This window comes from Vanellus vanellus (assembly GCF_965231255.1).
Source record: "Vanellus vanellus genome assembly, chromosome: 16".
In the NCBI taxonomy this organism is placed as follows: Eukaryota; Metazoa; Chordata; class Aves; order Charadriiformes; family Charadriidae; genus Vanellus; species Vanellus vanellus.
This window is the reverse complement of record NC_138921.1, coordinates 4,354,999-4,483,409: the sequence shown is the minus strand read 5'-3', so window position 1 is coordinate 4,483,409 and position 128,411 is coordinate 4,354,999. Positions and strand designations below refer to the sequence as shown.

General features: G+C 42.8%; 3 protein-coding genes across 3 annotated transcripts; all 3 read right to left on the bottom strand.

The window, feature by feature from the left end:
- Positions 1 to 4,616: 4,616 nt before the first annotated feature.
- TMEM233 (transmembrane protein 233) lies at positions 4,617 to 23,162 on the bottom strand (the record flags this gene model as incomplete). The annotated part of the gene is made up of 3 exons (XM_082491718.1): positions 4,617 to 6,451; positions 14,807 to 14,941; positions 22,974 to 23,162. The coding sequence occupies 3 exons, from the start codon at positions 23,160 to 23,162 to the stop codon at positions 6,440 to 6,442; spliced, it is 336 nt and encodes a 111-aa protein (XP_082347844.1). The 3' UTR covers positions 4,617 to 6,439.
- A 14,773-nt stretch (positions 23,163 to 37,935) lies between these two features.
- On the bottom strand, positions 37,936 to 99,603 carry CCDC60 (coiled-coil domain containing 60; the record flags this gene model as incomplete). The annotated part of the gene is made up of 14 exons (XM_082491910.1): positions 37,936 to 38,049; positions 39,471 to 39,660; positions 41,604 to 41,735; positions 43,101 to 43,223; positions 43,654 to 43,746; positions 44,295 to 44,385; positions 48,765 to 48,993; positions 50,768 to 50,858; positions 52,529 to 52,633; positions 53,048 to 53,170; positions 57,224 to 57,403; positions 71,396 to 71,487; positions 74,166 to 74,249; positions 99,154 to 99,603. The coding sequence occupies 14 exons, from the start codon at positions 99,601 to 99,603 to the stop codon at positions 37,936 to 37,938; spliced, it is 2,097 nt and encodes a 698-aa protein (XP_082348036.1).
- A 21,650-nt stretch (positions 99,604 to 121,253) lies between these two features.
- On the bottom strand, positions 121,254 to 125,403 carry HSPB8 (heat shock protein family B (small) member 8). The gene is made up of 3 exons (XM_082491800.1): positions 124,533 to 125,403; positions 123,298 to 123,361; positions 121,254 to 122,048 (listed from the first exon to the last, which is right to left on the bottom strand). The coding sequence occupies exons 1-3, from the start codon at positions 124,909 to 124,911 to the stop codon at positions 121,889 to 121,891; spliced, it is 603 nt and encodes a 200-aa protein (XP_082347926.1). The 5' UTR covers positions 124,912 to 125,403; the 3' UTR covers positions 121,254 to 121,888.
- Between the last annotated feature and the right edge of the window lie 3,008 nt (positions 125,404 to 128,411).

Sequence of the window (128,411 nt, the reverse complement as noted above, 5' to 3'; positions counted from 1 at the left end):
ATTAGCTTGCCATCAGCCAAAGGAATATATGCTAGGTCGAGTGAATACTGCAAAATCTTTTCATTAAATACAAACTCAGAACTGCAAATTATTTTGTTCTGGTGTATTTGGGGCTTCACTTGTGTTCACTACCCACATTTCCATGGAACAAATACCTTTAGTAAACATTAAATTTAGACATCACAAAAACATATGAAATTTTGGTATAAGCAATCACACCAACGATGTGAATGCCCTAGGATTTATGGTTGTCTGCTCAGGAAAAAGAAGTGGTATCATGGAAATTGTACGTTGAATCACAACAACAGTTTGAATTGCAAATGGCAGGCTGGAGGGTAAGAGGATCAGGGGAAAATGTAACTGAATAATTTTGAATAAGAAATTCCCTTGGAAAAAAAAAAAAAGCACAGTCCACTTTCAGACTCCACGTCCCATAAACCAAGATAAAAGTAATTGCTTTATCAGGTGTCAGGACTGTGCTACACCACCTCACATGTGAGGTTCTAAAAGGAGATGCTTGTAAAACACCTGCAGGATATGAAGAGGTACACGGTCTCTCTGTTATTTACCATGTCACTACTTACGAGCAAAGCTCAGCTCCTTTTTCCCCTTACTCACATCTACCTTCTTTAACAAACACGAACTAGACCTGGCTTGAGTATTAAAACTCATACAGAGCATCTTATTCAGAAACTAATTTTAAAGGCATTTTGGTTCTCACCATATAAGATCATGAGACTCAGCAGACTTTGACAAAGCTCTGACAATCATGACAGAGCACTTTCAGTGCTGTACAGGCTGAGGGGTCAAGTGAAGTGGTATCTTTACTACTGAGTCATTCTACCCCCTTGGAGATATCACTTACCATCTTTCTTCATCAGCTGACTCATTTTTAAAGAAAGTAAGAACCAAACAGGATAGATCTGAGGTCAGGAGAGAATTGTGTTAAGCAAATATACATCTTTGATTAAATGGGATGAAGAATGGCCTTACAAATCTTTCAGGCACAAAAAGTCAAACCTAAGCTCTCATGCTAGCCCCAAAGAAGGGATGGCACTCACCAACCACTTGTGCTCTAAGCCAGAATCTCTCATGTTCACTGTTTGGATTATCTCCTGAAGTTGATTAAAATGAAAAGGCAATTAAGCCCTCATTGAACACCAGTTAAGATATGTGTACATGAGGCTGCCATGGTGTACAGCCTGCTCTGGTGTGCATACCTCAAGTTCAGTGGAGTTTCTCCTTCTCTTACCCCAGAGTATGTATTGAAAAAGAAATGCAGTGGCTTAAAGTCTCAGACTGCACAGTTTAAAGTCCTGATGAATCCACTGATATCTGGCAAAGTTCTTTTTCCTTGACATGATGGGAGCTTATCTAGCCAAAGAGAAATCATTGCAAGTGAAGTGAAAGCTGACTCAGCTGTAGAGCTAGATATGACAAAAACAGAAGAGCCATCCTCCGTCATGAGCTGGTACATCCAATTCAGATGTGCCATAAATCACATTATAAAGGACACACGAGGAAGTGCTTCTTGTAGCTTCTGTGCTATGGGAACCGAGTTAGGTGGTAGCAGCAGAGGAACTCATTCTAGAGTTCAAGACAGGATAAATTTTAACTGCAGAAACCTTCCAGTTAAGTGTCTTACTATAACCTTCCTTTCTACCTTGTGATCCCAACTTTGTTCCTCCATCTTTACGTTGGCCAAGTGATCTGTTTCCAAACCCCCTCCTCCTTTTAGGTCACTTCTGAATTTAGCCCATTTTGCTAGGCTGCCAGGGAGTGATGCAGAGGAAGTTGGGCAGCCTCCTTAAAGGCTCACTCGCATTTCAGGGACACATGCCATCGCTGCGCATGCAGAACATGCCGTTGTGCTTGGGAAACAGAAAACTGTGAGCGCACATAAAAATCACTCAGACCATTGCATCCCTTCTCAACTCCTCTACTCCAACATAACACTGCACACCTTCAGAGACCTACTAATTAAAAATGAGATTGGAGATGGGAGGATAGTAAGAGGAAGCCAACATTCAAGTAGTGTTTCAGCCTGAAGGTACTGCCTGTGAAAGACTGAGGGCTCAGTCTCAGAAGAGCTGCGGGTTAGGCAGCAGCCATGCAGACTACCCTGCACATGCCTTCTGATGCCTCTGACTTTGCCTGGAGGTATCTCCTTCGAAGTCCGGGTAGGTTCCACATCCGTTCAACTTCCTTTTAGTTTACCCCATTATCAGGGGTAAAGATTTGGTGATACAGACTCTTCCCTCCACGAAACAACACATTCTATAAAGGCTCCTGAACAGCTGTCAGGTAACCAGGATGTGGCTTACCAGCTTGCCCCCGAATCAATCCAGGGACTTTCTTTGTATTTAAATCTTGTCTTGGGGAATCCTGTCCTTCAAACACATCCTCTTGTGCGTGTGTACGCATGCACAACACACACAGGGTAAGAACTAACTGGGAAAATGACCCAGTCTCTCCTCCACTGATGCAAATCAGTAACAAAATCCATCTTAAATAACTGGTTGACAAAAAAAACACACCAAAACTGGACTGACTCTGAGAGTGACGGACACTGTGGTAGCAGTCCGATATGACCTATCTCTATGCTGAGAGGCAGAACACAGTTCATGCTGTGAGCACATATACAAAGATACAGGTACAAAAGCAACAGCTTCTGGAGCCTCAAGCCACATTGTTCATGGATTGTAGTTGCAACCACGTAAATTGAAGAGCCAGTGCTCATCTTCAAGTCGCAAGCTGTAAACTGCTGGATATGCCTGCAGGGAGGCACCCTAAGAATTTAATGTCACATTGTCCCCTTGATTTTTTTCTTTTTTTTTGCTGTGCAATCTGATGAAACATACACCGCATGTTGTTTAAGCGTCTGGCTGACCCCCTTCATACGGCAGCAAAGAAACTCCTCTTATATTTAGAAGCCCTCTTCTAGGGTTACATATCAAGATACATGCACACTGCTGTTTTGCAGAATGCAGCTGCCCCGTAATAAGCGAAAGATGCTAACATGATCCAGGAGCTGAGGCCAGCAATTTCAAGTTTCCATCTGTCTCTGCCTGTAATACTTGCAGGAAGGAAAAGAGAGCTTGACTTCAGGCATTAGTTGGTGCCTTCAGCGTGCAGGAAGACTGGAGCAGCACTGTGCTAGGAAGACTCTGTTCACCTGCCCAGGACACAGATGTTGAATTGAAATATGTTTTACTGCTTTTCCCCCCACCTATTTAATGAAATAACATCATTCAGCACATACGTATTACAACTTCTTTTTTTTCCTTCCCACTAAAAAATGGTAAGTGCAATGCAGAATAACAACGGGCCAAATCCAAATCTAGACGCATGACGATGAAGAACAGGTAATTTCCAGACCTTGTCATAGATAACGGAATTTGTTTATATGCCCCTCAAATATAAGGCAGGCACTAATTCCTCAGACAACTGCATTCTGCCTTCCACGCCCACTGCTGTTACCAGGGGTCTTGCTGATTTGGGCAATAAAATGTCATTTAGCTTCCCTGTATTTGATACCTCACTTTGTATGAGACTGTCACACCTACAACAGAATGATTTGGTTGTACAAGGACCATATTCATTTCCAGCACAAGCTGCATTTCTCAAACATGGTTGAAAATTTATGTAAACATAAATAAATGAAGAGAACAGATACCAGTACATTAGTAAAGCAAAAATAAGATTACCTATGACATAGAAGCACTAAAGGACATTAGAGGAATTGCTGCATTTTCCCCTCTGTCACATTAAGTGGTTTAATATAAAGCCTTTATTTTTATACCAATCAATAGCACTGTAAGGTAGCAACATTTATCTTCAGAAACACTGAAGATATAATTGAGAATTGAGCCATTGTATTAAGAGCAAGACTTCAAAGATATTTATGAGCATCAAGATGCAAGTTAGATTTCCAGTATGGTTTTCAAGAGCATCTGAAAAAGTCAAGTGTCTAGCTCCTATTGATCTATATCCTTGTTAGGCACTTTCAAGTTGCCTATCCCTATCCTCTACTGCCCAAATAACTTTGGAAATCTTTCTGCCATCTCACACCACTATCTGTGGTTTAGTTTACAGTACTGGAATTTAAATATTTCACAGAAGGATGAAACTTTTGGTACACACTTTGATTCTTAGTACACTGATGTAGAAAACTATTACTACGGCAATGCAATGGTGTTTACTTTGATGCCAGCAATTCAAGGTGGTGGAAATCTGACCTCTTACATGCTGAGAGACCTCCTTTGGTGACCTCATTTGACCACTTTCCCCTTATGGTAGGAAAGCCCTGAAGAGACCACCGAGGGACCATTTTGGAAAGGCCTCAACACTCTTTCTCGATGTTATTTTGAAAATAAAGCAAAGAGCTTACCTTGCTAATATTTTGAGCATGAATTGATCTCTAGCAACTTCTGAATGCACTAGCTATAGTAGAGACTGGTTGTATAGTATCACATAGGCCAGAAATACTGCTTTTCCTTTGATGCACATTATTCTGAAACTGTCCAAGGGGTTAGAAAAAGGGATATTACTTTAAAATAGAAGAGGCAACAAAACTTAGGAAAGACGCTCCCCACATACCAGAATGAACATGAATTAAAAGTAATTTTATTCCATTTCTCAATGACAGTTCTATCATATTTGATAATAAGGCAAGCTGCTAGAAGTCCCACAAGACAATATCAGACCATTGAAATAGTATTCAAAAACCAAAGAGGAGTTCACAGAACAGCCAATTCTTGGAATCATCAAAACCAGTGGCAAGATTCCCACATGGACAAATTCGATCAGTGTAAATGCCGAAGAAATCAACTGATTTCACCAGTGTTCATGAAGTTTTATACTAGAGTAATTAAGGACAGGCGATGCATCACTGACTTCAATGAAAAATAGAATTTGGCAGAAAGAAAAGCCAAAAAGCACATTAAAAGTATAATATCAAGGCACAGAAAATACATGCTACTTCCAGGCATAAACTTTAACAGGTAAAGGTTTCTGGGAAATAATTTTTTTTTTTTAATAGGTAGTTCTACTCCTGCCAGGCATGATTCTTCTCTCACTTGCACCTGCAAAACTCCCATGCATTTCTGGGTAGTCGGTCCAGATTTACTTTAGTGGAAGGAGAGGAAGTGTAAGTTGGCATAGCTTGCTTGAAGATGTAGTAACAATTAAGCAAATGGGGCAACAACCGCTGAAGATGTAGCCATCTGTCTTAATGCTCACCAGAGCTTACTGCTTTTAACAGGGTATATTTGTGCAACAAAACAAATATACACTTTCAAATAGTTTTCAGCTAATAAAAGCAGCTGTTCCATGCTAAATTTTTATAAAGTATTAAGAAACTGCAGTAATTTAGAGGCCATCAATTCTGTAACCTAAAGCTGTTCACTGAGTAATATCTTAGGATCAACAAGAGTGTATGTAACTATGTAAGGATACAAAAGTCTGTCCATCTCTAACTGCGTTGATATATAGACTATTCATAGCAAGATGAGAGGATGAACTAAGCAAAGAGAGACATGAACAAAGCAGAACACAATGAAACTAATATGACTTCCTCGAGGAACAATAACAAAGGATGAAGAAGAACATCTATTTAAAACGATCTTTTGTCAGATAAAAAATAGGAACTTTTTACATATGTGAAGTTTAAAGAGGAAAATATGATAAGTGCAACTTTAATGCAGGACTGGAGCTAAGTCAAGGGAGTTTGACAATGAAAGACAACAACAAAAAAAAATATTAAAAAAATATGGATGCTATGGAAGAGGAGTGTCTCTTAAAAATCAAATGATTGAAATCGGTCCCAGGTGGTTAAAAATCCAAGGTAAAGATCTAAAAGCTGAGGATGACAGAAGACAGCAGCCACTGAGTCAGAGTACCCCCAGGGCATTATAAAATCACATAGCAGGATAAAATCACAAACCCATGGTTACGATTGTGTTATGTCAAGACTATTTTAAAGTAATAAAAAATCCTTAATGGCCTTATCCAAAAGCCACTGGAGGCAACAGGAGTTCTTCTACTAGCTTCAGCAGGCTATGCATCAGATCTTACATTGTGCACTATAAACAGTCTAGATACCTTGGCTTTGCCTGGCTAGGGTCAGCCAGGGAACATCATGGATCCAGCATACATTCCATGTAAATGAGAAAGAAAAGGGAGTTGTTAGGGCAAGATCTCGTTATACATCAGGTTAAAAGAGAAAATGCTGCTTTATACTGAGATTCCTTATAAATAAATAATTTTTAAAACCTGGTCACGCCATGCTGATTAACTAACTGGACTATCAGTTCATCCACCAGCAACATGCCTCTGCTGACTTGTAGTGTCAAATCTAACAGTCTGGAATGAAGGTTTCCTTCTCTTCTTCCCCTCCTGAGATTTACATGATGATATCTTCCAAGTACAGTCCTGGTCTTCAGATAGCATGCTGCAAAGACACAGAAATACGTATTTTTAAAGGAGGAAATGACAGAGTTTGCCTTGTGAGTTTAAATTATTAATTCTACAGATCTAATGGATACATTATGCCACATTAGTGGCACTTGTTCTCTTAACAAACATCCCTCTAGATTAGTGGTTCAATACAGTTTTGAATCAAAGAGCTGAGCTTCTAATGGCACTGGTCATCTGTCAATCTGAACTGCATTTTTAGACTGGCTTACCTGAATCAATGCAAGTTAGGATCTTTCATTTCCAGGAAATGGGCTCTTATTTGACAAAGTTTCATGAGGTCAACAGCATGTCTGCTTCCTTGAAGTGGTACGTAAAACAGTCAGGCAAGAAAAGTACTTGCAGCAGTAGACAACTTGGTAAATACAACAGCAATACACAACAGATCTTTTAAAAGGACTGAGTAACCTCTCTTGTGCATCTGCATTAGGAGAGGAAAGATCTGAGAAGTTCCCTCAAATTCTTGTGTTGGGGGTAGGTCTCAGACATTACCTGTGGATGTACTGACTTGTCCCTAGATGCTGGGCTCTCTACTGGAGTCCAAAATATCCTCTCCATCAAGCAGCTACCTTTTAGTAGCTCCTTAAAGAGAAATCTAGGACACGAGACACTAAACAGTAAATATATCCTGCAGACAGCATTAGCTCCTTTGTTGATTGTCTCTTGGATGCTACTCAGGTCTCCAATGGGCAGCAAATGGGAAGCAAATCCCACAGCAGATTCTCTGGATCTATCCATTACCTTCATGCACAGATGAAACAACTGAACCAGAACTTTTAATGTTGTTTGCTAAGGAAAATAGGCTGATGTAATCACATTACCTCTGTGCACCTTCATGTGTCTGCCCACTACTGAGCCTCTGAGCTGACTGAACACGTTTGATAGACAGGTAGAGGACTTTAAGCTCTTGCATTTTACAAATCAAGTAAAAAGAGGCAAGGTATCAAGGAGAGAATCAGTTAGCGCTCTCACTGATAGAAAAGCAGTGGTATGAGCTCACTGGCTAGGTGGGCGTCAAGAATTAATGTGTTTAAAAGACAATAGGAATGCCTTGACTTTAGACTTTCTGCTCTATCAGTTATTGGCAGGTCAATCCCTGCTGTGAAAGGCGGGTAGTCTTCCTTGACTCCCCCCCCCCCCCCTCCCCCCCCATGGTGAGGTACAGAGAACAGGATTTCAATGTAAACATCTAGAGGCTTGCTGTGTAATTTCTGTCATCTTACTGGCCCCCAGTTTATTTTGTCTCCGAAAAAGAGACAGTCACTCAGTAAAATAGTTGCAAAGGCTTTTGAGAGCCTCAGGAAGGGGACAGAAGAGATATTAAAAATAATCTTGCATGCCTTTTCCCCCTGAAGAACTATTTCTAAGTTAGTAAGAAAAATGTATGTATACATCTGTCCCTGGTGCACAGTCTAAATCCTACTCCTTTTCTTTCTATCAGTAATTATCAATGTTGCATTACTGCACATATGCTTGATTTAGGAAACTACTGATTATGAAACAGTACAAGCTAGTACTTTCTGCACAGCCTGGCTGTGTCTCTGTCTTCCTTCAAAGCCATGCTGACAGGTGGTATTTCTGTGGCTTCCTTGGGCTGAAGTTCTAGATCAAGTGAGATTAAAGAAGGGGCCAGAAGTTCATGCTCCTCTATGAAAGCATTAAAATATCATAATGTTTTGCATGAAATTCCAGAGTCACGCACACATAATTTATTACAAGAAGATAATTCTACCCTGCCTGCGGCCCTGGGGTTCAAGATAAACAAAGACAATAAACTTCTGATGTGAAATAAAACAGTCTTGGACACTGGTCCATTGGCAGGAGTTGCTTGCATTCCTTTCCTTCAGTACTTTGGCTACCCTTCCTCATATCAAAACTGTCACTATCTCAGTCAGAGCTCTACAGAAAAGTTTGTGTCTTTACTTCACTCTAACACCTCTTACTAGTTCTCCACATTTCTACTTGACTCATTGGAGACCTTATTATGGTGTACAAGTATCTAAAGGGTGGGTTGAAGGAGGATGGAGCCAGGCTCTTTTCAATGGTTCCCAGTGACAGGACGAGGGGTAATGGGCACAAGTTAGAACACAGGAAGTTCCGTTCAAATACACGGAAACGCTTCTTTACGTGGTGAGGGTGACAGAGCACTGGAACAGGCTGCCCAGGGAGGTTGTGGAGTCCTCTTCTCTGGAGATTTTCAAGACCCGCCTGGATGCAGTCCTGAGTAATGTGCTCTAGGCAATCCTGCTTTAGCAGGGAAGTTGGACTAGATGATATCTAGAGGTCCCTTCCAACTCTGAAGATTCCGTGATTGCTACTTGCCTAGACTGCAGAAAACCACTAAAGAGGTGCATAAAAGACACATGCTTTATATGATATACTTTGTGGCTCAATTGGGAAGCAAATTTCACATTCTGCCCTGAGCAGCATTGTCAAGTGTCACTCAGATACTAGAGATAGTCTAAAAGTATGTGTTGTAAGAAGCTGCGTATTGTTTCAGACTACAAACAGGCTATGCAGAAAACCCAGCAATGGAGTAAGAATGCGTGATTCCCATAGTAGCATGGAGTAGAATATGACATGTTGAGATCCAGTAAAGAAAAGGGTTTGGGATACCTAGGGTATCCTTCACTTAATTAAAGAGGCTCCAGCCGAGGATTATGTTTCCCTAAATCCTGCCGGTGGGACTCAAATGAAATCCAAAGACAGCAAACATCTTGTGGTATCAAAAAGCAAAACAAAACAGAATTTGGAATCTGCTCCAAAAATTTGGAGACCGCTCTGAAAACACAGATCATAAACTACTGGAGAGCACTCACTCACTGACAAAATTATTAGCTTTTGCTGATCAGAATAATTAGGAAGAGACAGGAAGGCTGACTCCAAATCCATTCAAGTCAGTGGAAAGGCGACTAACAGGCTTCATAAAGCAGCATAAGAATAGTGGTACAGGGTTGGAGCAAACAGCCATCTTTGCAGCATCCCATCTGACAGTGACACGCTACAAGTGCCTAAAGGGAATGTATAAGAAAAGGCTACATCCAGGGTGGTATTTCTCCCTTTATTGCCTTCCAGCTCTGGCAAGCTGCAGCTTGGAAACTTTGTGAGCCCAAGATTATATCTACATCTTTGCATTTAAGCTTTTTTTTTTTTTTTTTTTGTAACTTCACTCTTTGCTGTTTCAAATTGTTTGTATTTTTTGCATCCACAGCAACCAGAAGTCCCAGAGCTGCACTGAATGTCACATAGAAAAGTACCTCCTTCTTGTTTAAAGCTGCCTTCCTCTGATACCCCTTCATCTCATCCATAAGAGACAACAAATAATCACTTTTTATTTCACTGCCTTTAATTACTGTTTCATAAGTCTTTCCTTCCCAAGCCAAAGAGATTGTGTCTATTTTGTCTTTCCACATATAAAGGTTTTTTCGTACCTTGCAGCCCTTCTCTTTGTTGCGTGTGTGTATACCGCATCTTTCTTAAGACAAGGACATCAGAACTAGAGGCAGGATTCAGGATGTGGTTCACAACTGAGTGTCACCTGTCATGAGGTATCTTGCCATTTACTCTCCAACCAGGCATATTACAGCAGATTAAGGCCTCGTGCAGGTTATGGCACGCAGCTCCGCACTGTTTCAGTTCATAGTGATGTCTCCTTATGGAAGACAAATACGTCCCTTTTCTCACTGCAGTTCTTGATGGACAACATGCCTACAGGCCCATATGCAAGGCTAGACTGGGTGGTGACACAGATACTGGTTTAAGTTACATCTGAGCAAGCAATGGAAGTGTAATTCAGCATTCAGGACTGGCAAGGTAGGAGTGCAGGAGAAGCTGACAGGGGAGGAGTTACAGAATGTAGTACGTTACTACACATTGTTAATAAGTTACAGAATGGAGTACGAATAAATTTGGCCGAGTGTGAAATGGGGGTTAGCCCTTATTCAGCACACACCAAAGCTTAACACTCAGTGACTCCTCAGCATAACAAGGAACACACCAGTTTACATTGATCAAGACAGACAAGTTTTATTACTGGGCTGTTAACTACAGCAATGTAAGTGACAGCTTCCCTTTGTCTACATTCAGGGTCATGACTGCAGAATGTAGATGGTTCCTGAGTGCTGGGTGGGCCCTGTTCCAGGCTATATATATCCATATGTATCACTATATATCTTAATGTATGTTTGCTAAAGATAACATGCCAGTGTTAAAGACAAATGAGGCCCTCCAAGGCAGCAGAAGCTCTGAGCTGGCTTAGCACTGAGTAAGTCTTCAAAATGAAAATTCAAGGCTGTTTCTTCCATGCAGGCATAGGTGTCACCTGCTGCTATTCCTGTGCTACTGTTGCTCTGCAACTGAATAAACTAAAGAAGGCATGCAAGGAAGCTCAAGGCTCAGAGCCCCCTTTTTCAGAAAAAAGTGAAAGGGTCATCTTCTTCCCAGATCTACCGGTATTATTGAGGATATAATGTCACTGTTAGTTCAAAGCAGGAATTTCTTGCACTTCCTCTGTCTGCAGCTTCTACCATTTCTACCCTCAGTACCCCTGACTACATGCTTTCCTCCTGGCTGGGGCATGTGGAATACCATGGGAGCCCTGCTCAGCTCTGTTTAAAGCACAGGAGTTAATTCCTTTCCTGAGCAAGATGGAACATAGTACGTTTGGGTACTGAAAAGCCAGAAGAGGAGATGGGGGAACAATTCAATAACTTTGGTTGGAATTTTGAATAGAGCATGTGGGTTTTGATACTCAGAGGCTAATGAAATTCAGCAAGTTAGTCACTGACCTCATTGAACTGGTCTTCTAGAAATACCATTCATAGAGATGAACTACTTTCCAGTGAATGCTGAAGGAATCTAGGTCCAGAGATTGAGAAGCATTTGAGTGTTCAATTCACAGTGGTTTCAATAAGAGAGACTCAAGAACAGCAAAGAAGCTTTTTAGTAATTAAGTTGTGAGTTTGCACAGAAGGAGATCCAGAAACTCTGTTGAAGACAGCAAGGGACTGCTTGGCACTGTGCAACAGTGGTGATGATAAGCCACAGGGCACCACTCCCAAAACTGCTGAAGCAACTGCCTGTCATATTGGATACTTTGACCCAGATGGAGCTTCGGAAGGAGGATGCAGCTGTCCAGGTTGCAGCTGCAGGAGTGCCTGCTGCCTGTCTTGGAGATGGGACATTAGTGGCCTTTCTGGCGGGAGCGGTACTCTGACTGAAGCACTTAGTCTCCAGGGAAAAGAGCTTCAGAAGGTCAGCAGACTGCAGACCATCAGGGTGTACAAACAGGAGACCAAGAAGATCTTCACAGAAACTATGAAGAGGGGAGTGCCTGAGCTCCACAAAGCAAAGGATGAAAAACTAAAGACTACACTTGAACAAGAACTGAACGGAGACTTCCATGATGAGGAATTCCTGAAGTTTGTGACTTCCGGCAGAAGGAAGGTTCCTTCTTGGCCTGCAGATCTGCCTTTCCAGGACATGTGTAGCCAGCCCCCTGGGAGAAGGTGAGGAGTTGTTTTGAGGGAGACTTCAGAGCCATCTGAGCCCGAACCAAGTTTCTGTACCAAGAGGACAAGTTGTGTAACAATTGACAGAGATTCCCTCCTGCCAACCTGACTTGGATGTCTCAGGTTTGTTGCCTTCCAGAAGCGCAGACCTGGAACATTGTGGAAGAACTCCTGAGGCTCATCCAGTCCTCAAACTCATTACAGCTGGCATCTTTGATACTGTCAGCAGAACCATGGATAAATCAGAATGAGCTAGTGAAATTTATCAAAGGATTTATGAATACTCAAGTAACACCCTCTGTGAGAAGCTCTAGCATTCATGGGAGAACAGATAAAGTAGTAACACAGATTAGAAATGGGATCATAGGATGGTAAACAACAAGCTCTAGGGATAGATATATCAAGAATATGGAAGGAGAATACAAGGGGGTATTCCCAATGGTAATTTGCAATGAGTCTTGTTATGCTTTGAAGACCAAAAGAAGTCATGAGGAATGTCAGCAGGAACAACCGGGTAATATGGTAGTTGATGAATTTCATGTGGATAATACACACAGTAATGAATCCTGGAAGGGTCAACCTTTTCAGACATAATGATGAAGTAAAAATGCATGTGTAGGTCACAGAAACAAAATCTGTTCCTAATAGTAATCACATAAATCAGTTACAGAGCTGACCATCATATTGTTAAGTCCATTTTGTACTGTCTTACTAATATTGAACCATATATATTAAAGTTAGCATAGAAGTAATTTACACTCATTTCACATTAGCAGAGTGCAAAGTGGTTGTTAGTCAATACTCATCACCAAGGTAAAAATGGATGCGAGATAACTGCATGGAGCATGCAAGGCCATCTGCAGCAGTGGTACGTGAAACTCAAGGACAATTTAGTATAAAATATAAGTGTCCAAGAGTAAGGCAACAAAGGACACTCAGGCAAGCATGGAGGGTGGAAAGGCCAGTTGGGTGCTCCTGTTCACTCATTTTCACATCAGAATAAAGATGATTGTTGCTCCCATCAAATACTTTCTTAGAAGCAAGGGCTCTTTGGAGGGTGACACGTAAGAGAGGGAGGTGGGGGGTAGTAAAGAGACTGGAAAGCCAGAGAGTAATCCAGTAAACCTTGAGTCCTCACAAAACTCAAGGTACCATTTGGCCAAGAGCCCTCTATGGAAGCTATTCACGGAATATAGAAATTAACAGTATGATCAGGGTTCCCAGGCACTTGGCAATGCTTCCATCTAACAGATTTTTCTCTTAAAAAAACCCCAAACAATCCAAACCAATTTAAAAAATCTCAAAAGACAAAACTTAAGACTTTGTGGTTTTTTCTTATTATCCTGATTTACTGCTGCTTACTTCCTTGAGGGTAAGAGAGAGGTTCTTGCAAATACTAGCTAGATGTAAAGTGCTAACTACCACTAGTATCTGACAGGGGGCACAAAGAAGCATTCACACATTCAGCACACAGGGTCCTTACTGTAGCGAAAGTGAAACGTTGACTACGACCAAATGTAAGTAGCGTGCCCTGGTTAATGTGAATGCTTCAGGTCAGTGTTGTCTGTTACTCCTCATGCTGCCCTTCTCTCCTCCTACTTAAAAAAAAAAAAAAAAAAATGAGCTGCTATCCTTGACTGAGAAATGATGACTAAGGTAGTAGAAGCAACAGAGGAACTTACTGCTGCTGTCAATTACAAAACTTGGCACACCCAGCCTGAAGTGACTTGGTTTCAAATCTGTGAAGGCTGAACAAACTGAACACAAGCTGAACCAAAGAGATTCATGCTTGCAAAATGCATGGGGAATTAATGAATATACAGTCAGCTTCTAATTCTGTGGTACCATCCACTAATATCCACTAATATCCAGAAATGGACCCCACCTCCACTAACTTCCCTGCAGTTCAATACAGTGTACTTCAAGTTTGTGTCCGAAAATGTTGTACATGTTTAACTCCATTCCACTCCCCAGAGACGTCTGCATTTCAGTGGTATGGTGATCTCTGTTTACAGTTCATACATAAGTTTATACAGCGCAATGAAAGGCTCTCCAATGAAAAGAGCCAATAATAAATTGCTTTAAATTGGTTATTTTAATGGTAAGTGCACATTGCTATGGAGAAAACAACATATTGTTGCACAACCTTAAGAAAGGATATCCATAACCTAATTACTTTTGTCCTCTTTTCCAAATAAGGTTCTAATCCATCTGGATAACCACTGTGTATACAGAGATTCATTTATCGAGCTTCTTCACTATCGTTCCAGGCATACGAAGGCAGATCAATTACACTGCACTGAGAGTGAACAACCTTCTCCCACAGCAAGCCAAATCAAAATTACATTTGTGGTCACTTTTGATACAGTTATGGTCACCTTTATGTCAAACAGTCAAACAGTAATTGACTGTCATTTTCTCCTTGCAAAGTTAAAACATATGTTGGACAGATTATGAGACTGAAATTTAGCACCCGGGGACTCTATTACCTGAAATCTAAGGACCTCTATGCACTTGGTCTTGCAGATGGTGAAACTAACGGGCAGAAAAAACCAAAAAGCAACTGGTCAAAATTGGAAAAATCTATGGTACCTTCAAGAGTTTCTAGAAAATCCACTGCTGCTAAGGCATAGTTGGTCGCCTTTAACCACAGACAATAGAATTTTCTAAATTGCAAAATAAGTAAAAATTGCTCTTTTGGAAAACATGCACACATCCCTGCATTTTAACATTAGTAGATACTTCTGACAATCTTTAGTTTCATATGCTAAATGTGCATAGAGAAGAACTGCTTGCATTGGAACTAGTAGCATTTTGCTTACCGTTGTGAAATGAACTACGCAATAGATTCCAATGATGACAAGGCCAATGATAATCGATGCAACAGCAACCCAGAGTGCATTGCGACCCAGTCTTTTTGACCCTTCTATATCTCCTTGATTATAGCTGTTTAACGCCTGTAGAAGAGAAACAGAGTGTTTGTGACTTTTTTTAAAACCGAAATCTGTACACAAACCAATGCAACTGCTTTGAACTAAAGAGTAAGTTCTATGCACCTTGGTGCTGTAGAAAAGACTTTAGAAAACGGTGTTTGCCTTGTAAAAATAAACATCCACTGCCAACAGTCCAAGGTAAGTAGTGAGTGCAGTTTTCTGTTCCACTCGTTTTCAGTATATTTCATTGCAACTCCAGCTCTTTTATTTTCAGTGGTGAGGCTATACTCATATGATGAGTTTTCTTGTACACACCAGCATAAAAGCTGTCAAATCCACTCCAATCCACCCACTTGCATAGATCAGTGGCTTTTATCTCTGGAAATATTTTTGTAGTATATGTGAAGTGTTAGTTAGCCACTTCACTAGCAGCGAAATAAACTCTTATGCTTTATATGACCATAAGCATAAAAAAGAGCATAACTGGGCTGCATTTTTACACAAAGCCTCAGGAAAACTTCTTAAAAAAAAAAAGCTTACTAATGTCCTATATTTCCAATGTTTTACTTTTCAAAAAAAAGTTTGAAGAATTGATAGGTAGTTTGCTGGTGGTTGAAAAAAAAAAACCAACCCAAAACAAAGACATACAAGTCATCTGAACAAAACATCTGAGTGCCATCTTCACAGGCTAGAAATTCTGTCCCTTTGCATTTTTGGAACACACTGATAATTATTATCATACACATCCTGAGGTATGCATCAGACATGGATATTATCCCAACAGACTTGAGTTTATCTCTATCCACCCATGATTTAGTAGATGCTTTATATTAATTACATACAGAGGTGTGATAGGACCATTGATCTTCTAGTCTTTTGTGAGACAGACTGTAGGGTTTTCTGACTTAATTTTTGTTTTAACCATACTATATATTTTAAAAGAAAGGATTCAATGAAGGACACTGAAGTATTCTAGTACATGAGCCTAACACAGTTTGTAGTAGCGTTTTTGCAAGAATAAGATGCTATTAAAGAATTTTAAAAGAGTATTATTGCTAAAAATTATTTTGTAATATCAGGAGAGTTTGAGTTCATACACCACGACATTGAGTCCAGATTTCTTTATCAGATTGCACTACTGAACTATCTCAGCATACTTCCTCAGAAAATCAGGTCAGTCATAACCTGTTCGTTAGTATCTCGTAAGTATTCAGCAAGTTTGCTGATGACACCAAGCTGTGTGGTGTGGTCGACACACTGGAGAGTAGGGATGCCAGAGGGACCTAGACAGGCACAAGAGGTGGGCCTGTGCAAACCTCATGAAATTCAACAAGGCCACGTGCAAGGTCCTGCACATGGGTCAGGGCAATCCCAAGCACAAATACAGGCTGGGTGGAGAATGGATTGAGAGTAGCCCTGAGGAGAAGGACTTAGGGGTGTTGGTTGATGAGAAGCTCAACATAAGCCAGAAATGTGCACTCACAGCCCTGAAAGCCAACTGCATCCTGGGCTGCATCAAAAGAAGCGTGGCCAGCAGGTTGAGGGAGGGGATTCTGCCCCTCTTCTCTGTTCTAGTGGGACCCCACCTGGAGTACTGCATCCAGCTCTGGGGCCCCCAACATAAGAAGGACATGGACCTGTTGTAGCAAATCCAGAAGAGGGACACAAAGATGATCAGAGGGCTGGAGCAGCTCTGCTATGAAGACAGGCTGAGAGAGTTGGGGTTGTTCGGCCTGGAGAAGAGCAGGCTCTGGGGAGACCTTATAGCAGCCTTTCAGTACTTGAAGGCCTACAGCAAGGATGGGGAGGGACTCTTATCAGGGAATGTAGTTATAGGACAAGGGATACCCGTTTTAAACAAAGAAGGTAGATATAGATTAGATATTAGGAAGAAATTCTTTACTCAGAGTGATGAGACACTGCCACAGGTTGCCCAGAGAAGCTGTGGATGCCCCATCCCTGGAGGTGTTCAAGGCCAGGTTGGACGGGGCTTTGAGCAACCTGGTCTAGTGGGAGGTGTCCCTGCCCACAGCAGTGAGGTTGGAACTAGACAATCTTTAAGGTCCCTTCCAGCCCAAACCATTCTATGATTCTATTCCAGGAAATATCCCAGAAATGGGAGGTGTGGGGAGAGAAATATGGGGACCTGATCAAATGAACTGTTCTGTGGACTAAATAATTCGGGTTGTCTTTAGAAAACAACTGCATGAGGTAACACCAAGTGTTGTTATGAAAAGTGATTTAATTATGAATCACTTTTTGTAGCAAAGACAGAACAACAGCTAATTCAACACAGTAAAGATCTGAGACTGTGGTAAGCAGGAAAGGAATGAACTTCAGAGGATACCAAGCATTGTTGTAGAGCCTTTTTTCCCAAGCAGAAAAATAATTAGGGACATTATCTGTGTATGTTCTGTCGATTAGCGAGCACACAGAAGGTAATGGGCTAGATGCATCCTTGGTGTTAGCGCTGCAGTAAGATCACTTGTGCCAAGACAGTCCCAAAGCAGCGAAGTTTATATTCCTAGAATTGCATCTCAAGGATAAGTGCAGGTACTTATTCTCTGGTGTCTAAGAAAGGCTGAGCTGCTGATGCACTCTTGCCCTTAAAGAGAGCACCGATACATTTCTTCTCTTCCTGGAAGCCTACATGCCTAAACATTTCTCTATTTTATTTCTCTAAAGAATATCACTAATACCTCTGCTCTGCTGTCAAATTTTGTTGAGGTTGGCTAGCGGACTTGGAGGATATAGTGGGAAAAGATGGAAGAGATGGAAATGAGACAGACACAAACACATAGTAAAATAGGACGATGTCACCTCTGTCACCAGTGTGGCCTCCTGTTACAAAGGGTGGCTAGCACAGCTTCTCTCACCTAAGTTACTCCATTGTTTTCAGGAGTCCTGTCTCCAGAAGACGACGACCTTTCTTAGGTTTTCTCAAAATACATTTAGGAAGGTCAATAAAAGGAGTATCAGAAAAAACATGGCTTAGCTTGGTCTTAAGCAGGCTGACTTCTCCTCCTGCCTCTGTGAACTATGAATGTGACTCTGGCTACAGGGAGAAACACAGAGAAACATGGAGAAGCATCACTGACACCCCAGCCCTGACTTTGTTCTCCCCACCATCAGACTTGCTTTGCATGACATCTAAAGAGTGGCCCTGCAAACACTCTAAACTCAGTTCCCCATAAATGTGGTCTCAAGACTGAGACAGAGTTGTAAGCAAGACATGGCAGCACCAGCTTGCAGTTCTGTGCAATTTTACTAATGTATTTAGGAAGTCTGGAGAATGTCCATGTGATTTCTGCAGGTACCGCATAAATAATTCACCCTGTGCACTTTAATAAATAATGTCATTTTAATACAAATCCATGATGAAAAGGAGCAAAACAGCATTAATGATAAAGAGGAGGATTTAGGAGAGACAGGAAGGAGACAAAAGTTTCTTTATTAAGATGTTTAAATTAAATGGCATAACTTAGACAAGAAAAAATAAGAGGTTTGGGGAAGCGGTTGGGGTCTGATGCAAAGCTCTGAAATTCATTTAGTTCTGTCTGCTTCAAAGGGCCCTTGGATCAAGCTTCCAGTTTTTAATGTTAGACATAGACAACATTAACTTAAGCCTTAAATGTTACACCTGTTTATTTCCAAGGACTAGGCAATATATACAGAATACAGCATCTGTGTGTGACATTCGGTCTGTCCAACTTTTAAAACAAATTTCAGCCATTTTCAACCTAATACCATATGATTTCTCAAGTTTCTGCTACCTCACTCACTATGAAGTCATAAACTAAATTAAAGCCATGGTTCCGCAGCTGCTTATTTACTTGAGCAATCTCAGTGACTTCACCAGGTTCACACACATCTATTTATAAAAGATATTCTCAGTTCAACAATGAAGCAACTTAACCTCATATGAACAGAAATCTGCTGAATTAGCTACAAACTATTAATCCCTTTTAATATGCATCTTGTCTTTCACATTCCCAGAGCAAAAGCAGAAAGAATACTGAATTACTTCAGAAATCTTAGAATGATTCCATAGAAATCCTCCTCTACATCTCTTAAAAATCTGGGCAGACAAGACTAAAGTTCTCTGATCGACATTTTCTACACTTTGCACGAGCCAGGTTATAACAAACCTTATTTGGCTGTGCCTGGAAAGGAGACATACTCTAGTTCAGACCAAAGGTAGAATGAGACATGCTGGCTCAGTTTGACTCCTCACTGTGAACAACTTACAGGAAAGGAGGAAGAAGAGGGGGGACTTGGGGAGCAGTTCAGAACCAGGCTTGATCTCCGTTTTTTGGCAAATGAAGCAGGACACAATGAAAAGGGAGTTTGCTCAGCAGGCTGCACAGAAGCATGCAAACAAATACTGGACTTTTGTGTCTCTACGGACAGGTTGAAAGTGTTGTTGCAGAGGGAAAGCTTACCATTTTGCGAAGATAAGGGCCATGCAAAAATGCTTAAGAACAGCTGCTGAGCCTTGTTTAATATTCCTGAAGTAGGTACAGGCTGTCCCATGTGGTATTGGATGTCCAAGTACCTATAAGCTACTTAAAAAAAGAGCTGTATAAATAATAAACTTTCCAAATAAACTTTCCAGCTAGAGAAAAGTACAGCTGTACAGGAACAGTGGTCACTATGCCAGTCACTGTCCTGACCAAAGCCAACATGCTGCACATGGTTCATTAGGATCCCAATTAGAAGAGGTAACCCCTCAGAAAGTAAGTTCCACCTTTTGCTGTCCTATGACTTCTGCCACCATCTTGCTCGTTGTCTCTACTTAGGGAAACTAATATACAGACAAGGCATCTGAATCCAACGGTAACAAATGCAGTCAAGGAACTTGTTACTCTCAGAGGCAGATGAGCCAAGATTGTCACAGCTTGACCACACATGTTGTTTGAAACATGCAAATGATTAATCAGAAATGTGTCAACATAAAGAGGGAGTTAGGAGCAAACAATCAGGGAGAAATAGCTTTTGAGAGACTGTTTTGAAATTGTTACAAATGTAAGGCCCTATGGAATTAGATGAGTAGTCTGACATACAGATCATAGAACACCTGAAGGTGCTGTACTGAGAAAGGCTAAAGTTTGTTCAACTACCAGATCTCAGTGCTAGTATTAGAAATATCTGATTCATTTTCCAGAGTTGTCCCACAGCCTCCCTCTAGCTCTGATTCCATCAGTCAGATACAGCCAGTCCACCTGAGCCAGTTCTCAGATACAACTGCCAGTTCACTGCCAGCTAAGCGCTCTCTGGGTTCACAATAGGGGGAAAAGACACAACTGCAGATATGGAGCCAAAGATCTCAGTGACACACTGCCTAGTCACAGCCTCGCACCAGAGAAATCTTTTGTCACATAAGCCTCCTGACTTGGTACCCGCACCCCACACTCCTGCCCTGATGCCTGTAGTCTCACCTACGTGAGAAAGAATAAGGAAAGTGAGTGAAGCCAGCTAATCATACAGCAACACAATATAGCTGCTGGAAGCAACAGGAAGCAGGAGAACTGACAGGACCTGGCTGGAACTGCAGAAGAGTACTGAGGAGAACAGTAATCCTACAGCCAGGAGTCCTGGCCAGGACCCTGTGGAAAACAGATCTCCATCTGCTAAATCTGCCAAGCAACCCTCACACCTGCAAGTGACCAGCAACTAGTTTGAGGGGGCTGCTCTTGTAATGCCAGTATATCAACATTAAGTGTCCACTCTACTAGGTTTCTCTTAACACTATCATGAGAAACAGATTTCTTTCATAAAGGAGGTAAGGAACATGAAAAGGTTATTATCACAATAGGTAGAACTTGGGAGAGGTTGATTCTAAAAATATAGTGAAGGAGGTAAAATCTGAAATGGTAAGGTTTGTGCCCCCAAAGGTGAGAAAGAAGTGAGGAAACCAGTGCTGAAGTTGTAAATGGGGCAGCAGAAGAGGCTGAAGACAGATCTGTCATTTAATTCGGGGGTGTGTTAGAGCCCAGACTGTACTTTTAGAGTGAAAACATCGTCTGAATTGAGAGCACCTAAGGAGGGCATGACACAGGCAAACAGGGTGCTGAACCATGCCCCTCTAGAAGCCAACAGGACTTTTCCTTCCAGGCCCATTCTAAGAAGTAGAAATTTATAAAGAACTCCAGTTTTACGAGTCTTTATCTCTTCTGACACAAGGTCTCAGGCAAGCTCTGTGCACTATGAAGGTACTTTCTGTAAGAAAAGAAAATAACCCACTCTTGCATCTCAGTATTAACCCTTGGCAACTCTAGGAAAACAAGCTGAGAAAGAGAGAATGTAGACCCCAGCAGAAGTGGAAATAAAACCAGTATAGGTTAAAACACAGAACTTGGAGTTGAGGATAACAGAGCAGTTACAGGTTGCAGCTCTAAAAGGCACAGGAATCCAGCTGTTGCAAAGAAGATGAACGTCATCTTCATCAAAAAGAAGAGGTTTTCAGTAAGAATGATGTTGAAACAGAAGGCATTCACACACACTACAGATTATTGGTTTGGCTTTTGTTTCCTCCCTTTAAGGGAGTGGGCAGCTGAGACCTGCACAGACTGTTTAGCATTCAGGAAGTGCTCTTCCCACCCTGGTTTCTACATATTCCCTGGTGACAGTTACTTAAGCCTGACTCCAAAAGCCTTCATGAACTTCAACTAGGACGTGGGTGGAGATTTCTCCATATGGGGTGCAAAAATCTTTAGAGGCCAAATTCTGTCCTTGACAGTTAACTGTGCAGCCCTAGTGCTTTGATGAAGGTACTGTCACAGTGAACAGATGCTCACAGCCCCAGACCATCAGCTCTCATTACTTTATACAGCAACCTAAGTGTCCACAGACAGAAAGGATGCTAGGTACCAAATCTTCTCAAATCATGGAAAAGAGCACATTTTATAGTTAAGTTAACAACAACAAAAAAACCACATGGCGGGCGGGGGGGGGGGGGATAAACAGCTAATACTTATTTGGACAAAAAAGGTTGTGAAGACGGCTTTGGAATAGTTCCCTTTAAGTAATTATCATGCTTAAGCACATATCCCAATATGATCGGAAGTCACACCTAAAATCTTACAGTTTTAAAAGAGTGTGCTTTAGTACATTTCAGATATAGGTAATTATTCTTATACTTAATTGCAAAAAGAAACAACTTTATTTTTACCTTTTCAGCCTGGCTATCAGAGAAAAGGTTGAAAATACACAACATGTTTTAAACCCTTTTCAGGTCCTAAACAACAGAAATACATTGCAGTATTACTGATTACACTGATTGTGTATCCTATTAGAAAACTCTGGATCTGACTTTGCAACTTTAAACTCAAAGAAGATTCTGTTCTAACAAGCCCTTTGAAATTAATGAGATTGCTGGATTATTAAGGACTGTGCAAACCAATTATGGCTTGTAGGAAGAAGGCTGTTGTCTCAGTGTACTCAATACTCAATTTTATAAGGGTTTTTACCAACAACCTACAATCTTTATTGTTGCATGTATTACTGTAGCAAGTAGTTAGTATCAGGCTAAAGTACCTGTTTACTGGAAAAAAAGGCACTTCTATCATATTTGATTAACTGAAATAGAAACCACATCTGTTCCTTTGCAAATCTAATTTCTGCTCCCCAGTTGCCACTTTCACACACAGATACTATGTCCAATTCAGTGTGCAAGTTACTTGATGTAACAAATCCCATTAATTGCGATAAACCTCCCTTATATAGCCTGATATTGCAAACTTGATTTGAACTGCCTTTCACTCCACATTTTATATCTGCTGCTAGGATAGCTAAGTGGACACCCTGACTGAGCTGCTGATGCTCTCAGGCTTGTTGCCTCACCTAAATTTGTCCACACGCGCCAGGGACAAGCAATTACAAAGGTGGCGGGATGCCCGTTATTCTGACGGGTCCTCCAGCCCCGTTTTGGTCCTGCAGGTCCCAGGTGGGAGCACCGCGGCTGGGGCTGAGCTGGTGCGGAGAGCCAGAGGTTGCCCCGCCAAACAGCCAGCCCCAAGCCGAAAGTCGCTTGGGGACCCGGCGAGGTGCTACTCACCATGACTGCAAAGACGAAGGCGACAATGTTGACAGGATAGGCGGGACAGAAGCAGGCGAGGATGCTGAGAAGCAGGTAGTTCTTGGGCCGCGGTTGCGGCGGCCCGTCGGGCAGCTCATCCTCGATGTTGGTCTCGGGGCTGTTCTCCAGAGCCCTCTTGATGTCGGTACCGGCGGGGAGCGCGGACATGGGGCTGCGGCGCGGCGGGCTGGCGGCTCAGAAAGCCCAGCGCCGCGCACCGGGCAGGCGTGACCCCGCCGCGGCGCCGAGCCAAGGGAGCCGCCCGCCGCGGCACGGCACGACACGGCACGGCGTGGAGCGGCGCCTACCCAGGACCGGCACAGGCAGCGCTGCGGGGCGGGGGCTGCCCGACGGCTGCTCCTCTTGCGCGAAATCTTTTAACCCCAGAGTAAAGGCGGGGGGGGGGGGGGGGAAGGGAGGAGAAAACCAAACAAAAGCCGTCGAGGGTTTCCAGACCCGCGTCCCGGCTGCGGCTGGCCGGAGACGGGCGGGGGGTCCCCGGGCTACCTCGCCCCGCCCCCGGGAGCCGCCCCCGCCACTGGCACAGCAGGGTCCAGAGCCCCGAGGCACTCGGCCGTTCCGCTCCTTTCTGAAACGTAACTGTTTGCAGTTAAACGACTTTAACAAAGTTTGCATTACTCCCGGGGAGAACTTCTCTGCGTTCTTAGATTCTCCTTTCTAGTGTCAGTGAGCTCCATCAGCAAGTGGCATAAAGTCTGCAAAGGCATTTCCTTTGATCTGGGCTGAATTTGTCAACTTCCTAACACCAGTGACTTGCTAAACTTAGCAAAAACATGAAAGATTGGCAGAAAATAACTAACTTAAAGCATTTTGGTGGCTCAAGATCAGGTATTTTGATCAATTTTTAGCAAACGATTCAGTCCTTACTGAACATAACATCTGTAAGGCAAAATCCACTTTGGGGGGTGGAGGAGGGGGAGCAAGGAAATTAATCTCTATTATTTCGAAAACCTACCATATGGGGCAGGGGAAATCATCAAACAAACCACCAAACAAGTAAATAAAGATTTGCTTCCATCATAGTTTTGAAGTTGGTGAGGAAACATATGATAGCCTGCCTGCACCCAGAAAGGAAAGGGCTCTGTTTCTGCCATGTGATGTAAGAAAAAAGAACTTTTTACCTGCATGCAGCTTCAGCAAAATGGAGAGACTTCTGATCAGATGAAGGTTGGAGTTGAGATTTTGCTCTGTCTGGCTCCTCCTGAGAGCATTTCATTAATTAAAGTTACAGAAAACAGTAAGGTGTGTTCAGAGCTTTATGAATGAGCTACTTTTGTCACTGGGAGTTTTGCAATGGACTTGAATGGAGCCGGTTTCCTGTTTCTGGATGCCACCCTACAAGATGAAATGCAGTCAACACAATAAAGACATAAGAAATATAGGTACAGTATTTTTACTTTCATGGACATTAATCATCTCTCAGTTGCACATCTAGAATATAGTGTGGAATGAGAATTGGCTGATCTATCAAAATGTCAAAAGAGGATTCTTTAGGAAAGAGTAAGAAACACCAAAGTTACACCTGCTTGCCAACATACCCATTAGTGTTCAGGCATAAGCTCTTTGTAGCTGTAAAATCTGATATGTTTGTTCTTGGAGGACTTTAAGCACAGTCACCAAACAAGCTCAGTAAACACAGTTCGCATCACACCACACGATTACTTTTAGGATTGGCTGCAGTAGGGATGGAGACCATGGATGTACCCTCTGCAAGGGATCAGCATCTTCCAGGGCCACTCCAGCATTCAATCCATGAGAACACTTTCAGGGAAACATTGCAATGGCTTAATGAGTTTGAGTTTGTCTGCTTGTAGCTGAAACACCAACAGGTAAATAAGAACCTATTATCAGGCATGTGAATGAGAACATCCAGCTCACATTAACGGCTCAATGTTGAACATAAAGACAACAAAAAGCTGCTGACACATCAGCTCTATAGAGAAGGCAAAGCTGCGTGCAGAGATTAGCTAGGGAGACTTGAAACTGGGGTATGAGGAAAGGATGTAGATTCTCACTGTCTAATATCAGATTTCTAGTTTAAGTGCCTCTATGTGGGACCTCCAAGAGGCTGATTCAGAGACTGGTGGAGTTACCAGTCACATCAGGCCAACAACCTGCACTAAATCTTTCTCTGAGGACTGTGAACTGTAGGAGGAATCTGGGCTCGGCTAAGTTGGACCATGTGAATCCTTTCCCAGGTCTCTCAAAGACACAGACCTAATAGTAGAATCCAGGGTTCCTTGTGTATTTCTAGAAACAGTGAAGTTAATTGTTCAAATGAGGCTGCTAACGGATGCTAATGGATTGTAAAGAAAGCAAGAGACAGGAAGTGGTGAGATGTGTGGAGCTACAAAAGATATTATAGATATTCAGAGGCATTTGTGATAATGAGAGCTCATTAAGAGGTTCTTGAGACAAAGGTTCTGTCATGAGGCAGTTATTGTAGCTGAATTTAGTGGTTTGTTTTATGTAGAAGATGGGTTAAAATCCAAGAAGTATATCCTTTTAGGACAAGACTGATTAAATTTTAACTGGTACTGACTTGTAGCCACTTACTGAAGTAAAGAAAAAGGAGGTATTCAGCCAACAGTTTGGTTTCACAGACTGCAGCGATGGAGGGTAGTTATATTCGTGAGAACCTGGGCAACTTTCTTACCTCAGAGGGAAGAACCACTGTGCTGAGATGGCTCAGCAGAAAGCTATGAAAATTATTTAAGGACATTAACTGAGAGTTTTAAAATTTAGTTCCATGGAGAACAATCATAAAAATAGCCCTCCAAGAGAATGAGTCAGAGTACCCAATATTCTTGCTTACAGCCTTGCACTTCAAGCTGAGTCTTGAAAAAGAAACTGATCACTGCACAGAGCAGAGATTTTCCCAGTGATACGAGTAAGGCAAGATGCTGGACCTTATCGTGACAGGCAAAGCAGATGGGCTAGAGACAGGACAGTTTCAAGATTATTTTTTTTAAAGGTCTTCTTACCCTGATTTCAGAGGGTGCTATAGCTTGACAGCAGGATTTGTTTTAAGGCAGAATATGGTCGCTCCACCACACTTTGCTGTGTTGCTGGCTGGTAGGACTCTCCTCAAAGGCATGTTCATGGCTTGCAGTGGTTCTGGAAAGAAGCTCCAGTATCTGCACACACAAGTCAAAGTCTGCATAAAGATCAAAAATGGTAGTTTAACGCTCAGAGGTTGTTTGGGACTAACATGTACATCCAGACAACATGATACAAGGAGCTTTCTCATTGGTTCTCCACAGCATTAAGAGAACAGAGTGTCTGCAAATCCTGAGCACTATGAACTCTTCTCAAGTGTAGAGTTATGCCAGAATGAGCTGGTAGGACCTCGTACCGGCCAGAGAGACTGGTCGGATGGGCTAGGCTTCCCTAGCTCAGTGTAAGGTGAGGGAGACTTTTCCAGATCACAGTTTTTGCTGGAACAGTGTGGCAACGTGTCACCAAACTGGTCTTACATGGGACTGGTTGATTGGCACAGTCAACCCCTATGCAGCAGAGCAGGTGACATTCAACAAACCTAATTTCAGATTACACTCTCTGCTCTCCTGTGGCAAAAATGAGCACATCGCTCTTTCCCAACTACTCTTAGGAAAAAGAGAGTAACTGAAAATTTTTAAGTGTGCAGTGTGCCCAACAGAGGCATAGTAATTTTACAGTAATGCAAACAGTGTTTTCTAAAACAAACTGTTGTTCTCTGGCTAGATCATGGACTCAAGCCTTTCCGAATACAGCAGACAAGATGTTTGCAGGAACCTTTCTCCACCCAGACTTCAACACCACTTTCAGGGAAGGAGGTCACAGTAACAGTCAATGGCCACATAAGACTCCAAGCCGAGTTCTACTTATCTGAAGAAAAAATTCTCCCAAACATCTTCCAACATTTAGCCATAATTTATCCTTCCTGAGAGAATGGTAAACCTGGCTACCCAGGGGAAGAGAAAACGATAAACTCAAAATTAAGTAATTCAGTTTCTAAAGTTCTCATACTGTATCCATTGCACAGTAATTTAAAATTCTTCACATATTTCATCACAATATCTCATGATTGTAAAAGCCATCGCTGTTTTACAAATGGAGCAAGTAAGCCCCCAGGGATTAAAGCTATGTGTACACAGCAGGGCTGGTACTTCTGTCACATAGCTCAATGTTCTGACTCTCCCCCTTCCCCAAAAGGGGGATTGCCCGGAGATGGGACACACAAGATTGGATAGAGGCCTCCCATATTCCAAAAAGTAGTATTTCAGCTTGCTTTAATAGCTGCTTGTACATAAGTATTCTTCTACAGGGAAGCAGAGGAAAACTAATCCACCCTTTTATTTTTAAGGACAATTCTGGTCGTAACAAGCATGTGGGAACATCCCTTCTCTGCTTGCTGTTCATTCTCACGATTATTAGGCCATTTAACCACACTTCACAAACTCAGACATGGTAGCTATGAAGGAACAAAGACAGAACTGTGTTATTGGTTCTTGTTGCTAGTACATTATGAAGAAATCTGTGTCACCCAAGCAGCTATTGGAGGGAAATGACTCCCTGTCTGTTCCCAGTCAGCAACGCCAAACGAACCAGTGTCTCCAGCTTTTCCTCTTTGCAGGCTTACTGCTAAATCAGTCCTTTCTTCTGTACATCTTGTACATTTCAGTGTCCAAATTTGCTTTGCACTGATAGGTCTTTGCTTAGAAGCCTCTATTTATAGTGAACTGAGGTGAACTGTCTTTTTTACTTCTGCTTGAACTTCAGCTGCAGAAAACATTCTTTACTTTTTTTTTTGGAGGCCTTAAACCCAAATACCTCCAGATTTGGGGGTTTTCAAGTTTTGGACCAGAACGCTTTGCCTGGTGCTTATTGTTAAGAGAGAAGTCATATTTTTGATTCTATATTGCAGTTAGAGTTGAACAGAAGTTACACAGAATTCTGAATGGGGTGAGATATAAGAGAAGAGCGGCTCCTAGGAAACTTATTACAAACACAGAACGTTTACATGACTGTGACATTTCATCCTGGACTCAGAACAAGGAATAAAGAATTAATCTCAGTATGATGGCAGTGAATATACTACTATTAACAACAGAAAATTTGGTTAAAAAAAATGAGATTATGTTAATGACTGAAACAGGTACAGCAGATGACTAAGCAGTACTAGGGAATGCAGGACTATTACAGTTTCAAGAAGCGCAAAGAGAAAGAAATCTATTGTAACTCATTGTGTTGGCCCCAACACAGTTGTAACATGAAGGTTTACTGGCAGGCTTTGGGAAGTAGCCATTATTCTTTTGGGTTTAGGTGTTTTGGTATCTCCTAGCTGCTGCTTGGGTGATTATGTTTTTGTATAGTGGAGCTCGTAGGTAGAAGCAATTTGTACAAACATGTTGAAAGAACTAAACTTACTTAAGCATGAAAAGAAATGAGAAAGGAGAGATTTGGGAGGCTGCTTAAGGCTGCCTACTACTACCTATCATTTAGTGATTCAAAATGAGTATTTGGATCAAACTCTTTGTCAACATTATGCAAAGGAAATTGTTGTAACAAGCTATCATAAAGACAGTTGTTCCTAGCTCTGATGTAAGTTTCTCTATTGACAGTATCACAGGATGTTCATGAATTCCATTCAGGCAGTGCTTGATAATGACTAAGAACTACTTATCCAGAAGACAGAAACTAAGCTTACATGAGGGCCCTTAAATTACAGTTGATTTAGTGGAAACCTAGCAAAAGTGTTAATTTATGAGGTTAAATCAGATAGGTACAGTTTACTGGTTTTCATATATGTTAAATATTCACACAGTCATACTTCTCCTAAAACAGGGAGCTCCTGTATTATTTAAGTGAATACTGTAGTCAAGGACTTACAAGACTAATTTTGATGGTGATTTCTCATGGAAGGCACAGTAGTGGATGGACTCATGAAGACAGAGAGAACTTGTCTGAAAAGTCTTTTCCATAAGAAACAGGTAAGAGTCAATATCTGCGCATGGCAAAAATGTTGAATCAAGAAGTCTATCTGCCCTTTAACTCTCTGCTATAAATAAATGAGAAAATTCAGGAATCAAAGGCTAAATTCCTGTCGGCTTTTCTTTTTTTTTTTGCCAACTTGCATATATTTGCATTACATTGCACTTCAAGAATTAATTTAGACCTTTCCCTAAGTCTGTTCATATCACTGTCATTATTTCTTCTAGTATATAACCTGTTAGGGCACAACAGGGGCATGTCTCATTTTTCCTGCTTTTGAAGTGGACAGAGTTTCATATGTGGCATATTAAATAGTATAAAGTTTAATGGCTGGAAGGATGCATGTTCCCTTCCTTAAAAATGGTGGATCAGGATTCTTTCTGCTATCATATTTCTGTGGGTATTACTGAGTCAGCAGTGTCTGTGGGGCTGATGCATTATTCTACCATTGGGATTAGCATATGCTCATGCTGTAATAGGTATTGAGAGAGAAATGCCTTTCTCGGTTTAAAAATGACTTTGAACTTTTACCATTGCAGCTATATACTCTTGTTTTTCATTTTGGACTGTAACTGTGGGCTGTGGCTTTGCAAACATCAAAGGTCCGTGATGAGCTGTTAACTTTGGTAAATTATTCATGATAAATAAATATGTGAACAGGGAAATGTTCAGATAAAAACCTGAAAGTTTCCTTCACAGTCTGAAATTGTTTTATTCATTTGCTGATAACCTTCTGAAGTACTATCATAATATGCAGCCAATAAATAAGTTGACTGTGCAAACCTGCTAATGCTTGAACACATGTGAAGATGTCTTTAAATGTTTTTCATGATCTATCCTTTTCCATTCTATCTCCTGGCTTCTGACCCATCTGATTTAGTCACATATCAACATTAAAGGATCTGTTAGGCCAGCTCAGACAGCAACGGGCATCTGCTCAGTGCTGTGGGTGACCTGTGTTGTTCTGTAAGGAGCCCTTGTTTTATCTCAGCGTTCCATTTCCCTGCAAGTGACTTCATGTTCTTGGAAGTTTTTCTCCTTGTGACTGACAAGACAGTCTGTTGTAGCAGCCCTTTTGTAGCACTGAAATGGCAGGATTTATCTTACCTCACTTAAACCATCTGAAAACTCAGCTCAGCTAAATCAAGTTTCCTTTACAATCCATGTGGAGAAGAACGCACCCAAAGTGAGCTTGCATGCCTTAGGATTAAGTTAGCGGAGATGAATCTCAGGCAGAAATTTTGCTTATAAGTCACTTCTAAAGCACCTTTTGAGTCCATGACCATGCTAAAAGATGTTCTTAGCTGCTGCCTTCTGTAGCGTGCCTGAAAAGCTAGAAAATTTAGACTGTGCTGAATAGAAGCAGTTGCAGAGGCTAAAAGCCCTTGCAAAAACAACATTCAAGCCTCTCCTCTAACAACGGAGTCCTATGTGCCCTCACTACCTTTCTTCTTGGGCCAGGTGGCTATTCCTCAGGTAGGCTTGTCCCTGGTTACTATGGGTCTGTCTGGGATACAGGATGAGTGGGTGCGGCCAGTACACCTGCTGTTTGACAGCTGGGCAAAGACCAAAAAGCATCATTGTGCTCTTAAGTTTGACTGATCAGGGACTGAGACACGCTTTTTGACCAAAGAGAGATAATACTCAGGGATATACCCAGTGGTACACACACTCTGCTAGCATTAAGTTAATTCCTGGTGTTGACTTAGGTACTTTGAGTCTGGCTATCACCCTGCCCTCTTCTTACACATTGGCAAAGAGTGAGACTTTTTCTGGAGGAAAAAAAAAAAAAAAAAAAAAAAAAAAATCGCACAGACCTTAGCATGTACTTACTAGCACGTTTAGATTTGCTGCTCAGAGTTAGCAGTTATTAAAACTTCTTGATATACTTATGTGAGTTTGATTGTGCTTTGCTCAACACCCTGAGGTTTCAGTGCTACTTTCTGGTGAACAGTATCATTTCTGTAATCTAATTTAAAACAATGTTGATACAGCATTTAATTAAAATACACCATAAGTAAAACCTATTTCTTTCTCTGTCACTGTGTGTGGATAGCCTATACTATGTTAAATCTATGTTAAATCAGGTAAACATTTTACCTGTTTTCTTCTAGGAAACCACTAGGTACTACTAGGGGTTTAATAGCAGACACCTTCTCAATTATATCTATCTTTCTTTTCAATTGGGCACCTAATTTTTCAGACTTCCTGCTATGAGAATTCATTTCAGACGTGGCTGTGCAATGCGGTGCTGTAAATTCACCCTTTAGAGATATTAATGAACATTTATTTTCTAGGAGTTCCTGCAAACATTTATAACAGACCTGTTAGATTAAGAATTTGAACAATTTTGCCAACTTGAGTGGTATTTGTATCATCAAAGAAATTGCAAACTAATCTGTACTAGCAAATATCTGAACATGGCTTTTTTAGAATAATTTTCATAAATTCAAATGTTTATGAAAGTGTTTCAGGATTATTTAATATTATTTCATATTCTATTAAGGCATTTGATTCAGACAATGAATTTAACTAGTTCTCACACCCCACAGTCAGTCTGGAATCTCTTCATAGATTCACTTCTCTGGATCAGCTCCAGCTTCACACAATACAAACAAGAGCAAAACACAGGCATGGCTGTGCGTATCATTCTGTGGCTGGACTAGGTCAGTTATGTTACTTAGAAGTAGGGTAGGGCTTGAACCAAAAGGCTAAATGCACCCATTAGGGAAAGTTTGGATCTGGACTCAGATCTGAACTTGTGGGATAAGCTGAATACTAATTGTTCTATAAATAATTAATACACTTAGCACTTTTCCATTGTGTAGCATCCCATAGGAACCATCTCTCTTCCTCTCACACATATTCACACGTACTCTTCTTTCATTAAGGATTCCCAAATACAATAATTAGGACAGTCATCAAATTTGGATCTGACTGATCAATGCCACTCCAGCTTTATTTCAATGTAATTGCAGTGGTCTGGAGTGCACTGGTGAACGTGGCCCAGAACTCATTTAACTACTACATCAGGAGATCATTTAATGGGAAAAAAGCAACTGAGACATTGTTTCTGGGATATGAAACCCACCAGGAAATAACCTGGATGTAGACATAACAGGACATGATTCTTTTTCTTAATTCATACATTGCATTTATCACAATTCCAAAAAACCCTGTTCAAATGTATAAACTCAGTGTTCACTTTTGTCCTGTGATGTCAAGTCAAGTTGCAGCACAGATAAAGCTCCTGATTGGGTAGACACCAGCACACTGGACTGAGAAATATGCAAACATCCTATTCTGGGACAGAATTGCCATGCTATGCTCCATGGCTATCAAAAATCCAGATGCAATACTATCACAGGAAAAATGCTCCTTGGAGAGCTACTTAGAAAACTGAGCTAGTCAGGTGATTTCTTTTAGTCCTCTCTATAGCTAACAGCGAGATAACTGCTTCTCCAGAAAGGACCAGAATCCAGAGTACCTACACTAGCTTGTGTGGGTGTAGGTACTTCTGGCTTTCTGTGTGGCTGAAGGGCTTCTTGTCCCCTTTAGCTACAGAGGGGACTGTAACTGTAGAGAAAGACTAGCGTTCCTTGCCTATGACTGAGAAGTTTGATTGCCCATTGATAATCCCCCCCACAGTTTCCATACTAAATCATTGTTTTGTTTAATAATTTCAGTATTTTCTTTTTACTCTTCATGCATGAGAAAATCTGGTAATTCTCTTGTGGAATTTGGAGAGGGCTTTTTTAAAATTGAACAATATTCAGTACTTGCTTATGTCCTGGATTCTTTTTACAAGTAATCAAGTCTATTTTTTTTTTTTTTCAGGAGCAAAAGTTTGCTTTTTTTGTCATTTTTATCTCAGTCACTTAGATTATATGGGTCACAGTTCTTCCTCTTTTCCTAAAACAAATGGGAACAGTTGGACATTATAATCTTCCCTCCACACTTTTTGTGCAAGGTTTTCATTATAGACCATACGTATTTCCCTTAGCTGCAATCTGCCCTACTTTGTAAACATAGTTTGAAGAACCATAGGTAGGAAACAGCATCTTAAAAGCAAGTGTTCGTAAGAATATTCTGAGAAGTGTTCTAATAAGATATCTGTGCAAGACAATGGTTTGATGACTGTTATAGTAATCTGGCTCTAGAAATAAATTAGATGCCCCAGTTGTCAACCATGATGGGTTCTTTTAAAAATCCACTACAATTTATAGCACAATGACCAAATCCATCACATATAGTAAGGTGCAATTTATACTGTAATGTACTAGAATATAACCACCCTAATAAAAATGCTATATAAATCATTTAGAAAAGAAAAAGACCATTTGCCAGAAAAAAAAAAAAAAAAAAAAAGAAAAAAAGGATGTCAACAAAGAGAAAAGGTGTTCTTTTTCAGCCTTTCCCTACTTTAGGGTCTAATCCTGACCCTGCAAAGTGCACTGCAAAAGTCTAGTTCAACAATGGAAAAATCAGAATCTTGAAAACTGACATTGTTAATCAGGACTGACACCATTGAAAATAATGTAATTGTGGGGCTGATGCAGTAATCAGCCTAAAACCAGCAGGAGATTTGAGTATCTATAACATGCCTGCTCCTTAGGAAGGAATATTCTGATGGGAAAGAGTTAGCTTTGAGGTTGCTCTGCTTTGTGCAAGAGCAATTTCTTTCCCTTCCAGTGGAATACACACATTATTTGCCTTATCAACTGCAGAATAATCTAGGATCTGCATTTTATTTCTTAAGACTGCACTTTAGTATAGAAATGGCCACTTACCGCAAAGAGGAAGAGAGTCACGGTCAGCTGTGGTGGCATCCTCAAAACATGGAACTCAGTGGCTGATTCAATGGGATGAATGCTGCTGTTTCCCTGCCCTTCCGGTATAGCAGCAAAAGAGTATTCCTCGCTGCTCACTGTTGAAAGGGCTGCTGAATGAATATCCTTTCTGCTACCTGTTACCCTGATGAAAAGACAAATACAACTTCAAACATGCTACAGTGACACTGGTACGTTGGACTATTACCCAACAGTCTCAACTTTTCCCTCCCTCTCCAATTTTGTCATAAAACACAAGCCTCAGGTAGACCAAAATGCATCTACATCCCATCTTTGACATTAGCCAATGACAGATGATTAAGTACAAGAAATGGGGCCATTTCAGGGTGTTTCAGGCCCCAGTATGTCCTCACAGCTTCTTGCAATCAGCTGTTTATGATCTTTTCAGGAGGTTAGACATTGATTTTTTTCAGCCAGTAGCCAGTTAAATCAAGGAAGCCAAGGTTTTGCTAAAGAAAAACAAACACCCTAATACAAGGCTGCAAATTTAAAAACAGGAGGAAGTTACATTTCCTACCTAGCAGAAGAGAGGGAGGGAACAAGCCATGCTAGCCCTTGTGTGGATTATAACAGAAATGGAGAGGGAAAGACATCTACTTCCAAAAACCAATCCTCTAGCTCCTCTAGAAGAAGAATGGGCTGGTTAAGGCAACCTTCCCTGATACAGAGCCTGCTATTACTTTCAAAGGTGCAATTCAGTTCCAGACAAAGTAGGAAAGATTAAGATTTACTTGCGCTCATTGCACTCCATGCAGTGGATGAAGAACAGTCCTATCTACATCTGGTATCATTATTTCTACTCTGATGATTCAAACCAGCCCTTAATAGTACTAAATCATTAAATTATTACTCAGACATGCTTCCCAGTAAGATGCCCCTTGAAGGGACCTCTGAACCTTTGAGCATCCAGAAAGAGAAAATCAAGTAGTTGGAAGTCTGTAGACTGAGAAGTAGGATGGGGACTTCAGCAAGAAGAATGGGTCTGTAAAGAAGCCTCTCTGCCACTGAACAACTGAAAGATTTATCCAGATCAATGACCTCATGCCCTTGGTACAAGTCCAGCACTCATCCTTCTTTGGAAGTTGCTTTTGGGCATATGAGAAGAAATCTCACTAGAGATAGGAAATTAAGGTTAGTGTATCTGAGAATCCTTCCCAACTGCATTCCTTCTGTCGCATCTTTTTTTTCTCTTTGATCACTTTCTTTTGGTAGTTGGTCAGCTTTCCCATTGGGAAGTGTATTTTTATTTTGCTTTGTGTAGGCTTGCTGCATAGCAAAAAGTATGGCTACAAACACTCAGTGCCTTGAAAAAAAGACTGAGCTGCTGGTTACAAGATCAGCCTTTGCACTTGTCATAACCACCTATTCTGATTTTACAGTAGTCAGTACTCAACGGGGTCAATAAGAACCTTTCCATTGACCTTAACAGGAGCTGGCCCAAATATCCTGGAGTTTGTTAGTCTGAGCTGTTATCTTCTGCAATGCTACAACAGCAATATTTATTAAAACATAGAAAAAGAATTGCTGTTATTAATGCACAAGGCCAAATATAGTTGCATCTCTCTAACATGCTGACATGGTGCCATTAAGTCAAGACAGCAGAATAGAGCGGTGATACATAAAGCTGAAATTCCAATTAGAAAGACGTACCCTGACTTCTGAATACCCCTGCAATGATTGTGACATTTATTTAGGCTGTTTTATTGTATCTCCAAGAAAGACAGAGATGTTTATTTTATAAACCCCTATTTATAAGATGCTCCTTTTCTCATCCAATATAAAACACAGTGGGAGTATTGCCCTGCTACTAGTGAGACCCAGGAAAAATGTTCTTATTCCAGTTTCACACAGATGTCATCTGAGGAGGGTGGGGTTTGGATGACACTGGGAACACATCAGGCAGCGGGAAACAGGATCAAGATTCTCCGAGTTCAGTGTCTGAATCCCCTAAACATCCCTCCAGTGCATGAAGCAAGTGACCAACCTAAGCTTGCAAGGTTCATTTTGGCTAATAGAATTTGTGAATGACTGGCTCATTAGCTGAAATCGTAAAGGACCAGAACAGAATGAGAAGAATGATGAGCAGACAGAACACTAGTCCAGCAGCTCTACCACACACTCTGTTGACCTTTAGCATATTGCTTGGACTCTTGGTAAACCCATTTCCAGTGTGTTAAATGGGTTACTTTGAACCTACCTTGCAACGGTCTCTGAAGCAGTAAGTCAAAGATTGCGAGATGTTCATGGAAGTATTTAGGAGAATCCAAGATGTCTGCAGGAAAAAAACAAAACTTCTTTTATCTGGGGGTGGACCTCTAATCTCTTTGTATTGTTTCAGTCCTTTATATTGGCAGGCAAAGACTTGAGTAGGGTTGAGGATCTTGCCTGAGGAAACTAACTTTGTCAAGAAGCAGGAAAAGGGAAGCTGCTATTTTGCTCCAGATGAGCTCTTCTCCACCTAGGAGTAAAAGAAGCAGAACAGTTTTCATTAGGCTGGTGCCAGAGGAGGAGAAGGGATAATTTATTTTCTATTTCTTATTTTTAATTCTTTCTAGAGGAGCACTCCCCTTTTGTTACGTGGTGGCAATAGGAGAGAGAAGAGCTATTGTCAAACATAATTATATGTAAGATATTTCATAATCCCACAAAAACACTACAGACCCTAACATTCAATATCGGCATCCTGCTTTGGGAGCTCTAAGACCTGCTCAGACATTAGCTAATCACACTTGGCACAATCATCTCATCTTACATACAGGCAGACACGTTAGGTCACACAGTTGGCTGGTATAAAGTTTTGATTTTTGCAGGATTGCTCATATACTCCAGCTGAGGACAAGCCCCTTTGTTTCCATTTCTTATGTATAAAGAAAACTCACAACTTTTTATCTGCAGTTCCATATAGTGAGGAAGAACCAAGATGAAGCTTTCACCTTGCATAACCACAGTTCAATCAGGAGTTCCCAAGATGCTAAATTAAGATTTCTTTTTGTTTGTATGTAGTATCAGCTGTTACCACAGGGTAACACAAAAGCACTGACAATGAAACTTGACTCAGATCATGGTGAAGCGATCCCAAAAGAACAGCAGAATTGAGGCTTCTCAAAATCCATGGAGGGCTGCAAGGAAGTTAAAAGAAATGGAAGAATACATTGAACAGTGGAGTTGAGGTCTCACAGGTCAAAATAAGACCTCATCCTGCTCACCTGGCAGAAGCAATGTCACCGATTTCACTGCACACTAGATCAGTCCTATAGAGTTCTGGAGAAGTTTACCACTAGATTTTGAGATGAAGGGAAAGAAAAGCATGGACAGGGGAACATATGGTTTCACTACCTGTACAAATGCTAGTTTATCACTGCCACATATAGGATGGGAAAAGTGGGAGCACAACAATTTATCAGTGTCTGTGAGTTCAGGGGTATCATTCTACTGTTTTACCCAGCAGAGTAATGGCAAAAATATGCTAAGGTAATCGGGGGAAAATATATCTTCAGGTTAAAACCTGGGAAATGCATCTAAGGATGCTTGGTTTTTCAATATTGATTTTAATAAGGCAAGAATTAATCCATAATCACAGAATAACAACAATGCAAAAATAAAACATCCGAATTTCAAAAAAGAATGCAAAAAAATAAGGGTTGTCTTAAAGCTCATCCCTGAATCCCTGTGCTTGGGATATTTTTTATAAAGGAAAGTTACAATAAAGAGCAAACAGAGATAATGCTATTTATTTATGGCAATTGGTATACCCACACTGAGTAGATGCATGTTATACTGTACGTAGTGTTAGAGGAATGTCTGAAGAAATGACCTGACTTGTAATTAGAAACTCAGTCTTCATCCTACATGGTCAGATGAGATTGCAATTTGATGGTGAGTCCAAGACATCATACAGGAAGGAGCAACAGTATTTAGCTTTTATTTTCTATGGCAAACTGTGGCCAGCAGAGTGCTGTAGAGGGACAAATTTCAGGTGTGCAAGAGTGGTCAGTGGGATTGCCTGAAGTTAATTCCTCTTCCCTAGTCTTCCTTGAAGGCAGATCTCAACAGGCAGTAGTGTTCTGCTCGAAAACAGTTGTAGCTGGAAAACCATCTCATCTGGCCATTTGATTAAAAGGTGGAGGACCGTCTACTGAGAGGGCTATTCTTGCCTGAAACCACTCGCTGAAATCCTCTTCTGGCATCTGCACAATACTTTCACGTACAAACTGAAACAGAAAAAGATTATTTCTTTACTTTTGATTTATTTGTAAGAGAGAGATAACATGTGGGAAAATATGACCATTGTGACAACAGAACAAATGTAACAGTCTCTGCAAACAGTTTGTATAGTGGTTTATATCACCAAAACACACTTAATGCAACTTTCAGAACAGCTGGATATGCTCTAAAATAAATTAAAAGGAAAACTCTACAATCTTCATTGCAATTTATATCCTGAATGCTTCCAAGTCAAGTTTTTGTGTTTTAAGCTTGCAGCTGTCTTCTACCTACCACTGCAGTACATACATTAAAGCAACTTGAAGTTAAATAAGAACTTCATCTGGAATCTCTATCAGTTTTAGCCAGGTCATATTCAGTGATGCTCTTCTTGCTCTTAAAATACAAGTTTCCTTTATCTATTCCAGCCAGAAGAAGCACCAAGGTTCTCCCTCCTTTGTGGCTATTTTTGAAAAATGTATAAACACATGTTTTTCTCTATTACTATTGCACTAATATGAGGGATCAAAATGCAAAGGGAACAGAATGGAAACAGCAAAGAAACAGATCTAAAAAACAGCAAGCAAAAGAGGCTTATATATTGAACATTAAGGCAATGCTGCCTCTCTGGTTAGTGACTATGCGAACTAGGGCACAAGACAAAATGGCTATTTTTATAAGACATCAAGAAAATACAGGTAGTCTGATCTTGACACGTTGGGTGCTAAATCTTTGTCTTTCTAAGGTATGATAACACGCAATATATGCAAGATGCACAGTAACCTGCTGCCTCTCAGAGATTAGTTGGTCTTGTACTTATGGGAAATAACTGTGATGAGAACAAAAAACACAAGGTGGCATCGTTGCCTTTTTAAGTTCATTACCTGGTTAGACTACCTAGCAGTATACATTCTAAATGTATTCTCTTCCCTTTCTTTTGTCCTTCCTCTTCTGCCAATTGCTTCTAGAACTACAAGAGTTGAGCCCAACAAGCAGATTTTTTTTTTTTTTTTAATGTTGCCGAAGCAAAATGAAGATATCTGCTGAGTTCCTGGATCAGTGAGGTAATACATTACTTGAATAGCTCATGGATGTAACTACTGGGAATGACAGGCCTTTTCAGCACACAAGGAGTTAATGTTTCTCTTCAAGTATCCTAACAACTTATGACAGATGTCACTTTCACTGTGGCGGTAAATAAATCAACAATGACATAATATTAAGATGATACTGATTGATAATCCAATGCTTGTCATAACATCTGTCTTCTGAGTTCAAAGTGCCTTGTAAAAGGTGAATAGTAGCATCTTCATTTAGTGAGATCCTACATGATTTCATCTAGTAACTTTCCACTGCAGGAATTTCACTCATTGGTCCCTGTTCTTTCCTCCCTCATCACACAGAGAATCAAGAACTGGGCTTATCTCACCTCCACAGCTGCAGCAATTTCTGGAGAACACAGCTCCCATATTTGTAAATCAGCCAGGGCCTTAAGAAAGGTGTCTGGATGAATTTTTAAGTCAGGAGTCTTGCCATATTTTTCCAGTTTCTTTAAGATTTTCTGTACATAATGATCACTCTTCACAGACTCTGGGAGTCTGGTAAGCAATACAGGAAACCTTTAGCAGAAAGAAGAACAGCAATAAAAGAGAAGCCATGGGAACAAATGCACATCTGATTAATAACTCTGGGTTTGCCTGGCATTTCTACCACTTCACTGCCTCTATAACATCCACAGATAAAATGGCTCTATGGGGAATGCAATACTCTGTAACTGAGTGAATAATGTGAAAGAGCTTTACTTTATTGGACTTGTGCACCAATTCCCTTTGCAGGGCATTGAAATAGATGCTGCTTCATTTTTCGTTTAAAACTTGGGTATGTAAGGAAATAAAATCCTAAAAAATGTTTCTATTTTACTACGGATTTGTCCTCTTCATGTTTTCTTTATTTATTTTGTTTAGCCTCTACGGATTTTCCAGTGCAATCAGTGCCTGATCTGACACACTTTGATTCTCTTTACTATCCCTTTTCCCTGTGCTATCATCATTCTCCTCTCTCTATGCGCTGACATAAAACTCACTGATGTAAGTGCATTGTAACAGGCAGTCTTTACCATTTCACTCTGAACAGAGATTCAGAAGGAGAATTACACATTACAATATAAAATAAAACTCTTGTGAAAAGACTGTCTTTTTCTTTTAATGTTCTGTATAAATTCTGCAGTGTTGCTTTGACAGTCCTGAAGTCTGATGTTCCAAACCTTTCTAGACTGTGCATGACTAGGGTGTGCTATGGCTTTCATCGCAAAGGGCTAAGGATCTGGCAACACTTCAGCAGGAAGTGCTGCCTCCCTCCAGTTTAGGATAAATGTCACTGGGACAGCAGGAAAGGGGTGAGGAGTTTCCTCCTTAAGCCAGTAAAGAAGGAAACACTAGGTTCTCACTTTCTCTAGGGCCAGTTCTACACTCACTGGTATGGGTACGGCTGTATAGCCAACTCCCGATTATCACTGGCTAGATTACCCAGGTTACCATAATCATGTCACACGCAGGCCTTTTATAACCTATCCATGCATTAAGATATTCTATTTGAGAAAGGAAGCTACGTTTAGCGTACTCTTATACTGCATTGATCTTTTTTTGTAGTATTGTTTTTTCCTCACTTCATGAAAGAGGTAAGACAACTAGACCGAACAGCGTATACTAGTAAAGCGTTCCTACTGTGATTCAGCTTTCCTGGCAAGACAGTGTTTGCAAAAGTATGGGAAAAAACAGCCCTGTTAGAAAATGAAATAGGAGGTACAGTGAAAGCAATTTCTCTGTCATGACTTGTGTCTCCACTTGAGCTGTGAGCTTGCTGGTAGGCTACTTCTACTGTGTATCTGGAAACTGATGACTGGATACAGCTAATATCCTTTCAAACATAAAATACTAGTAATTGCTGGACTGGGAATCATTTAGGTGATTACTCTACTCGCCCTTCTAAGTGTTGCAGTATTATCCATGTACAGTTCAAACATTGGCAGGGAAATACTTTGCTTTTTAACATGGATGGACAGCTAGAGTCAAAGTCTCATTTGCCATCAGTTTTAGTTCTGTGAATGTTCAGTTCAGTAAGAAGTTGTGAATCTAATGCATATACAATTATACAATATCTCTCAACAATTATACAATATCTCTCACCTTCGAGGTACAGTGTGTTTTATATACTTTCTGGTGGAAGAAGTGTCCTTATAAAGCTTCACGCTGGGGAGGGTGTGCAAATGCAAGGACTGAGTGCTTTTTGCCCAATATCACTGGAAGAGAACTCTTCACTATCTCCTTTCTTACTGTTTCCAATTAACCTATTTGCTGAGCAGGCTGAGATCTGCTCCTAGAGATCATATCTGTATTTTTGTTGCTACCAGTTTGAAAAGCCTGCATTTGCAGCAACTGATTTAATGGTTTCTAGTGATACTTCGCTTTGGGGAGGAAAAAAAGAAAAAAGCTTTTTGTACTATAGACAGAACTCTGGCACCCTGACCATCTCATTTGAACTGAGTGTTTCTGTGCCTCTTTACCAGTTTAGTCCATCTTCACCATGTTCTCTTTCAGCTCTCATGCCCAGCTGTCTTATTCTTTCCATGTCTCTTCTGAAATACTTCAGTTGCTTCAAAGCCTGGTACTTTTGACAACATCGCTCTTCCTGCCTCCTACAAAAAAAAAACTCTTAAAAGTTAAAGCTGTGTTTTAAACATTACTATACTTCTGCATAGTTAACTGGGAAGATACTAAGGAAGGCAGAAAACAATGAATGTGAAGAACACATTTATGTTCAGTCTGTGGACACTAATAACAATTTCTGCTTTTGCAGTCTTCTGTACAAATTAATATTTCTACAAATGTATTAAAAAGTGTTTACATTTTATATAAACTCGTGGCTGTAGGTAAGAAAGAAACTTCAGAATCAAAACATTTAAACTGAAATTCTACCTCCACTTTCTATCAGGTATCCATTGCTTGAAAACAAACAGAATACTGTACAGTGATTTAGGGTAAAATATTATTTAAACACAACAGAAGAGAGGTGGAATAGAGTGACCTGAGCTAGAATTTTGACTCAGAGATTGGGCTGGTATGCATTCCTACAAAAAGTACTACTATGTTATAACAAAAATAAACACCTGGTTTTCTTTCCAATAAATTACTTATAGTATATCCTGCCAAAATGAGGTTTCATCTCCAAATGCTGACCAAACAATACGCTTGTGTGGCTGTATGGAGAATGGTAAAATAGCTGCACGTAGTAAAGTTTCCACCTGACTTGTCCTTCCATACTGCAGGATGCTGGAATGATTAGTTTCTTATGCAGTCACAGCAGCTGCTGAGGGACAAAAACAAGGACCCAGCTCCAGATAAAGCAAGCTCTGGGGACAAAAAAAAATATCTAAGTACAAAACAGAACAGAAGAATGGAAAGAAGGAGGAAGTGACAGGGGGAAAGAAAACTGTGCCTATAACACCATTCAGAGCAGCAATATAGAGAAGGATCTCAGGTCTGATGCTTATGAGACAAAAGAATATGCACAAACATCACAGATGAATGTTTCTGTGTGAAAGGAAAAGGATGGCAGGCTTCAGCTGGTCAACAAGGTAGAAAAGTCACTGATCTGGGAAAAGGCCTTGAGAGATGACATTGAGAAGAGTCAAGGTAATGCTGAAGAACAATACAGTGATCCCTGAACTGAAAACACAAGACTGAGATATAGACTGTAAGTGACTGAATTTATTATTCTATCTTTGGGTCAAAAGGACTATGATGTCTGAAGTAAATAAATCCAATGTTTTTACCAAAAAAGTAATTCAGAAATATCCCAAAACAGTGCTGTGAATGCTTAACCTGTAATATACTTTTTGCACATAGACAGTCATAAAACTTTCTAAAATAAGAATATCGGGTTGATGATAATGTCCATCCATATAAATGCATCTTTAAATGTCCTGAAGACAAGTTCTAATTTTGGTCAGAAGCAAAGTGTGTAGTATTTTAAAAGTATACAGAAAACAGTCTCCTCCTACCTCTCAAGGCGCTCTAGAGTATAATGTAAACAAGCAGCTGCTTCTTCATGCACTGCTGAGAACTTTTGCCTCATATCAGCACACAAGTTAGATTTGCTTTTAATGAAAGAGCTGATATAGCAGCTGCAACAAAAACAACACAGAAAACTTAAATTAACATCTTGTAGTAACCATTTTGTGATAAGCTCCTGTGTTGCTCAGAACATACAGCGACATGAGCCCAGGTTAAATTTTGAGATCTCCTTATTCTCAGCAAAAATCCAAATTTAATATCATATACAGGGTTTTTTTAGTTTAGATTTATGAAATAATTTTGTGTATAAAAAATTGTAAAATTATATTAAATTTGGATTTGAACCATCTTTCATTCCAGTCGTATCCTCCCAGGAAAATGCCTTCACATTGCATTGAAATGTATTAAGTGTGCTGCAAGGTTTCACTGGCCTGCTCTGGCCTCATGTAATAAAATGCTCTGCCAAATACTTTCCACATATAGAACTGAGTTTATACAGCACAATGTGCTTCAAAACCAGATTTGTACCCTTACCCCTACCTCCTAGGCCTCTGCTTCCTTGATACTGTACTCTCTTGGTCCTTAATGAACAGCATCTTTACCCTGTAATTCTTCTGAGGCACTGGCAACAAACTGTAAGACACAACAAGGTTTAAAATAGCGTACAGCATGCCTTCCCCAGAATGTGAACAATTCTACGGGTGTGGATAAAACATTCTTAGTACTATGAATACTCAAAGGAAAAAAATGCTTCAGCAAAGTCTAATTGTAAGAATGGTTTGTCATGTTGATCTTATAGCTGTGGAAACCACCACAGAACTGAGTAATGAAGAAAAACATCTAATATAAGGTTAGCTGGAAAAGTTACAGACTACTGAAAAATGCAACGGTAGAAGCAGAAACAATTCTACAGGAAAAAGATAGAACATTGCTTTTTCTACAAAGCTGTTGGAGCATAAGGTCTTTTCTGTTTGCAAAGGCAAGATTCATGGGGCATTTTCCAGAAAATACATACTACTTGCACAGCCATAAAATGGGCTATTTTGCCACCCATCCAAAAAATAAGTGTCACCTGAATTCACCAAATGCTGAATTCAGTTGTTCAGGGGAAAAAAATAAAAGAAAAAAGCATAAGCTCTATCCTGATGAGTTGCTTCTCTTAAGTCATTCAGGTAACATACCGCTGCACTCTAGTCTTCTTAACCATAGCCTCTTGTTTATGGACATCTTTTGACACCTCTTCATGTGTTATCTGGATGACTTTCTGTAGGGCTGGTAAAAAAAAAAAAAAAAAAAAAAAATCTGTAAAAACATGCCAACTCAATAGTGCATTCCTCTGTTCCTTCCAGAGAAGGAGATGCCATATATACTGGCCTGAATGAGCCATCTTAAAGAAACCTGCTATTTAGTATTTTTAAAATTTGAAGTTTCCTTAAAAAAAAGAAAAAGCAGCTTTCTAAAGAGGTTTCAAGATAGGTATCCAAATATGAATGCATCAAATTCATTAATCACTTTTGAAAACATAAGCTTTGTTCTTTCAGCTGTGAAAAAACCCTATCAAGTAGAAGATACTAAATATTTTTGACATTAGATGATTATAAAAATAGCATATTAGAAAAACAGGTAGATTGGAAAAAACTATGCAGAAAGTCTATTTTCAGTTCCTGTGCTGTTCGCATTCTACTGGCACAACTGTCAAGTCTTCTGAATTTCTAAGTCTACCGTATCATTTTGCCATTCTTCTTTTAAATGCCATACAGAATTTAATACATTTAACATCAACAGGTATCTAATTACCTCTCTGTGACTCCTTATCAGCATCCACTAAAACTTAAGACATGTCCTCAAGTAGCCGCTCATTGGCTCTAGTTTCCAGATTATCTACCATTCCATTGAGCAGATCTCTTTCTCACTAACAACACTCTTAACTCTCTTTCTGCCTTCCACCATAATGTGAATGCTTGTATTTTCCTCTCCCTTGAATACCTGGAAAGCCAATTTAACTCACTGTTTTCCTTCAAATTGACATCTTTTTTTTCTTTCCCACTGCTGTTTCATTCCTGCTTTGATGCCAAACCCCTGGAGAGATAGTGAGATGGCCATCTTCTCTGCATTATTCCCTCTAATCACTCATGCAGTTAAAAAAACAACTGTCACACTTCTTATTTAATAATCCTAGCATTAGCTGTCAAATTCTAAGTCATCCTCTGAGATGCTCAATATGTTCTACATAGTAATAATAAGTGGTGTTTTACTGAGCACTCAACACCTTTAAGTTGTAATCCCCAAATTCAAAAGGTCACATTTTTGTGAATCACCCATAGTGTAATAGAAAATGACTGCTGAATGTTGACTGTGTTAAGTAGCAGCACAAACTATTTCTACTTGTTAGAAGTACAGAATATTATACTGTGAATTTATAAATGTAAGACATGGATGGAACAAGTTGCTGGGCACCAGCAAATAGGCTAAAATTTTACAAACCATGGTTATAATGAAGATCCTTTATTAGCTGTGGCCAGGTGAGTTTCAAGAGCACCAAGGTCCCAGTCAGAAACTCCTAAGTTCTAGCACGACTGGTTCTAATGATGGCTCTGCTGTGACCCTTACTAGTCTCAAAGTGTAAGCCTGTAAGGTGCTGGCTACGCCACCAGACCTTCTAGAGCTGAGGAGCAGTTCAAATATAAAGGCTGACCCCACAGAGTCTGGAACCTGACATCGATACAGGCAGGGAGCCTCTGCTCAAACTGAGCTAAAGCTGCATACAAATCTCATCTGTTCTTGGCATACAGTATCAGAACCCTTCTAAGAAGAACCCACTCCTTTCTATTTATTGTTACCATTTGGGCGGAATGAGTAGCTGGATATCTGAAACCCACCTACTCTGCAGATAATGGTGCTTTGGGGGAATAGGGCTATACCAAGCAGTGGCTGCATTTGATGTTTTCTCCAAGATCAGTTGAGCTGTCTAAAGCCAGTCCTGAAAAGAGTCCGTTGGCAGATTTTGAAGGGAGATGACAGGAAGCAAACTAGGGCTAATACCAAAGATAATAGTTCCTCTTTGTGGCTGATCAACAGAAACAGAGGGCATAATACCTCTCTGCCCTCTGTTTTCACAGAATCGTCAGGGTTGGAAGGGACCTCTGGAGATCATCTAGTCCAACCCCCAAGCCAGAGCAGGGTCACCTACAACAGGTTGCACAGGACAGCATCCAGGCGGGTTTTGAATGTCTCCAGAGTGGGAGACTCCACAACCTCTCTGGGCAGCCTGTTCCAGTGCTCCACTACCCTCAAAGTGAAGAAGTTCCTCCTCATGTTAAGATGGAACTTCCTATGTTCAAGCTTGTGCCCATTACCCCTCGTCCTATCAATGGGCACCACTGAAAAAAGACTCCTCCCATCCCTCTGGCATCCTCCCTTTAAGTATTTGAAAGCATTAATAAGATCCCCCCTCATTCTTCTTTTCTCTAGACTAAAGAGACCCAAGTTCCTTAGCCTTTCCTCATATGAAAGATGTTCTAATCCCCTAATCATCTTCATAGCCCTTTGCTGGACCCTCTCCAGCAGATCCCTCCAGCAGATTCTTTCTTGAACTGGGGAGCCCAGAAGTGGACGCAGTACTCCAGATGCGGCCTCACCAGAGCAGAGTAGAGGGGGAGGATGACCTGCTGGCCACACTCTTTTTGATGCACCCCAGGATGCCATTGGCCCTCTTGGCCGCCAGGGCACATTGCTGGCTCATGGTCATCCTGTTGTCCACCAGGACTCCCAGGTCCCTTTCCACAGAGCTGCTCTCCAGGAGGTCAGCCCCCAACCTGTACTGATGCGTGGGGTTATTCCTCCCCAGATGCAGTACCCTACATTTACCCTTATTGAATTTCATTAGGTTCCTCTCTGCCCAACTCTCCAGCCTGTCCAGGTCACGCTGTAAAGCAGCACAGCCTTCTGGCGTATCAGCCACTCCTCCCAGTTTAGTGTCATCAGCAAACTTGCTGATGGTACACACTCTATCCCTTCATCCAGATCATCAATGAATATATTGAACAGGACTGGACCCAGTACTGACCCTTGAGGGACACCACTTGTTGCTGACCTCCAACTAGACTCTGCACCACTAACCACAACCCTCTGAGCTCTATCTGTCAGCCAGTTCTCAATACCACACATACCGCAAGGTATTTCTTTATGTTCAACAGCAAATGGAGGCTTCCAGCTGTTAGAGCTCTCAAGATTATTTTCAAAGTCTCATCTCACACACAAACCAATTGTTCACCTACATCCGTAAACAAATTGCTTGAAATTATAGCTTTGAATTCGCCACTACTCTTATTCATGTCCTAGAAAGGCCATTCATCTATGCTGAGTGCCATGGACAGCAGCAGCTGTGTAGGTAGTACATATTAGCACAAGCTTCCTGATATATCCACACGGCTTCTGGCATTCTGAACATAAATGTCTTTCAGACCCAGAGAATGTGTCCGTTCCTTTACATTTAAGAGCAATTGTTTTTTATTCTATTCATTTAATTGTTTTTGGACTTTAATGTACTTCCAGCCATATACTGTAGCAATTAATTCCTAAAGTTTAAGCATGCATTGCATGAAAACGCTCCCCACCGTTTTAAATTTTCTGCCAGATAATTTAATTTGGTGTCCCATAAATCTGGTGTCAAGGAAGTTGTAAATAACCACACTCTAATCACTTTTTTCCATGTGCTTTATGATATTACAGAGACCTGTCATAACCTTGTATTTAGCTGTTTTTCTCCATAAGGAAGAGCCCTAGTCTATTTAATTGGTTCTCATATGGAAGCTATTCTGTATCTCTAACATATCTCATTGCTTTTTTCTGTCAAACTTTACTACTTCTGATATTAGCCTGCCTGAATTGGAAGGACTGGAACTGAAGAGGCACAAAACATTTGTATTTTTCCATAACAGGTTTTCCTCTTTGTCTTCCACTTCATTCTTAGGGTTCTTTTTGCCTTTTTGATAGCTACTGAACATTCACAGAACTATCCCAAATGATTCCAAGAGCTGCTTCCTAAGAGGTAATTTAGAGCAGTCTAGCAGAGCATGATGTCATCCTAATAATGATAATATAAATACCAATTAAAAGATAATTAGCAGTACTAAATGCTAATGTGCTTTTCTGGTCCAGCTTTACTCAGAAGGAAGGGAACAGACAAGATTACCTAGCTTTGTACTGAAACGCATTGCAGACCTAACAGAGACTATTCTGTCAGGTCTATCAAGTGCAGTTAATCACTGACGGGAGGAATAGAGAGTAAGAAACTCCTAAGTTAAACAGAACCCCCTAAGTTAGAAAGATATGTATTCAGTGGATCAGTTGGTTATGGCAGAGAACAGTTTCACTGTTTTCACCTCCTGTTGGACCTTAGAGATGCAGATGACAGTCTGATTACACAACTGCTATAACCGAATGTTAATTAAAACTCTAAGTTAATACTCACATGGGATTATATTGTCTTTAAACCATTTTGCTAATGGGGAGGGTACAGACTTGTACAAAGTTCCATATGCCTGAAGAGAAATACACTGGTACATCTAGCAGTGTCTTTGACATAGGTTCTCCCTAGTAACACTGAAAGCAAATCCATTTAATGTTGGTAGTCAAGGGAAGTAACTTACAGGGGAAAAGAGGTGGTTGTTCTTTAGCTTGTGCTGACTCACTCATAACATCAGATGAAGCAACATTAATCTGGACGTTGTCTTCAGAGCAAAGGCCAGTGGAAGTTTCACTGCCATGAGGGGTTTGACCACGGGGAGATGACTGACTGCTAAGATGAGAGATGCCTGGAGTAGATGCCTTGTTTATCTTCCTGCTAAGTAGACTGTTTCGTGCTTTCCAGGTGCACTTCTGTACATGGAAGAAAAAATGAATAGAAAGTAGAGGTTTTCTCTACCAATTTGATAATTGGTACGAATCTATTTCTGTAACGAATTCCAACATTAGATCCTTCTGGTCCTCCTGTAATCTCATAGATTTTTCTCCAGTGACTTCAAACAAGCTAGTAATATCTTGAGTAGGGTCTTCTTCATTTTGTCAGCTTTCTTCAATACTCCTCTGCTATAGCATTAATGCCAACAGATTAAGCTAATTTGTGAGTAGCACTGCGGCTGAAGAGAGGGTTGATAGTAGAGCAAACTTCTCATGCACAGGGAAGAATAGGTCAAAGTGATTTGATAAATGCTCAGGTCTCCTCCCAACACCCAATAACGTTGGCAAGTTTCCTGTGTCAGGAATGTAAAACCAAAGTCTGAAAGCAGACTGAATTCTGCAGGCTTGATAATCAGAATAACACGCATTATAAAGCAAGCGGCCCTGAATATTTCCACTAGAAGTTTCATATCAAATATGAAAAGCAGTCTTCAAGTAATGTTAGCATAAGTGACAGAAAGGAAATTGTCATCAATTCAGGGAGGAAAACAATAAAAATCTCAGCAACGCAATTGCTAAAAGACACATCAAGATTGACATGCACTTTGGTTTCTTCTGCTCATGTTCATTTGGACCTGACTTTAGAGAACTGGCAAGACTGTATGGAAAAATCAGTAAGCTGCCTATTTAGAACCAACTCTGTTATTTATGTGACTTGCTGACTTTCTCTCTGTTTGCCAACAGCAGGAAGAATATTTGCATAAAAACACAATCTTTGGCTTTTAAAAGTTTCACAACTTTTGCTGCTTATTCCCCAACAAAATTTGTAATCTTGTATTGAATCATTCTAATTATGTCATGAGTTACAAGCTGCAGGTGTTGAAAAATAACAAAGAGCAAATAGCCTGCATGTAACAACAGGTCATATTTCTAAGAGTGCCTCACCTGGGGTTCTAAAAGCACTTCACGATCTTGTTTAATTTAGCCTTATAGGGGGCAAAGCAAGGAACTAAAAGCTTAGGCAAACTGAAGATCAAAATGTAAGATATGCTACAGGATGAGAAACCCACTGATTGTTTATTGGATTCTCCTAGTTATACTCCTAAGCATCACTCATTCCTCCCTTCATTTTCCTTCAGTCACTTCAGCAGTTTCAAAAAGGAAGTCTTTTTGTGGTTTCAGAAAGATAGTAAAACAGTTACCAAGTTGCCAAGTGTTACAGATAATTTTCTAGTGTTTAATTTCCCTTCAAGCATTAACTTTATATTTCTTTTAAAAAGCTTTCATCATAAGTGCTTGGAATTTGTTTCCGAATTTGGCTTTAAATTCTGTGTAAAAAGGCAACCAAACAAATCACGACTAGAACTTACTAGAATAAGGCCTCCAGGATACCAGTCTGAAATCCCCATTTGACTGAAAAAGACCTATTTGTTTGAACAAGTACTGCTACATGACTCTGGGTAACAAAAAAGGGGGCAAATGCAAACAAGAGGCTAGTTATGTTTTAGCTGAATATTTAATTCATCCCACATCAGTACTTATCACTAAGACCAAGCCACAATTTCAATCAGCTACATACTGCTCTTCCTATTACCTAGTATCAAATTGTTATTCTTCAAAATCTAGAGACAAGTACTCTGCAGTCACAAGATCCAGAGAATAAAATATGGTATCAAGGAGTTAAATTAAGCAACAAACCAAATGCTTGAAAAGTTGGATTAGGTCCCAAGGAGGAAATTAACAATGAAGTTACCTTTGCGTTTGTAATAAAGAGCTCCCACATGCACATTGCTAACTTCTCCTCTTCGATTTCTTTTACTGTTTTTTTGCAACCACCAGGGTCCCTAAGTGAAAACAATTTAATTAGCTTTCCATTTCTAGAGTCTTGCATTTTGAGAGTTCTTCTAAGAAATGTAATAAACAGAGAGTAAATGGTGACCGACTGCTACTACATGTATATCTTTGCTTATAAGACATGGAAAGACAACGCAAGGTATATAAGCCATGAGTAAGTTATAGTCACAAGTGAAGAACCACCGAAGAAAGCACAGTCATTCTACAAACTATCATGCATGTACTGGGCCAGACTATGCTCTCATCTTCCTCTGTGCAAGTACTGAATAATTTTGTCCAGTATAGCAAGATTTCATGGATAGAAATGACAGCAGGTTCATACAAGTTTGATTTTTTTTAGCTATTGGCTAAATAAAGATCTATATTGGTTCAAAAGTTTAAATGTTACATCATGTTGACTAAGGTAAATGTGGAAGCTGCAGTCCTTGCAGCTGTGGTATAACAACATGTCACTGCTAAGGTAGTCTCATTTATCACTCAGTCCACATCCAATCAGTCAAAGGTTTTACAAAGCAGATTAGTGTTCTAAGCTTGCTTCCTTCACCACATTAAAAAAAAAAAAAAAAAAAAAGAAATCTCCCTTTTTGTGCAGAGACCGTATGACCTAAATGTAAGCCTAATTTTTCACGGTTACTGTGCAATGAAGAATGTGTAGATGACATTGTGGGAGAGGGGTGGTGGTTAGAGACAGCAGCAGAGAGCAGAAGGAAGTACACCACAAGATATTGCACCACTTCAGAACTTGGAAATTAACTCAGAGCCTTATGCATTTATACTCTGCTCTCAGCCTGTATCTTTGAAACTTGCTGCCAAATCATTTCTCTTAGCCCAGTATATTGGCTAGTCCTCGTATGTAAAGGGGTGAAAAACCCATCCACAATACATATTTGACTGATTCTCCTCTCCAATTTATCAGGTTAGTTTTCTACAATGCTACTCTGCCACCTCTGTTATACATAGGCACAGTTTGTCTCGACTGAGAATAAACAGGGAAAACAGCTTTGAAGAGCTCTGCCCTGCAAATCAGAGTCTAAATCATTCACGGATTTTCCAAACACTCATGAATAATTTAAATACATGTTAAGTCAACATGATTAATTGACCAAAAAGGTTGAAAACTTAAATTAATATTTACTTTTAACAGTATAAGAGTTCAGAAGCAATGCATCTTTTACAAGTACCCATCACTGTCATACATAATTGATAGACTAAAACCAGCTACTAAATGTCACTTAATAACTGGCTATGTTCTGCAATTATAATGTATCTGGAATTCCTGTTGAGTTCACTGGGATAACCCTCCAAGGGAAGGCTATGGGAATATACATACATATATAACTATATGTATTTAATTTGCATAATTATTAACCAGAAGAAAAAAGGAAAGAAAACAACTAAATTTGGCTGGGATAGCTCAGTGTTTTCTCCCCGTTCTGCAACTTGCAATAACAGAGGACCATGCTGTGCTACTGATTTGACTGTACAACTTCCTGCTGACTGCATGGAGGCAAAGTGAATGCAAAATTTGTTTATGTTACATGGCACTGAATTAATAAGATTTCACTCAAATAGTTATTACTTCAAAGAGAAACAACAACATATAAAGGAAAAAAGATCTCAAACTCTTTTTTCCATTTACTATCATGCATTGTGCACATACATCGGATTCCAACAGGTGAATATAGAATGCATCGAACTGTTGGATTCGAGAGTCAGAGCTTCCAAAAGCCAGTGTATGGCACACAGCTGTCGGAAAAGATGTTCACTGCAAAGAAGAGAAACACATCTGTTATACTGTAGAATCAGGGAAACAGTCAAACTGGCATTACGTTGGCTGAAACAGATCCATCTAAGCATTCCTGTAGCAGAAGACTTTTTCATTGTCCCAGAGAATTCTAGAAACCTCTCAAGGTTTTTGTAATGTTGATACGCAACTCTGAACTTTCATAATAACTCTGAGTTTTCAGTAACTCATTAGGATTCAATCATTTAAAGTTAGAATTTAACAGTTGCTATTAGTAAAGACAGACCATTTCATCATAAACTCCTGAAACTCTCAGGATACATGTTCACCAGTTGAACAGTAGCTTTAGGTATATGTGTTAAGGGTCTGTGTTGCTGTGAATTCCACTTCTGCCCTACCAAGGAGGGCAAGACATAAATCTGCCTTCAAATGTACCTTTTTGCTCCAGGGGGGCTTGGAATCAAGACACTGGTATAAACAGGAGTGAACGACCGTAAGGTCATCTTTTTTGTCTTCTTCCCTGACCTCCTCAGGTCGTTGCCTTCTGTTAGAGAGGAACTGTGGGAAAGGACAAGACTGAAGTTAAAAAAAAAAAAAAAAAAAAAAAAAAAAAAAGGAGTATGTGAAACGAAGACAGAGCCAATAAAACTGTTTATGATGTTCACATCACCACACTCCCTCTTCTCCTCCTTACATTTAAAAAAATACTTAGGTGTATTTCTAAATTGTTAATTACTGCATTTATTATCATTTATTAATATTACAAAGCTGATATTTATGTTTACCAGGATATATAATTATTAGTTATTGCTAATATGTTTATGATACTTATGAATTCTAAATATGTTATTATTTGTATTTACATACTTATACTACTACTTATTGTTAGCAATTAAGTATTTATATGAAAACAAATTTGGGGGCAGGCGTAATAAGGTGACTGATTTGTCTGAGAAAAGATGCTGAGATACACACAGAGTGCCAGAATTTCAAGATATGCCTCTAAAATTCTGTTCAGTTTTTCCTGGGTTAACATATTGTGTGCACAGAACACAATAAAGATTAAGTTGAAAAGATTCATCCCGATGAAAACAAGTCTCATGCTTTAGCCAAATCAATGTAACAGAAAACTGAGCTCTTTCTAGACTGCAGGCACTGTTTCCACACTGTCACAAGCCTGCTTTGGCCATTTACACCTGTGCAAAGTGTTTATAAAATGCTGCCAAGCAAAGGAAATGTTTACAGCTGTTTTTCCCAAATGTAAATAACTACCTGTACCTAGTGTTAGACAATGGAGATTCAAGCTTAATAAGCACAGTGAGATATTGTAGCCTTCATGTATCAATAGTATACAGAAGATAGGAAGTCCACACAGAAAAATAACGTGAACTATTGTATGCTGGATCATAAATTAGTAAAAATCTGAAATTATACTGGCCATAAAAAAAAAACAGCTGAGAGGTTAACTGAGACCTGAGTGGTGGCTGAGTCTTAAAGCTATATGCAGATTTCTTTAGCAGAGACTTTCTAGATGAATGATTGATTCTGGATTAACATTTCCTTTCTAGGCCTGAAGCAGTTTGGGGGTGTCAACTTACTGCTGCCTACTATAGTTGGAACTAGAGTTGAGAAGCGTGTGCCCCAAGCATTCCATTGATACACATTTTCTGAAGCAAAGCAGCAATTGTAAATAGTACATACAATGCTGGCCTGGGCATCTCAGCACTATATTTAAATAGAGATGAACATGTCTATTTTCTTCAGCTAATTAAGAAATGGATAAAATTAGATATTGTTTTGTCTAACAAAGGATATATCTAACAAAGATATAAGCTGGCAGGTGTTCCTGCTGTCCCAAAAGAAATTTCTTACACAAAACCTCAAGAACTTGTCTTCTTCATTCAGATAATCCTAGATAAATTGTAACAGCAAATTTGTACTTAGAGATGATCGGGTACACGAACTCCACAGACTTTGTTGTTCAAAACAACATGTCTGTCTTGTGCTTCCTCAAATCACACTTCCAATTTTCTCCCCTCTGTAATCCTAATGAACAACAGAATGCCACAAGAGACAGTGGGACCATTGTGTTTGACAGAGTCCAACTTCTTATTAATGAGGGGAACTTTACTTCTATCTTGTCCACTGTTATGATGAGAAGCTGTTACCAAGTTTGGAGTGTTGATACATTTAAGCAGTTGATAACACAATGAAATGCTACGACTTACATAACAGCAGTAAAAAAGTCTCAGCAGAGGCTTGGTATTTGCTGTTGTCTTAAAGGCAAAAAGGGGAAGGGGAGTAGGAAAGGCCTACATGCATCATTGGAATATGTGCAAATAAAACCATGCCAACAGTTTCAGCCGCTGTGAAAGACTAACACCAGACATCATCTGTTAAAAAGACACTTTGTGTCCCAGCAGTTTAACACTGCTTCAGAGCTTTTCTTATTCCATGAAGTTCCTAATTTTTGAAGTCAAAACTGTGAAAGCTAGGAGTGAAGTAAGTCTCCACAGCAGATAACGATCCGTATTTTCGTATCTAGGCTTCACCCCCCTCTTTTAAATTGTTTTAAACTACAGACAAGCATATTTATAACAGTACTGAACTGGAACTAACACCTGTTGGCAGGGTTCCTACATATGTGTAAATCCTATGGGACAGTTTGAATGAATGAAGGCACACCTGTCAGACACACATTTCTTGTTTCACACGTTTACACTGTGTACGCCTGTCGCACCCAACACATCCTGGAGTTGAGAAAATTCTCCATAAGACTCCCTAATTTTGACATCTGATCATAAGTCTAATGATTTTCCTCTTAGAAATGTTGGCAGATGTTAACAGATCTTTCCTCTAAAAACAAAGTTAAACTCTCAATTAATATAAGTTCTAAGCAACAGATTGAAAATATTAAAGGATATCAGGTTTACGCTAGGAACTTTTGCTAGTGTAGATTTTTAGGTTAGTTGTAAAATTTTTTAAATAAATTTTTACAACTGGCAAAAACCCTGGTGCAGATGTAGGATTAAAGTGGCTTTGTCAGTAGTCATGCACAAGCCTGTATACTCTGCACTGGTAAAAGCTTTTTTACTGCTAGGAAAAGCCATACCTAAATGAAGATAAGTTTGCCTATGCGGGTGTACTTTCCTAAAGGATAGAGGAATGTTAAATCTTTTTAGGTCAGCCTTGCTGAAGAAACAAGACTTTCTTTACAGAGGAAAAGATATTACTTCAATAATCTGAATGGTCACAATAATAAAGGCAATGGTATTTTTCATTTATGTATTATGTTATTTGTCTGCAATAAATGTGAGTTTAGCTGAGTTATGGGTAGACAGAACAGTTATATATCAAAAAGAATAACAAGCACAGAGTTTACAAAAAGCTTTCAGGGACGTTCTCATGTATTCAAAAAATTTTTTTTAATTAATCTTGTTTACCTAAAGTGTTCATGTGGCCTTCACTAAACTAGGATCAAAGCCCTTCATAGTGCTATTTAAATAATACAGCTGTAGGTGACTTAGGCTGTAATGTCTGCATCATTTCTCCTTACTTAAGATTCCAAAAGACTTTGATTAATACCTTATACCTTTTCTCTTTCCATAACACTATCTCAGTAATACTCGATTCCTTTCCCACCTTTTCTAGCTATTCAGTTAGTGACCACTTACAATGCTGGATATTAAATGTTACTCTAGTAAATATGATACTTTTCTGTTTAGAATCTCTCAGCCTGTCTGTTTTACTCCTTTGCTTTTTGGTCTGGGTTTCATATTAACAGGAAAGATTTTCCTTCTTATTTTTTAATAACGGTTATATATTGTTGTCCCACTTTATGACAAGGGCATGATTGCATCTCAGATGATGCTGGAGACTGAGTTTTCCAAGCTGAGAGTCAGTTCATGGAAGAAAGGTGAATGAGAGGAAGCTGGTATCTGGCAGTGACAAAAGCCACAGCAAACTGATGAGAAAAGACTGTTAGAAGTGGATGAGCTTTTGATACAATAAGGCTCCAAAGGCGTGCAACCTCTAGAAGAGCTACTCTGTCCCGCTGAGCAAGTATTTAATCATCTCATCACCTAGCAAGGGTTGACAGATGGAAGACAACGACAGCATTACAACAGGCATTAGAAGTGCACTGAAGAGACCAGCATGCACCAAAGGAATTAAGACCTTCTAATGATCAAACGGAGAGAAAACCTGAAGAAAGTAGTAATAAGTCCAAACTAGGAAAGAAACTCACTCTGCAGGCTACGCCACTTATTCTGCTGAATGCAATTCTTTTATTAGCACTGTGGGAACAAAAGCATGGCACAAACTCACCAGGCCTCCTCCTTTTCTCCTCAGAGAATGAGTCTTGAGTTGGCTATGAAATCTCTCCCAAGTTCACTAGCTTTCTGCCTTCTAACCTTCCTCCCTATTAAACAGCACCTCAAGCTTTTTTTCCCATGCTGACCAAGTTTACAGCTGCTCACTTACCCAGATTTTAAGAATTTTCTTTCTAGTTCACACAAGTAGTAACACTTTGCTTCAATACGAAGTAAACTTGAAATTGTCGCTTTTTAAAACCATTGCCCTCAGATCACCAAAAGCCCTGAGTGGACTTACGTTTTCACTTCTTCCTCTGACTCTTCTGCATCAGAGGAGCATGTGGGTGGCTGGAACTCAGTTCTCCATCTTGTGCCCTGAGCCTGCTGGGCTGGTTTCAGTGTGTTCTTCCTCTCCAGTGATTCTTGGTGAAGTATATGGAAGTATTCTCCACCTTGCTTCACAGAATTGATATGATGCCTGCCAAAAATCATCACAAGTTGGTCAGTGTACTAAAGACACACTATCAAATTGATTCATTTCTCGTGCCCACCAACTTAATTTTTAACAGAGATTTTACATTCTACTATATTCAAGAGTTCAGCTTTGGTATTTCCCTCTGCAATATGATAACAAAGGACAACAATTGCCCAATGTGAACTTGGAGATCTTTCCCTTACATCATTCACCACCACACAGGTTACCTATTGGATGTCTTGAACTCAGCATCACTTTGTCCACTACTTGATTTAAAAACTCCCTGCCTGATTCTAATTTATAGCAGCCAATTGACCACTGGGCCCTTCACTGTCTTAATTCAGTTGTCACAGCCTGACAGGCACTGCCCTGAAGCTACCTGTTAGCCACTAAATTCTACTTGTTGTCAGAAGGCTGCATTGTTAGTAACTGGGAAGCTGCCAGTGAAGTCTGTGAGTGAGCTGAAGACAACATGCAGGGTGTAACTACAAGAGAAGAAAATAAAGAGGAAACTATAATGCATTCCCTGTATGATGACAAGAGATTAAAAAAAGAAAAAAAGAAAAGGTGAGCTAGGGCAGTGAAAGGGATATGGCACACAATTACCCTACAGCCTTTGATTAAGATGTTAGCAAGAATGTAGCAGCTGACCCAAGTCAGCATACTATCAAGGCATAGGACACATCCCTTTAAGTTGATGTGTTGCTGACTTTTGAATCAAGTGTCATCAGGCTGTATTGATTCTTTCAAACACAATCTAGACTTGAAAGCTAGGCCTCATTTGTTTTATTGAGAAGTAATAACACTCTTTTCTTACCAGACATGTATTAAAGCATCTGAAGGTCATATAGGGTGCAAAATTCAAGCACCAAATTCACTAGTTCTCAAGAGGAGCAGTTTACTCCCTCCTTCCTTCCCACTTGCACAATTTAATGGTTTTGGGATTGGATTTTTTGGTTTTGTTGACTTTTTTTTTTTTTTTTTTTTTTTTTTTTTTTTTTAAGTCCAGCAACCATAGATACAAGCCTGAAAACATTTCCAGTTCAGGCAGATAACCTGTCTGCTAGATATTTCTATGCTAACTTTGGAAAAAAAATAAGATGCCCTGATAAAAAATGCTGCATGCTTTAGAAAAATATAAGGATTTCAGAGTCATGTCAGACTCACTTAGAGTTCTTCATAAGAACTTAGTATTTTGCATAACAGACTTCTCTCGGAATACTAGTAAACATTTAGTGGCCTTCAATTCTTGCTTTATGTCCTTTTCCAGTATTTTTTTCTCTCTCCTTTCTGCCAACTATCAAGATATTTGTACATAAAAAATTTTTCCCCTTCATAGTGCTTTTTCTACATTTCTGCATGCGCTAATGTAAGTATTCCTTCTTAAAGACCAAACCCCCTGCTGTAGCTGAGTATTACAATGCCACAAATAGTGAACAATGAGGTTATGACACGAATCAAAGACAAGTGGTAGAGAAAAATAATTACAACCTAAAAAGTTCTTTTACACTAACAGCCATAAGCAGTATTATTAGAGAAAGATGCATAAATGGCAAGTACAATCAGGACATTTTTTACAGGTTTATGTAATATAGAAGGCTTTAATAGGTATATACCAAAATCAATGATCAGTCTCACATACCAATAGGAAGTGTTATGCACACTTGTTTTAGTCTACGACTTCCTTGAAGTACCAGGTATTACAAAGAGTAGTTCTACAGTCTCCAAGTACGGAAAAAGAAATAAAATAGAATTAACAGAAATGCAGCATATAGAAAAGCTGTTATAACTACCCAATTTAAACAAAAAAATCCTCTCATAATTCCATAGAATTATTTCTGGGATATTTATGAATGATCCTAAAAGGTTCACGGACTCCTGTCAGGAACACAGTAAAATAAATCCAAACTTAAAATACAGAGGGTGACCAATGTACTTTTCTACACTACAGATTTACTGTATATTGCTGGAATAGGACATCAAATATTACTCTACTTAACTTCTGGCATCACAATACCCTGTTTATACAATAACTTAATAAATTTACTTGGGCTGCCTATATGACAAGTAGGTGAGAATCCTTCATTAAAATGCAAATGTAATAGAGATGAAATTTGGAATACATTTATTAAAGTAATTGAGCTTCAGTCAACTGTAGTCACAACACAGATTTTCAACTGCTGTTCAGACAAAAGGATTTGTCTTATTTTTCTAAGTTAATATCTTTATCAGCATGAAATTGAAAAGAGTTTCCCAAGCAGTAATAATGTACAATGGAATACTTGAAGTTTTCTCTACAGGAATATATTATTATAGATGAGGGTCAACGACATGCACAGTAGTGACCCAGTAGTGTACTACACAGAAAAAATTGGTTGCAAGCATATTTTCAGTGCTTGATGTAACTACATACTTAAGTTGCTCTTTAAATCCTTTAGGAACTCAAGGTCATCATTTAATTGTAATACAAGGCCATTAAAGTATCGGGGAATTCAACTTCTAGTGCTAAGATTTAGGATTCTTGGTGCCTCTCTTTGAGTAAGAAATGACTCACAAAACCAAAAGGAAATCATAAATTTGTCTTAATTGTAATTTAGGTGCTAGAAAAAAATGTTAGGAAGCTGTAATTATAATGACAGAAACCCTTCCATCAGGGTAAGGACAAGCTAGACACTTACCAGGGTTTTTTTTTACATCTTGTTTAAATATACCACGGTTAAGTACACTGGGTCATCTTCACTAAACTCAAAGGAATCATTCTAAGGGTGTATTTGTCCCAGAAGATCAAATTTTACAGTTAACAACCTTGCATCTACTGCGTACACAAACTAATACAGTGGCAGATGGTTTACTAAAGGAATGACATGCACTCCTGAACATGTGATGCCAAATCCTTGCTCAGCTAAGCTGGTATAACTCCCGCCTGAACAGAATTGCTGGAAAGATGGGCAGAAGGCTGCACACCCATGTGACTGTCCCTCTCTACTAAGCAACTGTGTTCAGTGCAGTGGGTGGTGTTACTGGGGTGCTTCAGTCTCATTAACTCTTCCTGCTAATCTCCCTCTATCCCATTCCCTGAGGTGCAAAGAAGTTGCAATCTATCTATACAGGTTTGGTTCTCTCTCTCTCCAAGGCCAAACATTATATTATGATAATAATGAACAATTATTGTGAGCTGTAAGTAAAATAACTATATATCAAACAATTTAACTACAAACATATTTCTCTGGTCATGGAAATTGTCAGCCACTGTTTCATAAAATGGCTTATTCAATTTTCTTATCTTAATGGACACAGCCTTTATATCAATAAAGCTAATGACAGAACATGTCCTGCTCCAGACACTATACAGAAAGAATTTAGCCTTTTCCAGAGGCTTATAGCCAACTGTCAACATAAACGAAACCAACGTGGCATTGCTCTGAAAGCCACTCAAAGCACAGGCTTTCTAAATCATTTCCTAGATTTTCATAAAAGCATTTCAATCTGCATCTGCAACAACTCCCTACTAGACCAGTAAAAGCTCCTCTTTGGGCACAAGGCCATATCCTGCTGAGGCTGTTGCAAGATGAATATCAGCTGGGTACTGCCTAACTTGTTGAACTAGTGAAAAACTGAATATTGAGCTAAGGCTTCCCAGGTGAAAAGCAAGTGCAATTTTATGCACACTGCCACTTAAAAGCATTCTGAGTAAATATTTTCTATAGCAGAAAAAGTAATACAACAACAATCCATTTCTGTATAAAACAGAAAGCACAGGAGGCAATAACTTTGAAACTACAGAAGATACAGGCAAACTGTATTTTGAATACTACAGACTAAAACCATGGATTATAAAAAAAACAACAGCGCAATTCTTCTAAATGAACACTTGGCATTATCTGCAGATATGCCATCATGAGCTGTGATCCCATCACAAATCTCAAATGAGGCTGACGAGTACCTGGATCCTGAAGAATCCAAAGAAATAGCCACTGAAGGAAAAGGTGAGAGCAGGAAGCTTGCTTCATTGGGATTAAATTTGAAATCTATGCTCTTTACTAGTTTTAGGAGGCACTGTGGTACTGGAGGGTGTGTCTTTTTGAACATCTAATAAAATGGAAGTTCAGACAACCTGAAGTTATTAAGGATCCTATGGTAATCTCTACAGGAACGCAGATGTTAACACCTGCATTCTCATCAGATTTCAATTGATTAAATGTTACTGTCCTTGCTGCTGTTCCAGTTGGAATAGGGCACTTTTTTTAATCATTCCAGTCCCCTAAAATACTATGTTGTGTGTATGTGCATTAACACACACCAGACTTCATTTGAGCTGTTGCTGCATTCTAATACCTGAAGTAATTCTTATATGCCCTTTAACTTTCTGAGAAGGTGCTGTAACACTCAAATAGCTAATAATTATGAAACAACAGGAAATGCCAAGACAAAAGAAAAACCATACGCACACAGTGCTTTTCTTATTTACAAAAGACATACAGAACAACAGGACAGCAAACTCTGCTTTTCTTGTAAATTGTCAACAGTGATACTAATTTATGCCAGTGGAGAATCTGTTCCATACTCTTATCAGTAAATACTGGAGCTGCTGACAACTTCACTCAGTTCTTCAGTTTACATTCAGTGTTGTAATGTGTATCTATGCCAGTATGTCCCAAATTTATTTACATTAAGACTGCTTCACACCTTTCCTGCATGACGTAAGGCAGTCTCATTGTAAATGAGAATTAGTGTGTTGTTCACTTAAAATGCACTCAGTGAATTATTACAGGGTGCATACACTACCCAGCTTCTGAAATTACCAAAAGCCATGGAGTTAGGTTTACATGGTGGCGAGCCTGAGCTAGCAAGTCCTACCATTAAGCTCTGCATTCGGGTCATATCCTGAAAGCTTAGCATGTGACAGAAAAAGATTGCAGTTATTCACAATTAATATGTAGATACCAATATAAATTAATTATGAATTATGGTTTGGTAGTGTTTACAGCCAAGTTAGAGATGCAAGCATATACACATGAAGCAATGGAGAATCAGAAACACTTATTTAATGGTTGAGTAGTTACACAGTAAGGACCAAATGGTTGAATATTCATACATCTAGTCATCTTAAATTCAGTGAAGACCAGATGATGATGACATTAGAATCTATTAAATATAGTTACTAACCCACAGAAATTCAGACATATGTGACCATTTACCATCCTGAACCATTAACCATTCTGGCAAGGAACTAAAGTAGTACCACATCAACATCTGCCTTGAGTAGTTGAAGACAATCTGGAATACCCACATTATTTCAAATGTAGACTCCTATTTTATTATCCTGCAGACAATTACAGTATTCTGTACTGTCTGTTTAAAAACAAAACCAGGATCAGCATAATGGGAAAAGATGCATACAAAAAGGTGAAAATCTGACCATGAAACACATCATGAAACAAGTAAAGTTAAAATAACACATGAGTAAATTTGTGGTATGTTCACAGAAGGTTGTGCAGCAAGAAATAAGGATCTTCAGTAGTCAAAACACCACCCCACACTATTATAAAAGATGTCACCAGGTGAACATACTCATGTATTACTGCATATTTAAAGATGTCTCAGAGTGGTTTCCAATTAACTAGAAAGACCTTAAAATACAGAAGATGCTGCTTCCATTGTGAAATGAGGCAGAACCTCTCCTTTGAAAATGAGGAGAGTTTCTCTAACATTAAGAAGCACAAACATATTTGGCTACCTGGAAGTACAAAAAACAACGTCCCAAAAGACTGGCTTATTTTTAGTTGGAAATAGGTTTTTCTCAACCTAGAAAGAATGGTGGGCAGCCATTTATCTTTTAAGAAATCTGAGAACACAAGAACATGCACCCACCCCTCCCTCCACTTGTGCCACGCTGTAACTCCCGTTCCTGCTGATCTTCATATAAAAGTTTTCTTTGCAGGTAGGCACATTTAGGTTTCCAGCTCCTGGTGTCTTTCGAGAAGTACATAAACAAAGGTGAGTAGGGAAAGTACTTCCAGAGCAGCACAGAGAAGACAGCTTTGTACTGAAAAAAGTCATAAAAATAAATCTGTGAGATTTCAAGGCTTTGCTTTAAATTATTCTCCAAAAAGCTGTGGAGAAACTAGTAGTAAAATGTCAAAAGAAAAAAAAAAATCATCCAGGCTTTACATTTTCTTGCTGTAAGAATGTACAATAGTAACTTTATATTTATATTACCAATAAAAACTCACTGCATGTTAAATGGAACCTCACTGAGGTCCCTGATCCTCTACCAGGAAATACTGCTGGTTCAAGATTTTCATGTGAAAGTAGAAACCACTCCTCACAATCTAGTGTCTTGCCTTACCACATAAAGGTATTTACAGAGCACGGACACTGTACTACTAAATAATGGAAAACCAACTTTAAGTGTTAGCTTTGTTCAAACATTCAGTGACAATGTGTCATTTTGTATCAGAATACATGGGATTATACTGTTGTGTTTAGAGACATAGTAAAATCTAATAAGCAGTGAACTATTTCCACTTATGAAATTTCAAACATAAACATATTTTTAAACAAAAGCAAAGGAGATTGAGACTCAAACGAACAGCCTGGAAAGGCAGAAATATTGATGGGAATAGCAGTCTTTCCAGTGATTGATGATAGAGATAATGATTCATACATCCATACACTTAAATGGTTGTCTTTGCCCATGACTGCCGTCTAATTAATGTGAGCCATCATTCATGTAAAAAAGTTTTTGCTTCTGGAAAAAAAATGCTGCAAACTGCCAGCAGTGACAGTGCCAGAAACATGCCAATTAGAGTGATTTCTGCCAAGCAGCAAAAGAGCACAAAACACTGGTATCCAAGCAACTGGCATTATGAAGTATTAAATACATTGGAAACTGAAATTGGCAGATAAACATTTCACCTTCTCAGTTAGTACTGCCTCACTCTCTGCTTCTTAACTCTACGTTGCCTCTCCTCCCTGCTCTTACAGACTCCACTGTATCTTCCAGTAAACTGTATACATTAAGGAATGCCAGCTTATCATAATTTCTAAACACTAACATCTTTTTTGTCTGCATATATTAGAACAGGATTGGTATAAACTCACAGGCAAGGACAGACAAGGTCATAATAAGAACTAAAAAGAAACCACCACATTTCTTGACATTTAAAAATCTTTCAGTACTAGTTGCCATTTCAATCACAAAATTTAAACGGTTTTGTATTAAAGTCAGCTACACAGCCACTAGTAGCAGGAAAAGAAGTAGGAGAAACTGCTCTTTGGGTAACAGTCAGTCTGTTGTTGCAGGCATAAAGAACACATTAATAGAGGCTGGGCTTTCTGCATGCAGAGTGACTTTTAGAGATCTGCCTTCAGGTAACTTGAACCATTTTAAAGAGCCATCCAGTTTCTAATTTAAAACATAAAAAGCAGCCAGTTGAATACTGTTAAACTGCCAGCAGTTTGACATTTAGTTTTATTTAACCAGCACAGCACAGTGAAACAGATGCACAGGAGCCGTTTTCTTCAAACTATGGGAAATGCAACGCAGAGGTTAGCATGCCCTTTTAGCAATTAAGGCTCGACTGGCTCATGGAATGGCACAGACATTTCCTCTTTGAGCTTGCAGCTCAAAGCTGTCAATTCCTAGACATCACTGGCTGAGGATGACCACAACTTGTCATTTTCACACGGGCACCTATGCTTAGATGACCGTCACCGCACAGTTTCCAGTTTCTATCATCTTTCCTACCTCCTTTTTACACAAAGACACTATTTTCAGCTAGTCTAGTTTGAAACAATATGCTTATTTTTAAGTGCTATTTTTTGTGGCAATGTTTAGCAACAAGAGCATTTGCAGTACACTTGCATGATCTTGGTGGGCTGAGTTAGTCTACAGAAGTGATTTATGGCAACCCGCTTTTATTGTGGATTAACTACCAAAGCTTGAAGTTATCTATTTTGCTGTGTAACTGTTCCTACATCTTTCTACAATTTATTAGTTATAAAGACTCCTACTTTGTTGGTTCTCATACAATACATCCTCGTGCAAGTGTGGATTACTTATTTCTGGATTCCATTTAGAGATGTCATTGGAACAAAGCGATAAGAAAGGATCTCCCTCAGAGCTGAATGTATTTAGTTTTAGTAAGAATAGCAATAGAAATGAAAACATAATTCTTAGCTCAAAGCTAAAGATATTTGACTGCTCAAAGACAAAGGTGGTGTCTTTTCTGCCATATTGTATTCCAGCCACTGAAGCTGACATTGGGAAGTACTTTGTCAAGTAAGTCAGAGCTACTTTGTGTCTACATGGGCAATCTCCACTGGAAGTAAGATGTATTGATCTACAAAGGAAGAGGAATGATCATTATCTGCAGATTTCCCAAATGGTTTTTCATTTTAGGCTGCACAAAAGATAAGCAAATTCCTTCCTATGTTTTAATGCTGTGTTTAAGTAAAATGATATCCGAGAGCTGACAAGTGTCTCTATAAAGTAACTGGGTACAACTCATCAGTAGGGAAGAGCTGGTACGGCTTTCTACTTGGGACTAGTGACTGATAGTTCTGAAAGATAAGTTGCTGGAGCAACATCTGTGTTCTGTCATCATCCTCTTTTATGTCATCAAGAGGACTCAAAAAAGTATAAGAGAATATGACTGAGAGGAGGTATGAGGTCATAATTATAAGGTTTATCTTCAATTTAGTTATACTTTTAGTGTGCAAGATAGAACATTAAAGCTTTATGAATGCAGCTAAGTCTGTTCCAGTAATGACTCTTCAAACATTTGAGATAATTGTAAAATTCATACTATTGTGCTATGTCACTGTGATTATTAAAAAAATTCCTGTTTGTTCCATTATACTCTTTCATACACACAAGCTGCAAGATCACAGACACTACTTCCTGTGAATATGTATCAATTAACGTCCAATTAAGACAACTGCTGGGTGTTCCTTTTCAATCAGGGGGAGGAAAAGCAGCAAAAACCAAATCCACAAAGGTCATTTGTATTCACTGACTCCCTGTAGTATGTATTAGCATGCTGCCCTGCTAGCCTGACTGCTTTAATTGAAATTAAAAGTTGCTGCCCTGGAGAAGAAAACTCCAGTTTTCTTTTCTTTTTTGCATTTTCCTCTCTGCTTCTTTTTTCTAAAATCGCTCTTTTTCTATAGTGTGAAATTGTTACTAAGAAGTATTGCTGACATGTCCTTTGGACCAAACCAGCACTGCAGTCATTCTCACTTGAAATTATCTTTTCCCACAACTTCATATTTCAAAATGTGGTTAAAAATCTGTGGGTTTGATTTCTTTGCTCTTCTTGCTGTTCTTTTTTCTACATGCAGATTTAGTCAAAGTAACACTCAAGATGAATGGGTAGCGCATTTTCATTGTTAAAAGGTCATACAATGACACTCAAGGAATTTTCAGGCTTATACAACACAAATTAAAAAACAGTTAATTTATACCTTTGATTTCCAGATATTAAGTCTGTTGATTTTTTTTTTTTTTTTAAATCCTGGGTTATTGGGATACTGTATGTTTTCAGAAAGCATTAGAGAAAGTGCGTTCATATTTCAAAAATCTGTTTCACTGACTTTTTTCAAGCAAATTTCTCCATGGTCATTATAGCTCATATCATACTTTACTTCTGAAATAATGTAAAATATGCAGGATTCATGATTTAATTGCCCAGTAAACAGAATTGTTAGGTGTGTTATGGGATCACTAGTGGGATTACAATGTAAGGAATGCGTGGTATTACATGATATGACAGGCAAACTTCACTTGAGCATTTATTTAGACAAGAGTACTTACCAGAAACTAGCATTAAAGTGACCATTGCCTACACAAGAACAAAAAGGCACATTTCTCCTGAGCATACTAAGCAGCTTTGACTAGGCCTTGACCATGCTAAACTTCTGATCTTCAAAAAACAAATACGTGTGAATATCATTTACTCTTCAGTAAATGTAAAATGTAAATATACATTTCTTTGTGAAATAGCACAAGATTATGTCTTCCCTGTCCACCCAGGCATTTGAAATCCCAAAAAGTCAGTTTTAAAGGCAAATGTGAATTAAATTTATGGTACTAGAAAAAAAATGGCAGAGTTGGAGCTGCTTTAACGGATAGGCATTTTCCTACTTATTAGCATTATCCTCTGCGGGTGTAGTACAGGTACAAATGACCAGGACATAACAGACAATTCTGCTGTTAATGTACATAAAGAAATACAATCTTGTTTGTCCCTTTGGCTGTATTGGCTTGTGAAGGTTAGAAGGGACAAAATGGTTTTTAATCACTCAGAGAAAAGATATGACATCAAAACACATTAGGATCAAATCTATTCACATAATTTAAAAAAAATCTACATGTAATATAGTTTTGCAGATTGCATTACCATTAAAAATTCTGTGGAAGACAAATCTGCATTTATCATAATGTGGTGCAGGAAACAGAAACGACTTCAGTTAAGAGTAGGCTAGACTAAACACTTAATCTGTTATACCAAACAACTGCACTCACCCAGAGTAATGGGCTGGATCTCTTAAGAAGCCTTTCCCTGGAACTTCTAATTTAGTAGGCCAGTTTTGAAAATAAAGATAAAATCAGAGAAACAGAGGCATCACTGAAGTCTAGAAGAATAAGGCATTTACTTACCTGAGACACCCAAGTACCAACTGTAGCTGTTCCAGTAATAATTAATCTAACATCCCCAATCTGTCATTCATAATTTACGTATGAGAGTAATAATATTTATCCATCTAATAACTAGTGGTGCTGCAGAGATGCATAAGACAATGCTTGCATGTACTTGAGTGCTAGGCATTGTAGGATTTATTAAACTAACATCCCTAAAAGCATAAGATAGTGGCAATAGATTAAAATTTAGAAAAATAATTTAAATGAAAAATTAAAAGTATGCCCTATATATAAAAAAAGAATAATTTTTCTTTCAGTAACAAAAGCAATCCTCATTCACACTCTGTCATCCATACCAATTTAAAAGCTATATATTTATGCAGTGAGTTTAGTTCAGATACATTGCCTAGTTTCTGATCCAAATTTACTTGACAGAGCTGCAGAGGGACCAAGCAATTTGCACAAAAGTACATAAAAATTTAGCTGCTCAGCCAAGAGTTCGGATCAATATTTTGACTCCCCTCCCCAAACCCTCTTTTCTGACCTCCCCATATAGCACTCAACACAATGCCGTAACAGTCAGAAACAGGGAGCAGAACAAACAGACTGCGTAGAGAGGCAGTTTGCTTAGTTCCCTTCTTCTGGCATGGACAAATCCTAGAAGCTTGGGTTGGAAGGGACCTTAAAGATCACCTAGTTCCAACTCCCCTGCCAGGGGCAGGGACACCTGCCACCAGACCAGGTTGCTCAAAGCCCTGTCCAACCTGGCCTTGAACACCTCCAGGGATGGGGCAGCCACAGCTTCTCTGGGTAACCTAGGCCAGTGCCTCACCACCCTCAGAGTAAAGATTCATGTCGAGCTTCAATTTGTACCACAGTTATCCTACATGGAGCTTCTTTAGCCCATGAAAAAGCTAGCTTTCTAGAGCATGGTTTTTCATGCCACTGAATCCTTCAGGTTTAGTTCCTCATATAAAGGGCCTAAAGCACCACCTCCTGCAAAAGTAGTCCTATATAACGTTATTCACTATAAAAACCTAGATCATCTTCAAGATTATAAAATCAAATTTAATTTCATAGGTTTCTACAATTACAGGATTAGAAACTCAATCTACTGAACTGGAGAGAATTTCAAAGCTGTGGAAAAGCTCAGCTGATCCCAAACATCTCAAGGTTGGCCAAGGTACACAAAAATGCCATGGAACTCCTAACAGCATTTCAAAAGCATGTCTTCCAACAAGTATCAAATCAAGACCCCCTCATGTTAACATACAAACAAAATGACACTTGATCTGTTCAAACTGTAAATTGTAATTTACAAATCAATTTGCTAAGATTTTAAAAATCAAGCCTTTTAGTACCAACGGTGGTGATAATTTTTATCCTACAGAACACTTGCAAGTATTTTTTGTTCTACTCACTTGAAAATAAAGAATGTAAAAAAAACAAAAGCAAACTCTGAGCACCTGCAATTCATACCAAGTAGTAAACTGATCTTAGGCAGGTTATTATCAAAAGAACTTTAACCTGACCTCAAGGAGACAATGCCACTGAAATTTAGCAATGAACAATGAATGCAGGCAAACATAACTAACAGTGCATTTATGGCAAAACCGAGTCATGCTTTACTAAAAATGGTTTATCCAACCTTCAAAGTACACAGCATTTCTTATTTGGTTGATGGTTTATTACTATTTTCAGCCAAGTTTATCAAGTGAAAATTCACTGAAAGTGAATAAACAAAGTCAATAATAAAAATAACTGGGGGCAAAGACAAAAGGGAAGAATGTGAAATGTAATGTTGTCATGTGTAACTAGTATAAAATTTACAAGTTGCTCTGATGTAAAAGTTTGAGAATATTTAAAAACACTACATTATTGTGAAATGTAAAGTTCCAATTCCTCTACAGTACTACGTGTAAAGCAGCTACTTTTCTCTAACTTCCTTGTGTTTTATGCAGTTACAATCTCAGCCAGACAATGCAAGAGCCTTCAATATATTATGCTAATACAATATGACGTGCTCTCTTGACTGCCCTATTTGCTTAGATTCAACCCAATTATGAAGTTTTACATAGATGTCTGTCTTATTGCTGCTTGCTTTAATTCAACTATTTTTATCAAGTGAATGTTCTTCAAAGACTTAGAGTCTAGGAACCTTGTAAACACTCGTGTGATCTGTACCCTGCTGGGGCTGGCAGTGGTAATTTGTCAGTTTTATTTGCAGCAGGCTGTAAATAAACCTTGCCAGATTTAAATCATCCTTTTGTACTACTGCTTGCTGTTTCAGTTGCAAATGAATCTCATTTCTTAGCTTAACACTCACATCAAGAAAGCTAGAAGGTTCCAGGAAAATTTAGAAAACCCTAGAGTCACCTACTGCAAGGCTTATTATGCAGTTTAGCAACTGTTTAGGCTAATAGTGAGCAAATAGAGTGAATGGTCTCTGTAGGCAAATTTGGAGTGCAATCAGAATGTGTGACTGCAACAGAAAAGCATATTGAAACCTCGATCTTGTCAACTTCAGCACCACCTGCAGTGACAATGGTGAAACACGGTTGACAATACAGCCTAAGCACATTTAAGAGTATGAGTGCCTAAGTGGGAGAGTTCCTAAAACCTATTCCCAATAGGCCTCCCTGGTTTTTGTTTTGAGTTTCTTTCTTAAAATGAGACCATAAGAAATGCCCTGCTGGCACAAAAAATTGTGTCTAGTGGCAGTAGAAGATACTCTCTAGCAAAAGCCTGCACACCCAGCTACTTTCTGTAGTCAATCCCATAAAATAATGGTTGCTGTCCAAACTTGGCTGGCTAAGAGGTATATAGGATCCCAAATCCATGTCCTATTATAACAGCTCACTGCACATCAGATAAGGAGCATAAAAATCTATTCCTTCCATGTCAGCATCTTCCCGAGACTCAAGTTGGTATATTCCAAATGAGTCCATGCAGGTATTTCTACAATAACGGTAGATATTTTCATTACGATTTTCCATCTCATGGTGGACACTATACATCCTAACATTGCTCATTTTTTACCACTTTATTACCAAATCTTGGCACAGCACTGTATCATGCAAGAGACTGCAAAGAAGTAACAAGCATGTTTATGAAGACCACTAAAACAACATAGTATTGATATAGACAGAGCTATCAAACAATCATTCCTTGTACAGCATTGACAACATTTTGAGCATACATGAAGTCTATAAAGGAAGATTTGTAAACCATCTTTTCTAAGCTGTTAGTACAGTTTAGTGTTTCACCTATAATCCAACTGCTGCCACTGCAGAATCAAAAATTCCTTTTGCCTTGACTGGCCCATTTCTGTATGCTCTGGATTTCCTTACCTTGAGTGAGCTAGAGCTTTACTAAGAGTCCTCAGCTCCTTTTCTGTTTCTCTAAACAGGGAGAGCCCCTTCACTGGTTCTGGTGGATCAGACTGAAAGTGATCAAATTGAAAAGAAATATTACAACATCAATTAAGAAGAGCTTAGCATAGAGAAGGTATGTACAGTCTCATGGTTCAGTTCTAATCACCAAATATTTTCTGAGATGGTCATCATCTGAGACAGCATTCTGTCATTTCACAAGCATGTAAACAAGCCTTACGTGATACCACTGTGTATGGTAATGTATACATGTGTTGCAACAGCTTTAACTCATTGGCTGACTTCAAATTTGACAGAGATCTTTACAGGCAGTTAAGCACCTATGAGCTTCATTAAACTACAAGACAGGAAGAAGAGATTGTTCAATGGCCTAGACTTAAGGCATGACTGCTGCGAGCACTTATGCATTAACAAACTACAAAAGCATGCACAGGAGAGAAATCTTTTAGAAGTCCCAACCCAGAAAAATTTTCAGACTCAAAACAAGGAGATTGACATTTGTAAAAAACGAAGCAATAAGAAAAGCTCCACAGATATAGCTGATTTTGGAGCACAGAACATAGTGGTTTTATTATTTTCCTTCTCTTATTTAAGAGTGTAGAAACCAGGTCAGCAATTTTACATAAGGGAAGTAAAATCACCTACTTTGTACATTGTTCAAAATGCCTGCAATGTTTCTTCTTCTGAGCAGCTATGGAACTGAAATACATAGGAGACGAAAGCTTGTATTTGTTGTTGAACTATCCCTGGCTTAGAAGCACCCTTGGGGTTTACAGAGAACAGCTGCATCAATTTCATAGAATTACAATTGCATGCTGTATATATGCAGTGGTTTTGCATGTGTTCAGTAATAAAACATGCAGCTGAGGCAGCACCCAATGTGCAAAAAGTGCATGGCTAAATTGCTATCCATTGGGAGGCATTGTGGTGGTGCGCAGAGACTGAGGTACAGCCAAAGGTATTCCTTGAGGCAGTTCCGTGCATTTCCCAAGTGTCCTAAGGTGTGCAGAAAAATAAATTCCTGGTAAAGGAAATAAAGAAGATCCTTTATTATGCACCTGGGAAAGTATGTGATGATATTGCAGATCTCAGTTGGATCTGTAGAGAAAATGCTTGCCTACTCCAGAAAGGCTGCAACTCTTATTTCAGATCTTTATGCACATCTGAATGTAGTGGTTATGATCACTGAATCAATTATCTCTGTATGGACAACTGCTTCTATGATAAGTTTGAGCTGCACATTTCACCCTTTCTTAGCATGTTTTTAACTTTAGGAACCTTCTCGAAAGTGCAAACAGAAGAAAAGACTTCTTATTAATGAGATGTGTAGACAAAAATAATATTTGTAAATGAGAACTGAAAAGAAGAAAATGATAAATGAAGGTGTTGGTAGAATGTTTCTGGTATTCAAGCCAGAGTGCTTCTGCCAGTAAAACAGCTGGCACAGCTGTCGCTTTTGGCAGGACTTCCACAGCACATCTCACTTTGCAACTTTGTCAGCTTCCAACAAATCTGAAATACATCACTGACTGATTTGAGTTAGATAAAAACAGAAATTAAACACCGTGTTGTGATAGGTGAGATATAACTGGCTGCTGAACTCAGGCTAACACTTCCACTTTCTTCCTTAAAGAAAAACCTTTAAAAAAAAACTTAAAAAATTGTTAGTGTTAGTTGTCATTTTTCATATAATTGCAAATGTACCATCCTTTCCTCTTTTGTTTAGGTTTTATTCTTCTCTTCTCTAAAAAAAATAAATAAAAAATTATGGACTATTCAGCTGCCTGGCATTGAATTTTGTTCTAAAGAGAAAGGAGATAGATCAGATTTGAAATAAGCTAACAAAGACAACATATAATGAAAAATGAAATATTTTTGCTGGATTGTCAAATAAAATTCAGGCAAATTGTTAAATGCATACCGAGAAATTAAAATGTGTTTCAATTCCAACATTTTATTTATATTTACAAGGCCTGAATTGCTTTGGCACAGATAGCCACAGACTATACTGTAACTCTGCATTATGGTATGACAGGCCTAAGTACACATCAAATAGAACATACACTTGGATGGTTTGGGATGAATTGGAACAGACTCACCACAGCAACTGTTCTGTGCTCACCAAAATGTGGCATTTAAGCAAAATTATTTCCGGGCCTTTTAATATTTAAAATTGTAGGATAAGGTCACACCAGGCAAAGGCTGAAAAGCCAGGTATAGGCTAGATCTTCAACAGCTGCTAATTTGTGCAGCTCTACAGAACGCCTGAAGGAACAGCCCTTTCAGCTTCAGGTTTTTGAGATCTAAGGACGTGCAATATTGACCTATGTACTTCGACAAAAATATGAATTTTTGAAATAAAAAGTAATTTTGAATGTATTGGCCATTTCTGTGCTAAACTCTAATATAGTTTAAAAATCAGTCTTCTAGAACTGACACATGGAATAACTAACAGCTAAACTGAATTTTCAGAACACTATTTTTACCAAGTTACAATAGAACGCAACATCTCACTCTGATTTTTTTTTCCCCCCGATACCTTCAGGAGGAGTTTTACTAGATAAAACCTATGAAGTGTTCATCAGTCAGCAAAAGGCTGGTTCCTCATGTACAGTAAGGCTTTAAACCTTGAATTCAGCAAACAGATATCTATATGAGTAATTAAAACATGTTTGTCTGTTGCCGCCTTTAACTCCATCTTGAACCAAAGCTTCACCAGTAGTCTCACCTCTGGATTGAAAGAGTACTTGTTAGTAGTAACCTCAGCCAGTTCTTTGGGTGGTTTTTCCTGTGTATCTTTTTTCACTGGTTCCTAAAAAAAATGAACAAAATTATGTAATCATATTTGAAATACTGCTAGTTACCCATACTGTAGCAGATCATGATTTTCAATATTAAGTGGTTTAAATAAATTTTTCTCCATAGATGCAAACTAAAGCAAAAATAACATCTATCCTATTGTAGAAAAACTTAAAATGTCATTAAGTAACTTTGGTGCACAAATAGGTTCTCATATGAAGTACCTTCTGACAAGCTACTGTGCAAAATGCATACGTGCTTTCTAAATTACTATGCTTAAATGCTTAGAAAACGTAACTTTTCTCTTGGAAAACTGTTATATAGGCCGCTGTGTCTAACATAAAAAGAAAATCCAATTTCCAAAACCAGGAATAGGAAATTACTTACCTGGAATTGCTCTCCCCTGAAGATATATGCTGTGAGAGACCACTATTCTTGGATCTGTGCTTTCACCCACAAGGAAGGCACAGACTCATAAAAAGCCCTGAAGTCAGACACCAGCACACTTTTAGTCCTGCTTCAATCATCAGTTTATTCAAGTGGAAGGAAGACATATTCCCTCCTATTAAAAAAATTATATAGGTAGATTAATAAAAGACTTCAGATCACTCAGCAGCATATGGTGCTCAGGCTAAAAGGATGAGAAAACAGTAATTCTTTCCTGCGCTAGTTTTAGATCAAAGAGCTCGTCTATTGATTCCAAGCTAAGCAAAGCCGGAGGCCCTAGCAAGTTGCATCCATGTAGTCAGGGTACAGCCAATGTAGAAAAAAGGCTGAAAGACTGCACAGTATAATCACAGCCATGGATGAAATACCTGCCATGCTGCATAGCTTTTGCACAACAGGGCAAAACCTGGAAATATTCAAGTATTTAAAAAAACACCACCTAAGAGCAGAGCATTTTGCTTGCTGGAATCTTGACTTGAAAAGGCACAAAATTCTTTCCAAATTTATGTTCCTGTGTAACATTTCAGCAGAACAAAGGTTCAAAGGTTAAGGAACAGTGTCTTCACCAACTGGAGAACTGCAAACACCAATGTTCTAATGTAATGACCGAGGCAGCCCACAAAAATAGAAAACTTTGGAAGAAAAAAAAAACGACCGACCCCAAACCCAGAAATGGTACAATGAGCAAAGTAGCTGGAATGGAAAGGAGATTTTCTGCAGGGAAACAATGACCTAATGAAATGTCAAAATGAAGTCTGAATCCTCTACCGTTTCATGGAGTTGGGGTGCACTTGACCAAGACTGGTCAGCAGCAGAGACAGATGGCAAATTGACACTGCTCAGGAGCACAAGCCTTGCTGAGGGCTATCAATGTACTGAAAGCCCACCTCAGTGATCGAGAAAACCACATTCATGCACTGAGAGACAGAGAAATCATTTTCCAGCCTGAGTGGGAACCCATACTTCAGCTGTAGGAAATGCTAATCAGAGGAGATCACTGGGGATGAGCATGCATTCGGTATTGACAGTCTGTTACACTGAACTTCAGGAAAATAAAAATTAAGTATATGCCATTACATAAATTTAATCATCAATATTTGGTATATTTTTTCCAGAGATCAAAGTTATTTATTTTATTAATTTGTAGTAAGAAGCAAGATACTGTGAAAACAAGTTTTCAAAAGTAGACTGGATTTCAGAAATGGATTACCAAAATGCTTTTTAAAAAAAGTAATTTCCAGCATAAGTAGTCTGAAATATTTGTAACTACATTCCTGTATATTCATGAACACAAGTGATCTATCCAGAACATAAATAATGCTAAAAGAAAAATAATTATTTATTTCTTCTGATTTACCCTTCTAAATTTCAGAGTACTCTCAAAGGTAGAAAGGTATCAGATGGATAGAACAGAAGACTTTGAAGGTGAAACACCTTCAGAGAAGCTGGTTCAGAAACAGCTTGGTTTTAGAATTGGAAAAGTTTTCATATTTTGGGCAATTCTTTTTTTGTACCAGGGCACACATTTTAAGCACAATGAAAAACCCAAGAAGATTCTAAGTACTTGGACATCCTTCAATCTTCTTTCTCCTTTTCTGTTATTATTTCCATACGGCTATCACCTCTGCATTGCATATCTATTTGTAATCTGTAATGCCAACCACCACAGCATCATCTCATAGCACAATAAGCAACAAAACCAAAACCCATAAACTTGTGTCAGTTTTCCCATCTTCTCTGCTACGGGAATAGCATGCAGCAGACTGATGCTGGTGGGCCCTTTTTTTTTTTTAATTCAGATTGCACACATCTGTATTTGAAAAGAAAGCTAGAAGGAATATGATTTGGACTTGAAGCAGAAGTGTCTTACACTCCAGGAATAGCACCATTTCCAGTCTGTTTTGCTCCTGATAATTTTTTTTTTTTTTTTTTAGAAGCACCAAAATGTTGACAACAGCCAGGTACTATTGCTTTTACAGCTGGTGATACCTTGAACAACATGATTAAAACCAATTGAGAGTCTTTCAAAGTAACTTACTATTCAAGGGAAGGAAGAGTGGTGGAATGTAGCCCTAAGATTTTAATAGCTTGAAGGCACCAGTACACTGATCACTGGTATAGGGTCTGGAGCCATTTAGCTATAGTCATTGCAAGTGTCTCATGCCACAAAGCACTGAAGAAGTCTTTTCAGGTGCAACATTTGCCTGCATCCTCCCTCTGGCCAGCCAGCTTAGCCAGTTCATGAGGAAAGGAAAGAGAGCTCTGAACCTACCTAACCTTTGCACAGTTGCTCAGGGGAAGGAGGTATCACATACACCACCCCCTCTGCTCAGGCACTGATAATGTGATTCAATTGGCCTTATCGCAGAAAACAGAAGGGAATAGCTTCCTTTTCTACAACATTATCTTTCATTTTTATGTCATGTATTGAAAAGGTGCAATCTGCACTTAAAATGGTAACAGTACATAATTATAGAGCAGTAGAACTCTATCTTTTTAATTTGCAGTACAGATAGAAAAAAAACAGAAAATACTGGTATGTCATTTGTTAAACTCAATATATTATCATGACAATCTGAACAATCTTTAGAGTTTGGGTGTTCCAGGTTTTTTTTAGTGTTTCCAACTTACGAAGACTTTCATCGTAGTTCACTTAATTTGCTTTTAAGCCATCAAAAGGCCTGTTTCAGTGATAGTTTCCTGCTTTCATTATAGTGAAGTAACAAAAATTTCATACAACTCCATATGTAAGAAACAATTTAAAAAAAAATAATCATAAAGTAATATATGAAACATCATCTCAAAGTGAAATTACATGAGGAAATGACCCAAAATTTTTCCATGAAAATGATTATGGTCATTTTTCTTGAGCTCACATCCAGCAGCTCTAGGTGCACTGAACTACAGCAATCTTGCAGTAGGTGGAGCTCGATGCCATCTGATTGTCTATAGCTCCGCTCCTGTGGACCTGGAGGTGACCCCTTTCAATGCTACCATAGGTGGCTAATGGCACACAGGAAGCCCTGGCATTCTTGCTTACTGTCTTACACAGCTCTGTATGTGTCCTCTTCAACTTTAGAAGGAAAACTGAATGCTCTTAAAGCATTTTTGGATGAACAAATTCTTTTGAATAGCTTGTTTCTGTCACAAACCACCACCTGCAGTCAGTATAGATTTTATCCTAACAATTCCCAAATACTTCCACTTTCTCTTCTAAATAATTCTGGCAATTCAAGATTGTTTAACTCTGACAAATCCTTCCTTTTATTAAACATAGAATTGTCTAGGTTGGAAGGGACCTTTAAGATCAAGTCCAACCATTCTCTCCATTTCATACACCTGTTGTCTTTACAGATGTCATTCTGTCAGTTTTGAGAATTTAACTTTCTTCTCCAGATCTTATTGGGGAAATAGCCTAAGTTGGTGGCGTATATAGATGGAGAGTCAAGGCGCAATCAACATGCTTTTAGGTTGTTACACTTTCAATTTTTTTATTTGAGCTGATGAAAGAATCCACTTCCTTGGCAACTCCTGAAGTTTTTTCATTCTAAGTAACTCATTAAGTTGATATGTTATTGTCAAAAATAGCAGACTGACACACCTATTGCACTCTTCTTCCTTTTAATATATCACTTGAATAGGAGCATTATGATTACATTGGCAAACTGTGAATGTGTTTTGATGAAAATATCAGCACAGCCTCATTACAAGCCAACATTTAGCCATCCAAATACAAGATTGACCTGGTGAAATAATTTTTTTAATTTTACAAAAATGTTTAGAAAGCTTTTGTGAAGCACTACATATAGCTGACTACTGCTGTTGTGCAGGTGGGATTCTAAGTGTTGAATTTTAAAGGCAGTATTCTAGCCAAGTATTCAGGATTTTTTTCCCTATTTCTTCTTTTACTGCTGCTGCTCAGTACTGACCCTTTCTGCCCTTTCACTAGAATGTGGGAACATGTAACAGACATCAGGACTAAAAGAGAATTTTCAATTAAACACAAGAGGCTCCAAGGCAAAGGACTTCACTGAGAACGTACTACAGAAAATTAAGATTGCTTTAAGAGTAATGTTGGTTTAGTGCTTCAGTTTAAAAAAAAAAAAAAGCCACAACTAAATCTGCAGATATAAACATACATCAGCATCAAAGACAAGATACCTGATTTGTTAAGGTTGTGCTGTACCGTATCAATAATGCAAAGCACTTTGCCGTTGAGAATCCCTGTTGCCAAGGGGAGTGCTTGATAAGAGCTATTGCAGCAGCTTCCATTCCCTGGTTTCTGATCAGAAATGGTCCTGGTATCGATGGAAAGGGGCACTCATCCCACTGTTTTACCATAAGTAGTTTTAATGAGTGAGGGAGTTCTAGTCCTGTTAGGTATCCTTCTGCACTCCAATGAACGCATTACTGTCAATATAGACATATCAGGAAAATGGAAGGAGGCAGCTGAAAAGTGAGAGAGAGGTTGTCTGCTAGTGAAGGCATGAGACTGAAATTTGAAATAAGTAGATTCAATTTCACCTCTGACATCCTAAATAAAACATTTAACACCTTATCCCAGCTAGCAGGAGCCTTTTTTCTTTTTTGACTACAAAGAATTCTTGTACGAACTGCACAGCTCATTGTGCCTCTACTCCCCGTGTCTGAAATGGGAAAAATAACACTTTTTCATTAATATCTGAATACTCCATAGATGTTATAGTGATGGAAAGCCTAGGTACAGAAAAACTGTTGTTTTCATAATAAAACCAGCTCACCTAGCTTGGCATTGTTTATTCCATTGATTTCCTTCTGTCTCTCATATTCCTTGGGGAAATTCTCTTTTTATTTTCTTGTCTCCCAAGAATATTTACCTAATTCTGAGAAGTTTGGTAAGTTTTGTAAAAATAATTGGATCAAATTAATCTCAGTTGCATTGTTGTCAGTGCATTTACTCTACAGTTACTTTTAACCCCTTAAGCAATTACATTATTTGAGCTGCATCTTTATAGTCTCCATAAACTCTTTCCATTAAGATGATTTGAAAATTTCAAAATATGTCCTCAGAAGTCAATGCAAATAAGCAAGCAAAAAATTATCACTGCTGTATGACATCTTTCTATACTGCTTATATTTCTGTTTCTGTCATTTACATGGTCTCTGGGCCATGCATGTCTCTGGTACATGCAACACTCCCAAAGCCTTTTATTCACATTTTTGGTTGCATACTGGCAATGATAATATTCCTCAACCTTAGCTAATGTTTTCTAGATATTTTCCCCTACTGAAGTCAGAATTACAAATGTTCTCACCAAATCGTCTTCCAGAAGACCAGATGTCCCAAAGACATTTTGGACCGCCAAAAATCCATTCTGCTAGAAATGAATGTAATGTGTGTTAAACCAAAAAAAGAAAAACCTTTTGCACCACAATAGTGCTTGCATCCTTCTTGTATTTAGTAGGGTTTAAAACAGATTACAAAAGTGCTGAAAAAAACCCTTTAGGCACAAAGGACACTCAGAAAGCAGAAACATCTATAAACCACTCTAAAAAATTAGTTTCTTACTTCTGCTAGCCTAACACAGGATTTCTTATTGGAATGCTATGCTAAAAACATGAAAGTTCATGAACCAAAGCAGAAGTACCTAATAAAATTATCAGATCGATATCTGCTACAGCACAGAGTCTCTATTCAATCCAAAAGAAACAAACAAAAAAAGAACATGCTATTCTGTTTTACTTCATAGCGAGAACAAAGTTAATTTGAGAAGGAGGTGGGGGAAGACACAGCTGGAGAGCAGAGTTACCAGCCTCAGGAAATTCAAGGAAATGTAATTGAGAACAAATTATCTCTTTAATTACTTTTGACCAAATCAATGAAAACCATGGAATAAAAAGCATGATGACTGCCACCTGGTAGAGGACAAAGAACACCAAAGTTGAAAATTACCACAAAACTAAAACACAGTGTTAAGAACAATCAAAGCACTGCTCTCACAGAAGAAAAAAAAAGTGGGTGAAGGATATTAGTTCAATAAACAAGCAGTGCATGCAGAAGCTAATAGTTGGGTTTGGCCACTGCTCACTGTTCTCAGCTGTGAAGACTGTTAACTCTTTACTATCTCACTTGAATTTCAAGTTGTCCCATCATTACTCAGGGATCAGAGAAAAAAAAAAACCCAAACAACAAACCAAAGCTCAAGACCTCCTGTTTCCTTCTGAAGTTCCATGTTTTCTCCCATGCTGGCCTTTATTTACTAAACCAACATAGGAATTATTTATTATTTAAGTTTAAGGCACAGCACTTATTCTTGTCAGTGTATTAATGAAACACAGCAAGATCTTACCCCTCCTTTGGCTTCATTCCCAGATACGAATAGTAATACTCACACCTGGGGGTCACTAATGTGTAGCTAAGCACAGCTGGCTCTGAGTGTGATGGATGGGACACAGTCTTCTGGCTAGGCAGAGATGGAGGGACTACAAGGGCTACGACAGCATCCAGTTGCAGGGAAGACTCCAAAGCTTATCTATCTATACTACTTACATGGTCCTCATTACCATAGTAGTTTAGCAGTTCACCACCTTTAAGACATTAATCCTCACAACATTCTTGTCAAGTAGGAGAGTGGTATTATCTTCTTTGTATATATGAAGAATGAAGGTAGAAAAAGATAAGTGACTTGCCCCTGGTCACGTACAACATACACATGAATGTTCTCTGAATTGCTTAAATAAGCGTTTCACAGAAGTACAATTAGAATTATCAAAAACAGAGGCCTTAAACTGCCTCATTTCTTTACCTTTTTTGATTATTTGGTTTTAGGAAGATGGCAATATTTCACTGATTTTGAAATAGTAAACGGTCTTTAAGATACACTCTTTCCCCAGCAGTAACTAATTTCTTCTTCCTCTCCTGCCTAGCTTATACCTTAAACTCATGCATAGACTAAGTCCTCACACGGGGTTAGTACATCATTCCAGTCCCACCAATGCCGATTATGTGTAACCTGTACACAATAGACAGAAATGACAGGATGGCAATAAAGGATGAATTCAGCAAATTGAGTACCTTTGTTATCTAAAAGCACAGCCATATTAGCTAGAATTTCCAAAATTATTGAAAATTCAATATCACAACACAATTTTTCCCCCCAGGAATATATGTCTTAAAGTTTTTGAATATGTCTGATTAAAGTGGAGATATGCCTAAAAAGTTATTTACTTTTTCAATGGAACAGATCTGACTTCTACTAAAGTAGAAGTGGCCCAGAAAAAAAAGAAATCTTAGAAAGATGAGCTACTTCCTATTTCACTGTCAGACCTACAATGGAAAAAAATTTCAAGTGACAACATAATGCAGACAATGCAGTGAGATATGCTATATAGCCTGAGGTAAAAGAAATGGGCATTGCAGGTTTTTTCCTTGCAAGTTGCTGTAGCCCACTTAGAGAATAAATGGATTTGGGGCCAAAACTATTATCATCACTGCATCCATTCCCACCAAAATGCACTCTGAGAGGTCCTGGTAGCAAACATGCACCACCCCTGCTGGTTTTGTCAATAAACAGCAAATCTTATTCTGCAAAGGCATGCATTTTTCATAAGATCTAAAATCATTTTAAAGCCCAACAACAAAGAAAAACGCATTAAAAACCACAATACGACTGGCTTCCTGGCACAATTTTCTCAAACAACAGCTGGCCAAGTATGCTAGACTCACAAGAAAAAGAGCTGGCTGTACTTTCCAAAGGACATTATTTCAAACAAACTAGATCTCAGAACTCTGAAAGAAAAGTCTTTTTAGTTGGCATAAGGCCAGGAAAACTATTGGTAGAAAGAACAACTAATTATGGTTAAATTAACCTCTGGAAGGAATTGGAGATGCATAAGCAAGCCCAGCTTTGCCTTGTAAACAGAATGCACAGTGCATCAGTCCCCAAAACCTCTGTCTCAAGTTCTGAGACAGTTACTTTCAAAACTTCTTTTAAAAAATACCTTTCATGCAAAAAAGTTGAGTTCAAAATTATCAGCTTTATGTGGGTGATTTTGCTTTACTGATGTCTCTGAACACCTGATAGCTTATGTTAGTAAGGATTATTAGAATTCATTGTATCCAACTGTATTCGAGTTAAAAAAAAAAAAAAAAAAAAAGGAGAGGGCTTAGAGAATTTTCCTGGTACTTAGAGTAAAATTACTGGATGTTAAGTTCCTAATTATGTGAGCTAGCTTTGTGTTTACCTAGCACTTATTTCTAGAATGTTTCAGCCTGATGAGGTATACTTATTTTTTCCCCACATAGATGAAGCCAGCCAAAGTCTGAACGCCTTCTAATGTGAACAATGATTTGTTAGAAGCCTCACAGAGAACTAAGCTCCAATCTCTGGGCAGCCAGACACAGAAGTGGTTCACACCTGCATATAAGGACAATGTGACTTTCAGACACAGTTCTTAAAGACGATGGGCAGGACCAATGGAAGCTGGGAACAGCAATGCCATGGAAAACCATAAGTTTATTTGATTAAATGCTTTAGCTTCCAGAGCTCTACAACACTGGCTGCTCACAGACAGCATCTGCAAAACTACAAAATTTACAGTCAAACAAACATTTATTTTGCTACAAACTACCAAAGTAAAAGTGGTACAAAACATAGTCATCAATTCCATGATTAAACATGGTTACATTCAGATGACAGTAGAGTCAATTTAGGTGCTTTGTGTGGGCAACTGAAGAGCTAGAACTGCAATAACCAGAGGTCTAAAACACTATAATTGATTGTCATTTCAGATTGCATACTTGGGATATACTAAACTGCCAGCAAGGAATATACTAAAATGAGTTTTACCATGATTCTTCTCTAGAAAAAAGCAGTGAATAGCTGGAATAGCCATGGTGATTTTTGCTTGTATTTTTATACTCATGGGACACAAAAATAAGCCAATAATTTTCATCTCTATCCTAGGCTTTACTTAGGCCTTGGCATTGTAAAAAGAATGGACATCACTGAACCACTTTCTCAGTAAAACTTTAAAAGGTGTCTTAGTAATGAACTTTTCCTATGCTGAAGAGCGAGGGTGTCCTATTCAGGATTGTGCAGAAGAGATCCACCTTGGACTTCTCCAATTATAGACTGTTTGATTTACTCAGAACTAAGTTAAGAAGCATTCAGTCACACAAACACACATATTTACTAAAGCCCTGTTGCAGTATACAATTTATTTGGTCCACATACCTAGTTTGGTAAAAAGCTATAAAGTCTAACATAGTCTTAATCACTGTGAAAGATTGTATTTACTTTAATTAAGGGTCTGAGAAGCCTTAGGGATATCAAGAGTCTAATTTCTGGACAATCCATATGGATAGCCTAGAATTAGCTGTGGGACTATGACATATTCTAGTGAAATAGCAGTGTCTTAGTCTTAGGATAAATGCTTAAGCTAACATGTTCTGTTTCATAGCTCTGGTTTTTGCTGAGTAGCATCCAAACCTCATGTAACAGCAGCCTGAAGGTGTTGGAAAGGCTGGACAGCAATACTGTGGCTGGAGGAGAAAGTGTTAAACGTATAAAGACTAAGCCTGAGCTTGTTAGAACAATTGTTTCACTTGTATCTTCCTAGATCACTAGTGGCACTCTAAATGTTGTTATTCTGGGATCACTGTGACTCATGTTTCTGTGGAAGAAAATAATGGAAAGCCAACATTAACAGAAAGCTCAGCTAATTAAACATCACTTCCTCCCATCTATAGCTTTCCTAAGAAAACTTGTGTAGAGGAGAGCTGTAACAGATTGCTTTCGAAGTAAGAAATCCAAGTGAGTTATTACTCAGATGAAATAGTTATCAAAAGTCACCACTTTTCCAAATTGGTAGCTGATATCTGTAGATCTTCAGCTTTTGGCAAACAAACATTACATCCAGTTTAGGGAGGAAGGGATGAAGTTTTTTTTTTCCTGAAGATAGCTAAGACTCAGTGACTAGGAAAAATAAAATCCTGCAAAGGAATGTTAGAGAAGCTTAGTAACGGTAATTCTCTGCCATCATCACAGGACTTTAAAGCATTTTTAAAGGGATGCTATTTTCTGGCCACATCAAGATAGATAATAACCTAATGCACAAATTACTGCTACAGATTGTCTTCTCTAAGAATGCAGATAGATTAATCAGAACCTCTAAGCAGATTGGCAAACACAAATTTTGTTTGGTGTCACTCAGCATGCAGTGATATACCTAAAGTCAGAATGTAACCTTCCATATGAAGTAGCTAGACAATGAGAATAATATAGTAAGGTCATTATGGAATATATCCATCATTTTTTTCAAATTACGCTTTGTTTTTCAAAATTTAAACTTCTACATTTATCTTGCACACTGTCTAATCTTTTGGATATTTTAAATGATATTTTAAAAACTCAGATGATTGAGTTTGTATAATGAGAAATTTAATGACCTGTAAAATGAATAGAGTGCATCTGCCAGCCCTAAAAAAGTCATCTCTTCACCACATGCACGTCACAATATGGGACTGACAGTTCCACTGTTATTTTTCCAGGCAGCCACTCCTATTGCTTCCCTAAAACAAACATACATTTTCAGACGCAAGTTGAAGACTAAGATTATTAAAATGCTTTAATATTTCTTAAAATATTTTTCCAATAACACTTTACATATAATAAACAAAAGGTATACAGCGGTTGCTATATAAACACACATTCTCCTCAGCTAAACTGAAAATGCAAAGTTTACAAACAAAAAGATAACCAAATTCTGAACCACTGTTTAATTTCACTCAAGCATATTTTTGTCAAAGGATTAAATTCTCTGCTGGAGTAAAGATCCTAACTGGACCCATATTTTGACAGGAATGACTAAGGTCCCTACTGCAACAGCAGAATGAATATGTAACCACAGACTGGCCGGCACCAACTTCATCCATGATAAACATGAGACAGATGAACATGTCAAGAAAAGGACCTTAGTGGCTATGTTTTATGCAAGATCCCAGAGTATCTTTTAAGCCTCATACAAAGTCCAAAACACCCCTTATATCTATACCAAGGTCCTAGCAAACAGCTCTTCATGGGTTTTGGATGTAACATACTGAACTAGAAATGCCCTCTCTTTATTATCTATTTGTAATTTATAGTAAAACTTAAGCATGCACACACAAACACCCCCCCCCCTTGTTTGTACCTAGTGTAGGCTGGATCATCAGATTAAGTTAGCTATCATTCTGGCACAGATTTGACTTGGTTATCTGCAAATAAAGCCCTATATAATTTTATCCGTGACTTCAAAAAAAAGTATTAATATTTAGGAACTACTCTACACTTCTTGTAAAAGAAATTCAGTCCAAACTGCTAACATCTGACACATAAATAAGGGAATAAGCCACAGCTAAACTGCCAAAACTTGACTTTCCGAAGGACAGCTATTTTGAGAAGCATTTTCTAATAACCGTGCCAGTTGCATACACAGACTGCATTACATCTGTGGCCCATTCTCCTTAAGCATTGTCTTTGTTTTGATATCTTATTTTGTATTCCATTAGTTTTAAGGCTGTATGTCATACTGCCATTAAATCACTGTTTCCAAGCAATAGTGTCTTCCAGCTGACCTCAGAGCAAAAAAGCACACTTACATTCATACAATTTGCTGTTACAACCAATAGGTGTTGGAAAGCCTTACCCCAAAGCCGCTATCTTACATAGCTAACTCACTCTGACTTACCAATTATTGCCGTGCACCAATTCAGATCTTGCATAGATAAAATAAGCTAACATTAATTTAGGAGTGCAGCTGAAAGTGAAATTCCTGAAGAAATACACAATACTTTACCAATAGCAGCTTTCTTAAAAGAGAAGGATTCAAACATTTCTCATGAGCCAATGGAAATGGCAAAGTGATTATTTGGAAAAGGTTTGTTGGTTTGGGGGCTTTATTGTTATTTTGGGGTGGTTTTGTTGTTGGTTGGTTTTTTTTTGTTTGGTTTTTTTTTTTTTTTTTTTTTTTCCAATCTATTTTCATGTGCTTTCACCAAAAGATGAAGTGAGCTCACTGTCAGCAAGAGTGATTTCTGACCACCAGACAGCAAAGTTGAATGGATTCCATGCTGCTGAGCTTTTAGAAAAAGCCAGAAAAAAATAAAAATAAAGCTTTCATCTGATGAACCTGGATAGGGATCACTAGGATCCTGCCAAGGCTTAATTTCTCATTTTTCATGGATTAACATTATTGTTTATAGTTCAGGCTGTTGCATAGTGACACAAGCTCTTAACAGGGCGACAAGAAACAAACCCAACCAAACAAATAACAATTCCAAGACATAGCTACGCCTCTGATGGAGTTTAAAATGAGCTTATTTTACAGAAATCCACCTATGAGATTCACCAACAATGGCAGTGTTTGTCACGGCAGAGCTTGTGGGTGAAGTGCCTGAGAACCCTCCAGCGACAGTACAGCTGTCTGCACAGAGAATTCAACTCCCTGAACTGTAATGAGCAATTTGTCTCACAGCTTTGATCCACTGTCAGTTTAGCTGACACTGACTCCAGGAATTAATTTCTAACATTTCAGGGTAACCTAATAAAAAAAATAAAAATTGAAGTAGCGTGTGGTCGATATCTGTAGATAACATATCAGCTGCTGCAGGTGTTAAAAATTTTAAATGTGTTTCTATTATATTAAAGGCTTTCCGTTTCTTGAATGCATAAATACACAACCCTAAGACAAAGTATCAATAAGGTAAAGCAGCATAAAGGACAGAATATTTCAACCATGTGCTCTAAACTGTGTTGATCCTATGTATTTGAGAAGCTTCCTTAGAGCAAAGGCATCCTTTGTACAACTGAACAGATCCTTTATTTGAACAATCTGCCCACTTTGGAAAATGTGTTCAGAATTAGAGGGAGATCAGTTTCAAGTTTTTAAAGCCATCACAATGGAATTGGACTAGAATATGTTTGGGTTTTAATTACAAGACAATTGTTATTGATTTTCAATTATTTTGTCAACACAATAAACGCACTGTATGAAAGTCAAATACTTCTAGCTCTGGCATAACTGATCAACACTAAATAGAGCAGTAAATACTGGCTTTAGAAAACATTTAGGAAGAGAATGTAAACTCTCTTTAAATCCAGTCCAACTGTTACACTGTCATTACACTGCAGACGAATCACGATCCATCTATTTCAGTCCATTCTGGGCAAAAATCTTTGTCAGCAGCAAACTGCCACTTTGTTGTGGCTTAAGGTTGTCACACCTGACCATTGTGAACTGATGCTGGTCACACCATTCTTTGCCAGCCAGCCAACAAATTTGCCAATATCATTACACCTGCAAGAACGTACTCATCCAAAGAGTTACCAATGACCAGACTTCCAGACCTTTATTATTTTCTGTTGCCCTATATTCAGGCATTGCTCTGGTGGTAGGTTAGGTGACAAGAAAGGAACATTGCTGCTGGGCTCGCATGTGAGATTTTTAGTGGGGAATGTTTTGCAGGTAGGCTCCACAAGATAATATTCACTACCTGCAGCACTGTGTCATAGCCTCTCTGATATATCCAACACAGCCAGTTAGCAGACCGTAGATGAAGATGACCAGTAGCAACTGGCAGCTGGGGTCAGACAGTACCACAAATACACAAAGTATCAGCCCAGCTGTGGGGGAATTCAACCATATGTGTAAATCTTATTCTAAAACTGTCCGACACGACAGGTTTGACTTTCTGCTGTTACCTCTCCAGTGAAAAGGATAGTGTTTGTCCTTTATCTTTAGGCCATAGTTATGAGATCACTTCATTTATTCATAAAATAAACATCTCTCCAAACACCAGGGCAAACAGTTAACTATGAGGATCATTTGTTATCTAATAAAGCCACAAGTCTTCCTCTATCTGAACCGGCAGCTAACAGATTCAAGAGACACAAGCAGTTAAAGAACAACTTTGAGGGGAAAGGAAGGAATCAACTGAGAGCAGAGTTCAAAACCACAGGGATCCTGAAGAACTGAGGGAAACTGACCCACAGTCAGACCAAATGATGCCACCTAAGAATCTTGTACAGATCAGGATCCTCAGTATCAAAGACAAAGGAGGCTATCTGATCACCAGGAACCACTGGTTGTACCTGCAGGAAAGAAATGAAGCACTGAGGCCAAAACTATTGAAGTAAATAGATTTCAGAGTGAAGTACTGCAGTCCAAGAACTGCTCTAACAGATGAGGAATGACATGATTTCACCCTCCCAGAAGTGCCACAGGCATTACCTCAAGGCCAAAGACACAGTAGAGTGCACTCACAGCAACTAGGATTGGCCAGAGGTTTCAGCGGGTTCTGTAATTTTCTGCAACCTAATTTTAATTGCAGCAGAGAAAACATTACAAATAACCTTAATAGCTTTGCAGTCTCTCTATTTCAGCGTATGGATTGTCATCTAGAGCCCGATGTAATACAGCTAGAATTTACCTGGTATGAGTATGGAAACTTACTAAAATGTCAAAGTCATTCTTAAAAAGGGAAGATTTGTAATTGACACAGTGTATGAATGAGCAATTACAAATTTAAATATGGCACAACAGCTTTATGAAGTATCTTTTGACCCTTAAATGAAATTGTTTAGGTATGTATGAAGTAAAATGCTTGCAGATCAAAATCTAGCAGTGTTTCACTTGAACTGTGCCTTTCTCCATGATTACTCCACTGAGGTTGATAGACAGGCATATGAAATATCCGAGTATTCCACCCACATCAATAAGGACTGTGGAATCTGTCTTTTGTACCTGCTTAGATTAGCAGAGAGGACACATAAACCTTTTAGCAGTAAGTCATGGAGGAATTAAGTTAAGACCTCCCTTTTAATACACTGGAAAAAAAGGTTCCAGGCTACAATCCAGACTACAATACTCCAAACAATGTTACAGCCTCGTTTTCACAAATAACACAAAGTAACTCCTTTTTCTAAATGAACAGAATCCACGGTAACATTATAGCTACTACCTCCATTCCCCATATCCTGCTTTAGAGCTCTTAATGTAAAGACTGACAGTTATATAGCTGCCTAATTAACTTGACTATTGTCCCCTAAAAACACTCTCTATCTTGGCTCTCCTTCTGTGCAAATAGCATAATGTTAATTTAATGGAAAGGTCACATTATACTACAAGGAATGTAGTGACATTCCATTATGTCCTTCTCTCCCTGCTTACAGTCGTCGTCGTCCCCCGCCCCCTCCTCCCCCCCCCCGCTGTTGTGCATTCAACATTTTTTCTATAGGCATTTCATGAATAATGAGAAGCTACTCTAGACATGGAAAATGCTGCCTTCCACTATTTGCAATTTAAGACACATCATTCTACAGTCTCAAGGAAAGTGAAACACCACCAATCTGATTTTACACAAATGGTTTTTCCTCTGCATGCCAATTCAAGCTTTAATTATTATGCTTTTCCCCCCTTACTGCTGAACACCTTCATTCTCTTTGCCTGCACAGGGAAATATTCCAATTTAAGAACAGTTTTCAAAGTTCTTGCATTCAGATCAACTTACCCCAAAACTGCTGTTTTTCTGTACGAGAAGGATGATTCCTCCTCTGCCATGAAATGATTGGGGTAATTAGCAATTAGTTGACCTGGCTAAACATCAACTTGCTTAAACTGTTGTTCGCTCACTTAAGTTGACCTCTCTTTTTCCAACTGGATACATTATTCTTCACCTTCTGTCCTGAACTCTCAGGTAGCATCGTCCTGCTCTGTCCTGCATCCCTCTGCTCCAACCAGGGATGGCTGATAGGACCTCTACATTCAGTCTGCAAAGTGCTTTTGGCACTATTTGCGGTGAAACTGATCTATAAATATATTATCCTTCCTAGAAATGAGCACAACCCAACCTGTCTACAAATCTTGCCCTGCATTTCTACATTAGTTCTGATTCTTTTTTTTTTTTACCCTTTTGAATATAAAAATCTCCACATAGTTCCTGTTACCCTGCCCCTAATTAAATACCTACCGCTTCCTACTAGTGAGCACATTCACAGAGAAGTTCCTAACTTCCATGTACACAAAAAAGCTCAGCTTTCACACCTGAAACACTTTCTTACATTTCTGGTACACATACATTCATTCCTGATATAACTCCACTGAAGAAGACAGTAGAGAAATCCACCAGTGTCTGGTAAGATCAGCATTAACATTCCTTTGTGCTATCGGAGTGACACAAAGGAATAGGAACCAGAAACTCACCCATGAATTACAAAGTGTTAACCTTACTGTCCAGTGCAAGTTCTACACCAATCACACCCATGAACAGTAACAACCATTTACTTCTTCACTAGCAAGTCTAGTCAAATATCATAATGCTTTTTCCCCATTCTCTCCCAAAAGTAGCCATTTGACAAAGTGTTTTCAGTTATCAAAAGTAATTTTTAACTGCCACACCGCAGCCAGGGGAGCACCAGGTTCTTCAAATACAAGGAATAGTCTATTTCATTACCTAACCTGCACAGTATTTGTATGCACTATTTAAAAGAAGCAGACACTAAACCTGTTAAAAAATCTAATGTTTTGAATATTCACTGCAAAGCATAGTCTTTGTAATGCACTTCTCTCCTGTTCCAGGCATGATATTGCAGATCAATTCCCAAACCTAGGTGAGCAATGCAATTTGCTATAATGACAAGTCAAGCTGTAATCACAGAGGTGTAATGCACCATGACTGTACCAGCAGCCTGACATTTGGCAAGTTTACTAAAACCTTAATAACAATGCATTATTACATTTTATATGCTTCCCTTAACTCATTATGGAAGCAGCCTTTAGGAACAGAAATTGAACTTTTCAAATTGATCAGACTGTTTTGAACCTAATAGCATGGAGATTGTGTGGACCTTACCAGGTAGCTGCTGTTCCAGAGGTATGTCAGACCAATTTAGTAATCATAAAGCCTTTATTTTTATAGAACATTTTCACGTAGTTAGGCTCAGGTCAGGAGTACCACCTAACATTTAATATTCATGTTGGAAAGTAAAACTAGCACTCTTAAGCCAATAAAAAAAAATTCCAATCTTCAAAACAGAGTTCCATAAGCATATGCCCTATTTCTAGTCTCTTTCGTTTCACATTCTAAAAGACAAAGCAAGAACACTTGCAGGAAAAACCAAGAACTCGGAATCAGGAAGTTCTTCACTATAATACCAGGTTTATACTTTCCATATGCAGTTATCTAAGATAATTCACTTTTCTATGTCACTTTCTCCAAATGTACAAGAATGATTGTCAGTCTCACAAGGCCACGAAGAAAAACATTTCAACAAAATTCTCAGTACATGAGTGCTTAAGTGTTATGGTTAACAGTAATAAAACCAACTACTTCAGCTCTGAAGGACTGCTTCTCTTCTAAAATAGCCAAGAATTTCTAACAGACATGTGACTACAGTGGCAGAGTAAATCTCAGATAAGAATAAAAAAATGAAATTCAGAAACACTGCATCAACAATAGCTTCACTATGTCTGCTAAATAATCTCAAATACTTGGTTGGCAGTGTTAGAATTACTGCAACACAATGCAAGATTTCCCTGTTTTGACCATGGACACGAACAAATAAGAATTTCAGTTCCTCAAAAATGGTGTGACTGACATTATTCTGACATTCTGACAGGTTCTTAAAAATTAAACCCAAGCTAAAAGAAACATTTATGGCTCAGGCTAACAAAGGAGAATGAGCTTAATTAATAAAACTAACAGTAGCCACCATACAGTCTAACAGCCTAATCTGATGTAACATTTGTTGAAGGAGGCAGAAAACTATCTGCTATTGCAATTTAGGCGTATATCCAAATTTGATAAAATATGTCTAAAATTGAACTTTTCTTCTTATATCATTTGCCCTGTTCCGGTCCTGTCTATGACAACACCAATGCCTATCACCACATTTATTTTTCATTCCACTCCTTTTAGTGCCACTCCCACATAAACAAACTGCTCCAGACTGTTCAGTCACCTAAAGCTATACCCTTTTCTGTTATTCCATAGCTAAACTATCCACAGTCTGCTTATTCACCTCTTTCTAATACCCCCTCAAACCTTATGCATTCAGGCTTACTAACATTTAATAACGTGTACATAAAAACAGTGATATAATGGTACATTGCAAATGTCTGGTGGGTCAAATGCCTCCCTGGATGGGTGAGAAGAAAGTCAGATATGAGACAGGGACAGCATTAAGCTGTTCTTTTCCAAACATTCTCCGAGTTTGTCTTTTGCAACAAGAAATGCATCTGTTACTATTTTTAAAAAGGAAAAGTAGCATAGTGTTATGTTTGCTAACATAGTTAAAGGCTTTAGAAGAAAAGACAGTTAAAAAAAACCAACTTGAGAAACTCATTCTATTTACTGGAAATCACTATTATCCATAAGATGTGTACAACCAGAGTTTCACCTGCTCATTGCTAGCAGTGACCCTGGTGAAAGCTGGAAACATACATCAGCTTTCATCATATGTAAAGCAAAGATATCACCTCGGATGGCAAATATTCGTGAATTCTGTCCTGCCTAATGATTACCATGCTGAGAACTTTCACATATAAGCTACAGATAGAGGTTATGAAGCTTGTAGGAAGAGTCATTGGTATAACACCCACAGTTACTTCCTCCCCCCCCCCCCCCCCCCCCCCCGAGACAGAACAGCTACTTCCCTGTATGTTCACTCCAGAAAGAAAAAAACAAAAACAAAAACAAACAAAACCATCTCACAAATTGTGTCTGATTAACACCGAAGAAAAAAGAAAAACCACACCCTTTTACCTATTAAAAACAAGGAAAAGAAACTAGAGATGGTTAGCCAAAGAAAAACTACCTTCAAAATCCACCTATGTTAATTAGGTACAAGAAGTCTCCATGGAAACCTAGAGTCAGGCATACCTGTATACCCACTGTATGGTAGGCTTTCAAATGGAAGCATCGCACACTGATGACAAAGTCTTTCAGACATTCCTTAATGTACATTCAGCCAGGTCTCTCAGACATAAAACTATGCACCCTTTCACTCCCATAACAAGTAGTAGAATCTTTCTTACAATGTGATACTATGAACTTTGAAATTGTAATCACAGGGTTAATGTGCTCACACCTGCTTTTTTTGTTTCACATTATCTGTACTCAATGCCTTAATAATACATAATACTTAATAAAGGTTTTGGCAATAGCAAGGTGATAAACCGTAATCGATTGATAAAAGGCAGTTTTCCAACTACTGACTTTTCTTGCACAAACTATTTCTTTTTCTCTTGTCCTAGAGCATTTCTAGCATATAGACATATGGTCAGCTGCAAACTGTTGTGACTTTAGAGAGGGAGAAAAATAGAAAAAAAAAAGAAAAGAAAGGAATGCATTTCTTGAAAATTAGAAGTTTCCTGTATTAACTGGGAAATTCATTTTGTTCATGATCTGCAACAGATAACCAAGATTATGCAAGCCATGACACAATCTACATAGCTATTGCAAAGGAAGGGTAAAGACAAACCTGGTTTTGCAGATGCTTTTAGTTTTCACACTGATTTTCATACAGGGGACATGCGCTGCCATCATAGCTTCAAAAAAAGAAAAAAAGAACTTGGGCATAATTTTGTGTTTCTCTTCTTCTTTCCCAATTTTTAATCAGAAATGCACAAGGACAAATGGGATAAATTTGGATCACCAGAGAAGCAAAAAGTATGACTCTCACTGCCACAACCTCTTCCGTACCCTTCGTGTTTATTGCTCGTTCCCTTCCTTCTGTCCAAAACACCAGCCCATATAAACATTTTATTTCCTGAGCTCACAGTCTGTATGACATGAGCAGCCTGGCGAAATACTACCAGCAGGAAAAAAACAAAAAAACAAAACAAAACAAAAAAAAACAAACAAAAAAAAAAAAAAAACAAAAAAAACCCCAAACCTTAAATCGAATGGGAATTAAACCTTGCAAACAAAGCACATATCAAAAGTCTCACTTTCATACTGCCAATACGCATTTTTTAATTGTTAGAGAGATACTCAAATGTTTACCAACAAAGACTTTGAGATCACCTCTACCAAGCAGTGGAAAGATATGGAAGGGTCCAATTTTACCAGACAACGTTCTACCAAAATACCGCAAGAGATACTTGAATCTGAACATCTCTATCACTGCTTTGGCACTTCTGAATAACAGCCATCCCAGTAATAACTCACCTTTATATTCTACCCCATATAGCTAGTATGAATAAAAAAATATGCTAGAAAGTATTAGTATTTTGTAGCTTTTCACTCTCAAAGCCAGTTGCATAGTTAACAGAAAGAAATATTGAGCTATCCTCTCTCACTAGCATATTGTTGAAATTTCACATTCTTCAAATAAGAAGTTTCAAGGTATTTCTGAAGCTTCTTCTAAATCTATAAAAGTTCTTTGTTTGTTTGTTTGTTTTTTTAAATTACTCAGGCATAGCACTTCTTAGATGCAGGTAAGAGACTGGGGTTGATCGATATCAGTTACTTAATTCAGAAAACATTAGGAATGTCACCACACCAGTGTAGTCTGGCCTGATCAGTTTCTCCATTTTTGAGATACTAGGAAGACAACCCACCACTAATGTTTTCCTGCTCTTCCCAGAGCAATAAGGAATTATGACATCAGAGAGTTGGCAGGAAAATGGTTCTTCGCATTCTAAGTTCTGCCTTGAAATGCATGTTTTTAGCCTTCTGGAAATCAAGGTTTTAAATTGGAAACCCTGACAGATCTTTAACTGCAGCAATAACAAATAACATCAGTGCAATTTCTTTTGAAAGAAATTGCTCCATATTCTTCTCCAGTTTCCAGCTTAAAACCTTTCATTGCTGATGCTGTTGTCAATCTTACCTAGTGACCTATTTACCTAAAGCACAGAATTACAGATCAGAATTTGACAAGTACAGAGCAGGCTTTGACACTAATAATACTCAAGATTTTGTGGACTTGGATTGTTTTTAGGGCTTGGTCAGAAAGGCCACCTTTCTTTCATGTAATAAGTCAACAAGCCACCTCAGAGGTTTTGCAAATGAATTTGTCATAGCAATTAAGGGAAAGAAGCTATATAAACATGATAAAAGGTGACTAACATCACCATACACCGTTACATTAAGGAATAAGAGAGAGACCTTTAACACATTGCTCTGAACGCTTAGAAAATCAAAAATACTGTCTGGATAGCTACATTCTTTGACTTTCAATGAATCAGTGCTGCCTGCAATGCGCACCCAACCTGTGAGAGAGAGGGGGGAAAAAAAAAAACAAAAACTCAAACCAAATGAAGTAGCTTCCAATTATTTGTAATGGAAGCTCAATACCACTATCTTGCAGTATGGGTAGGGACCAATATTAACACAACAGAGAACCAGGCAGCTCCACAGGGAGACTGCTTCCTCAAAAGTTTTGAAAAAGCATCTTCCCAATGGATTTCAGGTCCTTGCCAGGTGCAACTGCTCTGGTTAAAATACATGGTCCTTTCAACTTATCAGGATTCTTCTAGTAAAGACAGTGGTGGGGAGCAGATAGCACATGTAGGAAGCAACCACCTATTAAGCATGTCTGAGAACACTGAGACACTACCAGGGATAAAAGTTGGGATAACTGGCAATCTAAACCCACATCATTGTGAAAGCTGAGCACTTGATTACGTTTGGATAATACCATACAGGATGGTTAAAAGAAGCTTTTTTGTTGTGGGGGTTTGGGGTGGGTTTTTTTGTGGGGTTTGGGGGGGATTTGTTGTTTGACTGGTTTTGTTTTTTTTAAACGTAAATGCTACACTTCCTGAGCTCCCCCATCCCTCGCCAGTACTGCTAGTAGTTTGGAAGGGGTTTATTTTGTTCCAGTGTGTTGCAGTGGAATGCAATCCTTCCACTGCATTGACCCAGCTTCACTTCGTGTTTTCACTGTTATAGATACCACATTCTTTGTGTGACTACAGAACAGCAGAGTTACCAATGCAACAGTCAGAACAGTCAAATATCAGCTCTTTTTCAGATACCAAATTTACTCAGTAAATATACAAAAAGTATCCATGAACATACACCTTTTCTGAACTCATTTGTTGCCATCAGTATATGAAAAAGCACCCTAAATGTGCAATTATTACATACAATATCCTATGCCATTTTGTGTAACTATCCCAGCATACTTAAATGTTTTTAACTTTTTTTTTTTTTACATAGTATCAGTTTAGAAAGTAGCATTTGCCAGCCGATATTAGCATACTCCACTCCCATTGCATTCACAGGGCTTTTATCATCTTCTTGTTGTTTACAAATTTTACTGTCATTCATCATTGCAAATTATCAGCTGTACTTGTGGCTGAAGAAAATGCTAACTCAGAAGGCAGAGGTGAGTGCAAATGTATTAATCGGAGATCATGATTTTTACTACCAGGAATGTCACACTCTCACAACACCTATCATTAGGCATATCCAATATCAACCATCTTCTCAGTTATTCAAAATACTATGGGGACTGCTAGGTGTGGGTGGGAATGGGGGTAAATAACTCTCATGAAGCAAAAATACAGGTAAAATTAGGCAATAGGAATACATTTCTGTCCTAGTATCACTGAAAACTGCATAAATAGATTTCTGCAGAGCATGCTGGCAGCTTAAATAGTGAGAGTTGGTGTGTGAGCAGCATGAAATCCCAGTTTGTGTACATGGAGGGAAGCAGAGGATAGGTCAGATTCATTGCTAGGAAATTTTGGGGTTTTTTAAGTTTTTCAACTTAGTAACCATCACCTTTTTAAAAGGGGAAAAAAAACGGTTAGTCTGAGATTTTCAAGATTATCTAGTGCTTTTAGCCACTCTCTCCACAAAAAGGCACAACAGGTATGACTATATCCCCCCCGATAGCTTCACGAATCTAAAGCATAAGCCACAACCACACATTTAGCAACCTACATATAGTTTATTTTCTGTATAAATGGTATAGTTTTAAGGTGCTAATTTGGTCAACTTAAGTAGCTGAGTTCCAGCTGGGTTTCAGAGCACCCTTAAAGATCAAATCCTGACATTTTTCAATATCAAAACCACCACCATCCACCACAAATTAACCAACGTTTTCAGGATTATCAGAGTTTTGAAGAGTACCATTTGCAGTTGAAAAAACTTCTAATATTCAGATGGAAAGATGTTTTAGAAGTTAAGGTCTAAAAAGAACACTGGCAACCCTTGCTGGATGTTGACTAATTTATGGAAACAAGCCTCTGAATGAAGACAGCCAGCAAGATATTGCTTTAGGTAATATGTAAAAATAAAGTGAATGCCGCCTATTGTCCATTTAGAGCTTAAAACACTTGACCTAAAACTTTAAGCTCTGAATGCAACACACACACAATCAGAGCAGAAAATTAAGTAGTGGGTGGACAGAATCTTTTCTGCCTACCCTGAATAATAACCACACTGCTTCTGCTGCAGCTGTCAGACTATCCCTTGGGCACTACATTAGAAAGCACATAGCAAAGTGTAGGCTCAAAGTCACAAGGACTGATGTCACAGATAGTAGGCTGGAGAGACCGCACTCTGTTTCCACGAAGAAAATTGCTCTTTGCTCAGAACAGCACAGAAAGCTCAGAGAGCTTCAGATCTCCTTGCGTGAACCAACAGCACTGAGGAAAAGAAAACAAATAGCAGAACACTGCAAGCTCATCTCAAGCATCAGTGAATGAGTTCTTGTCCCTGTGGTTTAATGATTCGAGCCTGACTTAAAAGCAACTTGAGACAGTGCAAGGCCTACGATGTTGGTGGGTGTGCAGCACGAAGGAGCAGCACCAGGAGACAATAACCACACAAGCAATCAAAACATCACTATCACAGACACTCCTGGATAATGCCCTTACTCCTTCCTGAAACCCAAATACAGAGGCAAAGTAAAATACAAAATAATTAATCCACCATCTCCAAAGCCATCTGTACCTCTGTAAGTTGTATTCTGAACACTACTTTTTATACCATTCTTATGCTCAACTTTTGAGCTTTTTACCCACCCCTCAACTGCCACCATTTATCATTCCTGCTTTTTAACCCATCCTCTACCCTCACGCCCCCAGCATGGTTCCTCTCCTTCCATTTTCAAGGCTTGTTACCTTTCCCTGAGTATTTTCCCTTAAGTACATTCTCATTATCTCACATTTTCCTTTTCATTCATTAGCCTGTTATTGTCCCTGCTCCGTTTTAAGTGCTGTCTTTAAGAAGCGTAAAGACCAGTTCAAAAACCGGTTCCCAAACCACAATATATACATCAAAGCAGTCCCACTGTATTTACAAATGCTCTGTACCATCATAAAATATTATAGCAGATTGCAATTATTCACAGAAAGGCATGGAACATTGTTTCAAACATTTCTTGAAACAAAAATAATTATTCCATTCCCTGGAAACAGGGGCTTGCAATTTACTTAGAAGGAAAGCCTCCCTGCTTTTCTATTTAAAGCAGAACCAGGGAAGTCAGGCCTACCTGCACAAGCTGCCCCAAAGAGTAGAGGGTGAGTTTCTTCAGGTCTGTGTAGACAACCTCTCCAAGCTCCCGATAAGGCTCCCAAGTGGGGCTGAAGTGTCCCTGAGTGAATCGCTTTTGCCTCCTACGGTAGTTTTCCCAGAACACTTGTTCTCTTGGAGGTTCGCTGCTTCTGTAAATTGTCCTGCTTCTGGCCAAGACCTTTCCTTCCTTCTGAGCAAAGCCAGGAAAAGCCTGAACGCACACAGAATCTCGAGAATTCAACACTGTAGTGGCTGTCAGCACCTTGACGCTGCTGTTCTTAGGTGGCTCTAGTACCACAGGTGCCTTGAATCTGCTGCTTTTAGGTGCGTTTGGTACCACAGGTGCTTTGAGTCTGCTGCTTCTACCCACATTTGCTACCACAGGTGCCTCCACTCTGCAGTTTTTAGATGCACCTGGTGCTGGCATTGTTCCAGAATGGGAACCTTGGTGTTTTCACTCCCAAAGTTACTAAAAACTCTAGTTTCCCAGTCATGAAAACACGCACCCAGTTCCCAAATTCGGAAACAAGTCCTTTTACTTTTCTAAAGGGTAGCCCAGCAGAGGAATCTGCTGCTAACTAACACTACATGAAGCCTCATTTCTCTCAGCAGCCCCTCAAACAACAGAAATAAATCCTGAGAGAGCGGGACACCTAAAACCTAACTAGTCTCCCGGGGAACACCCAGAGCCTCCTCTGAAGGGTTTATTTACAAATAAAACTTCCTTTACACCTATTTTCAACAACCGCACAACCCCCCCAACACCCCCCCTGCCCGCAGCCCTCACGCCATGGGCCTCCCACCACCCACACTCCGGGCACCCGCCTAAACTCCCCCCAACCTCCTTCCTCAAGGCGCTGCCGGGGGTGGGAAAACGGCCGAGGACCGACCCCTCTCCTCAGCCGCCTCAGAGGACGGCACGCGTCGCCGGGCGACGGTTTAACGGCCAACGGTTGCCGGGGAAACCCACGTGCGCTGGCGCCTGCGCAGAGCGGGGGCGCGCAGGCGGGGCCGAGCGGTGGGGCCTGGGGACGGCCCGGGAGCGAGCCCGGCAGCGGGGCCCCCTGTGCGCGGTGCCGCCGAGGCCCTTTGCTGAGCCCCGGGGATGCGGCGGGGCTGAGCCCCGCCAGCGCCACTCCAGCCCCCAGGGGCCGGGGGGGAGCGGTGCGGAGGGCAAAACCCACCCGGGGGGTCGCCGGCACAGGCAGCCGCTCCCTTAGGGTTTCTCCAACCGTGAGGTTACCCCATGGGGCTGAATTTTTTTCACCTTTCAACCCAAGCTTGGGGACAGCAGAGCTTGTGGCCGAAGGGAGAACAGGGCTGTAAATAACGTGGTTTGCCTTTTAGGTAAAAAAAAAAAAAAAAAAAAAAAAAGTTGTCGCTTCCCAAAATTGTTAGAAGGCTCAGTGGCTAAAGCCCTGGGAAGCAGGAGACCTGAATGTCATTATAACAGTAAAGTTAATATTGATCAGTATTTCAATTAATTAAGTATAATGCTTGGGTTGTGTCCCGAGCGGCAGCCCCAGGCCCCTGCGCCCGCCCCGGGGGCCGCGGGCAGATGCTGTTCAGCCCTTGAGAAAACCCATCAAATCTCCCTCCTCCTACCGCCATTTTCAGTAAAAGCCTTTCAAACTTTGCTCAGACCTTGTCAAACAAGCAGTAACTGGTGGCAAATGAGAACTCGACATGAATTTGATACGGTATCTATTCAACCCTAAAATACACGGACGATCAGCAGCAATAGCACATTATTTGAGGTCTATGATTTCCAGCAGATTGGGTTTTTAGCCTGTCAAGATCGCTGCAACCATTTGAATCCTGCGAGCTCTCTGAAGGGATGGGATATCTGGAAACACCTCCTGCCTGTCTTTCCCCTCAGCCCTGAAAAAACCCACCCTTGCTATTATTTCCTTGCATTTTAATCTGTCCAGCACTTCTCTGCTATCACAGCTTTTGATGTGGAGTGACATGGGCAGACGTGAGAGGGCAGAAGTGGCCGTGGCCCGAGGAGTGGAGCTGTGGGGCTTCACGGCCCCGAGGCTGCAGGAGGACGTGGGGGACATTTGCCACCGGGAAGGTTCCCCCCACCTCATTTTCCTCCCCGGCTTTATATTGTCTGCAGGTCGAATTGTTCCCCAAAACATGGTGTCTTGTGCTGCTTTGGTTTTCAGGAGAAACTTCCCACCCACATGCTGGTCCAGGCCAGAGGTGCTCACACACGGATCTGCTAAATTGTGGAGCTGGAAATGCGATTTCTGCTACTTTTCTCATTAGGTGCAGTTTAATCATAGATGTTTCCAGCTGAAAAGAAATATTCCCACACCCAGTGTTTGAGAAAGCCACAAAGAATATCACAATTTGGTAACGACAACCCTCTGAGCACCTGCTTTTGTTGCACCTGGCTGTATGAGTGTGTTTTCAACTAAAACTTTTGAGAAAGAACTAGTTTCAATGACTTCCCTAATACGAGTGGCAACATCTCATCTAGCACCAGGATTTCAGCTCTAGGGACTGAAGGAAAATATCTGCTAGGTAATCATCACATGCAAAATAAAAAAGTGGCATTTTGCAGCGGTCTTTCTGCCTAAAAATGTGCTTCTACATCCATACAGTGATGCCTTTGCATCAGGAAAAAGGTGATTGATTGGGTTTGCTGATTCGTTTGCAGTTGAAGACGTCTCAGCTCATCCTTTGGCTGCAGCAGGTTGAGACCTGCCAGGGGCTTCGGGTCCCGGAGCGAGAGGACCCCGGCTGGGCCATGTCACCTCCTGCACCCTCTGCTTATTTACCTTGAGGCAATCCAGATGCTGCAAGTGCTGCGGAGGAGCAGGGTGGGCACGCGAGAGCCGTCCCGCGCCCACACCCTGCAGGCTTTAATGCTGTAACGCTTTGGAGTTCTGCCCAAAACACCGCTTCCTCGGCGGATCCATTTTTTAATGGCCTGAAAATAACCCAAGCGCCGTTTGGCTTCATCAGGGTGCTCAGGGGCCAGTGGGGCCGGGAAGGGCTCGGCAGGGACGTGCGCAGGGCGATGTCCTGCTGCTGCTGGAGACACCCCGTCTCTCCTGGTGTCCCCAGCCCGGAGTTCGTGCCCAGGTCCCCCGTCCCACTGTCACGGGCACCCGCAGCCCACGGGTGGCGTGCAAGTACAGCCCTGGGGGCAAGGCCCTTGCAGAGATCATCACGCCTGTCTGCAGGCTGTTTGCAATTTGTTTCCCCCAAAAGTTTGTCACTGGGAGCCCACCTTGCAAACTCCTCCCTGGCAAGAATTCCCCTCCGCAGCCATGGTGAATAACAAGCCACCCCCTCGGAGATGTGCAAGCTGCCTGTGCCCGGCTCCGTACTGCCATTGCCATATAAATACACTCCCTCCAAGGCAGGGGAGGATGTATTACTCAGAAACAAACAACAAAAAAAAGATCTATGGGTTTGTGTTTTTGGAGACACACAAAATCATTTTCCTCCCGCAGCCCGGGGACAAGCACCAGTCACCCAGCCTGGCCAGGTAGCTTCTCCCAGCTCTTCCCTTCCTCAGCTCCATTTCCCCTCCACCCTGTTCATCATCTAGTCCAATTTTCAAAAAAGACTCTGGGAATGACAGGTATGCATTTGTTTCTTTTTTCCTTCTGTGTCATTTCTCCATCCAGCTTACAATTTTTGGTGGCAATTTAACAGCTTTTACAAATTACATTCCTATCTTTTTCTCAGTTATTGTTGCAGAGGAGAAAGTCCCATTTTTCACTTCGATCCTTCAAGTTTCTGCTGTCACTGTATTTAAGACTTTTTTTTTTTTTTTGTCCTTAGCTTTTATTTTCTTATCCCTCAAGGGCAGCCTTGGAAATTCAAAGCTGTTCCCTGACTATCAGCGGATCTGGTATTCTCTCTTGGCAGTTCTGCAGCAACTGTCTCTCTTCCTTCCATCCTTCCACCTAAATGACACCCTTTTCTCAATAAATTACCCTTTGTCTTTCAAAGCGTCGTTTCCATTTGTGACAGTTTGGATGTATAATAGTTGCATCCCAGCGGATACCTTCGGGACCGTCAACTAACAGGCCAATACAGACTCACTGGTGCAGAAAATAAAGAGATTTACGTATCTTGGGCTTCCTTTCCCCCCCGCAATAATTGGGCTGTGCTCTGAATTTTCAACGTTTGAGTTTAAAGTTTTTGTCACCAAAAACCCCTCTCCTGAAACAGAGGGATGTCTGAACCAATGGCAGGATTCTCTTTCTTCAATAGAACCTCCCTTGGGGTCCCTGGAAAACGCTCCAGGGCAGCCAAGCCCACCCAGCCATGCCCCTCGGTGTAGGGCTTTGTGGTCCCGATGTGCTGACCACAATGCATAAAGCACCAAAATCTGCCGAAAGCACGAATCCAGCACCGCACACCCAGTTCCCCTGCCCCATTTTTTTGGCATTTAGCGACATTCACGCATCGGAAGCGTGGAGCAGCACCGGGAGGGGAGCAGCACCCCCAGCAAGGGTGCAAGGAGAAGGCAAATGGAAATATCGCCTGCAGTGACACCTGTGGGCATCTCGCACGGTCCTTAAATACGTGCGGGTGGCCCGGGAGGGTTTCCGCCCCATACAGCAGTGCACACCAAAACGTGCCGGGTTGCTTCAAGTGTTTGCAGAGCTTTGCACGGAGAGAAGACGGCTGCGCCGCCAGGGCTGAAGAAATCTGTTGCATCGTATACTTTGCAGTTATCCAGTGTTTTCCACTCTTTATGGCAGAAACATGCCTGAAAAACAGCCGGCCAGTGAAAGCCCCGATTGCTTATGCGACAGAGGAAACATTGATTTTGCAAACATTTCCTAGCAATGCCGACGGCGATCGATTATTGCCGCTGTTGCTTGTGATCTTCGCTAATGGAGGGTAAATGTGCAGCGTGGCTGGAGGAGGCTCAGCTGGAGCAGTGGCTTTGGGGTGTCCCCAGGCTACCCGTGGGCAGGGACACACACGCACCCAGCATTTCTGGAGGGGGGAATGCAGCAGATAAAGCTTGAGAAGATCGCATGCTCACACCCTGCTCCCCTGGGATGAGGATGGAGATGCCCAAGCCTAGGGCTGGCGACAAGAGCATCCCTCCCCCCGGCTCCTTCAAGCTGCCCAAAAGCAACAGATTGGATGTTTTTGTAGAAGTTGTCAAGATCCAGACCTCGGCTTTAGCAGCCTGGGACTTTCCTCTCGCGGCCCTGCACCTTCTGTCTCCTTTCCAAACACCAGACAAGCCAAACATTATTTTACAATCCCGGCATCTGGCACGCAGCTCTGGGCAAGCCTCTCAGCCTGTCGCTGGTGAGATAAATGAGCCTGTTTCAGTGGCCGACTTCATAAAAGTATATGAAAAGTAGTTAACAAAAGGGTATTTCACAAAGGCGGGAATGCAAATGCAACCTCCGAGATAACTAATTAACTGAAGCAGCCATAAAAAGGGGAAGCAGCTTCCCATCTGTGGAAATAGATGTCATTTTATAGAGGCTCTAATTAGTTATGCCCAGTCCTGCAGCCGTTTCATCGGCAGTGCACGCAAGCTGCCTCCTGCTCCGCAGCTCCCGGCGCTTTCGAGGTAAAGAAGGGGAGAGCAAAGCTGGGGGCAAGAGATGCTTTGTCTTGCAAAAGTCCCCTACGAGGGTTGTGTTTTCAACTGGTAGCCAAGCAGCAAACAAAGCCAGCAGTGGTTTGGTGGAGGTGGCCGGCGCAGCCATGCAGAGCCACCGGGCGCAGAGCAGCGGCAGTGTTCGGCACCGGCTGCACGGCAAGGTCGGCGTCCCGTCCTGGCCCCGGTGAGATCAGCGCTTATCCATCTCCTCTGAGCCCAGAGGGACTCACGCAAAAGGTTTCCTGAGGGCCGTGGTTCAGCAGCACTGGTCCCGAGGATTTACAGGTTCCCCCCAGCATTGCTGCCGCATCCTGGGGGTTTTCACATGGTTTGGGTGTATGGTATTCATGGTGCGCCCGGGAGGGGTGCCTGGGGGGGTTAATTGTTCAGCAGAGCTCTGGGTTTGCCAGCTTTTATTTGGTGGGAGGCAGCACATTTACAAATACGGATTTACAGTCGCCTTGTTTGTGTCCTCTGAGCTGCCACCTCCTCGAGAGGGAACACCCCGGCTGGGACAGGAAAAATCCCCTCCCAGCTCTTCCACAGAGAGTGATTTCCCCCCTTCTCAAACCCTTCCAGCAACTGTTGGGCAGAAGCTTTAAGTTTTGATACGCCCCATGCTTTGGGGCTGTATCCCTGCTTTGGACCGAGAGCAGGGCTCACACCGAAGCGCTCCCTGGGGAATGCCAGCACCCGGCGGGAGCGCACTGGGGTTTGTCCCCACCGTGGTGCCACCACAGCCCATGCCTGCCCCTTGCGACCTCTTCTCGTGCAACCTTCAGCTTTTTCTTTGCTCCTCCACCTGCAGGGATCCGTGTAAGCCCGCGCAGCGAGCTCGGCAGGATTAACGCCGGAGCAGGGCGTACCGCGGGAATTACTCACCGCCGGGACCTCAGTCAAGCGTTTTATTTAATGCCCTTTTCCAAAGACATTTGTACTTGAAAAAGTGAAGAATTACGAGCTCTCTGCTAACAGCGTGACTCAGAGGAGCTGTGGGCACACACCATTTAAGCGAGAAGTGTCTTCACGGCGGTGATGCAACGTGGGCGAGGAGGGGAGAGGGGCTGCTGCCGCTCACCGAGACAGCCGAAACCTGCCTGCCGCCCGCTTCCCTCCCCCCTCAGCGGCGCTTCGCCCTCTGCCACGAGAGAATGTGCTGCTGAGAAAGCAGTTTTTGCAAAAAAAAATGAACCCAAATAAACCCAAAGTTTGCACTGCCTACAGCTTTGCCTCTGATCACCCACAGGGAGACACCACCACTGAAACTGCACCCGGCGGCTCGGCCATGGTCTGAGCCGGTAACAGCAACCGGAGCCGTGCCGGCATTTAGTGCACCCAGCAAATCTGTGCCCAAAACACGGAGCAGGGCAATGCTCTGCTACCAAAGGCCACGCTGCCCCTCATCGTGCCGTCCCACCTCTGTGGCTGCCAGGAACTTGCTCTGCAAGAAGTTCATGGGACGCTGCCAACCCCCCCGGAGCTGGCTTTAAAAAAAAAAGCGCCTTTGTCAGACATTACCTGTAAACTGCCCCGGCACACCGGCCTGTGCACACAGCACCGAAGGCACAAATATTTGCAGAAGCCATTTGGGGGTTGCCTGTGTCCCTGTGCTAACCATGGCAGGTCACAGCATGGGCGTCATGGGAGCCAGGAAGGTTACAGGAAAAAAATAATGACAGTTTATTCAGCTTTTCTTGACACAGCATCTTGACACATCCAGCATCAGCCTCGCTGGGAATTAACAGATTGAGAGCCGGGAGATGCTGTACAGAGGGAGGGTGACCAGCGATGCAATTTATAGGGACACAAGCCTTGAACTTTGTTCGGATCGACTTCCCGCGCGTTACCGGAACGGTGAGGATTAGCTGCCAAGCGGAGGCATTTGGAAATCCTCCCAGCAATTTCCCAAAGGGGAGGAGGAGGCGCCTTTGCCTGTGCTGAGCCCGGTTACTCCCAGCCCTGTAAGGTCCCCGAGGGGGCGGCCGGGAGTGGGGACCCGCGTGCCCTGCGTGCTCTGGCCTCCCGTGGTCAGGACGGGGCCGGTGACTTTGCACGATGCTGTGTGCTGGTGACTCATGACGCTGCCCCATCCCAGCCTGCCGCAGCAGCTGGCGGAGGCTCGCCGGGAGCGGGTTGCAGCCCGGGTATTATTAGACGCGATGGTTTTATTTTTGAGGGCAGCGCTTAGGCCAAAGTTCAGCTGTTGCAGTTTGAGCCCAGACAGCGCGATGGGCGCTGGGTGCATCCCGTCCTGCCAGACATGCTCCGGCCATTCGGCACCGAGGGTTGGAGGGGCTCAGCCCGGACAAACATCACCATGTCCTGTGGATGCCACCATCCAGCTGTGCCACTTCCCACAACAAACTATTTCATAATCCTCCTTTTGATATCATTAAAAAAAAGACAAAAAAGAGAAGCGATGATAAAACTTGTCCTAAGCCAGGGCATGCAGGGCTCTGCGTTGCATAGCACCAGCTTTGCCAGATCACATAACCCTTCTCGTTTCACATCCCCTGGGGAAATTTCCTCCCCGTTTTGCAGAGCTCGAGCTCTCTCTCTCGAAATCTCTCCTTGCTGCTCTCCTACTTAAAGGGGGGAGGAAAAAAAAAAAAAAAAAGAAAGAAGAGCCTATACAATGTCTGTATCAAGCTGCAGCATGTTCCTCTTCTCCTCTGGTGTCGCGCAGCATCTCCCCCGCCACTCGCCCAGCCTGGGCGTGCAGAGCAGGAGAGCTGCGGAGCGCAGCGGGGCCAGGGCTTGGCGTGGGAAAGCAGCCGGGCTCCATGTCAGGAGAGGACAAAGCGGGCGCTGCCATCAGCCTGGAGATGTGGAGGATCCCTCTGTGCCATCCCAGCGTCTGCGGGGTGGGGGGCATTTTTCCAAGCCCCCGAGCAACAGTTCCCGGCTCCTCGGAGCTTGTCAGAACTTCCCCAAGTGCGACACTGAGTCTGCGCTCCTGGCTGCGGCTTGTTAGCATAAATTGAAAAGTAGGGGGAAAGTCATTAAGATCTCTTTCATTAACACCATTCTTCACAGGCCCAGAGAAGCTGAGGTTTTGTCAGATCATGTTATCACCACGGCTTCGCTGTTTCCAAACCTTGAAGTGATTCTTCCAAAAAGCACAACCACCCCCTCACCTGCTCCCCTTTCAATCCTCAGCTATTTTTATTTCACTCCTTGAGATTAAACTATGTGTGTGTGGGAGGTATTTACACACACATAAGAAAATATAGATGCACATAAAAATAACCTGATGATTTGAGAGAGACATTTCACTTCTGCAGAGCTTTCCTTTCTCCGTTCCATTATAAAAAGAAAGTGCTGAAGTCGTTGAGGTTCGGGGAGGGGGTTTGGATGGCGCTGGTTGCAGATGCAGTGAGCATCCTCCCACCCACAGCAGGCTCTGCTGATGCACAGGGTCTGAAGCCCCCGACACACGGGGTGGCAGCTGGGGGAAGTGTGCACTTGTTAACCCTGAAATTCCTCAAGAGAAAAAAATAAAGAAACTTTTGTGACCCCAGGAAGTTTATGGCTCGTTGTGGAGCAAATACAGTGGAGATGTATTCCTACAGAAACCTCCTCACACCCTTATTACATTGATGATACATTTCCAGATGTGTAGCTGCCTGTCTTAACATTGCTTTTTTGTTGGAAATATCTTTTTTAAAGAAAAGAGGGAGGAGAAAGATGCGTGCCCGGTCCCACCAGCCGCAAGCCGATGCTGCCCAGCGCGGGAGCTTGTCTGTGCCCGGGCATCGGGGTGACGCACTGTCTGCCCATCCCACGGGGCGAACAGCCGAGGGGCCCCCACGCCCGCCGCTCCTCCTGCACCCTGCACATCCCATGGGATGGATTTAGCATCTACTGACCCCAACAGAAATTTGGGATCGCCTGGGCAAGACCAGCCTCTAAGCAGCGTGTGGATTCGGGAGGGGGTGAGCTCAGGCAGCAAGGACACGCTCAGTCCAGCTCGGGGCAAGCATCTCTGCCAAAACCAAGACAACTCATGAATATGAGACCCGGGGCAGCGCTATCAGTGTCCCTACAAGCCACAGCATGCTGGGACGTCGCCTCTGCCCTGCCGGTGAGCATGTCACGGGCTGCACCAGCCAAGGCAGCATAGCTCAGCAGTACAGAACATCCTCGCTGGCTCCGGCGCGGGGGAAACACGATCGCACTCGCAGAGCCCCGGCAGCGATGGCGATGCGCTCGGGCTGGCTGCTGCCAGCCTTGTTTTGACTTTCTTTTTAACAGGCTGCCACACACAGCATTCTCGGTGACAAGTGACAGCCTTGTTGCATTAACGGCGCTTCACCAAATGGTATTACTATTATTATCTGTTTTCGCGAGTATAATAGATAATATGACTACCCCCCTCCAAAATAACCTGGCATTCGAAGGAAAGATTCAGATTATCTGCTGAACATCTCAAGCTGTGATAACAGGAGACAGTACCGTGTCACACCAGAAAGCATTGCTGTGTTACACACACCGTACCTGCAGGAAGCTTCTCGCATTTAACCGCAGGATAGCTGTCACAGAATCATTCTGTAATTGCAGGAAGAGATAACAAGAAAGGGCAGCGCTCTGGCAAAGCCTGCCCAGCCAAGGTTGTTTAAAAATACCTAGCCCCAGCCCTCGTGGCTTTCTGCAGCTCTGCCGGGCGTCGGAAAGCCCACGCTGCTGGTGAGCAGGTGCTCCCTGCGGGCTCAGTCCGCTGAAATAACTGCTGGGAACTTGCCCGGGATCTCTGCTCCCAAAATTTAAACCATATCCCAGCTGGAAGTGCTCTGCTACACTGGAAAAAAACCACAGCAACGCGCCCCACCGGCCACCTCTGTTTCGCGTTACGCGCAAAAAGGTCTTGCAACCCGTCGGGAGCATCGCCCTGCCCGCTGGATGGACACAGCTACTGCAATGACTCTGACAACATTGGAAAGAGTAAAAAAAAGTGGATGTAAAAGAAGCTCGCGCAGAGGTGGGCTGGAGGGGCAGCTGCCCCACGTGGTCCAGGCTTGGATGGGGCTGGAAGCGGCAGTTTCTGACCCAGCAGAGGGTCAGAGGACCCCGGGTGCAGACGCTGCCCGGGCACCGTGGCTGCTCGCCCCATCGATGTTCACTGGCAGGAGCAGGGAAGGAGGTACGGACTGGGGAAAGGCTTCCCAGGAGCCCTGGGGCTGCTCTCCCGTCTCCTCCAGCTCACCTTCCCAGGAAGCAACACAACCAAGGCTTGCATATTTGCTGCTACTGCTCACGGTCTGCCCCGAGCACCCCAGCACACCCCGGGGAAGCGAGACCCGTCAGAGGAGACAAACCAGCCTGCGCACGTTTCTTTTGCCATGACTAACAGCTTAAGTAAATGACCGGGTAAACACGCTAATTTTACTTTCATAACAAAAACAAAAAGCCGCAAAGCCCAGTTCTTCTTCCTTGAGTGAAGACGGGTGCATAGCTATTGGCATTTGTCCTCTCGTCACGTTCGCAAGTTGCCAGCTTTTTAAAACCTGGCAGCCGCTACAAGACAAAGTGACATATTTAGCTCAGGAGTGAAAATGCTCCTCACTTCTGAATGCCAAAGAAGGGGAAAAAGAAAAAAAATAACCTGTGAGGGAAGTGCCTGCTGCCCCGCAGAGCGGTGCTGGGGACACTCCGCAGCGTCAGTTCGAAGCCAGGGGGATGGAGCCTGTCCCTAGGGCAGCACAGCTCTGGGGACAGTGGGCATTAGGGTCATTTGTAGCCAAATGCTCCATTCTGGCATTTGGGGGTCTGTGCATCCAGTGGCAGATGGCTTTCCAAGGAGAAACACAGCTCCGAGGAGCAGCACCTCACCCACACCCCCAGAGCTGTCGCTCTGCTGGGTCCAACATCCTCTCCCCATCACTCCAGGCTCACACCATGGTCATGCAAAGGCCACCAAGAACCCGAATCCTGCAAGCCCTCCTGCTCCCCATGTGCATCCCAACCTCCCCCGAGGAGTGGGCGAGGAGCCCAGACCTGACCCTGCCAAGTTCGGGATCTCTCGATGTTCATTTCCATCGGACAAAGGGTTGAGATGAGGCCGTTTCCTAAGCAGAGCACCGTCAGGATCTCACTTGCTCTGTTTGATGACTCCTCTTGTGTCGTTTCAGTAGCAGGTGGTGGAAGGGGGGGGCAAAACCTATAAAACGTTTAACATTCCTTTAGCTTCAATTTATCTGAGGAGAATTCAAACAGCACAATTTCCCCCTGCCATCTGGGTGCCACTTTAAAAGACATTTTCTCATATCATTGCAATTTCAGAAAATCTTGTTGTATAGCTGTGGAAATGCAAGATGCTTCCCCTAAATTGTGCATCAGTGGGAAGCTCTTTAAACCTCAAGTGCAGCTGATAATATATTTTGACAGCTCACAGACAGCTCCCAAGAGACTTTCCCCCTTCCGCCACCACCCGTGCAGAGGAGCCCAGTTTTGGGCACTGCAGTCCCACGAGGGAAAGCCCTGCGCTTGGTTGGGCCGTGTTTTGCTTCAGTAGTGGGAAGAAGACTCGCTTGCAGAGATTTGAACCTGCTGTCCTAAACACTTTATCCCACAGGCTATTTCCCTCTCGCGTGCCCCCAAATAGCTTAGAAACTCATTGAGCTAATCCAAACCAGAGAAATCTCAAAGGTCCTTATAAACGTCCTGCAAGTGGGCAGCCTGGAAGAGGAGAAGGGATGTCCCTGCTGAACTCAGCCCTTCTTGGGCATCCCAAACTGCTGCAGGGAAAGCTGCTCCTTGCAGACAGCCAACCCCAAAACACAGCTCCATGGGAGAGGGGCTTTGGTGCCGGCACGGGCCATCTCCTTCAGCGCCCCAGCCCCAGGGGAGGCTCCCAACGCTTGGTCCCAGACACCGGACAGGCAAGAGGGATGCCCCAGACCCCAATGCTAAGCCTCAGCTTCGCTGAGCTCCGGGTCAGAGCCTCAACCCCTGCTCGCACAAGCAGACCCCCTAATCACGGGGCAAACTCCTACGACGAGCAATACACAGCTCAGCCGATTTCTCCAGCCCTGTGAAAGCTGTTTGTCCCTATCCCTCCCCAACAGAGGGAGAGGCAGAGTCCCTGTGCATCCCAGCGTGCTGCTCCCTGTTGACCACCTCCAAAAGCACCCGGGCTCAGCCATTGATTCACAGCCAGAGGAAGTGTCTGAAGGATGAATTAAAGGGTTAGCACAGGTCAGCGTGTGGTCGGTGTTAGTCGCCTTAAAGCTTAATGATCACGTAAATGCAGCAGGAGTAACTCCGGAGCAGCCAGTTCATCAAGGGGATAATCCGTGCCCAGCCAGAAATGGGACGTGCGGTGAGCTGTGGGGTGTGCCGGCAGGGCTGCACCCACTTCCCCTGCCAGGGGTGAAGCCGCGGGGCACGGAGCCGGGGTGAAGAGCAGGAGAGAGCTGTTCCTTCCCCAAGGAGGTCCAAACATCCCCCACCATGGAACTGTCACCGGCTACACAGCTCTGCTCGCCCCGACACGTCTCCGTTGCCGCCTGTGTTTCATCATCCCCATCATCAGTGATGGAGTGCACTATCAGCAGCACCGGCCGTGTTTGCTGGGGCAGCCCCAGGCTGGCCATGGAGAGGGGGTCACTCCTTCCCAGGGGACACACCAGCGGGGGAAAGATAAGCATTTGGGAACAGTAGAGAATTTGGTTTAAATCCAGTGGGTTTGCTTGTTTTTGAAGGTGGTGATGATTTTTCCCAGGAGGCTCCTGCATGGCAGAGGAAGGCGGCTGCCCCGGCTCCGTGGGCAACGCCGGAGCTGACGCAGAGCCAAGCTCCTGGCACAGAAGGGCAAAGCCTTTGCCATCAAACACCCCCAGACTCCGGAGTAGTCTGGCACCTCACTGAGGTCATGGGCTAAACTCAGATTCAGTAAACCCAGGACTAGGTCTACACCTGGGAAGTCAGGTCTGGATGAGGCCAAACCATGATGTTACTACCCTGTGTGGTCTTGAGAAATTCCTGCTGTGCGCGGTTCAGGGAAGTCAAGCACATTTCCAGTGGAGAAATGGATGTCGCTGAGGAACCAAAAAGCCATCTAAGGGCTGAGGATCAGCCTTGCTGCCCCACACACATCGCTTCACGAGGTCCTGTTTCCCCATGGTACGGAGCAGGACATTTTCAGTCCTTGAAATGCCTCTTCCTGATTTGCATTGATACCATCCAAAAGCAGCCCTGGGAGCTCGGGTGGATGCTGGTCCCGTGGTGTTCTCCCCGAAGTTGGCTCCTGCCGGAGGGAGCCTCTCGCCGCTCGCTAGGGAGGAGTTGAAATGCCGAGCACGCCTTCCCGGCGCTCGCCCTGATTTTCAGAAATTGCAGTAAATCAGCATCGCTGCAAATTGGCTTCTTTTTTTGGCTCTGGCTTGATGTAAAAAGGAAAACAAATGGAGTTTTAAAATGCAGCTAATCAAGGGGTTAAAGAGAGGTTAATCCTAATGGATTAATCAGCTCTCAGGGGGACGGGATGGAGGCACGGGCAGGGAGGAGTGGAGAAGCAGCCAAGCCTGGTTGCTCCTCCCAAGGGCGACAGCAAGTTTCAGGGAAAGTTTGGAGACAGTGGGGATGCTCCTTGTTCCACTCAGCTGCGTCCAGCACGGGGACCGCACAAGTTTGATCTAGCGATAACAGACGAGTCCTGGGCTTCGGTACACTTCCCTGAGAAAAAAACCTGAATCCTCCATGCATTTGTTATCACCCCCCGGGAAAAATCACCATCACCTCCTGTCCAGCATCTTTCCCCACCCTCACCTCCTGTCCATCATCTTCTTTCAGAGAGGTGATAACCCCAGGACATGGGGTGGTCCTGGCTGGTGTCAACCCCCCTGCAGAACTCGGGGGGTGACTGGGAAAGGGGCTTTGGGAAGAGCGGAGCTGCCCCAAGGCTTTTCCACCACCTCCTGCAGAGAACAGCACCCACCACGGCTGCCCTGACCACCCTGCAGGGTCTGGCCCGTGGATCCCACAGTCAAATCCAAGCATCCTCCTGCCCAGTAACCCAAGACATCGGCATCTGCCTCCCGGCACAGCTGGGCGTTCTTCATGGGGTAAAGCTTCTTTATAGACAGCTAATTGGGCTTAGGCATAAAAAGGGCTTGAACATAATTAGCGACAGTGAAAGCAAGGAGGTTTAAAGAAGGTTATTAATGATATACACCGCTGTATACAACAGCATAATCGCCAAAAACATATTAGATCCGTTAAGTATCATTATCAAGGCCTGGAGCTAATCATTTAAGCTTAATGAAACTAATACATTGTTCCAGCAGTGGCAGTAGGGCTCATCCCTTGGAGGGAAGCAGCAGCCGGGAAGGATGGAGCCATGGTGTCTCAGCAGCGTTGCCACTGGCCCTGGCCATGACACCAGCACCGTACTGGCTCTGGGCTCCATGTTCCCAAGAGCTGAGCCCACTTCCAGGCGCTTTCCGAAGCGATTCGCTCATTTCGACAGGAAACCTTTTGCTTTGGCAGCTCAAAGACCTTCTGGTCAATGATGTCCTATGTGAGTGTTTATCGTGTTGCAGGTGGTTTTCCCCAGCCAGCGGTGAGCCCCATCCTCAGCATGGGTCAGGCTGGTGCTGCTGGTCTGTGCTCCCTGGGAGCAAGTGTTAACATCATCGAGGAGGACAGTAAGATGTCCTAAACCTCCCATAGCTGGTGCAGGAGCAGGGGTCCAAGGTGTCCCCCTCCAGCAGCCACCTCTGGGGCTGCCTGGGCACAGGCAGGACACCCATCCCGCTGCCTCCCCCCACACCTCCCTCCCCTGTCTTGTTTTGAACAGCTTTTTGGAGAGCAGAGGAGAAATGACTCCCAGCCAAGGCGGCTGCAATGATCTCACTGCTAATTATGCAGAGAAGTCATTTAGCTGTGGCTGCACGTGATGAAGTGATATGGCAGAGAGGAACAAAACCCCACAGCCACTTTGCACGTCACAAATTAAAGAGAAAAAAAACCCAAAGTGAGCAAAGCCAAGCGCCTCGAACTGCGCCTGCCGCTGCGGATGCTGCGCTACCCCCAAACCCGCTGCAATTAGAGACAGGCAGCTCAGATTGGGAAGCAATTAAAAATCCCATTAGCTCCGCTTTTCCCTCGCCTTTGTCTGGGTCTGTTTCCCACCCTGGTCCCAGCAGCAGGATCATCGCTGCACCAGGACTCACCATCACTTTAAAGAGGAGCCTGGGATTAGCACCGGCCTTATTAAAAACACTCGCTCACACCTCATTTTACGTTCACACTGGAGATGATTTAGCTTGATTTATTCTAATTAGTTGTAATTTATTATTTTAATGAGCTCTTCTGCAGGCTTTTTGTGCTTCATAACCACCCTCCTCAGCTGCTATAATACGTTTCAAGGAGGTCTTTTAATAAGGAGAGGTTTCCAAACCCGCCTTGGATAGGAGGCTTTTTGTTGCAATACGAAAGAAGGAAATTAAGAGGAAATTTGCCTCTCCTCCAGGGTGGGTTTGCTGTGGAGCATCTGGCCGGGAGCAGGAGGCTGCACTTCAGCACATCACCCAAATGGCAAGACGGCCCTTAATTACCAGCAGCATTTGCAACTCGGTTTAAAGCCTAACGAAAGAAAACAAATAGGAGAAAAGTCTCCTCCCTGGATACAGCCCATTATTCGGGGGAGGAATGCGTGGCCACGAGATGGAGGTGTCACAGTTCCCAGAGGCAGCTGGAGCTCCACGAAGGGGTTAATGATGCTTAACACCAGGTTCACATACAGTGTCCACCCAGGAGGGTCTGTGCTGCTCAAAGCACACCCAATGTGTGTGTCCCACCACCTCCTGAGATGGACGTGGGCAGAATTATCCAAAACATAATGCCATAACACCCCACTGGCGTTGCTTTATCCACAATGGTCTTTCCTTCCCTTCTCCCCACTGCGGTGGGCAGAGCTTCAGAGACGCCTTGGTCTGCTCCCAGAGGTGGCTCTGCCAGTTTATGGCCAGGAGCTCCTGCTGAACTTCCCGGCTTTTGGTTTAAAAGAGACAGAACGGCCGTCTGGTCAGCTGGGGTGTAATATTTCTATGACATCAGGTTCTTTCATTAAAGAAAAAGAGTTTTTGCTTCTCTGTCCCCACAGCCATCGTCTGGCAAAAGCTCCTCTTTGGAGACATCCAAAAATAAAGCAGCTGAGATTCGCTTTTGCAAGTAGAGACTGAAACCGCAACAAAGCAAAATCCCCAACAGAAGAGAAACTCCCAAAGCAAAACACCCCAAGTGACCTCAGCTTTAGCAGAGAAACACCATGATGGTTACAGGATATTCTCTGGGGGAAAAGGGACTGATTTATACCGAAGGGGCCCAGATTTGTGTGAGAAATAACAAGAAACCCTCAGGGAGCTACAGATGCTCCAGAGGGCTCTGGGAAGGAAAACCACCCAGAAGTGTTACATCAACCCCCCTGTGCAAACCCAGGCAGATAATCTATAGGAATAAGAACCAGTTGCCAAGCGAGAGCCTGGAGAGCTGCACGTCGCCTGGAGGGACCAAGGGGAGGACTGCGGCGCGGGGGGACCGAGGGAGAAGATGCTGGAGGGAAACAGGCCGAGCTCCTGCACGCCTATAGCACACGTGTGGCTCAGAGCTGTGCAGAGAGGCTCCCAGAGCGGCTGGAATCACAGAATGGCAGGGTTGGAAGTGACATCTGGAGATCATCTAGTCCAACCCACCTGCTGGAGCAGGGTCACCCAGAGCAGGTTGACAGGATTGCGTCCAGGCGGGTTTTGAATATCTCCAGAGGAGACTCCACCCGCTCTCTAGGCAGCCTGTTCCAGTGCTGTCACCCTCAAAGTAAAGAAGTTTTTCCTCATGTTTGGATGGAATTTCCCTTGTTCCAGTTTGTGCCTGTTGCCTCTTGTCACCGGGCACCACTGAAAAGGGTCTGGACCCATCCTCTTGCCACCCACCCTCTAGATGTTGATCAGCATTGATGAGATCCCCTCTCAGTCTTCTCTTCTCCAGGCTAAAGAGCCCCAGGGCTCTCAGCCCGTCCTCATAAGAGAGATGCTGCAGTGCCCTGATCATCTTTGAGCCTCCGCTGGACTCTCACCAGCAGTTCCCTGTCTTTCTTGAACCGGGGAGCCCAGAACTGGACACAGTACTCCAGTTGTGGCTTCACCAGGTCAGAGTAGAGGAGGAGGATAACCTCTCTCAACCTGCTGACCACACTCTTTTTAATGCACCCCAGGATACCATTGGCCTTCTTGGCCACCAGGGCACGTTGCTGGCTCATGGGCAACTTGTTGTCCCCCAGGATTCCCAGGTCCCTCTCCACAGAGCTGCTCTCCAGCAGGTCAACCCCTAACCTGTACCAGTGCATGGGGTTATTCCTCCCCAGGTGCAGGACCCTACACTTGCCCTTATTGAACTTCATTAGGTTCCTCTCCACCCAACTCTCCAGCCTGTCCAGGTCTCGCTGAATGGCGGCACAGCCTTCCGGCATGTCAGCCACCCCTCCCAGTTTTGTGTCATCAGCAAACTTGCTGAGGGTTTGTGCCGGAAGGCACAAAACACCCCCATCAGCCAACAAAAGGGTCTCTGTGGCCACCTGAAGACCTCATGGCACAATCTAACAGTGTGCCGGGAACAAGCGAGAGCTATCACGTGCTCCTCTGTGGGGCGAGCCAACGAGTGTGTCCTGAGCCATGGGCACACACGGATACAAGAGCGATGCTTGCCCAGAGCAGAGCCGGACGCAGCTTTGGGAGCTGCTGTGCCGGCCACTGGCTACCAGTCATGAGCCAGCTCCTGCCACGGGAACTGGGCAGCCAGAAAATAAGACCATGCCAGTTCTTCTAGGAGAAGAAACTGGGCCACTGGATATGCCTGGCGTATCTGGACAGCTCTGGAGCTTCTGGTGGATTATTTATCCTGCTCCACATGCCGCCAACCAAAATAAATCAATTCAGCTTTTGCTTCCATTTTAGGAAAATAAATCCTCTGGGACAGGACGGGAGCTGATGCCCTGTGAGGAGCCACGTGCTCGCCCAGCCTGGCCCCAGTGGGGTATAAACCGGTGCTCAGAAACTGCTCAGCCCCACTGGCCAGTGCTCGTGTCCCTACCTTGCCAAGGGCTGGTGGTGCTGGCAGAGCCCCTGCGGCTTCCTCAGCAGCTCCAGACACAGCCAAGAGGTTTATTCAGCCTCCTGCTGCCCAGTGAGCTCTCCCAGCGCTTGGGTGACCTTATCCTTATCTCCTCGTGTCCTTCGGCCGGTTCGGGCAGCCGGTCTCCCGAGGCCGGTTTCCCATGACGCAGCCCCCTTATCTCCTGGCGCCACATTCCCAGCCCCGGGCCCTCCCAATCAGCCCATCCCGGCTCCATGGCCACAGCACTGGGAATTGCTGGCGTGTGCTGCAGGAGGGATCACCGCTGCGGATAGGAAAAAATCATCCCCAAAACAAAAAGGCAGCGCAAACCACCTGCATCTCTCTCCAGCTGCCCAGGAGGGCTTTGCCAGGGCTTAGAGCAGAACTTGCGAGCTCACCGTCCTGAGATGCCTCAAGAGCTGCTGGATCTCCAGGCTGAGCCCCGACTCCAGCATCTCCTCTCCCCGCAGCTGGCACACTCCTGGCTCCGGCTGCCGCCCGGGCAGCGAGGGACACGCTGGCACCGGTGGCAACAAAGAGCTTAATGCAAATTGCCCGGCATCCGACTGCTTAATTACACCAGCCCCTTTCAGATGTGATTGTGTATTTTATCAGCACTGACTTCTTAGAAAGAAATAAAAAATAAAATCTTTCCAACATCCACTTCTCTCCCCGCCCCTGCCGGGGGCGCAGCCCCGTGCCCCGCAGCATCAGCGTTGCTCCGAGAGCGGGGTTTGAAAGGCCTGGTTAGGACGGCTCCTCCGCCTCCCTCAGCAGTAAAAATCATTTGCCTTTGAACGATGTGGTTATTGATAAGTCTAACGCCGCTCCAGAAGGAAAAATAAAAGTGCACCGGCCTCCGAGTGATTTGGACAGGGCTAGTAGAGAGGGGCCGCTGCGGCTGGGGTGCCCCGTGCAAGGTGAATTGCTGATAAACACAATCCTGCCCCTTCTCCTCCAGATGAGGGGGGTCCCAAAATGCGCAGCCCCGGGTCTCGGTCCCTCCCAAGCCCCTCAGCCAGCCCCAGGGTCAGACGCATGGGAAGCCCGCTCCTCCCTGCCCTGGGGATGCTCGCCCACAGCCACATCCAGCGCACGGCGTCTTCCCGGTAGAGCTGATATTAAGCTATAAACCTTAATGTGTTATGACACCACCCGGTGCAGTGTAATTGCTATAAACCCATGAAATGTAATGTAATCGGCAGAGTGGCCATTATAGCGTTGTGTTACAGGTCTAATGGCTTCAAGCTGTTATCTCACGCGCAGGCTAAGGATGTGCAAACAGCTCCTGCTCCCCGCCGGCCCCAGCTCTGCAGCACCCCGCTACCCCAGGAAGGCACATTTCCCACCCCGTCCTCCTCACACGCAGGGGGAGACGCTGATGCAGAAATGCCTCAGTGTTTCCAAATTAATTTCTCCATTTGCAGAAGCACCAGTAGGGATTACTTCTTTTAAAAGCCTCCTTCACTGCAATAATCAGGTCATACTTTAATAATAATAATAATAATAATAATAATAATAATAATAATAATAATAATAATAATAATAATAAAAAAGCAAATCTCCACTTACAATTATTTCATTAGTATGTGATACTCCAGACAATCCAACAGCTTGAGGAGCCGCTGGCTGCACAGGTCCAAGCACACTGCCTGGGTAAGAGGTCCTTAGTGCTAATTGCCAGCGCCAGCTTCAGCCATTAAGAAATTACTGCTAATGCATCTTACAACAGTTTTCATAAGGCATTATTAAGGAATTCATCACAAACCAGAAGCAAATAAAAGAGAAAATGATGAAAGAAAAAAAAAAATAATAATCTTCCTCCCAAACTGGAGGATCAGCAGGAGAGAAAGGCGTGAGCCATCCTCTGACTGCAGCAGCTCTTACCTGTGCTGCAGCCCCAAAGCTGAGCCTGGAGGTCCCCTCACCCCAGCCCTGGTGCAGCTGCAGCCCGGGGACCTCCCCATATAGCCTGGGGTGGGAGAGGGGCTCAGCTGCGGTTAATTGTCCCCCTGCAGCCCCTGCAGAGCCGCAGCTGGTCCCCTGCGCCCGCAGCCCTGCTCGGGGCAGCCGGCATCTGCTGCTCATGGGGCCACATCCAGCCGCTCGCTCCGGGGTGCTGCAGCCTGCAGGTCACCCCAGGGGCACACAGCCTTCCCCCGGGGTCCTTCCCATGAATATCGAGGGGAATGGGGCGCTGAGGACGAAATTGGGCCCGGGAGGCTGCGGGGGCTGGGGATGTTTTTTCCAAAAGACTGAAAAAAATAACTCTTTGAAGGGGTGAGGAAGAGGAGGGACAGTTTGTGCTGGGGAGGTGTCACCCGCGGGGCACGATGGCTCCAGGTGGCAGGAGGGCACAGGGCTGGAGCCGTGACTCATGACTTTTTCTGCTTTCCGTCTCTCCCGGTGTCGGTATTACATTTCGAGGATTATATTTTATTCATAAAAATTGCTGTGCACACAGCCGCGCCTGGCAGAGCTGTCGAGGCCCAGCCCGGGGCTGGCTCCCGCTGAGGGGCCGGGGGGTGCAGTGCACTGCCTGGGGCTCCAGGCTCCATAACAACGGCTGAAAATTCAATATAATGTATAAAACCAGTGTAAAAGCCCCCGGTTCTCCTCCGTGACCTGGAGCGCGGGTACCATTGTGTCCCCCCGTGCGCCGTGGTTTACAGCACGTGATGGGCTGTTGTTGGTAACCGCATCCCAAATGAGCCGGAGCGGAGCATGTGAGGTTGTATTTTTAACTCTGAGGTCCTGGTGACACGGAAAACCGAGTGCCCAGTGCAGGTGCTGCACAGAACGATGGAAAAACTCCCGCTGCCCATCGACACCTCTGCTTTGCCGACCCCGGGCATTGCGGCGCTGTTAACAAATCTTACACACGCTTCGCCCCGGGAATGGTTTTAAGGCTGTGTCCAGAGCTCAGCAGAAACCATTTGCCGGTACCTCCGCCAGGGAATTAGCCGGGAAGTGCTTCCCCACGGAGCTGCCGGTGGGGAGCTGGCAGGGTGAGGTGGAAACGGGGATGGCGCAGACCCGACTTTCCCAGCTCAGAGGCTGATTTAGCTTCCCCAAGCGGGAAAAAACATTTGCAGCCCCTCAAAAGGGTAAGGGAAGGACGAGCCCATGGTCCTTGCCAGGCACGGTGCCTCCCCGGCCCAGTGTTAGCCAGGACTCGGCATTCGCAGGCTGCGGAAAAGGCTTGAGCAAATGTTTCATCCTCCCATCAGTGCAGACACCTCCACATCCATGGGGAGGACCCCGAGCCAGGCTGGGAGGTGGCACGCGGTGGCATCCCCCCTCCTCCCCGCCGCCCTCCCGCCGCCCTGCGCCCGCCCCACCGGGCTCAGCCGAGACAAGCGGAGGCTAAGAACATCCACTGGGCTTTATTCCTCAGGTCTGACAAGTAAAGGCACAAATTATCTTTGGAAAAAAAAAAAAAAAAAAACAAAAAAAAAAGAAGAAAAAAAAAACAACCCCCCAAAACCAATGTTCAAAACACATGGACGGTTTGCGTTTCTCAGGACGGAGGCCATGCCGTCAAAGCTCCACCACCGGCCGTGCATCCTTTGCAGAGATGTAGTTTAACAAAAAAAAAACAACCCACGGAGGAGGAAAAGACACAGGGCTATGGGATTCCACATCAATTTTAGAGAAAAAAGGGCCCTTTTTTGCTATTGTTATAAATATCCCATCCAAGCGACTCAGAGCATAAAAATAATCGTAACGAGAACATCCGTTCTGCTCGGCCCCATGGGCACAAAATCTCTACCGGCACCTCAGGCCGCTACAAGCCCTTGGGGACAGTGGCCTGGCGGCCGGCTCTCAGCTGGTGTCCCCGCGGGGTGGTGGGTGCTGCCATCCCTGCGAGCGGCACCCGTCACCCTTGCCGGAGGCTGTCCGGACGCCGCGCCGCAGGGGATTGGGGAGCGGAGGGGTCCGGGGGAGAGGGGAGAGGGGAGGAGGGATGCCGGGGCGCGGGAGGGACGCGGGTGGCCGTTCAGGCGCAGGTGGCCTCCTGGCTCTCCACGGGGATCTCGCTGCCGCAGCCGCCCTCGCTGTACTGCTGGTAGGGGGGGATCTGGGGTGCCTCGATGATCAGCAGCCCCTCCGGCGACAAGGAGGCGAAGACCGTGATGGGGTCCACCTCATAGGGCAGCCTGTGGGAGGGATGGAAAGATGAGATGGTTTAGGAGCCGGAGGGCCGGCTCGCAGCATCCCCCATCCCTGGTGGACAACGACCCTCAGGAAGCCCACGTAGGACCCCCAGCACATGGGGAACCACCGATGCCGAGCCAGCAGCCCCGGCGTGGAGCTCAGCAAAGCCTACATTATTACTGTAGTGCCCGGGAATGTGCCGGGGATATTTAAAGCGGCCTCCTGGCCGGTCTGGCCCCTGTAGGCGCTCTGTTTAATCTCCCCGGCAGATGTGTTTGACGGGATGTCACCCGCTGCTTGTGCCGCCCGGGCTTCTGCAAAGCAGGAGTAAATCATCGCCGTGCCGCAGCCGGCGTCGGCCGCAAGCCTTGCCCGTAAAAGGAGCCCCCGTGGCTGCCGAGCGCCGAGCGGGAGGGAGTGCCGTGCTCGCTCCAGCTTTCCCGCGGGAGTTCAGGATGCGCAGGGCTCCTTTGGGGGTGGAAAAGCAAAGCCGAGCTGGTGCCAGCCGAGGAAACCCTTCCCATGCCCTGGGCTTTGCTGCTTCTCCTTGTTAACCCCGCCAAGCCCTGCGGCGGGGGGTCTGCCCCCGCCATGGGCGAAGTGCCGCATCGGGGCTCGCCTGCCTCCGGACTCGCCTTTCCTCCCTGCCCTTTGCCGTTGTTGTTGCCAAAGTGAGCCGTCGCGGTGAGTCAACGCGATAGCAATCTAACTGACATCATTCAGAGAGAGAGAGAGAGATATTATATATATACATGTTCACGCAAGGGATGTATTTTGGGGCTGACGATGGTGTCAGCCCATCGTGCCCTGCTGAACCCCGGGGGATGCGTTGGCGCTGTGAGCGCGGCTCCTCGCACCCCTCCTGCTCCCTGCGCCCCGGCCGGCTCCAACCACAGCCCCGGGCCTGGAGGAGACTGACAAAGCACCCAGAAAAAGGCCTTCTCCTCTTTTCCCTCCCTTGGGAACGCACTGTGTGGCCCCAACCAGCAAGGGAAAAGGGCAGATTTTAGGTGCTGGAAAAGGGCAGATTTTAGGGTGAAAACAGGCGCAGGCATCCCTGCATGGGTGAGCCGGGGCGTGGGGACTGGCAAAGCTCAGCCCTTTGCCGCCGGTGGCATCCCCGCGCTGGCCTGTGACCTGCCTGTGCTGCAGGGACGGGGTCCCACAGCAGGCTAGCGACATTTGGCTGCTGGTCAAGGGGACGTGGCGGCCCCCCAGCCCCTTCGGCGGGGAGACACCCCAGGTACCTACTGGATTTTCTTGGTGAAGTTCTTGGAGACAATCCCTCCTTCCACCTGCTGCTCCTCGTGTTTGCCTGCAGGGAAGGGACAACACCCCACGTCACCAGTCACCACCGCACCGGGAGATTATTTTTTCCCCAACAAACAACAACAAGAGCCAACAGGAAAGTTTTCAGAGGAGTTGTTTCCCTTCGACAGTGCAAACCCTTCCCCCTGGGGGGGGGGCTCAGGGAACATCTCCTGCGTGGGCAAGGAGATGCAGGACACAGCACACCCGTATTTCCAGTGCGAGCCTCAGGTCTCGCAGGCTGCCAACAGCTGGGGCTTAAGCAAAAGCCCCCCCCCAAGATGTAATAAAACCTTTGGAGGTGGCAGTGTCCCCCCTTGTCCCCCTGCCCAGGCTGGGCTGCCCTCCGCCTTGCTGTCAGGCTGGGGATCCCTGTGCCCACAGCAGCTGCGAATTAAAACCACGTCGGTGGCTGCTCAACCCCTCCCTGAGCTGTGGTTATCCCCCCTGTGACTCCATGAGCCCCAAATAAATACCCAGGGCCGTGCCGCGTGGCAGCCCCCAGCCCCTCCCTGGGGACCCCGGGGATGTCGGTGGCGGGACGAAGGGATGCTCAGGGCTGGGTGCCCGCGGGCACCCCAGATGCAGTGCACCCCGTGCCTGCTGTGCCCCATCACTAATTGAATTTTTAGGGATGTGCTTCGGGCCGGCTCGTCCCCAGGCTGGCGCCTCTCGGGGCCGGGGTGGGGTGGGGGCCGCGGGGCGGTTGCCCCCCAATTCCCAGCACCGGAGCTGCCTCTCTCTCGGCCCCTTTAAAGGGAATCTCCCTCCGCGCCGGCCTCACCCTGGCTATAATTAACCGAGCCAAACTGGGGCCCCTCTTGGCAGCTCTCTGCAGGGTGCTGCCGCCCCAGCAGTACCTCCCCAGCTGGCCAGGGCGGAAAGTGGGGAGTTTTACCCCAAAGGAGGCTTGTCCTTTTCAGTTTTGCAGCAAACCACCATGGCTTGTGAGGCAGGTCCCCCCCCACTTGGCACCCCCCGCACTGCCCACGGGGCTGCCCCAAAGCCCTGCCGGAGCCCTGGCCCTGCTCCCGAGCAGGGGGCTGCCACCACTGGACTAAAATAAAGGTGATTTTTGCATTTTATGGCACTTTCTTAAGCCGACATGAGCAGGGCAGGACCGGCTGCTTTTCATGCCCCATCCTCCTCCTCCTCCTCCCCGGTTCCTTGGCTCTCACCTGACACCTCGACGTAGCCATCCTTGGTTTTGACCGTCAGCTCCTCGGGTTTGAAGCTGTGCACGTTGACGCACACCTTCCAGGGCTCGCGGGGAAAGGGCGCGGGGCTGCGGCTCTCGGGGTACCCGCCGAAGCGGCTGCTGTAGCTGGGGGCCATGGAGGAGGCGCGGGCCATGCCGGCGCGCAGGGGACCTGGCCAAGTGGTGGTGAGCCGGGGCCGAGCCCAGTCCGGCCAGTCCGCCGTCAGGTCCCCGGGGAAAGGCGACATGCCGAAATCATCGTCCAGCAGGCGCGAGGTCAAGCCGGGCTCCCGGAAAGGGTCGCGGACGCTGCGCCTGCCGGGGTAATGGCAGGAGAAGGGCATCTGGCTGTCGGCCATGGCTTCCTTCGGAGGGGTCCGAGCGTCTCCCTGGGGCTCTCCCACGGAGCCTCAGCCTCTGCGTGGCCGCTCCTGGCTGCGAACTTCCCCAGAGAGCCCGTCCCGGAGGAGACGCATCCACCCCGGGCGGGACGCGAGCGCGCTGCTGCGGGTGGGCGCCGCGGGGACGGTCCCCTCCTTCCCCGGCACCAGGTGAAGGACGATGGAGAAAATCAATTCGGAGCTGAATCACTGGGAGCCGGAGGAGCGCAGGAAGGATGGAGGGAGCTCTCTGGCCGCGAGAAAACGCTTCCTGTCTGGCTGTGATCCCAGGGACCGGGGAGAGGAAAATAAAACTCGTCGGGAGAGGGGGAAAAAGAAATATAATAAAACCAAATATCCCAAGATTAAAAAGCTTATCACTGCTCTCTCGCTCCCCAGCACTTTATGTGCGACTTTCCCTGCTGCTCCCAGGCTGGAGCTGCAATAAATGTCTGAGCTCGGAGCCGAGAAACTTCTCTAACCTTCCAGGCGCCGGGCGAGCGCTATTTATATGGACTTGGGAGGAGGGGGGGTGTGTTTTGCAATTCCTGCCCTGTCAGCCGAGTATTTTGGAGAGGATGAAACAGCCGTGGAGAATCTGGGCTGCGGCAGCTGACCTCTCCCGCCGGCCCGAGGATCCCGGCTGCCGCAGGGTCACAGCACTTCGGCAGCTGCCCCCAGCCCCCGCTGCCCCCTCCTGCTGCCCTGCGCCCAGCCCGCCCGCCCAAAATAGCCCCCGAGCTCAGAGCCGGCTGCTTTCACCCCAGTGTCACCTGTTAAAAATACCCCCTCGGTGGGGCTGGACCAAGCTGCTCCCCTCACTGTAAAGCCACGTGTCCCCAGGCCACCGAGCAGCCCACTGTACTGGGAAATGGGTCACCGGTGGCACCCCCAGCGCAGTGCTGCGAGGGCACCCGCGGGTGGATATTTGGGGGATGCTGGGGCAGGGGATGGACCCCCTTCATGGCCAGGAGCGTGGCAGGTCTCAGCCACGAAGGGCCGCCCACAGAGCGGGGCTGTGGGATGCGGGGGGAAAGCTGCGCTCCAAGAGATGCTCCTCTCCAGCCCCGCTTCCCGGCTTCCCTGGCTGGGCATGGAAAAATGTCCCCTACTCACGGGAAGGAGAGGGACCCCAGGCAGCAGGTGGGCAGGGTCCTCATGGTGCTGCTCAGCACCTGCCTCCTCCTCCTCCTCCTCTTCCTCCTCGCCCCACCGCATGCCCCAGCCCTGCCGCAATCGCCGTGCGCGGGCAGGGCGAGGCGGTAATCACAGCCGCGCGGCAGTGGGGCTAATTACAGGGCAGTGGCGGGGAGCGGGCAGCGCGCCGTGGGAAGAGGTGCGGCGGCGGTGGCAGTGGGTGAGCTCCCGGCAAGCATCCACCCGGGAGACACGGCCCCGACCGACCGCGCAAGCGGGGAGTACCTGGTGGCAATGAGGGGCTCCTCATGGAGGTGGTCCAGGCACGGCTCGGGTGGGCGATGGGATGCTCCAGAGGATGGGATGTCATCAGCGAGGGTCATGCCGGATACGGGACCACTTCCTCATGCCGCATCCTCCCTCCTGGCACTGCCTCATGCTCCTTCTCTCCAGCATCTGCAATTTTTCTAATAGACTTGATGGAACTAATTACAACAGGAAGACTTTAATGCAGCGCAGGCCGCGCAGCAATTCAGCCGCTGGTCACTCCAGCGGCATTAATCATGCTGCACCGACGCGGCATCCCTGGGGGAAGGAGCTGCCTCTCCTTGGCGCCGGGCAGGGCTGCTCCCCTGAGCTCAGCTCCTTCACCCCCCCATGTGTGGGGACAGCCAGGCATGGTGCAGGTCTCCCTGCGGACCAAGAGGGTGCCAGGAGATGCCCGGGGAGGTCCCAGGTGCCGGCTGAGCACCCCTGGATGCAGAGAGGCAGCTGCCAGTGGAGGGGCAGAGCATCTGCCTCCGTCCCCTTGTCCTGCCCGGCTGGGGGCTCCTGCTGCCCGGGGGTGACAGCAGGGTGGCCTGGGGGACACCGCCACACACTGAGCCTGAGCTCAGCTGGGCACCTCTTGCTTTGGCTGAGGAGTGGGATCATCCCAGCACACAGCTCTGCGCCTGCTCAGGCAAACACCAGCCCACAGGGAGAGGGGGACGAGCCCCGAGGAGGTTTCGGGCAGCCCCACGATCCTTCCATGTTTCCAGGAGCCTCCCAACATCCCCAGTCCCATGTTTCCCTGCGTAGCTCCAGGCCATCCTCCCTCCCTGGCCAGGAATCCTCCCAGTCGCCTTGTTTATCCTGATTAGTCACACGTCCCCTCCCGCCGGCTCTTGCCCTCTCTGGGCCATCCCAATTTAGCTCCTGTTGTCACTCCAAATCTCCTGGCTGCCTCCTGCCGCCGAGCTGGCCCCACGACACCAGTGCTGGGGAGCACAAAGTGGCCTCACAGCCTTCTTTCTCCTCCGAGTGACCTGGGGACACTGCCCAGTGTCCCCAGGATCTATCTGTGCTGCGGCCAGAGCTTTGCTGGGTGCCCATCTGAACCTGGGAACAGCACAAGGACCTGGTCCCAGTGCTAATGCTCCTCTATGGGGCTTCCAGCCAGTCCAGGGGAGCACCCCAGGGTTAGGGGCATCAGCTGGGGTGCTGGAGAGTCCCCACCACCCCATTGCTCACAGGGGAGCACCCTGCGTCCTGCTGAGATGGCCGAGGAGGTGACCGCAGTGGGACCCGGCGGTGCAGGAGCACCATGCAGGGCTTGGAGCGAGGGCTGTGCAGGCAGGGAAGGGCACGGCCCCGAGGAGAGCACCGGCGAGCCCAAATGGCGACCTCCATGGTGAGACGGCTGCATTCCTGGCTTGGGCTACTGGTGCCTGAACGGGGCCGGGAGATCCAAAGGGCCTGGCAAAGGGCAGCCAAAACCTGGCCCAGCAGGGAAGGGAAAGCTGCCAGAAATACTGGCCCACAACTTTTTTTTCTTCAGCCAGTGCCCTGAGGAGCCGGTCCTCGGCAGCTGGGAGCAGAGGCCCATGCCCTTCCCTGCGGAGCAGCTGAAACAACCCAAAATATCCCACCGTGCGCAGTCGGATCCAAAAGGAACATGACAAACAGGGCTGCGATGAGAAGGAATTACTGTCCGAACCTTTATTGGAACCCTTTTTCTAACCAGGCTAACAACTCAAATACCCCAGGAAGACTAAAGAATACAGTATGCGTTTCAATGGAGAGCAAAGGGAGTTTTACAATGAAGTCAAACAGATGCGACGGTCTCATTTCGTAAGGAAGCGACCAACAGGCGAGAAAACAGAGATACCGTTTCCCTCGCGGCTTTTCTCACGCCTTGGCTTTTGTTCGAAATCTTGTAATTCCCTGGGTTTCGAAGGTGGAGAGCTGCCCCAGGGCCGGTGAGGATCAGGGTGTTGTTCTCTAAGCAATAGCCCAAAAGTCGGGATGCTTGACCATGAAACTGTTGCTACAACAGCAGACGTACCAGTGCTTCGGAGACC

Excerpts from the sequence above, each read along its gene's own strand:
- HSPB8 (XM_082491800.1), bottom strand. The coding sequence starts at position 124,911 with ATGGCCGACAGCCAGATGCCCTTCTCCTGCCATTACCCCGGCAGGCGC. Across the intron at positions 123,362-124,532 it reads TGGCTACGTCGAGGTGTCAG|GCAAACACGAGGAGCAGCAG; the intron begins GTGAGAGCCAAG and ends CCTTCCCTGCAG. Across the intron at positions 122,049-123,297 it reads AACTTCACCAAGAAAATCCA|GCTGCCCTATGAGGTGGACC; the intron begins GTAGGTACCTGG and ends TCCCTCCCACAG.